We start from the raw sequence: 144179 nt of genomic DNA on the forward strand, positions 1-144179 counted from the left end.
AGGGGGCTATTACTTGGCTGGGAGTGTACTACATGCCTCCAAACAATCAGGCAGGTAGAGGAGCAGATATGTAGGCAAATCTCAGAGAGGTGTAATAATAATAGGGAAATAATAGTAGGGGATTTCAATTTCCCCTATATTAGAGCGGATAGTATTCGTGCAAAAAGCTTAAAGGGGGCGGAATTCTTCAAGTGCATTCAGGAGAGCTTTTTGAGCCAGCACGTAGAGAGTCCTACAAGAGGAGGGGTGTTACTGGACTTAATCCTAGGGAATGAAGCTGGAAAAGTGGTAGAAGTGTCAGTGGGGGATCATTTCGGGGATAGTGACCATAACTCTGTAAGATTTAAGGTTGTTATGGAAAAGGACATAGAGGGTCTGGAAATAAGAGTACTGAATTGGGGGAAGGCAGATTTCAATATGATAAAACAGGATCTGGGCAAAGTGAACTGGGAGCAGCTTCTTGTAGGAAAGTCTACATCAGATCAGTGGGAGTCATTTAGAAAGGAAATTGAGAGGGTTCAGGTGCAGCATGTTCCTATAGGGGTGAAGAGTAGGACCAACAGGTCAAGAAAACCCTGGATGTCCAGGGATATAGAGGATTGGATAAGGAAAAAAAAGGAGGCAGATTCAGAGTGCTGAAAACAGAGGAGGCCCTAGAGGAGTACAGAAAGTGTAGGGGGGGTACTTAAAAAAAAGTAATTCGGAGAGCAAAGAGGGGGCGTGAAAAATCACTGGCAGACTAGATAAAGGAAAATCCCAAGGCGTTTTATAAGTATGTTGGGGGCAAGAGGATAACCAGGGAAAAAGTGGGGCCCATTAGGGATCAAAGAGGCAATCTGTGTGTACAGCCGGAGGACATAGGTGAGGTTTTGAGCGATTACTTTTCATCTGTGTTCACTATGGAGAACGATGATGTAGGTGTAGTGATCAGGGAGGGGGATTGTGATATACTTGATCAAATTAGCATTGAAAAGGAGGAAGTATTAGCAGGCTTAAAAGTGGATCAATCCCCAGGCCTGGATGAGATGTATTCCAGGCTGTTATGTAAGGCAAGGGAGGAGATAGCAGGGGCTCTGACACAAATTTTCAGATCCTCTCTGGCCACAGGAGAGGTACCAGAGGACTGGAGGACAGCAAGTGTGGTACCATTATTCAAGAAGGGTAGCAGGAATAAACCAGGTAATTACAGGCCGGTGAGTCTAACATCAGTGGTAGGGAAACGATTGGAAAAAATTCTGAGAGACAGGATAATCTCCACTTGGAGAGGCAGGAATTAATCAGGGATAGTCAGCATGGCTTTGTCAGGTGAGATCGTGTCTAACTAACTTGATTGAATTTTTCAAGGAGGTGACTAGTTGTGTAGATGAGGGTAAAGCAGTTGATGTTGTCTACATGGACTTCAGTTAGGCTTTTTTTAAATTTTATTTAGAGATACAGCACTGAAACAGGCCCTTCGGCCCACCGAGTCTGTGCTGACCAAGAACCACCCATTTATACTAACCCTACAGTAATCCCATATTCCCTACTCTACGGGCAATTTACAACGGCCAATTTACCTATCACCTGCAAGTCTTTGGCGTGGGAGGAAACCGGAGCACCCGGCGAAAACCCACGCGGTCACAGGGAGAACTTGCAAACTCCGCACCGACAGTAGCCAGAATTGAACCCGGGTCCCTGGAGCTGTGAGGCTGCGGTGCGCACCACTGTGCCGCCCTTTTGATAAGGTACCGCATGGGAGATTCTTTAAGGAAGTAAAGGCCCATGGGATATAGGGTAATTTGGCAAATTGGATCCAAAATTGGCTTAGTGGCAGGAGGCAGCAGGTGATGGTAGAGGGTTGTTTCTGTGAGTGGAAGCCTGTGACCAGTGGTGTACCGCAGGGATTGGTGCTGGGACCCTTACTGTTTGTAGTCTAGATTAATGATTTAGACATGAATATAGGCGGTATGATCAGTAAGTTCGCAGATGACACGAAAATTGTTGGTGTTGTAAATAGTGAGGAGGAAAGCCTTAGATTACAGGACAATATAGATGAGCTGGTAAGATGTGCAGAGCAGTGGCAAATGGAGTCTAATCCTGAGAAGTGTGAGGTGGTGCACTTTGGGAGGTCTAACAAGGCAATAGAATATACAATGGATGGTAGGACCCTAGGGAGTACAGAGGGACCTTAGTGTGCTTGTCCATAGATCACTGAAGGCAGCAGCAGAGGTAGATAAGGTGGTTAGGAAGGCATACGGGATACTTGCCTTTATTAGCCGAGGCATAGAATATAAGAGCAGGGAGGTTATGATGGAGCTGTATAAAATGCTAGTTAGGCCACAGCTGGAGTACTGTGTACAGTTCTGGTTGCCACACTCTAGGAAGGATGTGATTGCACTGGAGAGGGTGCAGAGGAGATTCACCAGGATGTTGTCTGGGCTGGAGCATTTCAGTTATGAAAACAGACTGGATAGGCTGGGGTTGTTTTCCTTAGAGCAGGGAAGGCTGAGGGGGGACCTGATTGAGGTATACAAAATTATGAGGGGCATTGATAGGATCGATAGGTAGAAACTTTTCCCCTTAGCGGAGAGGTCATTAACCAGAGGACATAGATTTAAAGCAAGGCGCAGGAGGTTTAGAGGGGAGTTGAGGAGGAATTCTTTCACCCAGAGGGTGGTTGGAATCTGGAACGCACTGCCTGAAGGGGTGGTAGAGGCAGGAACACTCACGACGTTCAAGAAATATTTAGATGAGCACTTCAAGCGCCATAACATACAAGGCTACGGGCCAAGTGCGGGGAAATGGGATTAGTTAGGACGGGTGCTTGATGGGCGGCGCAGATGCGTTGGGCCGAAGGGCCTGTTTCTGTGCTGTAAAACTCTATGACTTGATTGAAGTATATAAGATCCTGAACGGTCTTGACAAGGTGAATGTGGAAAGGATGTTTCCTCTTGTGGGTGAGTCCAGAACTAGGGGGCACTGTTTTAAAATTAGGGGTCACTCTTTTAGGAGAGAGACGAGGAGAAATTTTTTTCTCTGAGGGTTGTGCAACTGTGGAATTCTCTGCCTCAGGAGGTGGTGGAGGAATGGTGATTGAATATTTTTAAGGTGGAAGTAGATAGATTCCAGTTAGGCAAGGGAATCAAAGATTATTGGGGGTAAATGGGAGTCTGGAATTCGAGACAAAAACAGATCAGCCATGATCTTATTAAATGGTAGAGCAGGCTCGACAGGCTGAATGGCCTACTTCTGCTTATTTGTATGGTATGGGCGAGAAATGCTGCCTTGGCAGTGATGCTCACATCCCAAGAATGAATACATTTTTAAAAAAGTATTAAGGGAAATGGGACAAAGAAAATGGGATTGGGTCACATGTCAGCCATGATCTCATGGAATGGTGGAACAGGCTCAAGGAGCTAAATGGCCTGTTCCTTTTTCCTATGTTCCTCAGAATGTGTTGAGCCATGAGGTTATAGATTTGTCTTCTCGATCAATCCTCAGACTGTCCCACTACCACGCTCCATGATGAGGATGTTGCTATTGTGGAGATGAAGCTTTCTTCACAAGCACAATGCAGTGGGCACTTTTCCATTTTTTAAATTCGTTCGGGGGATGTGGGCATCGCTGGCTAAGCCCATCCCTAATTGACCTTTTTTTTGTTTGTTGTGGAGATGTCTGTGATGCTTACAGGGCTGCTTTTATTCCCGATCTCTAGCAGTCCTGATAGGATGGTAATAGGTTTTCTTGAAAAGCTGAAATCCTTGCACAAGATAACCCGTGAACACTGCTGTTGGGGAATTTCAGTGACAATGGAGAAATTACAATGTATATCCAAGTCAGGATGGTGTGTAACTTGGAGATGGTGTTCTCACCACATTGCTGTTCTTGCTCTGGGTTTTAGAAATTGTCGGGGAAGGAGATGCTGTCAGAGAATCAGAATGGTTACAGCACAGAAGGAGACCATTCAGCCCATCGTGTCCATGCTGACTCCCTCAGTGCAACTCAATTAGTCCCACTCCCCCTGCCCTTTCCCCATAGCCCTGCAATTTTTTTTTTTCTTCAGGTGCTTATTCAATTCCCATTTGAAAGCCATGATTGAATCTGCCTCCACAATACTCTCCGGCAGTGCATTCCAGATCCTAACAGGTGATGCATAAAAACGTTTTCCTATGGCACTGTTGGTTCTTTTGCCAGTCACCTTAAATTGGTCTCCTCTGGTTCTTGACCATACTGCCAATGGGAACAGTTTCTCTAACTTCTCTGTCGAGACCCCTCATGAGTTTGAACACCTCTATCAAATATTCTTTCTACCTTCTCTTCTCAAAGGATCACAATCCCAGCTTCTCCAATGTGCCCACATTACTGAAGCCCCTCATCTGTGCAACCCATTCTCGTAAATCTTTTCTAAATCTAATGCCTTCACATCCTTCCTAAAGTGCAGTGCCCAGAATTGGACACAATACTCCAGCTGAGGCTGAACCAGAATTTTACAAAGGTTCATCATGACTTCCTTGCTTTTGTGCTCTATGCCTCTAAGCATAAAGCCCAGGATCCCATATACCTTTTTTAACCAATTTCTCAACCTGCCCTGCCACCTTCAATGATTTGTGGATATAGACCCTCAGGTCCCTCTGCTCCTGCACCCTTTTCAGAATTGTGCCCTTTATTTAATATTGCCAGTCCTTGTTCTTCCGACCAAACATACCACTTCATATTTCTCTGTATTAAGTTTTATCTCCCTCATGTCCATCTGTTCCACCAGCCTGTGTCTGTCCTCTTGAACAAAACAACAAACAAAGAACAGTACAGCACAGGAACAGGCCATTCAGCCCTCCAAGCCTGCGCCGATCTTGATGCCTGCCTAAACTAAAACCTTCTGCACTTCCGGGGACCGTATCCCTCTATTCCCATCCTATTCATGTATTTGTCAAGATGCCTCTTAAACATCGCTTTCGTACCTGCTTCCACCACCTCCCCTGGCAGCAAGTTCCAGGCACTCACCACCCTCTGTGTAAAGAACTTGCCACGCACATCCCCTCTAAACTTTGCCCCTCTCACCTTAAACCTATGTCCCCTAGTAACTGACTCTTCCACCCTGGGAAAAAGCTTCTGACTATCCACTCTGTCCATGCCGCTCATAACTTTGTAAACCTCTATCATGTCGCCTCTCCACCTCCGTCGTTCCAGTGAAAACAATCCGAGTTTATCCAACCTCTCCTCATAGCAAATGCCCTCCAGACCAGGCAACATCCTGGTAAACCTCTTCTGTACCCTCTCCAAAGCCTCCACGTCCTTCTGGTAGTGTCGCAACCAGAATTGCACGCAATATTCTAAGTGTGGCCTAACTAAAGTTCTGTACAGCTGCAGCATGACTTGCCAATTTTTATACTCTATGCCCCGACCGATGAAGGCAAGCATGCCGTATGCCTTCTTGACTACCTTATTCACCTGCTTTGCCACTTTCAGTGACCTGTGGACCTGTACGCCCAGATCTCTCTGCCTGTCAATACTACTAAGGGTTCTGCCATTTACTGTATACTTCCCACCTGCAATAGATCTTCCAAAATGCATTACCTTACATTTGTCCGGATTAAACTCCATCTGCCATTTCTCCGGCCAAGTCTCCAACCGATCTATATCCTGCTGTATCCTCTGACAATCCTCATCACTGTCCGCAACTCCACCAACCTTTGTGTCGTCCGCAAACTTACTAATCAGACCAGCTACATTTTCCTCCAAATCATTTATATATACTACAAAGAGCAAAGGTCCCAGCACTGATCCCTGCGGAACACCACTAGTCACATCCCTCCATTCAGAAAAGCACCCTTCCACTACTACCCTCTGTCTTCTATGACCGAGCCAGTTCTGTATCCATCTTGCCAGCTCACCTCTGATCCCGTGTGACTTCACCTTTTGTACCAGTCTGCCATGAGGGACCTTGTCAAAGGCTTTACTGAAGTCCATATAGATAACATCCACTGCCCTTCCTTCATCAATCATCTTTGTCACTTCCTCAAAAAACTCAATCAATTTAGTGAGACACGACCTCCCCTTCACAAAACCATGCTGCCTCTCGCTAATAAGTTTGTTTGTTTCCAAATGGGAGTAAATCCTGTCCCGAAGAATCCTCTCCAATAATTTCCCTACCACTGATGTAAGGCTCACCAGCCGATAATTTCCTGGATTAGCCTTGCTCCCGACGGAGAGTTGGGCAGAGAAATGGCAGATGGAGTTCAATCAGGGCAAATGCCAGGTGATGCATTTTGGAAGATCCAATTCAAGAGTGAACTATACAGTAAATGGAAAAGTCCTGGGGAAAATTGATGTACAGAGAGATTTGGGTGTTCAGGTCCATTGTTCCCTGAAGGTGGCAACGCAGGTCATTAGAGTGGTCAAGAAGGCATACGGCATGCTTTCCTTCATCGGACGGGGTATTGAGTACAAGAGTTGGCAGGTCATGTTACAGTTGTATAGGACTTTGGTTCGGCCATATTTGGAATACTGCGTGCAGTTCTGGTCGCCACGTTACCATAAGGATGTGGATGCTTTGGAGAGGGTGCAGAGGAGGTTCACCAGGATGTTGCCTGGTATGGAGGGCGCTAGCTATGAAGAGAGGTTGAGTAGATTAGGATTATTTTCATTAGAAAGACGGAGGTTGAGGGGGGACCTGATTGAGGTGTACAAAATCATGAGAGGTATAGACAGGGTGGATAGCAAGAGGCTTTTTCCCAGAGTGGTGGATTCAATTACAAGGGGTCACGAGTTCAAAGTGAAAGGGGAAAAGTTTAGGGGGGATATGCGTGGAAAGTTCTTTACGCAGAGGGTGGTGGGTGCATGGAACACATTGCCAGCGGAGGTGGTAGACGCGGGCACGATAGCGTCTTTTAAGCTGTATCTAGACAGATACATGAATGGGCAGGAAGTAAAGAGATACAGACCCTAAGAAAATAGGCGACATGTTTAGATAGAGGATCTGGATCGGCACAGGCTTGGAGGGCCGAAGGGCCTGTTCCTGTGCTGTAATTTTCTTTGTTCTTTGTTCAGGCCCTGGGGACTTATCTACCTTAATGCTTTGCAAGACACCCAACACCACCTCCTTTTTGATATTGAGATGACTGAGACTATCTACACTCCCTTTCCTGGGCTCATCATCCACCAAGTCCTTCTCTTTGGTAAATACAGATGCAAAGTGCTCATTTTGTACCTCGCCCATTTCCTCTAGCTCCACACGTAGATTCCCTTCTCTGTCCTTGAGTGGGCCAACCCTTTCCCTAGTTACCCTCTTGTTCTTTATATACGTATAAAAAGCCTTGGGATTTTCCTTAATCCTGTTTGCCAATGACTTTTCATGACCCCTTTTAGCCCTCCTGACTCCTTGCTTAAGTTCCTTCCTACTGTCTTTATATTCCTCAAGGGATTCGTCTGTTCCTAGCCTTCCAGCCTTTACGAATGCTTCCTTTTTCTTTTTGACTAGGCTCACAATATCCCGCGTTATCCAAGGTTCCCGAAACTTGCCAAACTTATCCTTCTTCCTCACAGGAACATGCTGGTCCTGGATTCTAATCAACTGACGTTTGAAAGACTCCCACATGTCAGATGTTGATTTACCCTCAAACAGCCGCCCCCAATCTAAATTCTTCAGTTCCTGCCTACTATTGTTATAATTAGCCTTCCCCCAATTTAGCACCTTCACCCGAGGACTAATCTTATCCTTATCCACAAGTACCTTAAAACTTATGGAATTATGGTCACTGTTCCCGAAATGCTCCCCTACTGAAACTTCGACCACCTGGCCGGGCTCATTCCCCAATACCAGGTCCAGTACAGCCCCAACCCTAGTTGGACTATCTACATATTGTTTCAAGAAGCCCTCCTGGATACTCCTTACAAATTCTGCCCCTTCCAAGCCCCTAGCACTAAGTGAGTCCCAGTCAATATAGGGGAAGTTAAAATCACCCACCACTACAACCCTGTTACCTTTACATCTTTCCAAAACCTGTCTACATATCTGCTCCTCTACCTCCCGCTGGCTGTTGGGAGGCCTGTAGAAAACCCCCAACATAGTGACTGCACCCTTCCTATTCCTGAGCTCCACCCATATTGCCTCACTGCACGACCCCTCCGAGATGTCCTCCCGCAGTACAGCTGTGATATTCTCCTTAACAAGTAATGCAACACCCCACCCCTTTTACGTCCCCCTCTATCCCGCCTGAAGCTTCTAAGTCCTGGAACATTTAGCTGCCAATCCTATCCTTCTCTCAACCAAGTCTCTGTAATAGAACAACATCATAGTTCCAAGTACTAATCCAAATACTAAATGAAGTCTATCACAATCTTCCTCACAGTTCACAATACTTCCAAGTTTTGTCATCTGCAAATTTTGAATTTGTGCCCTTTGCCCCCAAGTCTAGGTCATTAATATAGATCAAGAAAAGCAGCGGTCCTAGTACCTTCGCTGGGGAACCCACTATATACCTTCCTCCAGTCTGAAAAGCAACCTTTCAGCACAACTGGGAAAACTGTTCCAAGTGAAACAGCAATTTGTGTACTACTTTCAATTTAGTCTACTATCTTTGCTGTCCACCATGCAGTTTACTCTGCACTGAGGAGACCACTTTGTGGAAAACCTCCGTTCAGTCCACAGCGTGACCCTGAGCTTCTGGTCGCCTGTCATTTTAACTCTTCCCCTTGCTCCCACTCTGACATCTCTGTCCTCAGCCTCCAGTAGTTTTGAATGAAGCTCAGCACAAGCTCGAGGAATATCAACTCCTCTTTCGATTTCGGCACTTTTCAGTCTTCCAAACTCAGCATTGAGTTCAACAATTTAAGACCATAACATCTTCCCCAATTTTATTTCCTTTCACTTTTCTGATTTTAATTTTACTGTCTTGTTTCTCTCTCTCTCTCTGTCTCTCTCTCTGTGTCTCTTCAGAATCCTGCCATTCACACGTTCTCTAGACATATTGTTTGTTTCTTTACTTGTCGTTTACCATATCCTTTGGCCTTGCACCACTGACTACTTCATCATTTAATCTCTCCTGTCTTCCACACTATGACAAACTTTCCCTTTTTGTTCTTTTTTCCCAACCTCTTTCCCCCCACCCCCCCACACCCGTTTCACTTACTTGAAACCTATTCCATCTCTAATTTTTCCATTTCTGCTGACAGGCCTCTGGCCTGTAACACTGACTCTCTGCCTCCATGCGTAGCTCCCCTTTTCGGACCCTAATCGGCCCCACCTCTCCTCACTACCTTTTTACTATTAAGTTAGCTGCCAGTCTCTTCTCATATTCTTTATTTGCCCCACTGATTTCCTTTTTCACTTCTGTTTTGAACTTTTTATATTCAGCCTGTTCTAACTTGTACTGTCAACCTGACATCTGTTCTACACCCCATCTTTCTGCTTCATCTTCCTCTCTATCGCTTTCCTCATCCAGGGAGCTCTGGCTTTGGTTACCCTATCTTTCCCCGTTGTGGGAATGTATCTCGACTGTAACTGAACAATCTCCTCTTTAAAGGTAACCCATTGTTCAATTACAGTTTTGCCTGCCAATCTTTGATTCCAATTTAATTGGAACAGTTATGATGAAGGGTCACTGACCTGAAACGTTAACTGTTTCTTCCACAGATGCTGACAGACCTGTTGAGTATTTCAGCATTTCTTGTTTTTATTAACTGGAACAGATCTGTTCTCACCCCACTGAAATTGGCCCTCATCCAATTAAGTATCTTTACTCTGGATTGCTCCTTGTCCTTTTCCATGGCTAACCTTAACGTTAGAAAACTATGATCACTGTTTGCTAAATGATCCCCAACTGACATTTGACCTACCTCATTCCCCAGAACCAGGTCTGGCAATGCCTCCTTCCTAGTTGAGCTGGAAAAATACTGATGTCAAAAGTTTTCTTGAACACACTTTAGAAACTCCCCACTCCATCCCCTCCCCTGATATTATCACTACTCTATAGTTTTGTATCTCTGTAATATCCCTTCAAATTTGCTCCTCTATATCTTTCCCACTAATTGGTGGCCTATAGAATGTATCCAGTACTGTAATGGTAGCTCTTTTGTTTCTTAACTTTAACCAAATAGATTCAGTCCTTGATCTCTCCCAGATATCCTCTCTCCAGCACGGTAATATTCTTCTTCTTCATTACTGCCACGGCTTCTGTTTTCTTTCCTTCCCTATCTTTCCTGAACACCTTGTATCGAGGAATATTTAGTACCCAGTTCTGCCCTTTTTTGAGCCCAGTCTCTCTTATCGCCACATGTTACCTGTCAAAGTAACCTTCGTGGGTTGCTACATACTGCAGCTACAGTGGTCAGGGATTGGACTTTGAATTGAGTGGCAGGGACACTAATCCAATGAACTGCTCTGTCTGGGATGGTGTTGAGTGTCATAGCAGCTGTATCCATCCAGACATGTTGGTGGGCATTGCATCCTATTCCTGACTTAAGCCTATTGGTGGAGAGGCTTTGAGGGACCTGGCAATAAGCCAATTTTTGCAGGAGATCAGCCAACTGTTGAAGTACTTGGTGTCTATCCTGCTTTTGTATTGCACCATTAATTGTGGCTGGTCCTATTCAATTCTGAATCCCAGGATGTTGATGGTGGTGGTCTAGGCAATGCTAGTGCCAGTGAAGATTAAGGAGATATGGTTGGGCTTTTTCTTGTTTAAGATGGTTATTACCTGGTACTTGGGTGGTGTCAATGTTACCTGCCACTTGTTAACCCAAGCCTAGATGTTATCCAGATCCTATTGTCAGCGAGCATTTGCTGTTTCATTTGAGAAATTTTGCATAGAGCTAAATGCTGGAATTGTCAGAAAACAGCCCCAACTTCAGATGGAGGTAAGCCAACTGTCACAGTTGGTGTCTATCCTGCTTTTGTAGTTGCAATGTTAATATGTCTGGTCCTATTCAACTCTGACTCCCAGGATGATGATGCTAACATGCAGGTGCAGCAAGCAATTAGGAAGGCAAATGGTATGTTGGCCTTTATTGCAAGAGGATTTGAGTACAGGAGTAAAGAAGTCTTGGTGCAGTTGTATAAATCCTTGGTGAGACCGTACCTGGAGTATTGTGTACAGTTTTGGTCACCTTAATTAAGGAAGGATATACTTGTCATAGGGGGAGTGCAATGAAGGTTCACCATACTGATTCCTGGGATGGCGGGATTGTCCTATGAGGAGAGATTGAGGAGACTGGGCCTGTATTCTCCAGAGTTTAGAGAAGTGATCTCATTGAAGCATACAAAATTCTTACAGGGCTCAACATGGTTGATGCATGAAGGATGTTTCCCCTGGCTGGGGGGGTCGAGAACCAGGAGAGACAGTCTCAGAAGAGGTAAGCCATTTAGGACTGAGAGGAGGAGGAATTTCTGCACTCAAAGGGGGTATATCTGTGGAATTCTCTATCCCAGAGGGCTGTGGAGGCTCAGTCATTATGTTCAAGACAGAGATTGATAGATGTCTAGATATTAAAGATATCAAGGGATCTAGGGATAGTGTAGGAAAATGGCATTGAGGTAGAAGATCAGCAATGATCTGATTGAATGGTGGAGCAGGCTCGAGGGGCTGATTGGCCTAGTCCTGCTCCTATTTCCTATGTTGGCGTCTAGGCAATGCTAGTGCTTTTGAAGGTTAAGAGGAGGCTGGGCTTTTTTCTGTTTGAGATGGTTATTACTTGGTACTTGTGAACAGGTCTGGACCAAGTGGTTCTTGGGGAACCTGAACTGAACATCAATGAACAGGTTATTGCTAAGCATGTGTCTCTTGATGACACTATGTCTAAATTCTTCCATTACTTTAAGAAGATGAAGACTTTCACAATCACAGGTTGTTCCAAAGCACTTTACAGCCAATCAAATACTTTTGAAGTGGCGTCACAGTGTTGATGTTTGGGAGGAGACTGATGGGGCAGTAATTGGTCGTTAGTTTGTCTTTGTTGCTTTTTTTGACATATTTGGACAATCATCCACATTGTCTGTCTGGTCGTACTGTCAGCTGTACTGGAACAGCTTAGCTAAAGGGACAACCAGCTAGTACACTGGTCTTCAGCACGACTGCTGGAATGTTGTTTTTGGAACATAGGAGTAGGCCATTTAACCCATCAAGCCAGCTCTCTCCAGTCAGTGAGAACATAGTTGATCTGCGACCTGACTCCATATATCCACCTTTGTCCCGTAATCCCCTAATACCTTTGGTTCACAAAAATCTAGCATCAATCGTCAATTGTGGAAGAGAGTTCCAAACTTCTATCATCCTTTGTGTGTAGAAGTATCTCCTCATTTCATTCTGAAATGTCTGGCACTAATTTTTGACTGACCCCTAGTCCTAGAATCCTCACCCTGCAGAAATAGTTGCTTTTTATTTACCCTTTCTGTTACCCTTAATATCATTGAACACTTCAACCAAATCACCCCTTAACCTTGTAACTTCCAAAGAATGCAACCCTAGTTTGTGTGATAAAAACACAGTGCTGGAAACACATAGGTCTCGCAGCATCTGTGGAGAGAGAAATAGAGTTAATGTTTAGGTTCTGTGACCTTTCATCAGAATGGGCAAAGGTTAAAAATGTAATAGGCTCTGAGCAAGTGAAAGGGGAGAGGGGGAAGAAGAGCAAAGGGGAAGGTTTATTTATTTTATTTATTTATTTAGAGATACAGCACTGAAACAGGCCCTTCGGCCCACCAAGTCCGTGCCGACCAAGAACCACCATTTATACTAACCCTACAGTAATCCCATATTCCCTACACTAAGGGCAATTTACAATGGCCAATTTACCTATCACCTGCAAGTCTTTGGCGGTGGGAGGAAACCGGAGCACCCGGCGAAAACCCACGCAGACACAGGGAGAACTTGCAAACTCCACACAGGCAGTACCCAGAATTGAACCTGGGTCCCTGGAGCTGTGAGGCTGCGGTGCTAACCACTGCGCCACTGTGCCACCCTTTTTTTTATAACTGTTTTCAGTATTTTATTATTTCCTGCAGCCCAATTTCATCAGTTAAACCCTGTGATAAGGTGGAGGGCAGGAGAGATTAAATGACAAAGATGTCATGGAATAAAAGGCAAAAGTAGTAATAACTGTAGTAAAAGACAAAGCATTTGTCTGGAGAGAGAGTTAATGGCAGAATAATGAACAGCTCGATCCGGGTTCGGTTCTGGGTACTGCCTGTGTGGAGTTTGCAAGTTCTCCCTGTGACTGCTTGGGTTTCCTCCCACATGCCAAAGACTTGCGGGTTGATAGGTAAATTGGCCATTGTAAAAATCGCTCCTCGTGTAGGTAGGTGGTAGGAGAACTGAGGGAAGGTGGGGATGTGAGAGGGAAAATGGGATTAATGTAGGATTAGTATAAATGGGTAGTTCATGGTCGGCGTGGACTCGGTGGGCCGAAGGGCCTGTTTCAGTGCTGTATCGCTCTGACTCTGTCCGAAAGCAAAAACATAAAAAAACAGGTTTAAGACTAGTACATGGTTAAAAAAAAACAATCAAAATGGCAGCCATGGTCTCAAGTTGTTGAACTCGATGTTGGGCTAATCAGAAGATGAGGTGCTGTTCCTTAAGCTTGCGTTGAGCTTCACTGGAACACTGCAGCAGGCTGAGGTCAGAAATGTGGGCGTGAGAGCAGGGTGGTGAACATAAGAACATAAGAAATAGGAGCAGGAGTAGACCATTCAGCCCCTCAAGCCTGCCCCGCCATTCATTAAGATCATGGCTGATCTGTCCCAGGCCTCAACTCCTCTTTCGGTGCTCCGCATACCCCTTGACTCTCTGAGATTTCAAAAATCTATCTACCTCCTCCTCATATATATGTAGTGACCTAGCCTCCACAACACTCTGAGGTGGAGAATTCCAGAGATTCACCACCCTTTGAGGGAAGAAATTCCTTTGCATCTCAGTTTTAAATGTGTGCCCCCTTATTCTGTAACTATGTCCCCTAGTTCGAGATTCCTCCACCAGTGGAACATCTTCTCAACATCTACCCTGTCAAGCCCCTTAAAATCTTATATGTTTCAATCAGATCACCTCTCATTCTTCTAAACTCCAATGAATAAAGGCCTAACCTGTTTAGTCGTTCTTGATGAGACAACCCCTTCATCCCAGGAATCAACCGAGTGAACCTTTTCTGAACTACCTCCAAAGCTAGTATATCCTTCCTTAAATACGGGGATCAAAACTGTACACAGTACTCCAGGTGTGGCCTCACCAACACCCTTTACAGTTGTAACAAGACTACCCTATTTTAGCTAACCCCCTAGCAATAAAGGCCAAAATTCCATTTGCCTTCCTAATTACTTGCTGCACCTGCATGCTAACTTTTTGTGTTTCATGTACAAGAACACCCAGATCCCTCTGTACTGCAGTATTTTGTAGTCTTCCTCCATCTAAATAATAATCTGCCTTTTTATTCTTCCTACCAAAATGGATGACTTCACACTTTCCCACATTGAACTCCATCTGCCAAGTTTTTGCCCACTCACTTAACCTATCTATTATCCCTTTGTAGATTCTTTGTGTCCTCATCACAACATGCCTTCCCACCTATTTTTGTATCATCAGCAAATTTGGATACACTATACTCTGTTCCTTCCTGCAAGTCATTGATATAGATAGTGAATAGTTGAGGCCCTAGGACCAATCCTTGTGGCACCCCACTAGTTACGGCTTTCCAACCTGAAAAAGACTCATTGATCCCGACTCTCTGCCTTCTGTGTGTTAGCCAATCCTCAAGTCGTGCCAACACATTACCCCCTATACCGTGAGCTCTTATTTTTTGCAATAAGCTTTTATGTGGCACCTTATCGAACGCCTTCTGAAAATCCAAATACACTACATCTACCGGTTCCCCTTTGTTATATCCTCAAAGAAGTCCAACAAATTTGTCAAACATGATTTCCCTTTCATAAAACCATGTTGACTCTGTTTGATTGCATTATGTTTTTCTAAATGTCCTGCTATTTTTTTCCTTAATAATGGACTCTAGCATTTTCCCAATGACTGATGTTAAGCTAACTGGTCTATATTTTCCTGCTTACTGTCTCCCACCTTTCTTGAAGAGGGGTGTCACATTCGCGGTTTTCCAATCCACTGGTACCCTCCCGGAATCCAGTGAATTTTGGTATATTATGACCAATGCCTCCACTATCTCTGCAGCCATTTCTTTTAACATCCTTGGATGCAGGCCATCAGGTCCTGACGACTTGTCTGCCTTTAGTCCCATCAGTTTGTCCAGCACCTTGTCCCTCGTGATAGAGATGGTTACAAGTTCCTCCCTCCCATTTACACCTTGCTCATCTATTATTGTTGGGATGTTTATAGTGACCTCTACCGTGAAGACCGATGCAAAATATTGGTTTAAATTATCAGCCATTTCCCTGTTATGAATTCCCCAGTCTCATCCTCTAAGGGTCCCACACTTTAGCTCCTCTCTTTTTATATACCCGTAGAAGCTCTTACTGTTTGTTTTTATATTTTTTGCCAATTTACTCTCATCAGTTTTCGCCCTCTTTTATTAGTTTTTTTAGTCATCCGCTAATGGTTTCTAAAAAATTCCCAATCCTCTGGCCTACCACGAGCTTTCGCAGCTTTGTATGCCTTTGTGTTTGATTTGATATTCTCCTTTAACTTCCTTTGTGAATTAACGTGGCAAGCAACTGGAATCTCGGGATCGTGCTTGTGGACTGAGCGGAGGTGTTCCACAAAGCGGGCACCCCATTGTAGAGGAGACCTCATTGTGAGCAGTGAATACAGTATACTAAATTGAAAGAAGTGCAAGCAAATCACTGCTTCACCTGGAAGGAGTGTTTGGGGCCTTGGATGGTGAGGAGAGAGGAGGTAAAAGGCACGTGTTACTCCTCCTACGATTGCATGGGAAGGGGACGAGGTGTCGGGTGATGGAGGAGTAGACCAGGGTGTCGCGAAGGGACGCTTCGGAATGCTGACAGGGGAGGGGAGGGAAAGTTATGTTTGGTGGTACCAAAACTAGTTTGTGTAATCTCTCCTCATAATTTAACCCTAGGAGTTCAGATATCATTCTGGTAAATCTACACTGCATTCCCTGCAAGGCCAATATGTCCTTCCTAAGGTGTGTTGCCTGGAACTGCTCACAGTATTCCTGGTGTGGTCTAACCAAAGCTTTATATAGCTGAAGCATGACTTCTACCCCCTTGTATTCCAGTCCTCCAGACCAGACTTCACCCGGAGTACTGCAGTGGAAATAATGAATTATTAAGTTAACAAATACAGAAATCTCATCAGACTGATAGAATTTTGTTGACCTGGTGGATCCCCCTTGCACCCCTAAGGTCCTGTAATACTAGTCTGAAAGTCTATGTTCTAACTTAGTCATAAACACAATTTTATCTTGTACTTTAGGCCAATTTTGTTTTTTTTTTTGAGCCTGAGGTAGAAGAGAATCCCATTTTGTTATGAAACACAAAAAAAGCTACCAAGTAGTTGTGTGATAGTGTGGATCTTTTCTGTTCTACAACTTGCAGGCATGTGTTGTCCATGAATAGATAATGACTTGAAAGGAAAAGAAGGCTCCTATGTTATTAGAATTCTCTCCCTTGTCATTTTTATTTTTTGATCTTTGTCCTTTCACTCTCAGGCAGTCTACTGCTAAATGCTGGATTATTTACATGGTAGGATGTGTATTGGGAGGGGGTGGGGAAAGATGTAGGTGTCAAATGACCAGTAGTGGCGTCATATTAGCAGCTAAAAAGCTCAGTCTCGAAGGCTTCCACTAGGATTTTGCATGGCTATTGTGAAACATGACTGACGATTTATTATTTCTTGATGGAGTTAAATTTAAATGAAGTTTTCACCTTGATGGTAAGGATCTGTGAAAAGGCTGGTGTTTAGGTCTGTGTTTGCCTATCTAGTTTGTCACAAAGTTTGTTTGTCTGAGTTCTTGCTGAAGGCTGAGTGATCCAGTTTTTATTTAATAGACCACTCTAACCATGTTTTTGCAATATAGAGTTTCTGAAGTTTAGGCCAGTGACATTATGCCAAAAGTCTTTAGTTTTCACCTGGTTCCAAAATTCTCCGAGAGGAGGTTGTGGGGGGTGGTGGTGGAGGGAGGCTAGGTAAACGGTCAGAGGAACGAACACTCAGACCTTGTGAAAATCTGTTATGTTGAATTTCTTATTTGCCAGCCAGATTTTATGGTGTAATGTGCATTCTTAAAAGCTGAGAAATCAAGCTAACAAATGTTAAATGGGCCCAAATCCTAAATTTGATATCCACCTTAGACTTTTACTATGTTCCTGCAGTATGCAGTGTGGGAGATAGAATTTCACTTGAAATCCAACTTTCATTGAGGAATGGTTATGCAGGAGCCATCTTTTTAATCTCTCTTGCCACGTTTACTCTGGTCAAAAGCGGACAGGTGATGTATTCTCAGGTCCCCATTGGTGATAAACAGCTGTGAGGTACTCTGGAGTAGACAAGCTCAACTCTTATTTGTTTTACTTTTATGTTATTGGTTCTTCCAAAACCCACATGCTCTTAGCAAAACGATTGGCCTTTGCTAGGCTCCTTAAGACGCAGATTTATAATCACAATTCCTCATGCAATAAGCTTATACTCTTGAGCTTATTACGTTCAGGTGGAAATTAATGTGGGTAGCTTCCGTTTTTCACCTCCCCAGCTGAACACAGATAGTGTTTTGATAAAAATAGTGTGTTTTCAGTGTCAAATAAGCAGACAAATAACAGGTTTTTTCAAAGGTAAAAAAAAACTTAAACAATTCCCAAAATGGTTGCAACCTCACGTGCACACATTTATACACACATGCATACATAAGAATAGGGAGAGATGAATGGATAAGATGGAATTAAATTCCAAATTGCTGTACAGGAATCCGTTGCTTAAAGAAACAAGTTTTTTTTCGGGAGGAAACTTTTTAACGCTGTTGCAGGTCTGAATGAATGTTCCTTGTCTTGGAGTTGCTGAAGTGTTTTGGTCTTCTGTGGTTAAAACTCAGCCCAAAGTTGATGGTGTGAATCTGGGTTAGTTTCTCAGATGGATAGTCTTGAAGTCGCCTTGCAATTACTCTGCTGCAGTGGTTCAAGTTGTTATTCAGCAGGGTTCTTCTGCTTAACTGGACAGTATCTCTTAGCCTCTGGCTGGAACTGGCTTTCTGTGGTCTTATGTTGATCTCTCCTCTCCAGAGGGCTACTTTTAAGGTAAAATTCTTAAAGGGCCCGCTCCTCAGTTGTTACTATACAATGGTACAGGATATGGAAACCATTGCTATCTGTTGACATTTCAATAGGGACCATTCTGTTACTATGGTGCTACTTCACACTTGTTCATCCTTGTTTGGGCTGTGGAGTCAGTCTGTCTACAGAACCTTTGTTAGTTCATTCCTGTAGGCGACATGTTTAGATAGAGGATCTGGATCGGCGCAGGCTTGGAGGGCCGAAGGGCCTGTTCCTGTGCTGTAATTTTCTTTGTTCTTTTGTTCTTGTACATAGGAGTCATCAATATGTATTGGGCCCCTTGGAATTTCAATATATTCTCCCCAGAGCTAATTCTGATAAAGTTAATAAGTTTCATCTTCAACAGATGGATTTATTTATTGACAGTATAAGAAGGGAACCTGATCTCTACTGTTTTGCCTGTGGTACAAATATGCCCATTTTGTTGTGGTTCAGTTCAACAGTTGACTTTTATTTTGTAATTCCTCCAGTTCATTGTTCATTTCATCACAACCCCTTCCGAACATGACCAGCTGTAATATTGTGGGTGAATTGCAAGCCTGAGGCCAGGTACTTGCCAGAGGAGAGGGTTTAAAAAATAATGCCCTTGAGTTTCTCTGACTGTTTAAAAGCCATATTAATGCCACGTTGGAAGCGTTGGGGCAAACTGTGGTGTGGAGAGGTCTAGTAGTGATAATGGTGTTACTTCTCTGATTTTTCTTTTTACATCTCAGCAATTTAACAATTGTGGTAGAATGGGGGTCCTTAACTTGTCAAAATGTAGCTTTACAAATTGAAGAACCTCTGTATAATGAGTAAATCTACTATTTGCTGTTGCATTGATCCAAGCAGAAAAGGAAGACAAAGAACCAAATTTCTGAACTGATTTGCTGACACCTGTCGACCAGACTTGAGTAAATTATCAGAGGTTGCTACTCAAACAATTTTAAGTTCTGTTGGAAGGGGAAACAATAAACTAAGGAATCACTTAGTTAATTTGTCTTTCTTTCTTTCTTCTTTCTTTTGGGCCTCCTTATCTCGAGAGACAATGGATACGCGCCTGGAGGTGGTCAGTGGTTTGTGAAGCAGCGCCTGGAGTGGCTATAAAGGCCAATTCTGGAGCGACAGGCTCTTCCACAGGTGCTGCAGAGAAATTTGTTTGTTGGGGCTGTTGCACAGTTGGCTCTCCCCTTGCGCCTCTGTCTTTTTTCCTGCCAACTACTAAGTCTCTTCGACTCGCCACAATTTAGCCCTGTCTTTATGGCTGCCCGCCAGCTCTGGCGAATGCTGGCAACTGACTCCCACGACTTGTGATCAATGTCACACGATTTCATGTCGCGTTTGCAGACGTCTTTATAACGGAGACATGGACGGCCGGTGGGTCTGATACCAGTGGCGAGCTCGCTGTACAATGTGTCTTTGGGGATCCTGCCATCTTCCATGCGGCTCACATGGCCAAGCCATCTCAAGCGCCGCTGACTCAGTAGTGTGTATAAGCTGGGGGTGTTGGCCGCTTCAAGGACTTCTGTGTTGGAGATTAGTCCTGCCACTAATTACATAGAATGCTCCAAATGAACGACTTCCCACCTGACTTCATCTTGGCCTATTAACTATTCCTTTCTCCGTGTGCACTTACCTAGTTTCCCCTTAAATACACCAGTGTTGTTCACTTCAACCTTTCCATCTGATAGTCTGATCACTGAGGAAAGAAGTTAAGTTAAACATGATAAAATATTTAAGGGATTGCAGACTACAGCTATGATTATTCATCTGAGAATATTTGAGAAATCTAGGAGAGTCTGAATGCACAAAGTGTACAAAATACTTTGAGAAATGAACCCTGACACGGATGGCTTGTCTCTCGCCCATATTTAGTAATGTCATGGAACAATTTGACAGTTTAAGTTTTTAATGGAAACCTGTGAAGACCTCAGCTCCTGGAACTCAGAATCATAGAATCATTACAGCACAGATGGAGGCCATTTGTGTCTGCACTGGTTCTCTGAACGAAAAATTCACCTAGTACCACCTCCCCGCCTTCTCCCTGTAGCCCAGCACATTCTTCCATTTCAGATAACAATCCTCTTCTCTCTCTAATGCCTCGACTGAACTTGCCTCCATCACACACTCAGGCGATGCATTCCACATCCTAACCACTCGCTGCGTGAAAAAGTTTTTCTTTGTGTCGCCATTGCTTCTTTCACCAATGACCTAAATCTGTGCCCCTTTGTTCTCGATCCTTCCACCAATGGGAACAGTTTTCCCTATGTACTGTCCAGACCCCTCATGATCTTGAACACCCCTATCAAATCTCCACTCAACCTTCTCTCCTCTAAGAGGTCCCGCCATCTCCAGTCTGTGGGTCCCGTCATCTCCAGTCTGTCCACGTAACTGGAGCCATTTTCATGAATCTTTTCTGCACTCTCTCCAGTGCCTTCATCTTTCCTAAAGTGTGGCGCCCAGAACTGGATTCAATACTCCTGTTGAGGCTGAACCAAGTTGAGGGGGCGACGGTGGCGTAATGTCACTGACCTAGTATTCCAGAGGCAAAAACAAGAAATGCTGGAATCACTCAGCAGGTCTGGCAGCATCTGTGGAAAGAGAAGCAGAGTTAACGTTTCGGGTCAGTGACCCTTCCAGAGGCCCAGTATTCCAGAGGCCCAGGCTACTGCTCTGAGGAAACGGGTTCAAATCTCACCATGGCAGCATGTGGAATTCAAATTCAGTTAATTAATAAAAGACTGGACTTTAGTTAGTTTCATGGCACAATTACTGAGGCTATCATAGGTTTTTACAACAATCGTACTTGTTCACTAATGTCCTTTGGGAAGGAAATCTGCTGTCCTTACCTGGTCAGGCCTACATATGACTCCAGACCTACATCAATGTGGTTGACTCTTAACTGCCCTCTGAAATGGCCGAGCAAGCCACTCAGTTGTCAAAGGCAATTAGCGATAGGCAACAAATGCTGGCCTTGCCAGCGATGCCCACGTCCCATGAAGGATTAAAAAACTGGTGTTCTATACGAGTTTAAAATAACGTCCTTTTGTACTCTGTGCCCCTATTAATGAAGCCTAGGATGCTGTTCTTTGGCCTCCTTATCTCGAGAGACAATGGGTAAGCGCCTGGAGGAGGTCAGTGGTGTGTGGAGCAGCGCCTGGAGTGGCTATAAAGGCCAATTCTAGAGTGACAGGCTCTTCCGCAGGTGCTGCAGAAAAATTTGATTGTCGGGGCTGTTATACAGTTGGCTCTTCCCTTGTGTCTCTGTCTTTTTTCCTGCCAACTGCTAAGTCTCTTTGACGCGCCACACTTTAGCCCCGCCTTTATGGCTGACCGCCAGCTCTGGCGAACGCTGACAACTGACTCCCACGACTTGTGATCAATGTCACAGGGTTTCATGTCGTGTTTGCAGACGTCTTTAAAGCGGAGACATGGACGGCCGGTGGGTCTGATACCAGTGGCGAGCTCGCTGTACAATGTGTCTTTGGGGATCTTGCCATCTTCCATGCGGCTCACATGGCCAAGCCATCTCAAGCGCCGCTGACTCAGTAGTGTGTATAAGCTGGGGATGTTGGCCACCTCGAGGACTTCTGTGTTGGAGATAAGGTCCTGCCACCTGATGCCAAGTATTCTCCGGAGGCAGCGAAGATGGAATGAATTGAGACGTCGCTCTTGGCTGACATACGTTGTCCAGGCCTCGCTGCCATAGAGCAAGGTACTGAGGACACAGGCTTGATACACTCGGACTTTTGTGTTCCGTGTCAGTGCGCATTTTCCCACACTCTCTTGGCCAGTCTGGACATAGCAGTGGAAGCCTTTCCCATGCGCTTGTTGATTTCTGCATCTAGAGACAGGTTACTGGTGATAGTTGAGCCGAGGTAGGTGAACTCTTGAACCACTTCCAGAGCGTGGTCGCCAATATTGATGGATGGAGTATTTCTGAAGTCCTGCCCCATGCTGTAAGCTCTGTTAATACATCTCTCAACCTGTCCTGTCACCTTCACTGATTCATGCCTGTATACACCTGATCCCTCTGTTCCTGCACACCCTTTAGAATTGCACCTGATGAAGGGTCACTGACCTGAAACATTAACTCTGCTTCTCTGTCCAAAGATGCTGCCAGACCTGCTGAGTATTTCCAGCATTTCTTGTTTTTATTTCAGTTTTCCAGCATCTGCAGTATTGTTTGTAATACTGTTGTATTAGATTGGTGTAAAAACCGATGATAGCCTCAGTAATTGTGCCATGAAACTAATTTTAAGTTCCAGTCTTTTATTAATTAATTGAATTTGCTTTTTGCTTTTATTTGCTTCCAATTTATCTGGGCCAGATCCATTCTTAACCCATTGAAGTTGGTTTTCCCCCTGTTAATTATCCTCCTTCTGGGTTGTTCCTTGTCTTTTTCCATTGCCAACCTAAACCTTCTGATACAATGATCATTGTTCCCTAAATGTACCCCTACTGACTTGATCCACTTGGCCCACCTCATTCCCAAGAACCAGGTCTAGCAGTGCCTCCTTTCTCAGTGGACTGGAAATATACCGCTTGTAGAAAATTGTCTACCCCCTCTTCCGCTTACACTACTACTATCCCAGTAGATATTTGGCTAATTAAAATCCCCCATTATAACCACTCTATAATTCCTGCACCTGTGAAGCAAATCAAAGCAGTTAGGCCAAATAATCTATTTCTTTGCTGCAGTATCTTTATGCTACAATTAAAGCTAACAAGATGTTTAGTGGCCTGACTTTGCAGCAAGAAGCAGTGGCACCAATTTTTCGGAATATGCCAGGCACCTGAATGTTTATACTCTGAGGTCTTGGATGGGTGTGTCTCAGCAGTGAATAATTCAACTCTTAGCTACCAACTTAGTCAAGTATTATAAGGCAAATGCATCAATTCTGTTTGTAAATGATTTGTCTCTGTCTCTCGCCCTGTTGTCTTGCCGCATCCCACAGCCCTGTGGTTCAGCAACTGATGTAATTCTCTTTTCATTCATGGAATATGAGCGTCACTGGCAAGGCCAGCATTTATTGTCCAAGCCTAATTGCCCTTGAAGGTGGCAGTGAGCTGCCTTCTTGAATTGCTGCTGTCCAGTGGTGTCTGTATATCCACAGTGCTGTTAGGGAGGGAGTTCCAGGATTTTGACCCAGCAATAGTGAAGGAACGGCAATATAGTTCCAAGACAGGATGATGTATGTATGGCTTGGAGGGGAATTTGCAGGTGGTGGTATTCCCATGCATCTGCTGCCCTTGTCCTTCTAGGTGGTAGAGGTCGCAGGTTTGGAAGGTGCTGTCTAAGGAGCCTTGGTGCATTGCTGCAGTGCATCTTGTAGATGGTACACACTGCTGCCACTGTGTGTCAGTGGTGGAGGGAGTGAATGTTTGTGGATGGGGGTACAATCAAGCGGGCTACTTTGTCCTGGATGTTGTCGAGCTTCTTGAGTGTTGTTGGAGCTGCACCCATCCAGGCAAGTGGCGAGTATTCCATCACACTCCCAACTTGTGCCTTGTAGATAGTGGACAGGATTTGGGGAGTCAGGAGGTGAGTTACTCGCCGCAGGATTCCTAGCCTCTGACCTGCTCTTGTAGCCATGGTATTTATGTGGTTACTCCAGTTGAGTTTCTGGTCAATGGTAGCCCCCGGAGGTTGATAGAGGGGGATTCAGCGATGGTAATGCCATTGAATGTCAAGGGGAGATGGTTCGATTCTCTCTTGTTTGAAATAGTCATTGCCCGGCACTTGTGTGACGCGATTGTATCTTGCCACTTATCAGCCCAAGCCTGGATATTGTCCAGGTCTTTCTGCATTTCTGCATGGACTGCTTCAGTATCTGAGGAGTTGCGAATGGTGCTGAACATTGTGCAGTCATCAGCGAACATCCCCACTTCTGACCTTATGATTGAAGGAAGTTCATTGATGAAGCAGCTGAAGCTGGTTGTGCCTAGGACACTACCCTGCTGAGATGTCCTGGAGCTGAGATGATTGACCTGCAACAACCACAGCCATCTTCCTTTGTGCTAGGTACGTCTCCAACCGTGGAGAGTTTTCCCCCTGATTCCAATTGACTCCAGTTTTGCTAGGGCTCCTTGATGTCATGCTTGGTCAAATGCTGCCTTGGTGTTAAGGGCAGTCACTCTCACCTCACCTCTTCAGTTCAGCTCTTTTGTCCATGTTTGAACCAAGGCTGCAATGAGGTCAGGAGCTGAGTGGCCCTGGCGGAACCCAAACTGAGCGCCAATGAGCAGGCTATTGCTAAGCAAGTGCCACTTGATAGCACTGTTGACGACACCTTCCATTGCTTTACTGATGATTGAGAGTAGACTGATGGGGCAGTAATTGACCGGATTAGACTGTCCTGCTTTTTGTGTACAGGACATACCTGGGCTATTTTCCACATTGCCGGGTAGATGAGAGTGTTGCAACTATACTTGAACAGCGTGTCTCGGGGCGCGGCACGTTCTGGAGCATAGGTCTTCAGTACTATTGCTGGAATGTTGTCAGGGCCCATAGCCTTTGCAGTATCCAGTTCCTTCAGTTATTTCTTGATATCATGTGGAGTGAATCGAATTGGCTGAAGACTGGCGTCTGTGATGCTGGGGAGAACGTGAATGCGTTGGAGGCGGTTTAGAGGAGGTTTACTAGATTGATACAAAGTTATGAGTGGCATGGACAGAGTGGATAGACAGAAGCTTTTTCCCAGGGTGGAAGAGTCAGTTACTAGGGGACATAAGTTTAAGGTGCGAGGAAAAAGTTTAGAGGGGATGTGCGAGGCAAGTTCTTTACACAGAGGGTGGTGAGTACCTGGAACGTGCTGCCGGGGGAGGTGGTGGAAGCAGGTATGATAGCGACATTTAAGAGGCATCTTGACAAATATGTGAATAGGATGGGAATAGGGGGATACGGACCCCGGAAGTACAGAAGGTTTTAGTTTAGACAGGCATTAAGATCGGCGCAGGCTTGGAGGGCCGAATGGCCTGTTCCTGTGCTGTACTGTTCTTTGTTCTTTGTTGTTTTGATACCTGGAATGAGCGGCTTGTCTTATGAGGAAAGGTTGGACAGACTGGGCTTGTTTTCATTGGAGTTTATAAGAGTGAAGGGAGACTTGATTGACGGTGAATGTGAAGGGGATGTTTCCTCTTGTGGGTGAGTCCAGAACTAGGGGGCACTGTTTGAAAATTAGGGGTTGCCCTTTTAGGAAAGAGCCGAGGAGAAATTTTTTCTCTGAGCTTTGGAATTCTCTGCCTCAGAAGGTGGTGGAGGTGGGGGGTCATTGAATATTTTTAAGGTGAAGGTAGATAGATTCTTGTTAGGCAAGGGAATCAATGATTATTGGGGCAAGATGGGAGTATGGAATTCAAGACAGTAACAGATCAGACATGATCTTATTAAATGGCAGAGCAGGCTCAACGGGCTGAATGGCCTACTTCTAATTTGTATGGTCGTATGGACCTCAGGAGGAGGCCGAAATGGATCATCAACTTGGCACTTCTGACTGAAGATTGTTGCGAATGCTTCAGCCTTGGCTTTTGCACTGATGTGCTGGGCTCCTCCATCATTGAGGATGGGGATATTTGTGGAGCCACCTCCTCCAGTTAGTTGCTTAATTGTCCACCACCATTCACTTCTGGATGTGGCAGGACTGCAGAGCTTAGATCTGATCTGTTGGTTATGGGATCGCTTATTTCTGTGCATCGCATGCTGCTTACGCTGTTTGGCACGCAAGTAGTTCTGGGTTGTAGTTTCACCAGGTTGATATCTCATTTTGAGGTATGCCTGGTGATGCTCCTAGCAACCCCTCCTGCACTTTTCATTGAACCAGGGTTGGTCCCCCAGCTTGATGGTAGAGTGGGGGATCTGCAGGGCCATGAGATTACAGATTGTGCTCGAGTACAATTCTGTTGCTGATGATGACCTACAGAACCTCATGGAAGTCCAGTTTTGCATTGCTAGATCTGTTCAAAATTTATCACCTTTAGCACGGTGGTAGTGCCACACAACACAATGGAGGGTATCGTCAGTGTGAAGATGGGACTTTGTCTCCACAAGGACTGTGTGATGATCACTCCTACCAATACAGATGCATCTGCGGCAGGCAGGTTGGTGAGGACGAGGTCAAGTATATTTTTCCCTCTTGGTTCCCTCACCACCTGCAGCAGACCCAATCTAGCAGCTATGTCCTTTAGGACTCGGCCAGCTCGGTCAGTAATGGTGCTACTGAGCCACTCTTGGTGATGGACATTGAAATCCCCCACCTAGAGTACATTCTGTGCCCTTGCCACCCTCAGTGCTTCCTCCAAGTGCTGTTCAACATGGAGGAGTACTGATTCATCAGCTGCGTGGTAGGGGTGGGGGCACGGTAGGTGGTAATCAGCAAGAGGTTTCTTTGCCCATGTTTGACCTGATGCCACAAGACTTGGAGGGTGGTGGTGTTTGTTGGATTATGTGTTTCGAGATTAATACAAACAAAGCTGAAGGGTAGGCCTCGGCTTGTTGCTTCATTTCACATGTGCTAACGGCCGGTGCAAGTGATATTGCATCATTTCCTGTGATGACATACTAATTAGCATAAACATTTAAATGATTATATTTAACATAGTAACCAATAAACTATCACAACATCTCCCTTCCCTTAAATGACAACTCCATAATGTAATATTAATATGTATATAATGCAGTTCTCTGGCAGCAGCTTGTCGATCAGTTCTCCCGGGCCTGCAAGGAGTTTGGACTGACAATCTGCGTCAGGAATACCAAGGTTATGGGCCAGGACGTAAAGACTACACCTTCTATCAATATCGGCAACCTCACTTTGGAAGTTGGTGACAGCTTCACATACCTTGAATCACCAGCAACCTGTCCCTTGAAGCTGAAATCAGCACCAGGATTACCAAGGCTGCTGTCATGTCGAAGTTGAGAAGGAGAGTGTGGACCAACAGCAAACTAACCAAAAATACAAATCTCTGTATGTACCCGGCTTGTGTTCTCAGCAACCTCCTTTATAGAATTGAAGCTTGGACAACCTAGGCAAGCCAAGAAAAACAGCTTAATAGCTTCCATCTCCACTGCCTGAGACGAATATTGGACATCTCCTATCAGAACAGAGTGCCGAATACAGAACTAAACCAGCATGCAAGGATCCCCAGCAATTTATGCTCCCTTGAGTCAGCAGTGACTCTGTTGGCTGGTCATGTGTGCCAAAAGGATGAGGGCAGCATTCCCAAAGACATGCTCTATGGCGAGCTTGCTATCTGCCCGAGACCAATAGGTTGCCCACATCTGCAATACAAGGACATTTGCAAGAACATTGGGAAGTCTTGGCTGCTGATTGGAGTTCCTGGAGGCAAGCCATCAGGAAGGGCATGGAAAAAGCAGAGGACAAAAGAAATGACCAGATTGCGGAAAAGAGAGCCCGGCGGAAGGAAAAGACATCAGTCGACCTCGGGCCAATGATATTCAGTTGTACCAGCTGTGGAAGGGATAACCACTCAAGTCGACCTCGACAGCCATAACAGATGATGCTCAATCCAGAAGTGAGACATCATCTACCGAGATGGACGGATGCCTACTAATATGTATACGAATAAGCAACGCTAATGAGAAGAAATTTGACAACTGTAACACTGTTTACATAAAACATTCAACTGTAACAAGAACACTTGGAATATTGCTCTTCAAGATGTGTACATTTGAAACCTCACTGGTTGTCGGCTGACTCGATCAGACCTTGTGACGATGTGTGTGTGTTTTTGAACTGTCCATCCTCTCTTCCTGAAGATTGTATTTGGGAGGAATGTCCTCCATTGTCGATGTGTTGCTTGTTGTCTCTTTGTCTGCAAAATGTATGCGGGTTGGTCATAGCCAATGCTGTTTGGTTACCTTGTGTATGGCTAGCAGAGGTGAGATTGATTCTTTCACAGCACTGTATCATTTGGTGTTGTCACCTCATATGAATGTGATTCTTTGCACACTTTGGAAATTTTTGCTGGGATCCATGCCTGTTCTTGAGGTTATAGGATCCTCACCTTCTGGCCAACGTATAGTGGCGGTAATTCTGCACCTGCATACACGTCATATGTATTTTTAATCTTAACTTGTTTCTGACATAACCTGTCTGTGATCAAGGACAGCTTAGTAGTGTGGTTCTTATTGGTCAACCAAACAGGATCTCAGCAGGCAATCCAATGTCTAATGATATTGCGTCAAGCTGCAGTAATGCAGCTTGAATATCTTGCCCGGTTTCCGAACACTATTCGATCAGCGGTTTGACTGTCCTGACCATACATTCAGCCATCCCATTCAAATAAGGACATTGAGGTGATGATGTGACATGGTTGATGGACCATCATTCACGCACATTCTGGAATGGTTTTCCTGTGTATTGTGGGACCATTGTTGGATACCACTTCTACCAGGGCATTAAAAAGAATAAAGATGGTGCTAACAGTGTTGGCCACTGCTGTACTCGATGTGTCTCGAAGCTTCTGCACAACAGGAAATTTGAAGTGATAGCCACTTGCTAGCAAATAGTCTTCTCTGCCCACAAAGCACAAATCTTGGTCCATGGTAATGACGGTATGTCGTGCAGTTGGAGAGGCTCTTTCTGTTGACTAGCTTGGTGTTCCTGACACGCATCTCAAGATCTCATCATCTGGTCAGTGTCCTTGCTGATGCCAGGCCAGAACACCGACTTGTGAACAACTCGTCTCTTCCCCTCTCTTCCCATGTGTCCTTGGTGGAGCTGTCCTAGTATGTCAGACTGAAGTGTCGCTGGAATGAGTACTTGGTGTCCTTTGAATGCTACTCTATTGGATATACTGATTTCGTCTTGATATGGCCAATATGTTCTCAGATCCGTAGGGATCTCCTGAATGGTCTCAAGCCAACCTGCCGCAACAATTATTTTTATTTTTAGATAGGATGTGGGCGTCGCTGGCAAGGCCAGCATTTGCTGCCTAATTGCCCTTGACAACTGAGTGGCTTGCGCGTCCATTTCAGAGGGCAGTTAAGAGTCAAACACATTGCTGTGGGGCTGGAGTCACATGTAGGATAGACCAGGTTAGGAAAGCAGATTTAGGACCATATAGGAGCAGGAGTCGGCCATTCAGCCCATCGAGCCTGCTCTGCCATTCATGGCGATCGTGGCTGATCATCCACTTCACAGCCTTTTTCCCACACTATCCCCATATCGCTTTATGTCATTGGTATTTAGAAATCTGTCAATCTCTACTTTACATATTCAATGACTGAGCTTCCACAGCCCTCTGGGGTAGAGACTTTCAAACATTCGCAAACCTCTGAGCAAAGAAATTTCTCTTCATCCCTGTCCTAAGTGGCTTCCCACTTAGTTTGAAATTGCCTCCTGATTCCAGACTCCCCAACCAAGGTGAGCATCTTACCCACATCTACCCTTTAGGTTTCAATGAAATCACCTCTCATTCTTCTAAACTCTGAGAATACAGGCCCAGTTTCCCCAATCTGTCTCCATAGGACAGTCCCGCATCCTGGGAACAAGTCTGGTGTACCTTCATTGCACTCCCTCTATGGCAATAATATCCATCCTAAGTTAAGGGGACCAAAGGTGCACACAGTACTCCAAGTGCAGTCTAACCAATCTTCTATTCAATTGAAGCAAGACTTCACTACTCCTGTACTGAAATCCTCTTGCGATAAAGGCTAACTTACCATTAGCCTTCCTAATTGCTTGCTGCACCTGCATGTTAGCTTTCAGTGACTTATTGACAAGGACAGCCCTTTGTACATCCACACTTTTTAATCTCTTACCATTTAAAAAATACTCTGCACATCTATTCCTCCTACCAGAGTGGATAACCTCACATTTTTCCACATCATATTCCATCTGCCATGTTCTTGCCTATTCGTTGGGCTGGGTCGGCAGTGAGCTCAACGCATGCCAAAGAGCAGCTGCGATCTTAAGCTGCGGCTCATTTAAATAGTTGGGGTGACTCGCCACCCCCCTCCCCTTCTAATTACATGGAGGGGGCGGGTTGTCCCTCCCCAGCAATGGCGTCAGCTGCCTGTGCGTAGGCGCTGGTGCCCTTTTATAAAGAGTAGTCAACCCAACCGGCTTATTTAAATATTTAAAGGAATATACACCAAAGTTAAATACATTTATTTTTCCCCTTTCCCACCCCCCATAACAATTACGATAACTATTTGCCCTTCCCCCCCCCCCCCAAACATTTATCTTTTATATCTGACCTTCCCCCCACCCCACAAACTGCACCAAGTTTAAGGTTGAACCCTTCCCACCATTCCCTGCAACCATTACATGTATTTGACCCTGTTTCTCTCCCCCCCGCCCCAATCCCCCTGCACTGAAAAAACCTACCTCATGGGGATCTGAAGGCGCAGGAGTGCCGGCCGCTGCACCAAAGATCGCAGCGGGCCCTCAAGATCTAAGCTCAGTGTATGGAAATTAATTAATTTTCTTGATTTGAATATTCATATTGTTGTCCCGTCGCCCAGCAGCAGGAGGGCCGCCACAGACCTTCGCTTCCGCCAGGAGGATTGGGCCGGGCCCTGCCGGCATCGAGGTCCATGGTGGGCCTCATCCGAAGCCATCTTTAGGCACGCACCCCACTGCTCCCCACCACGGATCACGACATTGAGGGTTTCTTAAAATCCAGCCCACTATGTATGTCCAAATCCCCTTGAAACTGCTTTGCTTCTTCCTCACAACACACATTCCCACCTAGTTTTGTGTCATCTGCGAACACGGAAATATTATATTTGGTCTCCACATCCAAATCATCAATCTATATATTGTGAACAGCTGGGGCCCAAGTACTGATTACTTGCGGTACCCCTCTAGTCACAGCCTGCCAACATAAGAATGACCCGTTTATTCCTACTCTCTGTTTTCTGCCTGTTAACCAATCCTTAATCCATGCCAGTGTATATTGCCTCCTATCCCATGTGCTTTAATTTTGCTAACCAACCTCCTGTGGGGGACTTTATGAAAAGCCTTCTGAAAATCTGACTGTACCACATCCACCAACTCCCCTTTATCCGTTCTGTCAGTAACATCCTCAAAAAACACCAACATGTTCGTCAAATGTGATTTCCCATTCATAAATCCATGTTGACTATGCCCAATCAGATCATTATTATCCAAGTGTCCATTTATCACATCCTTTAGAATAGATTCTAGCATTTTTCCAATGACTGATATAAGTCTAACAGGTCTGTAATTCCCTGTTTTCTCTCTCCCTCCATTAAATAGTGGGGTGACATTTGCTGCCTTCCAATCTGTACGAACCGCTCCAGAATCTATAGAATTTTGGAAGATGATGACCATTGCATCCACTATCTCCAAAGCTACCTCTTTCAACACTCTGGGATGGAAAATATCAGGTCCCAGGGACTTATCAACCTTCAGCCCCATTAATTTCTCCAATACAACCTTCTTACTGATACTAATTTCCTTCAATTCCTCATTCTCCCTGATCCCTTGGATCTCTAATTCTGGGAGATTTCTTGTATCTTCCTCAGTGAAGACTGAGACAAAGTAATCATTTAGTTTCTCTGCCATTTCTCTATTCCCCATTATAAATTCTCCTGCCTCTGTCTGTAATGGCCCCACATTTGTCTTAGCCAAATGTTTCCTTTTTACGTTATCACGACCAAGGTGGGAGGAGTGCACTGTTTATTCTAGTTCCACTTCTCCATGGGTCACAACATAAATTTACGTTTTTTCCCACTTACGGATATGGTCAATCATCGACTCTATTTTTATCCCAGAATAAAACATACCACCAGGTTTCTTTAATAAACAACAAAATTATCAGTTTATCCTAAAACATGTCTTAACTAGTAATGAAGTAAAGCATAAACACAGGTTGACATATTGAAGTTCCCTTTTCACCCTAGCCCCTCACGCACACACACACACACACACACACACACACACACACACACACACACATCGGTTAACCAGAAAAATAAAAGGGATTGTTGTTTAGAGCTCTGTTACAAAAAAAAAAGACAGAAAAACCACTTAGGCTGAATACTTCATGCTTGAAGAAAAATACAGATGAAATATGCTGTGTTTGAAAACTGACTTACAGTCTAGCCTCTGAGTACAGGTGGACGGGTCACTGGGATCTTTTAGAACAGTTCTTTTCATACGGTATTTTGAATTAATTTAGCAGGCTTTTCTTCAAAGACAGGAGATGAGATGAGTTGACACAGTGGACTTCTCAGTCTTTTAGAGAGCTGCTGGAAAGCTGAGCTGGGTTGTGGTCTTGTCTCCTTCCTTGGTAATTCTCTCCTAGAAGTTCTCTCTGCTCCTTGGAAGTTCTCTTCCTTTTTATACAGTTCAATCCTAACTCAAAACAATTCAAATGTGAAACTGACAACAGGAGGTCAATCTTTTGACCTCCATCAATCTTGATCTGTCACTTCTTTGTAAACAATTTCTCCAACTGTCCAAAGTTCTCTCTTGTTTATTGAACTGGAAGTCAGGTGGTTTCCCAGAAAATCTTGTTTTCCTCACAAAACATCTGTGTCCCTTTTAAAACAACATTTCCAAGGACTGTTTCTCAAAGTCAAGTGGCCTTTACATGATACCCATTGAAAATCGCAGTTTAACATTTCTTCAAACTTTCAAAAATGAATCTTCAAAAAAATATGTTCAACAAAACACAGAAGCACTTCCATAACAATGTACCTACAGAAGTTTTAACAGTCCGTTTTTATGTTTTTTGCTAGTTTACATTCATATTCTATTCTCCCTTTCTCAGTTTCTTGGTTCTCCTTTGCTGCATTTTAAAATCCTCTCAATCCTCAGGTTTACTACGACTTCTGGCAACTTAATAAGCCTTTTCTTTTAATGTTGTGCAATCCTTACCCTCCTTTGTTAGCCACGGTTGACTGAATTTTCTTTTTGGGTTTTTGTGCCTTGAAGGAATGTATTGTTGCTATAAACTATAATAATTCTTTAAAGACTATCCATTGCCTATGTACTGTCATACCTTTTAATGTATTTTCCCAATCCAGCTCAACCAATTTGCCCCTCATACCTCCATAATTTCCTTTGTTCAAATTTAACACCCTGGCTTTGGATCGAACAATCTCACTTTCAAACATAATGTAAAATTCTATCATACTATAGTCGCTCATCTCTAAAGGTTCTTTTACATCAAGATTATTAATTAGCCCTTTCTCATTACATAATACTAGATCTAAAATAGCCTGTTCTCTAGTTATGACGGTCACAAAAAACTGAATACTTTAGAAAGCCTAGAGCAGTATAGAAAGTGCAGGGGTGAAGTAAAAAGGGAAATTAGAAAAGCAAAGAGAGGATATGAGAAATTATTGGCAGGTAAAATCAAAGAAAACCCAAAGATGTTTTATCAGTACATTAAGAGCAAGAGGAAAGCTAAGGAAAGGGTAGGGCCCATCAGAGATGTACAAGGGAACTGATGTGTGAATGCAGAAGATGTGGGCAGGGTTCTTAATGAGTTTTTTGTCTCTGTCTTCACAAAGGAGAGGGATATTGTAGCAAACATTGTAGTAAAAGAGGAGTGTGAAATATTAGATACGTTGAGCATAATGAGAGAGGAAGTACTAGAGGGTGTGAGATCCGTGAAAGTTGATAATTCGCCAGGGCCAAATGGATTGCATCCCAGGTTGTAAAAGGAAGTCAGGGAGGAAATAGCAGATGTGTTGAGGATCATCTTCAAATCCTCACTGGATATGGGCGAGGTGCCAGAGGACTGGAGGTCTGCGAACGTTGTACCATTGTTTAAAAAGGGTGCGAGGGATAGACCAAATAATTATAGGCCAGTCAGTCTGACCTGTGTGGTGGGTAAATTATTAGAATCAATTCTGTGATGCAGGATAAACTGCCACTTAGAAAAGCACAGATTAATCAGGGATGGTCAGCATGGATTTGTTAAGGGAAGGTCGTGTCTTACTGACTTAATTGAGTTTTTTGAGGAAGTAACGAGAGGATTGATGAGGGTAGTGCAGTGGATGTGGTCTACATGGATTTTAGTAAGGCATTTGACAAGATCCCACATGGCAGACATGTCAGAAAAATGAAAGCCCATAGGATTCAGGTGAATGTGGCAGGTTGGATCCAAAATTGGCTCAGTGACCAGAAACAAAGGGTAGTAGTCGATGGATGTTTTTACAAATGGAAAGAGGTTTCTAGTGGCGTTCCACAGGGCTCAGTGTTGAGTCCATGCTGTTTGTGGTATATATTAATGATCTGGACTTAAATGTGGAAGGCTTGTTTGGGAAATTTGCTGATGACACAAAAAATGACTGTGTATGTGATAGTGAAGAGGATAGCTGTAGACTCTCAAATGATATCAATGGCTTGGTTGAGTGGGCAGAAAAGTGGCAAATGGAATTCAATCCAGAGAAGTGTGTGAGGTAATGCATTTGCAGAGGGCAAGGGAATACACAATAAACGGGAGGATATTGAGAGGGGTAGAGGAAGTGAGAGACTTTGGAGTGCATGTCCACAGGTCACTGGAAGTGGCAGGACAGGTAGATAAAGTGGTGAAGAAGGCATATGGAATGTTTTCCTTTAATGGCCGAGGTATAGAATACAAAAGTAGGGATGTAATGCTGGAACTGTATTAAATGCTGGTTAGGCCATAGCTGCAGTATTTCATACAGTTCTGGTCACCACATTACAGGAAGGACATAATTGCTCTGGAGAGAGTACAGAGGAGATTTACAAGAATGTTGCCAGGGTTTGAAAGTTGCAGCTATAAGGTAAGATTGGATTGGCTAGGGTTGTTTTCCTTAGAACAGAGGAGACTGAGGGCTGACTTAATTGAGGTGTACAAAATTATGAGGGGCCTTGATAGAATAGACAGGAAGGACCTGTTTTCCCCTTGTGAAGAGGTCAATTATCAGGGGGCACAGATCTAAGGTGATTAGTAGAAGGATTAGAGGGGACATGAGGAAAAACTTTTTCACCCAGAGGGTAGTAGGTCTAATTCACTGCCAGAAAGGGTGGTGGAGGCAGGAACCCTCAACATTTTTAAAAGGTACCTGGACATGCACTTGAAGTGCTGTAACCTGCAAGGCTACGGGCCAGGTGCTGGAAAGTGGGAAGAGTTTGGGCGGTCAGTTTCTTTGTCTGGTGCAGACACGATGGGCTGAATGGCCTCCTTCTGTGCTGTAATTTTTCTATGGTTCTAACCAACAAGCTAAATGGTAAACGGAAGCGGTACCTGACAAAAGGAATTCTGAATGTTGTTGGCTTTTTCAACTCTCTCCTGACAAGTGTACGGACCAATATCCGTTTTTTGCGTCGAATTTGGAAAAGTGTTTCGCTCCAGCAAACATTGGGTTTAACTCTTCTAGCATTGGTAGCTTATGAGGACATCTCCTTGGGTCTAAACATTGTCGAATTGAACCATCCTTCTTGATTGCAATATTGATGGAACTGCGCCAGTCTGTGTGGTATTGCACTCATCGAATGATGCTTTGTTTTTCCATTCCATCTAGTTCCATCTTCAACTTTTCTCAAAAGTGCACGCTGCATTTTCACGGCAGGTCGATTGACAGCATTGCACCTTCTTTAAGGTGTAGGACTGCGTCCTCGTGGAAATTCCCAACCGTGTTAAACTGTTCCGCATACAACTTCTGGAGATCCTCTACTGATCAAGTGGGTGAGCACCTGTTTTGACTGCTATGGTCTTCTGACTGGGTCAGCTCAGGGATAGTGACCATGTTACGTTCGTTGCATGCTGGCAGCCCTGCTACTGCTGGTGCTGACACATCCACTATGTAGAATATCTGAGGAGACCACGTTGACTCTTTGTATCTGCATTCCAAGTCTAGCGAAACTGGACGCTTTATTGTCAAGCCATTGTATGCCGCAAGCTTTGCGATTGTGGGTTGGACCACAGGCTTCCAAACCTCATGATACATGTCTTTGAGAATGTGGAAAGGTCGAGTGTTGGCATTTGCAGCTGTGTCAATCTTCACTCAGTTGATGCCGTCCAGCCTTATTGGAGCTGACTATCTGGAGTGTTGCAAAGGCTTCTGTTTTGTTCATGGAATGGACCTGTTCCACTAATGTGATCATTTGAAATAGCTGTTCACCTGCAGTGTCTTCACCTCAAACCATCTCATCCATTTTGTGGATGGGTCTATGCTTTTGGCAATGCCTGGAAGTGTCTCATAATCATTTATGACTCAGAAGGAGGCCATTTGGTCTGTTGAGTTCATGCCGGCTCTGCATGGAGCTATGCTGTCAGTCCCACTCCCCCGCTCAATCCCTGTAGCCCTGCACCTTTGCCTCTGGGTGGCGTACCTCTGCGGTTTGAGCGCTGCCCATTCTGGCTTCTCCTGGCATTTCAGCTGCTAGACCTTCTGCAAAGTTTAGCCCAGTGCACTCTAATCCCGCATGCCTTGCACATTTCTGTATATGCTGGGCATCTATGCAGTTGGGAGAGCCCGCAGTTACTGCACCCCTTGTTCTGTTTGAGTGCCTTGGATAATGTATTGGCAGGCGCTTTGGACCCTAAGGCTTGTAAACAATGTCTCCCTGCAATAATTGCCTCATATCTGTGTCATGTAATATGCTCTCTATGCCATGTTCCTTCAGCTTTTCCAGGAGGTCTTTCTGGAATGCCTCAATAGAAGTGAAGGCGATAACCAATCCCATAATTCATTCCAAGAGTTCAGTATCAGAGAAGTCGCATTCTATTGCTTTCTCTCTGCTTTGGTTAACAAGGTCGTCCAAGCTCTCATTGGCTTTCTGTCTATACTGCATTAGTTCTACGCGATATACTCTGAAATTGACTCTAATCTTACGTGGACTTTCTAATATTGTCCATAGCTTTGATAGATCTTTCTGGTCAGCATCAGATAAACCATAGGTATTGATTCTGCACAGAACTTTGTTTCCATGGCAACTCTAATTTTTATAGCCTGCTTCGCCACATCCATGATCACGTAGTCTAAGAAGTATAATTCAATCCTCTGCTGAAACAGTTTGAACTCGCCTGGGACATCGGATGCTTTCCAGTCCATCTTTGGAAATTTGACTACCATTGCCGAAGTCTTCTATTCCATTCTCCCGCTAAGGTGCAAACATTGCTTGAAAAGTTGCAGCAAGCTGCAATATCTGCAGAGCTGAGCGGGAGTGACGCCCTGAGCTGTGTTGCTGCAACATGGGCTTGTGAGCTTGTAGGTGGGAGGGGCACTGGCGTTGTGATTGAAAAATTACGCACAAGTGCGGCGATAGCGGGAAGGAATCCACACCAAAACACAACATTGCACTGATCTCTGAGGCTGAAACTACTGATGATTTTTGCCTTGCATGCTAGGGGCAATATGGGAGTGTGCCCAAATCGCCTTCAGTCACTACTCACACCATTGCTCTCCTGATGTAAGAGCTGTGATCTGGTTGTAGGGCTTTTGACTTGAGTTGTTGTTTTCAGCTGCTCATTCAATGCTGTTGACTTGCTATCGCTGCCACCATATTGTATTATCCCTTTCTAGAATAATACAAACAAAGCTGATGGGCAGGCCTAGAGTTTGATGCATGCTAACTTACTTTGGAAGAGAACTGAATCACATGGTATTGCATCACTTCCTCTGATAGGCATATTAGCATAAACCTATATTTAGATATATAAAAATATTATTATATATTATAGTATTTAGCTATTCACAATACATATTAATATAGATGAGGGAATTAAATGTAATATATCCAAGAGGAGATTTACGAGGATGTTGCCAGGACTGGAAAAATGCAGCTATGAGGAAAGATTGGATAGGCTGAGGTTGTTTTCCTTGGAACAGAGAAGGCTGAGGGGAGATCTGATTGAAATGTACAACATTTTGAGGGGCCTGGATAGATTGGAGGTGAAGGGTCTATTCACCTTAGCAGAGAGGTCAGTGACGAGGGGGCATAGATTTAAAGTGATTGGTAGAAAAATTAGAGGGGAGATGAGGAAAAACTTTTTCACCCAGAGGGTGGTGATGGTCTGGAACTCACTGCCTGAAAGGGTAGTTAAGGCAGAGACCCTCAACTCATCCAAAAGGAGTCCGGATATGCACCTCAAGTGCCGTAAGCTGCAGGGCTATGGACCAAATGCTGGAAGCTGGGATCAGAATAGGTAGATCGTTTTTTAGCCGGCACAGCCACAGTGGGCCAAGTGGCCTCTTTCTGTACCTTAAACTTCCTATGATTCTACAATTTTCCGCACTTCTGCCTTCACCCCTTTCCCTCCCTTCCAGAACCGCAACAGGGTTCCCCTTGTCCTCTTTTTCCACCCCACCAGCCTCCACATCCAAAAGATCATCCTCTGCCATTTCCATCACCAAACACATCTTCCCTTCCCTTGTCAGCATTCCAAAGGGATCATTCCCTCCGCGACACCCTGGTCCACTCCTCCATCACCCCGACACCTCGTCCCCTTCCCACGTCACCTTCCCATGCAATCGCAGGAGGTGTAATACCTGCCCTTTTTATCTCCTCTCTTCTAATCATCCAAGGCCCCAAACACACCTTCCAGGTGAAGCAGCGATTTACTTGCACTTCCTTAAATTTAGTATACTATATTCGCTGCTCACAATGTGGTCGCCTCTTTATTGGGGAGACCAAACACCGATTGGGTGACCGCTTTGCGGAACCCCTCCACTCAGTCTGAAAGCATGACCCCAAGCTTCCGGTTGCATCCCATTTCAACACCCCTTCCTGCTCTCATGCCAACATTTCTGTCTTTCGCCTGCTCCAGAGTTCCAGTGAACATCAACGTAAGCTCGAGGAGCAGCACCTGATCTTTCGATTAGGCACTCGACAGCCTTGCAGACTTGAACATTGAGTTCAATAACTTCAGAGCATGACTGGCCTTTTTTTTTGTATTTATTTTATTTCGTTTTATTTTTTTATGCCCTCACCCCTTTCCCTCCCTCCCAGAACCGCAACAGGGTTCCCCTTGTCCTCACTTTCCACCCCACCAGCCTCCACATCCAAAGGATCATCCTCTGCCATTTCTGCCACCTCCAGCGTGATGCCACCACCAAACATATCTTCCCTTTCCCTCCCCTGTCAGCATTCCATTTTTTATCAAGACAGAGCTGCTCATTATTCCATCATTAATACTCTGTGGACAAATGCTTTGTCTTTCACCACAAGCATTAACACACTCTTTGCCTTTGTCCCAGGACAGCTTTGTTAATTAATCTGTCCTGCCCTCGTCCCTATCACACACCTCCCCTTTTGTTCTCTTCCCATCATTCCCCCCCCCCCCCCCCCCATCCCATTCACTCGCTTAAAACCTAATTCTTTTCTAACCTTTGCCAGTTTTGATGAAAGGTCACAGACCTGAAACATTAACTGTGCTTCTCTCTCCGCAGATGCTGCCTGACCTGCTGAGTATTTCCAGCACTTTATTTTTATTTCAGATTTCCAGCATCTGTAGTATTTTGCTTTTATTTTAATGGTTTTTATCTGTTGCTGGGATGTAGAAACTAGATTTTTGCCAGATCGATGTACATGAAATTTAGTCGTAACTGTGGAGATTCTTATAAGTATCAGAGAGAAGCTAAAGTAAATGACTGTTCACAGCTTCAAATAAGTGCATAATGTTCCTTAGAAGCTCGATAAACCAATTTTTTCCTCTTAAGGAATGCTTGAGCTTTTACTCCGTTCTTGAATTTTTTTTTCATTTTACAACTCCTGATAGTTTTTATTTCAGGCAATTTTTTTAAAAAAGGCTTTTGAGGTAAAAGAAAAGGTTGCTGACCCCTTTTCTAGATAGTAAAGGTTGCAGGTTTGTAAGCTGCTGTCAAAGGAGCCTCGTTGAGTTGCTGCAGTGCATCGTGTAGATGGTACACGCTGCTGCCACTGTGCAGGTTGCTTTCTCCGTGATGACATCAAGCTGCTGAAGTGTTGGGACTGCACTCATCCAGTCAGGTGAAGTGTATTCCATCACACCTCTGACTTGTGTTTTGTAGATGGTGGACAGGCTTTGGGGAATCTGATGGTGAGTTACTCGCCACAGTATTCCCAGCCTCTGACCTCTTGTAGCCACAGTATTTCTATGTCTGGTCCAGCTACGTTTCTGGTCAATGGTGACCCTCAGGATGTTGATGGGGGATTTGGTAATGGGAATGCCATTGAATGTCAAGGAGAGATGCTTAGATTTTCTCTTGTTGGAGATGGTCATTGCTGGGCACTTGTGTGGCAGGAATGTCCAGGTCTTGCTGCATGAGGGCACAACTGCTTCTGTATCTGAGGATTTGCAAATCATCAGCAAACATCCCGACTTCTGACCTTTTGTTGGAGGAAGGTCAGAGTCATAGAGAAATACAGCACTGAAACAGGCCCTTCGGCACATCGAGTCTGTGCCGACCAACAACCACCCAATGCCCCAGTACATTGATGAATCGCTAGAAGATGGTTGACCCTCAGACGCTATTCTGAGGAACTCCTGCAGCAATGTCCTGAGGTGGAGGTGATAGGCCTCCAACAACCACGACCATTTTCCTTTGTGGTAGGTATGACTCCAACCAGGAGAGTTTTCTCCTGAGTCCCATTGACTTCAATTTTGTTAAGGCTCCTTGATGTCAAGGGCAGTCACTCTCACCTCACCCCTGGAATTCAGATCTTTTGTCTATGTTTGGACCAAGGCTGTAATGAGGTCTGGAGTCAAGTGGCTTTGGCAGAACCCAGATTGAGCATCGGTGTACAGGTTATTGGTGAATAGTTGCTACTTGATAGCACTGTCAACCTTCCATCACTTTGATTCAGAGTAGACCGATGGGGAAGTAATTGGCCGGATTGGATTTGTTCTTTTTCTGGACACGACGTACCTGGGCACTTTTCCACATTGTTGTGGGTAGATGCCAGTGTTCTATCTGTGTTGGAACAGCTTGGCTGGGGGCGCAGCTAGTTCCGGAGCACAAGTCTTCAGTACTACAGCCGGAATGTTGTCTGAATCCATTGCCTTTGCTTCATCTAGTGCCTTCAGCCAATTTTTGATGTCGAATGGAATGAAACGAATTGGCTGAAGACTGGTATCTGTGATGCAGGGGACCTCAGGACGAGGCAGAGATGGATCATACACTTGGCACTTCTGGCTGAAGATTGTTGCAATGCTTCAGACTTGTCTTTTGCACTGATGTGCTGGACTTTGCCATCATTGAGAATGGGAATATTTGTGGAGCCACCTTCTCCGGTTAGTTGTTTAATTGTCCATCACCATTCACAACTGGATATGGTAGGATTGCAGAGCTTTGATTTGATCCGTCGGTTGTGGGATCGCTTAGCTCTGTGTGTAGCATGCTGCTTCCACTCTTTATCGTGCACATAGTCCTGTATTGTGGCTTTGTCATTTTAGGTATGCCTCATGCTGCTCCTGGCATACTGTCCTACATTCTTCATTGGGTCAGCTTGATAGTAATGGTAGAGTGAGGGATATGCCATGCCATGAGGTGACAGATTGTTGTTGAATACAATTCTGCTTCTCCTGATGGCCCTTCGTGACTCAGAGATGCCCAGTTTTGAGCTGCTAAATCTATTCTTGCTATAGAGGGAGTGTAGTGAAGGTTTACCAGACTGATTCCTGGGATGGCGGGACTGACGTATGAGGAGAGATTGAGTCGGTTAGGATTATATTCGCTGGAGTTCAGAAGAGTGAGGGGGGATCTCATAGAAACCTATAAAATTCTAACATCACTTGACAGGGTAGATGCAGAAAGGATGTTCCCGATGGTGGGGGAGTCCAGAACCAGGGGTCATAGTCTAAGGATACAGGGGTAAACCTTATAGGACTGAGATGAGGAGAAATTTCTTCACCCAGAGAGTGGTGAGTCTGTGGAATTGGCTACCACAAAAAGCAGTTGAGGCTAAAACATTGTATGTTTTCAAAAAGGAGTTAGATATAGCTCTTGGGGCGAAAGGGATCAAAGGATATGGGGCGAAAGCAGGAACAGGTTACTGAGTTGGATGATCAGCCATGATCATAATGAATGGTGGAGCAGGCTCAAAGGGCCGAATGGCCTACTCCTATTTTCTATGTTTCTATGTACTCTGAATCTATCCCATTTAGCACAGTATTAGTGCCTTACCTGGGAGAGCGGAAACACACCGGAGAGGGAGGGTATAAATCCAGCCTGACGTTTGGGGCTGGAAGTTGGCGCGTGCCAGGTTTGACGCAAGAGTGAAAAAAAAAAATCTAACAGTGACATCACAGGAAAGCGTAAGTTCATTGGTTGGTGACTAACTGCTGTTAGGGTTTATGTGTAAATAGCTGGAAAATTAGAAAAATGTAAAGTTTTCTTTAAAAAAAAACCTCTCGTAACTACCTTTATAAGCGGTAAGATTTGTTAGTATTACATCTTCTTTGGCCTCCTTATCTCGAGAGACAATGGGTAAATGCCTGGAGGTGGTCATTGGTGTGTGGAGCAGCGCCTGGAGTGGCTATAAAGGCCAATTCTAGAGTGGCAGGCTCTTCCACAGGTGCTGCAGAAAAATTTGTTTGTCGGGGCTGTTGCACAGTTGGCTCTCCCCTTGCGCCTCTGTCTTTTTTCCTGCCAACTGCTAAGTCTCTTTGACTCGCCACACTTTAGCCCCGCATTTATGGCTGCCCGCCAGCTCTGGTGAGCACTGGCAACTGACTCCCACGACTTGTGATCAATGTCACAGGACTTCATGTCGCGTTTGCAGACGTCTTTAAAGCGGAGTCATGGACGGCCGGTGGGTCTGATACCAGTGGCGAGCTCGCTGTACAATGTGTCTTTGGGGATCCTGCCATCTTCCATGCGGCTCACATGGCCAAGCCATCTCGAGCGCCGCTGACTCAGTAGTGTGTATAAGCTGGGGATGTTGGCCACCTCGAGGACTTCTGTGTTGGAGATACGGTCCTGCCACCTGATACCAAGTATTCTCCGGAGGCAGCGAAGATGGAATGAATTGAGACATCGCTCTTGGCTGACATACGTTGTCCAGGCCTCGCTGCCATAGAGCAAGGTACTGAGGACACAGGCTTGATACACTCGGACTTTTGTGTTCCGTGTCAGTGTTACTTAGTATTACTAAGGTTTAAATTAGTAATGTGAATGATTGGTGAGCAGAGGCATTCATTTAAAATATTAAATTTTTTAAAAATAATTCATTAAATTAATCAAATAGTTAATCAAAACACAATAAAGATGGCAGGGCAGGTGAAGGGTTGTAGCTGTAGCATGTGATCCATGGCAACCACATCTGCAGTAAGTGTCTGCAGCTTGAAGAGCTTTGGCTCAGGGTCAATGAGGTAGAAGCTGAGCTACAGGGAAGGGGAAAGTTACCTGGACACTTTGTTCCAGAGGGCCATCATACCCCATAGGATAGAGTCTTCTGATTTGCTCAGTGGTCAGAGACAGGAGGGTATGACTACAAGTGAGACAGGTCAGGGGATCCAGGAGGAAGTTGAGGAGCCTTGGCCCTTGAAATTGTCCAGCAGGTTTGAGGTTCTCTCAGCTTGTAGGATGAGAGCAAGGGCTGCAGGATGGCTGAGCAAACTGACCATGGCAGCATGGTACAGGAAGCCATTCAAGCGGGGGAAGTAAATAGGAATGTAGTGATAGTAGGGGACAGTATAGTCAGGGGATAGACACTGTTCTCTGCAGCAAAGAGTGAGAGTCCAGAAGGCTGTGTTGCCTGCCCTTCCAGGGTTCGGGACATCTGCTCAGGGCTGGAGAGGAACTTGCAATCAGAGGGGGAGGATCCAGTTGTCATGTGGCACGTGGGTACCAGTAACATAGATGGGACTAAGAAAGCGGTTCTGCATCGAAAGTATGAGAAGCTAGGGGCTAAATTAAAAAGTAGAACCTCAACCTCTGGATTATTACGCCAATGTGCTCGTGGCTCGGGTAAGGTAAATAAGATTAGAGCATTAAATGTGTTGCCCAAAGATTGGTGTGGGACAAATGGGTTTCAATTCATGGAGCACTGGCACCAGTCCTGGGGAAAGTGGGAGCTGTACCTTTGGGACAGTCTTCACCTGAACCATGCTGGGACCAGTGTTCTGGCGAGTCGTATAGCTCGGGAGGGGAGAGAGCACTCTAAACTAAATAGTGGGGGTGTGAGATCAAGTGAGGGAAGACGTGAAAATTTAGAGAGAAGAAAAGGTAAGAGAGCAAGGTAACAATAAGGGAATTGATAATCTTGCAGAAAGGGAAGATTGGAGGGAAGCAAAACTGGTAACAGGAAGTAGAAAAGTAGAAAGCGAAATTCGAAGACAAACAAAGCGAAAGCACGCATCAGATAGCATCAGAATGCGGAATAATGTTAAAAAGACAAAGTTAGCTGAATGCACTTGCAACAAGGTAGACGATTTGGAGGCACAAATAGAGGTAAATGGGTATGATTTAATTGTCATTACAAAGACATGGTTACAGGGTGACCAAGACTGGGAACTGAATATTCAGGGCTTTTTGTCATTTAGGAAGGATATGCAAAAAGAAAAAGGAGGTGGAATAGCGCTCTTAATAAGGGGCAAGATCAGTACAATAGTGAGAGAGGATCTTGGCTCGAAGGTTCAGTATGTAGAATCAATTTGGGTGGAGCTAAGAAACAGCAAGGGGCAGTAAATATTGGTGGGAGTTGTTTATAGGCTACTAAACAGTCGTAATGTCGGGCACAGTATAGATTTAGATTTAGAACATTACAGCGCAGTACAGGCCCTTCGGCCCTCGATGTTGCGCCGACCTGTGAAACCATCTGACCTACACTATTCCATTTTCATCCATATGTCTATCCAATGACCACTTAAATGCCCTTAAAGTTGGCGAGTCTACTACTGTTGCAGGCAGGGCGTTCCACGCCCCTACTACTCTCTGCGTAAAGAAACTACCTCTGACATCTGTCCTATATCTTTCACCCCTCAACTTAAAGCTATGTCCCCTCGTGTTTGCCATCATCATCCGAGGAAAAAGACTCTCACTATCCACTCTATCTAACCCTCTGATTATCTTGTATGTCTCTATTAAGTCACCTCTCCTCCTCCTCCTCTCTAACGAAAACAACCCCAAGTCCCTCAGCCTTTCCTCGTAAGACCTTCCCTCCATACCAGGCAACATCCTAGTAAATCTCCTCTGCACCCTTTCCAAAGCTTCCACATCCTTCCTAGAATGCGGTGACCAGAACTACACGCAATACTCAAGGTGCGGCCTCACCAGAGTTTTGTACAGCTGCATCATGACCTCGTGGCTCCGAAACTCGATCCCCCTACTAATAAAAGCTAACACACCATATGCCTTCTTAACAGCCCTATTAACCTGGGTAGCAACTTTCAGGGATTTATGTACCTGGACACCAAGATCTCTCTGCTCATCTACACTACCAAGAATCTCCCCATTAGCCCAGTACTCTGCATTCCTGTTACTCCTTCCAAAGTGAATCACCTCACACTTCTCCGCATTAAACTCCATTTGCCATCTCTCAGCCCAGCTCTGCAGCCTATCTATGTCCCTCTGTACCCTACAACACCCTTCGACACTATCCACAACTCCACCGACCTACGTGTCATCCGCAAATTTACTAACCCACCCTTCTACACCCTCATCCAGGTCATTTATAAAAATGACAAACAGCAGTGGCCCCAAAACAGTACCTTGCGGTACACCACTAGTAACTAAACTCCAGGATGAACATTTGCCATCAACCACCACCCTCTGTCTTCTTTCAGCTAGCCAATTTCCGATCCAAAGCTCTAAATCACCTTCAACCCCATACTTCCGTATTTTCTGCAATAGCTTACTGTGGGGAACCTTATCAAACGCCTTACTGAAATCCATATACACCACATCCACGGCTTTACCCTCATCCACCCGTTTGGTCACCTTCTCGAAAAACTCAATAAGGTTTGTGAGGCACGACCTACCTTTCACAAAACCGTGCTGACTATCGCAAATGAACTTATTCTTTTCAAGATGATTATAAATCCTATCTCTTATAACCTTTTCCAACATTTTACCCACAACCGATGTAAGGCTCACAGGTCTATAATTACCAGGGCTGTCTCTACTCCCCTTCTTGAACAAGGGGACAACATTTGCTATCCTCCAGTCTTGCGGCACTACTCCTGTCGACAATGACGACATAAAGATCAACAACAACGGCTCTTCAGTCTCCTCCCTGGCTTCCCAGAGAATCCTAGGATAAATCCCATCTGGCTCAGGGGACTTATCTATTTTCACACTTTCCAAAATTGCTAACACCTCCTCCTTGTGAATCTCAATCCCATCTAGCCTAGTAGGCTGTATCTCAGTAATCTCCTCGACAACATTTTCTTTCTCTACTGTAAATACTGACGAAAAATATTCATTTAACGCTTCCCCTATCTCCTCTGATTCCACACACAACTTCCCACTACTATCCTTGATTGGCCCTATTCTAACTCCAGTCATTCTTTTATTCCTGATATACCTATAGAAAGCCTTAGGGTTTTCTTTGATCCTATCCGCCAATGACTCCTCGTGTCCTCTCCTTGCTCTTCTTAGCCCTCCCTTTAGATCCTTCCTGGCTAGCTTGTAACTCTCAATCGCCCTAACTGAGCCTTCACGTCTCATCCTAACATAAGCCGCCGCCTTCTTCTTGACGAGCGCTTCAGCTTCTTTAGTAAACCACGGCTCCCTCGCTCGACAACTTCCTCCCTGCCTGACAGGTACATACTTATCAAGGACACGCATTAGCTGCTCCTTGAATAAGCTCCACATTTCGTTTGTGCCCATCCCCTGCAGTTTCCTTCCCCATCCTACACATCCTAAATCTTGCCTAATCGCGTCATAATTTCCTTTCCCCCAGCTATAATTCTTGCCCTGCGGTATATACCTGTCCCTGCCCATCGCTAAGGTAAACCTAACCGAATTGTGATCACTATCGCCAAAGTGCTCACCTACATCTAAATCGAACACCTGGCCGGGTTCATTACCCAGTACCAAATCCAATGTGGCATCGCCCCTGGTTGGCCTGTCAACATACTGTGTCAGAAAACCCTCCTGCACACACTGGACAAAAACAGACCCATCTAAAGTACTCGAACTATAGTATTTCCAGTCAATATTTGGAAAGTTAAAGTCCCCCATAACAACTACCCTGTTACTCTCGCTCCTGTCGATAATCATCTTCGCTATCCTTTCCTCTACATCTCTGGAACTATTCGGAGGTCTATAGAAAACTCCCAACAGGGTGACCTCTCCTCTCCTGTTTCTAACCTCGGCCCATACTACCTCAGTAGACGAGTCCTCAAAGGTCCTTTCTGCCGCTGTCATACTTTCCTTGATTAACAATGCCACACCCCCCCCTCTTTTACCCTCTTCTCTGTTCTTACTGAAACATCTAAATCCCGGAACCTGCAACATCCATTCCTGCCCCTGCTCTACCCATGTCTCCGAAATGGCCACAACATCAGGATCCCAGGTACCAACCCATGCTGCAAGCTCACCCACCTTATTCCGGATGCTCCTGGCGTTGAAGTAGACACACTTTAAACCAAGTTCTTGCTTGTCAGTGCCCTCTTGCGTCCCTGTAACCTTATCCCCTACCTCACTACTCTCAACAGCCTGTACACTGGAACTACAATTTAGGTTCCCATTCCCCTGCTGATTTAGTTTAAACCCCCCCGAAGAGCACTAACAAATCTCCCCCCCCCCCCCCCAGGAGATTAGAGGAAATCAGGAAATTAGAGGTGCCTGTAACATGGGTAATATAGCAAAATGGGTGTCTTCGATTTACATAGAGATTGGGTAAACCTAATCAGTACTAATGCTATGGAGGATAAATTCCTGGAGTGTATACGAGATGGGTTTCTGGAGCAGTATGTTGAAGAACCCACTAGGGATCGGGCTATTTTAGATTTAGTATTATGTAATGATACTGTAAACAAGAACAGTGACCATAATATGATAGAATTTTACATTAAGTTTGGAAGTGATATAGTTCATTCTGAAACTCGGGTCTTGAATCTGAACACAGGAAACTATGAAGGTGTGAGAGGCAAGCTGGCTATGGTGGATTGGGAAAATACACAAAGATTTGACAGTAGACAGGCAATGGCTAGTATTTAAAGAAATATTACATAGTCCACAACAAATACAAATTCGTCTAAGACACAGAAACCCGACAGGAAAGATGAATCAATCATGGCTAACAAAAGAAGTTAAAGATTGCATGATCTCAAAGGAAGTGGCTTATAAGGTTGCCAGAAAAAGTGCAAAGCCCGAGGATTGGGAGCAATTTAGAATCCAGCAAAGGATGGCCAAGAAACTGAAGGGAAAAGAAAATATGAATGCAAGCTAGCGAGAAACATAAAGGCGGACTGTAAAAGCTTCTTTAGGTACATGAAAAAGAAATGATTAGCAAGGACAAATGTAGGTCCATTACAGGCGAAGACAAGAGAATTTATAATGGGGAATAGGAAAATGGTAGAGAAACTAAATGATTACTTAGTGTCCTTATTCACGGAGGAAAGTATAGAAAATCTCAAAAATACTATGGAACTGAGGGACTTGTGAAAATGAGGAACTGAAAGAAATTAGTATTAATAGAGGTATGCTCGAAAAATTAACTGGATTGAAGGTTGATAAATCCCCTGGACCAGAAGAGCTCCATCTCAGAGTGTGGAAGGAGGTGGCTATAGAGTTAGTGGATGCATTGGTGGTTATCTTTCAAAATTCTATAAATTCTGGAATTGTTCCTCCAGACTGGAAAGTAGCAAATGTAACCCCACTATTTAAGAAAGGAGCGAGAGAGAGAAAATGGGGAACTACAGATCTGTTAGTTTGATGTCAGTAGTAGGGAAAGCGTTAGAATATATTATACAGAACTATACAGTAAATGGAAAAGTCCTGGGGAAAATTGATGTCCAGAGAGATTTGGGTGTTCAGGTCCACTGTTCCCTGAAGGTGGCAACGCAGGTAAATAGAGTGGTCAAGAAGGCATACGGCATGCTTTCCTTCATCGGACGGGGCATTGAGTACAAGAGTTGGCAGGTCATGTTACAGTTGTATAGGACTTTGGTTCGGCCACATTTGGAATACTGCGTACAGTTCTGGTCGCCACATTATCAAAAGGATGTGGATGCTTTGGAGAGGGTGCAGAGGAGGTTCACCAGGATGTTGCCTGGTATGGAGGGCGCTAGCTATGAAGAGAGGTTGAGCAGATTAGGATTATTTTCATTAGAAAGACGGAGGTTGAGGGGGGACCTGATTGAGGTGTACAAAATCATGAGAGGTATAGACAGGGTGGATAGCAAGAGGCTTTTTCCCAGAGTGGGGGTTTCAATTACTAGAGGACACGAGTTCAAAGTGAAAGGGGAAAAGTTTAGGGGGGATATGCGTGGAAAGTTCTTTACGCAGAGGGTGGTGGGCACCTGGAACGCATTGCCAGCGGAGGTGGTAGATGCGGGCACGATGGAGTCTTTTAAGATGTATCTAGACAGATACATGAATGGGCAGGAAGAAAAGAGATACTGAACCTTAGAAAATAGGCGACATGTTTAGAGAGAGGATCTGGATCGGCGCAGGCTTGGAGGGCCGAAGGGCCTGTTCCTGTAATTATCTTTGTTCTTTTGTTCTTTGTTCTATTATAAAAGATATGATAACTAGACACTTAGAAAATAATATGATTGGGCAGAGTACTGAAGACCTGTGCTGCAGAACTTGCCGTGCCCCTAGCCAAGCTGTTCCAGTACAGCTACAACACTAGCATCTACCCTGCATTGTGGAAAATTGCCCAGGTATATCCTGTACACAAAAAGCAGGACAAGTCCAACCCGGCCAATTACCACCCCATCAGCCTGCTCTCTATCATCAGTAAAGTGATGGAAGGTGTCATCAACAGTGCCATCAAGCGGCACTTGCTTAGCAATAACCTGCTCGGTGACGCTCAGTTTGGGTTCTGCCAGGGCCACTCAGCTCCTGACCTCATTACAGCCTTGGTTCAAACATGAACAAAAGAACTGAGGTGAGAGTGACTGCCCTTGACATCAAGGCAGCATTTGACTGAGTATGGCATCAAGGAGCCCAAGTAAAACTGAAGTCAATGTGAATCGGGGAAAACTCTCCGCTGGTTGGTGTCATACCTAGCCAAAGGAAGATGGTTTATTTATTTATTTAGAGATACAGCACTGAAACAGGCCCTTCGGCCCACCGAGTCTGTGCCGACCATCAGCCACCCATTTATACTAATCCTACATTAATCCCATATTGAGTTCCTCAGGGTAGTGTCCTAGGCCCAACCATCTTCAGCTGCTTCATCAGTGACCTTCCTTCAATCATAAGGTCGGAAATGGGGATGTTCGTTGATTGCACAATGTTCAGCACCATTCGCAACTTCTCAAATACTGAAGCAGCCCGTCTAGAAATGCAGCAAGACTGGAGCGGGTGCAGAGGAGATTCACCAGGATGTTGCCTGGGCTGGAGCATTTCAGCTATGAAGAGAGACTGAAAAGGCTCGGATTGTTTCTCTTAGAACAGAGAAGGATGAGGGGGGGCATATTGAGGTATACAAAATTATGAGGGGCATTGATAGGTTAGATAGGAAGAGACTTTTTCCCTTAGCAGAGGGGTCAATAAACAGGAGGCATAGATTTAATTTTTTTATTTATTTATTTAGAGATACAGCACTCAAACAGGCCCTTCAGCCCACCGAGTCTGTGCCGACCAACAACCACCCATTTATACTAACCCTACAGTAATCCCATATTCCCTAGCACCTACCTACACTAGGGGCAATTTACAACGGCCAATTTACCTACCACCTGCAAGTCTTTTGGCTGTGGGAGGAAACCGGAACACCCGGGGAAAACCCACGCAGACACAGGGAGAACTTGCAAACTCCACACAGGCAGTACCCAGAATCGAACCCTGGTCCCTGGAGCTGTGAGGCTGCGGTGTTAACCACTGCGCCACTGGGCAGGAGGTTTAGAGGGGATTTGAGGAAAATATTTTTCACCCAAAGGCTGGTTGGAATCTGGAACACACTGCCTGGAGGGGGCGGTAGAGGCAGGAACCCTCACAACATTTAAGAAGTATTTAGATAAGCACTTGAAACGCCATAGCATACAAGGCTACGGGCCAAGTGCTGGAAAATGGGACTAGAATAGTTAGGTGCTTGATGGCCGGCACAGACACGATGGGCCGAAGGGCCTGTTTCTGTGCTGTATAACTCTATGACTTGAACAATATCCAGTCTTGGGCTGATAAGTGGCAAATAACATTCACGCCACACAAGTGCCAGGCAATGACCATCTCCAACAAGAGAGAATTTAACCATCTCCCCATGACCTTCAATGGCATTGCGATCGCTGAATCCCCCACTGTCAACATCCCAGGGGCTACCATTGACCAGAAACTGAACTGGAGTAGCCATATAAATACCGTGGCTACAAGAGCAGGTCAGAGGCTAGGAATCCCGCAGCGAGTAACTCACCTCCTGACTCCCCAAAGCTTGTCCACCATCTACAAGGCACAAGTCAGGAGTGTGATGGAATACTCTCCACTTGCCTGGATGGGTGCAGCTCCAACAATACTCAAGAAGCTCAACACCATCTAGGACAAAGCAGCCCACTTGATCGGCACTCCATCCACAAATATTCACTCCCTCCACTACCAACGCGCAGTGGTAGCAGTAAGTACCATCTACAAGATGCACTGCAGCAATGCACCAAGGCTCCTTCAACAGCACCTTCCAAACCCGCGACCTCTACCAACTAGAAGGACGAGGGCAGCAAATGCATGGGAACACCACCACCTGCAAGTTCCCCTCCAAGTCACACACCATCCTGACTTGGAACTATATCATCGTTCATTCACTGTCTTTGGGTCACAATCCTGGAATACCCTTCCTAACAGCACAGTGGGTGTACCTACCCCACATGGACTGCAGCGCTTCAAGAAGGCAGCTCACCACCACCTTCTCAAGGGTAATTAGGGATGGGCAATAAATGCTGGCCTGGCCAGCGACGCCCACATCCCATGTATGAATAAAAAAAAGTCAACATGGATTTGTGAATGGGAAATCATGTTTGACAAACCTGCTGGAGTTTTTTGAGGATGTTACTTGTAGCATAGGTAAAAGAGAACCAGTGGATGTGGTGTATTTGGATGTTCAGAAGGCTTTTGATGAGGTCACACACAAGTTAGTCAACAAAATTAGAGCACATGAGATTGGGGGTAATATGCTATGGATTGAAAATTGGTTGACAGACAGAAAACAGAGAGTTGGAATAAACGGCTTATTAGGATGGCAGGCTGTTACTAGTGGGGTACCGCAAGGATCAGTGCTGGGGCCACAGCTTTTCACAATCTATATTAATGATTTGAATGTGGGGACCAAATGTAGCATTACCAAATTTGCTGATGACACAAAACTATGTGGGAATATAAGTTGTGAGGAGGATGCAAGGAGGCTTCAAGGGGAGTTGAACATGCTAATTGAATGGACAAGATCACAGCAGATGTAATATGTAAATAATTATGAAGTTATCCACTTTGGAAGTAAAGACAAAGACAGAGTATTTCTTAAATGGTGAGCCATTGGGAAGTGTTGATGTCCAAAGGGACCTGGGTGTCCTTGTTCATGAGTCACTAAAAGTTAGCATGCATATGCAGCAAGCAATTATGAAGGCAAATTGTATGTTAGCCTTCATTGCCAGGGGATTTGAGTACAGGACTGAAGATGTGTTGCTGCAATTGTATAGAACCTTGGCGAGACCGCACATGGAGTATTGTGTACAGTTTGGTCATCTCGTTTAAGGAAGGATATACTTGCCATAGAAGGAGTGCAACTGAGATTAACCAGACTAATCCCTGGAATGGTGGGATAGTTTTATGAGGAGAGATTGAGGAAACTCAAAGTATTTGAGAGTTTCAAAGAATGAGAGGTGATCTCAATAAAACTTACAAAAATCTTAGACGGCGTGACAGGGTAGATGTAGATGGGATGTTTCCCCTGGCTCGTAAGTCTAGAACTAGGCGACATAGTCTCAGAATAAGGGGTAAGCCATTTAAGACTGAGATGAGGAGGTATTTCTTCATTCAGCGAGTGGTGAAACTTGAATTCTCTACCATAGAGGATTGTGGAAACTCAATCATTGAGCATGTTCAAGACAGAAATTGATAGCTATCTGAATACTAATGATATCAAGGTATATGGGGATAGTGCATGAAAGTGGCGTTGAGGTAGATGATCAGCCATGATCCAATTGAATGGCGGAGCAGGCTCAACGGGCTGAATGTCATACTCCTGTTCCTATGCCCCACAACACAATGGAGGGTCTGCTCAGTGTGAAGACGAGACTTTGTCTCCACAAAGACTGTGTGGTGGTCACGCCTACCGATGCTGTCATGAATCGGTGCATCTGCGACAGGTAGATTGGTAAGGATGAGGTCAGGTAGGCTTTTCCCTTTTGTTGGTTCTCTCACTACCTGCCAGAGGCTCAGATTAACAGATTTTTCCGTCAGGACTCGGCCAGCTCAGTCAGTAGTGGTGCTCCCGAGCCCCTCTTAGTGATGGACATTGAAGTCCCCCACCCAGAGTATGTTTTGTGCTCGTGCTACCCTCAATGCTTCTTCCAAGTGGTGCTCAACATAGAGGAGCACTGATTCATTAACTGAGGGAGGAGGGTAGGTGATAATCAAGAGGAGGTTTCTTTGCCCAAGTTTGACCTGATGCCATGAGACTTCATGGGGTCTGGAGTCTGTATACCACTGTGCCGCCAACTCTGGTGGAACAGGACATAGCCAGGGATGGTGATGGAGGAGTTTGGGACATTGGCTGTTAAGGTATGATTTGGTGAGTATGACTGTCAGGCTTAGTCGTACTACATTTTGATGGACAGAATTGTTTCAGTGCAGTTAATATAGAGGAATAAGTGAACTTTTCACAAACATTTGAAAGTTTTTTTTTTTGTCCTTGCAATGTTGGTGGCATTTTTATTGCCCAATCTAGTTTTCCTGGGGATATGGTGATGGACTTTTTTAAATTGCTGTTTTTACTGTTTCTGTGATTGTTTTGGGTAGAGAATTACAAGGTTTTGATTCAGAGGCTATGTAGTTCAGGCAATGTATTTCCAAATCAGGATGTTATATTGAATGGAGGAGTTGTTGTTTTCACGATCCTGATGATCTTGTCCTTTCCTTTGTTAGAGGTCTTGAAGGTGCTGTCAAAACAAGGTTGGCAAATGGTTCCTTTTGCATTGTATAGTGTGCACTGCTGCCACACTGTACCAGTGATGGAGGGAGTTGATATTGAGCCCTGTAACAAGAGTGCAATGAAATGAACTGCATTGACCTGGATGGTGTTCTGCACCCATCCATGTGAGTGGTCAGTATTCAGTTACACTCTGTAGAATAAATATAATTGTGCTATATTATAGTATAATTTAGTATGCAAATGCACAACTTGTTTTCTCCAAGAAGACTTCCTCTTTTCAGACATTTTTCTTAGTACCCCTGCAGGGTGAGCAACTTACTCTCTGGCATCTACCAATATTGAAACCAAATATTAGGAGGTATGTGACTCCACTTGGTGGCACAGCTAAGATCTGGAACTCAGTGTTTGAAGAATTACAGACACAAACTATCATCTCACCATTCAAGTTTTTTTTATACACTGATCCTTTATCCTTAGCATAGAGAAAGCAAATAATTGCCCTTCTGTATATTTCAGTACATGCTGGGATGGGACAGTAATAAAGAGCTGTATTTGGAATAGGTATATAAAAGAAAGCTATGAGAAATTCCAAAATAACTACAGTCTGTCGAGAATTCTTCCTTTTTACCTAGTACTTAATAAATCTGGTTAGAATAGATGAGTAATTTATATTTTTTTAAAAGCCATAATACCTTGCTGTGCTGCTTGGTCTGATACCCTGATTTTTTTTTTCTCATGGTAGTGTTTGTATCTTTTCTTCTCTTCAATCGCCCAGCCCTTACGTTTGTTTCTTTACCTCTAGTGACTACCCTGGAACAACTTTCTCTTCTGATCATTTCAACAACTGAGGAAAATGGTGAGTTTATCAGAAGAGTTGTGAGCCTTATCACATCTGTCCCTGCACCATATGTTGCTGGGAAGTATGGGGTCAGGTCTCCAGGTGTGCAGTGTTACAATACACCCATCTCGAAAATTTCTCTGCAAAAGGATAGCATTTGCACATCTCGACTTTTAACAAGAAACTTTTAAATTTATGTTTTAGTGTCTGATTAGGTATGGTGTCCCAATTGATAATTAGCTTTCTTGCTTGCCATTATCATACTACACTTGGGGACTTACCCACTCAGCCTGCACTATGTGCTGAATGATTTGGTTTTTGATGACTCTATCTTGTGGTGTAAACCCACTATTTTCATAATACGCAGTAATGGCTTTAGGGTATTTCTGAACCATGTGTTCCGCGTCCTTAATCAGTCCATATCTCCTGTGTTCTGCATTTCAGACTGATTCCTTAGACATGAAGGCGCCTAATATGACAAACACGTCAGCTTCTGGGGCACAGGAGATTATAGTATCCAATGGACACACTGAAAGTGAGCCTAATCCTTTTGCTGAGTACATGTGGATGGAACATGAAGAAGAATACAACAGACAGGTAAGAATGCACTTTCAAGTGAATAACAGAAATGGCATCTCTTATGTCAGGTTGATCCCTTTTAAAAACTAGAAACTATTCCACTAATATTTTCCTCCTTTGAATGCTCTTCCACCACCTTAATCTTTTGGGAAGTTATGTGGAAGACTGAGGCTCATAAGTTTAGCAGACCAAGGTTGAATGGAATTGGGGGGAAAAGAAGGTAATTGAGAAGTAATGCTTAGGTGATGGCAAGTTTCAAAATTTGTAGCTTGTCAGATGAGAGGAACAGTAAGAAAGTAAGTTTTTGACAGAGACTGATCAAGTGAAAACCTAATACTGAATTTCCACACATGATGATTAAGTATTGGAATGCCCCTCGACAGCAAAATGACCTTTTGTTTTAAAGATCCATAGGTGATTGCTTCCAAGTCTCTGCAAATACTGCCAAGAGTGACTCCTATTCCGATTGTTTCACTGTGCAAGTTTTTTGATCACCACCAAACTTGATTAATATGGGGGAATTGCAAAGCACCATATTTGTAAAAAAAAAAATTCTTTGTGCTCAAAAAAGCACTCCCAACTACAAGAGTGTTTCTTCTCCCTGCTTAATACACAGTTATCTTTTATTGTTTTAGATTCCTGTCAATAAAGACGACTTTCACAATCAACAACTTATAGCATGCTTAATGTAATAAATGTCATAATGTGCTTCGTCGCAGAGAGAATGGTATTGGTAGTAGAAGAAAAGGCTTGGATATAAAAAGGGTTTTGACGAAGCTTTTGAAAATCAGGAGGAAGGTAGCTAGATTCAGACCACCAAGACCTAGAGGTTAAAGAACAGTGTGCTACAGACCCTACAATCTCCAGGTTTGAAGCATTGTGTAGTCATCAGACAGAGAAAACTTATTGGAGTGACTGTATAGAATCATACAGCACAGGAGGAGGCTGTTCAGTCCATTGTGCCTGTGCCAGCTCTTTGAAAGAACTATATGATTTATTTCACTCCCCTGTTCTCTCCCCCTAGTCCTGCAGATTTTTCCTTTTCAAGTATTTATCCAGTTCCTTTTGAAAGTTACTATTAAATCTGCTTCCACCACCCTTCATGCAGAACATTGCAGACAATATAACAACTTGTATTTTTTTTTAAAAATTCTCTTCATCTTCCCTCTGGATTTTTTACCAGTTACTTAAATCAGTGTCCTCTGGTTACTGACACGCTTGGCAGTGAAAACAGGTTCTCTCCCCATCTACTCTATCAAAACCCCTCATAATTTTGAGCACCTCTGTTAAATCTCCAATTCGCTTTCACTATTCTGAAGAGGACAATCACGGCTTCCCTAATCTGTCCACATAACCAAACCCCATACCCCTGGTGCCATTCTGATAAATCTCCTCTGCACCCTGTCCAAAGCCTTGACCGCCTTCCTGAAGTGTGGGATCCAGTATTGGACACAATTACTCTAACTGAGGCCTAACCTGTGAGTTTTTTTTCTATCTTTCCTTCTCTTTCCCCCTCCTTACACCCCCACAGAGCCACCAAATGTGCTACAGAAATGGTTCATAGAATTAGTTGTTGACTTAAGTGGGCAATATTGAATAACAGTGAAGTACTGTCACGACCGAGGCGAGAGGAGTCCACTGTTTATTCTAGTTTATTTCTCCACAGGTCACAACATATATTTAACGTTTTTCCCACTTACCGACACAGTCAATCATAGACTCTATTTTTATACCAACCAAGTTTCTTTAAGAAACAAATTATCAGTTTATTGTAAAACAAGTCTTAACCAGTAATGAAGCAAAGCATAAACACACAAATGAAATATTAAAGTTCTCTTTTTACCTTAGCCCCTCACACTCGCACGCACGCACATACGCTGGTTAACAAGAAAAATAAAGGGATTTGCGTTTTAGAGTTCTATTACAAAAAAAGGTCCCAAAAAAATACTTGCTAATCCTTGAAGAAGAAAGAGAAGATATGGAAAGGTGTCCTTTGTTTTGGTTTGGCGTCCCAAATGCGTATAGACAGGATCTTCCTAGAACAGTTCTTTTCAGGCGATGTTGAAGATCAGTTTGGGTAGGCTTCCAGGAAATGCAGCAACAGAGGTTTCAGATACAGGCATCACAAGAGGAATGCAGCCACAATGTCAGGCTGCTTCTTACAAGTTTTAGCTCTTCAAAAGATGGGAAACTGGAAAACTTTTTCCAAACTGCTGGAACAGACTGAGTTGGGGTAGTTTTTTCTTCTTGGCAAGTTTACTCTTTAACTCCTTTTCAAACCACTGTTCACCCCCAACGGCCTTTTGTAGTAATTCGAAGTGAAACCAAAAACATGCCAGGAGTCAAACCTCCTGACCTCTATAAATCTTGACCTGTCACTTTCCTGAAAACATCTTTCCCAAGTGAAAAACAACCCCTGCTGGGTAATTATCTGTAGAAAGGTGCCTTCCAGTAATTGCTTGTTTTCCAGCTCAGTCGAAAAGCCTTCTGGTGACCTCTTTAAAAAAGCACACACTAAGTTCCAGCATCAATGGAATCTTTTCAGTTTTGAAAAACAAATTTTAAAAATTTACGGAAAAAATTGAAGTTCTCTTAGCAATACATGTATTTGGGATTAGACTGCAATATGAACTTTGCTTCCCTCCAAAAACTGTGGAAAAATATTCACCTTAGAATTGTTCAATAAAATTGATGATGTGTTATCTGTTACACAGTTTCTTGTGCTCCAATACACCAACACCTACCAAGAATCAAGATAAAATACATTCTGGATCTCATGTGCATAAAGGTTCAGAATATATTTTACCTGAAATGTTGGCTTGTATTGAAGCTTATTACTGGTTGTACTTGTCTCTAGGCTAACAGACCAGTTTTAATGCAAAGCCGTTTAACTCACACTTTGTCTCAATGAGCTGACCTGTCTTGTTTTCAGCTCATATCCTGTGATCGCAAACAGTTATAGGAATAAAGCAACTCAAACATTAAAAATTGGGATTGAGTATTTAACAGGTTTATGTTAAGTGTATCCTTCTTTGGCCTCCTTGTCTCAAGAGACAATGGTAAGCACCTAGAGGTGGTCAGTGGTTTGTGGAGCAGCGCCTGGAGTGGCGATAAAGGCCAATTCTAGAGTGACGGGCTCTTCCACAAGCGCTGCAGATAAAATTGCTTGTCGGGGCTGTTACACAGTTGGCTCTCTCCTTGCACTTCTGTCTTTTTTCCTGCCAACAGCTAAGTCTCTTCGACTCGCCACTCTTTAGCACCGCGATTATGGCTGTCCGCCAGCTCTGGCGATCACTGGCAACTGACTCCCACAACTTGTGATCATTGTCACAGGACGTCATGTCGCGTTTGCAGACGTCTTTAAAGCGGAGACGTGGACGGCCAGTGGGTCTGATGCCAGTGACGACCTCGCTGTACAATGCGTCCTTGGGGATCCTGCCATCTTTCATGCGGCTCACATGGCCAAGCCATCGCAAGCGCCGCTGACTCAGTAGGGTGTATGTGCTGGGGATGTTGGCCACCTGAAGGACTTCTGCGTTGGAGATACGGTCCTGCCACCTGATGCCAAGGATTCTCCGGAGGCAGCGAAGATGGAATGAGTTGAGACATCGCTCTTGGATGACATACGTTGTCCAGGCTTCGCTGCTGTAGAGCAAGGTACTGAGGACACAGGCTTGAAACATTCGGACTTTTGTGTTCCGTGTCAGTGCACCATTTTCCCACACCCTCTTAGTCAGTCTGGACATAGCAGACGCCTTTCCCATGCACTTGTTGATTTCTGCATCGAGAGACAGGTTACTGGTGATAGTTGAGCCTAGGTAGGTGAACTGTTGAACCACTTCCAGAGCGTGGTTGCCAATATTGATGGATGGAGCATTTCTGACGTCCTGTCCCATGATGTTCATTTTCTTGAGGCTGATGGTTAGGCAGCCGCAATCCTGTCGATGAGTCTCTGCAGACACTCTTCTGTGTGGGATGTTAATGCAGCATCATAAGCAAAGATGAGTTCCCTGATGAGGACTTCCCGTACTTTGGTCTTCGCTCTAAGACGGGCAAAGTTGAACAACCTGCCATCTGATCTTGTGTGGAGGAAAATTCCTTCTTCTGAAGACTTGAACGCATGTGAGAGCAGCAGTGAGAAGAAGATCCCAAACAGTGTAGGTGCGAGAACACAGTCCTGTTTCATGCCACTCAGGGTAGGAAACGGGTCTGATGAGGCACCACTATGCTGAATTGTGCCTTTCATAGTGTCATGGAATGAAGTGATGATACTTAGTAGCTTTGATGGACATCCGATCTTCGCTAGTAGTCTGAAGAGACCACATCTGCTGACTAGGTCAAAGGCTTTGATGAGATCTATGAAAGCAACGTAGAGGGGCATCTGTTGTTCGCGGAATTTCTCCTGTAGCTGACGAAGGGAGGACAGCATGTCAATGGTGGATCTCTCTGCTCGAAAGCCGCACTGTGTGTCAGGGTAGGCATGCTCAGCCAGCTTCTGGAGTCTGTTTAAAATGACCCGAGCGAAGACTTTCCCCATAATGCTGAGGAGGGAGATTCCACGGTAGTTGTTGCAGTCACCGCGGTAACCCTTGTTCTTATAGAGGGTGATGATATTGGCATCGCGCATGTCCTGTGGTACTGTTCCTTCATCCCAGCACAGGCAAAGCAGTTCATGCATTGCTGAGAGTATAGCAGGCTTGGCATTCTTGATTATTTCAGGGGTAATGCCGTCCTTTCCAGGGGCTTTTCCATTGGCTAGAGAATCAGTAGCATCACCGAGTTCCGATTTTGTTGGCTATTCGTCCAGCTCATCCATGACTGGCAAAGACTGGGCTGCATTGAGAGCGGTATCAGTGACCACCTTTTTCCTGGAGTACAGTTCTAGGTAGTGCTCCACCCAGCGGTCCATTTGCTTGCGTTGGTCAGTGATTGTTTCCCCTGACTTAGACTTGAGGGGGGGGCGATCTTCTTGATGGTTGGCCCAAAAGCGCTCTCAATGCCATCATACATTCCTCTGATGTTTCTGGTGTCGGAGGCCAGCTGAATACGACTGCATAGGTGTTGCCAGTAGTCATTTGCACAGCACCTGGCTGTTGTTTGTGCAGTGCTTCTGGCTGCTTTAAGTGCTACAAATGTTAACTCGCTGGGGGCTTTCTTGTAGTTCAACAGTGCAGTGCGCTTAGCGGCTATGACAGGTTCCAGCTCTTCAAAGTGAGATTGAAACCAGTCTGCATTCTGCTTCTCACGTTTGCCAAAGCTGGTCATTGCTGAGTCGTAGATGGCGTCTCTGATGTGGGCCCACTTAAGTGTATCCACTTAAGTTCCGAAGAAGGGTCGCTGACCCGAAACGTTAACTCTGCTTCTCTTTCCACAGATGCTGCCAGACCTGCTGAGTGATTCCAGCATTTCTTGTTTTTGTGTAAGTGTATCCATGCTTGCCTTACTACTACTTTTTTCTCCCCTTCCCTCAATGTATTCCCTGTGCTTGACCTGCCCATTTACTTTAACTTTACTCGCTTGCTACTTAGTTAAGCTTTTAACTTTTCTCCAAACCCATTTTAGAAAGGGATTTGTATTAGCTGAAAGCAAAAAGCTAAGGAGGAAATCAAAATAAGATCTCATAATCTTAGTAAACTCAGCACTTGAGACACTCAACCAATGCAAAAATAAGAATCAGGAAAGCTAATTGATTGTTGAAACACCTGGCTAATATAGCATAATTTGTCTTGAGGTCTTGATTAAACTATTCATTGCCCTGATCAGACTTCACTTGAGTACTGTGTTCACTTCTGAGAAACAAAGGAAGCATTCAATCACTGGAGGTAATGTATAAAAGAGCCATGAGGTGATGCCAAGTGTAAAAGGTCTGAGTTCTAGGAAAGTCTGGAGAAACTTGGGCCTTGAGCTTGGAAAGGAAATGCCTGGGAGGTGATCATACAGAGGGAATGAAAAGGGCAAATCTGGAATATTACTTTAAATTAAAATGCAAGGTTAGGACTCGGGGAATCAAGTTCATTGGGAAGTTCTTCACACAGAGTGATCCACACATGAAATGGACTCCCAAATGGGGTAGAGCAGGAAAATCCTGAAATAATTCAATAAGTAATTGGGTGCAAGTCTGGGAGGCAACGCAGAATCTTTTTAGATGGATCAATTCATAGGGGCCAAATGGTAATCATGTAATCATCTTGTATTGACTTAGGTCAGGAGGCTACGGAAGGCCCCAATATAAGCCAAGTTTCTTTCATATCCCACTGATTTAATTGTAAAGTTGTTACCTTTGATGTTTGACAAGAACATTTCCTGCTATCTTCATGTAGTCCATTTACCCAAGCAGGTTGACTGTTTCTTGATACTGTTTCAGTGTTTGGCAAAAAGTGTATTCACCTTTTAATGCCACCAGAATGGTGAGGATTACTGGAAATGAAACCATTTTAAGATCAAAGACAGGTATAGGCAATCAGTGTTAAAGAACTGTTCACTGATTTATTTCAGTTTAATCGGGCTTTTGAACATAATGAAATTGCAGCTCTGTAGAAGTATACCCACTTAAATTCCACACAGATTATATGCTGTTAGTTCATTAGGAAATTAGATGATCATCCCTCTCTGAAAAGCAGTTGTTCCATCCCAAGTTTTGAGAGGAAGTTTCAAAACAACCTCATCTGGGTGTTTTGTTTAACCTTTAATGAATTGGCTTAAGACTACTGCTTATTTCTAGAATTATTTCAATTCCTTGCTTTTTCCTGCTTGCTTCTTAAACAACAACAGTTTATATTTATAGAGCACCTTTAATGTAATAAAATGTATGACAGCAAGCCGCAAAAGCAGATATTTGGTTGGATGACCAAAAGCTTGGTCAAATAGGTAGGTTTTAAGGAACATCTTAAAGGAAGAAAGCGAGGTGTGGAGGCGGAGAGCTGTAGGAAGGGTATTCTAGATCTTGGGGGGCCTAAGGCGCGGTCACCGATGGTACAGCGATTAAAATCAAGGATGCACAAGAGGCCAAAATTAGAGGAGAGCAGATACCTGAGGGTTGTGGGGCTGGAGGAGATTACAGAGGAAGAGGAAAGGCCATGGAAGGATTTGAAAACAAGGATAAGAATTTTAAAATCAAGAAGTTGCTTGACCAGGAGCCAGTATAGGTCAGTGAGCACAGGTGTGATGGGGTAACGGGACTTGGTGTGAGTTAAGACATGGGCAGCAGAGTTTTAGATGACCTCAAGTTTATTGAGAGCATAATGTGAGAGACCAACCAGGAGTACGTTGGAATAATGATCCGAAGTGTCAGCTTGACTAGGTCGATAGCACTCGTCTCTGTCAGAAGGTTGAAGTTCGAGTTCCACTTCAGGACTACTTCATATAATCTAGACTGCCACTTCAGTGCACTTTTAAGGAATGCTGCATTGTTATAGGTAGCATCTTTTCAGTGAATTTTTAAACAGAGACCCCCCCCCCCCCCATTTACCTGTTCAAGTGAATGTAAAAGATTCTGTGTGGTTTTTCAAAAACGAGCAGTTAGTTTTCTTGCAGTCCCGTCCAACGCTCATTCCTCATAACACCTCAGAAAACTGATTAATTTGCCATTCATCTCTCCTTGTTTGTGGGGCCTTGCTTTGTGCAGATGGACAGCTGAGTTTGCATATCAAGTAAAATTGATTGCCTTTGAAAAGTTGTAAAAGATTAGATGAAGGTGGGAGGCTTTATATTTGAATTTGAAGAAAATGTAAGGAAGGTAATAATTTGTGATGGACAATTCAATCTGTTTAGCATGAATTGAGGAGATTATAGTGAAACTACTTCATGACATTGCACATGAAAAATTGAAAACTGTGCAATCTTGATCTTATGATGTTGCTAAACGATGTGACAGTACATCCTAAAGCAGTGGACAACTGAAGCTGTCACTATAACACAAAGATTAAAAATTATTGGGTAATCTAAAGATCTTTAAATTACAATAAAATGTGTTGCTGCTTTTTGTTTGTCCCATAGTAGTAAAACTCAAACTATACAACCATTCATAACCACTCTGTCACAGAAACAAAGAACTACTGATGAATGATACAACACAGCTAAGGAGGCACCAGTGAATTAATAAATTAGCAGAGCATCTGCCACTATTAAATCCTAAGAATGCAGACACTGACAAATTTTTAAAAGCTGCAGACACCAGCAAGTTTAAATTTTAAAGAGCAGGGGATGCTATTGAATTTTTAAATTTATTTTCTGGGTGTGTGCAAAGGGCAAAGCTACATTTATTGCTCATTCATAGTCACTCTAAGATGGTGATGGTGGGACTGACCCTGCTACATTCCATGTGCCAGTGTTCCCACTGTGGTGCTGGGTAAGGAATCCCAGGATATTGGCTCAGCAACAGTGATGGAAATTGGAGGAAAACTTGAAGGCGATGGTGTTCCAATGATATTGCTGCTTTTGTCCTCAGTGTTAAGAGTTTGAAGCGAAGCAATGTTAAATCAAAGTACCCTTAATGAGTTGCTTCAGTGCATCCTGTCAATTATACATATTGCAGCCACAGTCTAGTGGTACTGATAAGTAAACTACTCTATCCTGGTTGCTGCGGGACTCCTTGTGTTGTTGCATTGGCACCCATTCAGGTGAGTGGCAAGAATGTCATTATATTCTTGAATTCCATTATATTTTTGACTTGAACCCTGTTGTGGTGGAGAGCTTGCCGGGGTCAGGAGATGAGACATTCAGACATTCATTGCAGACTTACCCAACCTCTACCCTAATCTTGTTGCTGCAGTGTTGATATAGCCGATTGATACATTGAAAATAATTTTCTGGTTATTAGTGAACGCCCCCCCTCCCCAAGATGTTGATGGTTGGAGACTTTGTGATGGTGGTACTGTTGCAGGTCAAGAGGAAGTGGCTGGATGAATAGTACGTAACACATATGTGGTGCACATGTTAATTGTCAGCACAGTCCTAGTGCACAGAGTAATTGTTGTTACCAGATTCTTCTGCTGCAGTAGGACCTGGACTGTGTATGAGCGACACATAAGAGCGCTAAAGAAATTCCATTAGCAATGCCTCTGCCGCATCCTCTGGATTCAATGGGAGGACTGTCGAACAAGCACTCATGTCCTTGAAGCCAGCTCCACAAGCATTCAGGCAAAACTCCTGCAAAACAACTTTGATAGACTGGACACTGTATCCGGATGGCCAAAAGCCGTCTTCCCCTGCCAGGTTCTGTTTTCTCAACTCTCAAATGGTCAGCATTCCAGGGGAGGACAAAGAAACCGCTTCAAAGACACTCTGGCGCTCTCTTTGAAACGCGGTAGCATTGACATTGATGACTGGAAGGAACTTGCAACCAATCGTTCAAAATGGCGACAGCTTATCCATCAAGCTGCATCATGCTTTGCGTCTCAATGCCTCAACATTGAGGCAGAGTGCCGGCAGAGAAGAAAAGAAAAGGAAGCAAATTCTGCACTCCAGATCCCACTGTTTCAGGGTACAGCCTGCCCCATGTGCCCAAAGATCTGCGGATCGAGAATTGGCCTGTTCAGTCACCTGAAGACCTACAGCAGAAACACACGACCTTGTGTTGGCATCATCCTTGAAATGAGGGACAGACGACAATGACTTGTCAGCACAAGCCTAGATGTTATCCAGGCCCTCCTGTAGGCTAGCATTAGCTGCTTATTTATCGGAGGAGTTATGAATGGAACTAAACCTGCTGGAATCACCTTGACAACATCTGACCTTGTGACACAGGGAAGATGAAACAGCCGAAGGTGCTTACACCAAAGGCGTCTCCTTGAGTACCTTCTTGGCATACAAATTCACCAGAAAAAACAACAGACCTGAGGATTGGGAGCAGTTTAGAATTCAGCAAAGGAGGACCAAGTGATTGATTAAGAAGGGGAAAATAGAGTATGAGAGTAAGCTTGCGGGAAACATAAAAACTATAGGTATAGGTATGTGAAGAGAAAAAGATTGGTGAAGACAATTATAGGTCTGTTACAGTCAGAAACGGGAATTTATTATGGGGAACAAAGAAATGGCCGACCAACTAACTGCATACTTTGGTTCTGCCTTCACAAAGGAGGACAAAAATAAGATACCAGAAATGTTGGGGAACACAGGGTTTAGTGAGAGGGAGGAACTGAAGGAAATCAGTATTAGTAGAGAATGGTGTTGGGGAAATTGATGGGATTGAAGGCCGATAAATCCCCAGGGCCTGATAATCTACATCCCAGAGTGCTTAAGGAAGTGACCCGAGAAAGAGTGGATGCATTGGTGGTCACCTTCCAAGATTCTATAGACTCTGGAACAGTTCCTACAGGTTGGAGGGTAGCTAATATAACCCCAAAACTTAAAAGGGGAGGTAGAGAGAAAACAGGGAATTATAGACCAGTCAGCCTGGTGTCAGGAGTGGGGAAAATTCTAGAGTCCATTATCAAAGATTTTATAGCCGAGCACCTGGAGAGCATGGTAGAATCGGACAGAGTCAGCATGGATTTACGAAAGGGTAATCATGCTTGACAAATCTACTAGAATTCTTCGAGAATGTAACTAGTAAAGTTGAAGAGGGGAAGTCAGTGGATGTGATTTATTTGGACTTTCTGAAAGCTTTCGACAAAATCCCACATAAGAGATTAGCGTGCAAAATTAAAGCGCATGGGATTGGGTGTAGTGTATTGCGATGGATAGAAAATTGGTTGGCAGGCAGGAAAAAAAAGAGTAGGAATAAACGGGTCTTTTTCCGAATGCAGGCAGTGACTAGTGGGGTACCGCAGGGATCAGTGCTCGGACCCCAACTATTCACAATATATATTAATGATTTAAATGAGGGAACTAAATGTAATATCTCCAAATTTGCAGATGACACAAAACTGGGTGGGAGGGTGAGTTGCGAGGAGGATGCAGAGAGGCTTCAGGGTGATTTGGAGAAGTTAAGTGAGTGGGCAAATGCATGGCAGATGCAGTATAATGTGGATAAATGTGAGATTATCCACTTTGGTAGCAAAAACAGGAAGGCAGATTATTATGTGAACAGCTATAAACTGAGAGAGGGGAATATGCAGCGACACCTGGGTGTTCTCGTACACCAGTCGCTGAAAGTAAGCATGCTGGTGCAACAGGCGGTAAAAAAAGCAAATGGTATGTTGGCCTTCATAGCGAGAGGATTAGAGGACAGGAGCAGGGATGTCTTGCTGCAATTATACAGGGCCTTGGTGAGGCCACACCTAGAATATTGTGTGCAGTTTTGGTCTCCTTATTTAGGAAGTATGTTCTTGCTATAGAGGGAGTGCAGCGAAGGTTTTCCAGACTGATTCCTGGGATGGCGAGACTGAAGTATGAAGAGAGATTGAGTCGGTTCGGATTATTTATATTCGCTGGAGTTCAGAAGAGTGAGGGGGGAATCTCATAGAAACCTATAAAATTTTAACGGGACTTGACAGGGAGAGATGCAGGAAGGATGTTCCAGAAGGTGGGGGGAGTCCAGAACCAGGGGTCATAGTCTAAGGAAACGGGGTAAACCTTTCAGGACTGAGATGAGGAGAAATCTCTTCACCCAGAGTTCGCTACCACAGAAAGCAGTTGAGGCCAAAACATTGTATGTTTTCAAGAATGAGTTAGATATAGCTCTTGGGGTTAAAGGGATCAGAGGATATGGGGAGAAAGCGGGAACAGGTTACTGAGTTGGATGATCAGCCATGATCATAATGAATGGTGGAGCAGGCTCGAAGGGCTGAATGGACTACTCCTGATCCGATTTTCTGTGTTTCTACAGTGATGCCCGTAGGGTGTGATGATTAGCCTCTGACAAAAACCATCTTTTTTCCTGTCTGGTATAGCTCAGACCATTTGAGGATTCCCCTTTGTTGAAGGCAGCTTGGAAGTCGAGGGCAGCCACTCTACTTATCTCGGCTGTTCAGCTCTTGTATCCATGTGTGGATTAGGCGGTGATGAGGTCTGGAGCTGAGCAAATCTGAACTGAGCATTACTGAACAAGTCATTGATGAATAGGTGTCACTTGACTGGATTTCTTCCATCTCTTTATCGATGATTGGGAAGATTCTAGTAGGGCAGTAATTGGCTAGGTGAGATTCATCCTGTGATATGTGGATGGGACATCATGGAGAATCTTCCACATTGTTTGCCATATTTCAGCAGCTACCAGTAACTTAATAAATTATCAGAGCAGCAGGCACAAGGAACTTAGTAGCCGGAACAAATATTTCATGAATCCATTTGTGCTACAGTCTCCGAGCATGTATTGATCCTAGCTTGGAAGCAGAGCTAAGAGGGTAGCAGTTGGGAGAACTAAATGATGTGAGCTAAGCAAGGCCAGGTAGGAGGGAAGCCCCTTTTTTTTTTGAAGACCGAAGTGTGTGTAATGAAGCTGAGCTGGGAATACAGTGGGGACAGGGAGGGTGGAATTAGGTCAGAGGCCCAAGATGTTAGAGCAAGGGGAGCCAGCAGGCAGGTGGGGGGTGGGGCGGGGAGGTGGGGTTGAGCAACTCGTATGGAGAGATTGGAGAAGCTGGGATTGTTTTCTCCTTAAGCAGAGAAGCTCAAGAAATATTCAAAATTGAGTGGTTTTCATCGAGCAAGTAGGGAGAAATTGTTTCTTCTAGTAAGTGGGTTGGTAACCAGAGATTATAGATTTAAAATAAAAAGAACTAGAGGAGAAATGAGAATTTTTTTGAGTTGTTACGATCTGGTTTGCGTTGCATGAAAGGGTGGTGGAATCAGATTCCATAGGAACTTTCAAAAGGCAATATGTCATGTACTTGGAGAACTGATTTGTAGGTTAATCGAGTATAATCTGGGCAGCTCTTTCCAAAGAATCCAAAAAATTCTGTGGCGAGTAACCCACCTCCTGAGTCCCCAAAGGCTGTCCACCATTTGCAAAGCACAAGTCAGGAGTGTGATGGAATGCTCTCCACTTGCCTGAATGAATGTGGCTCCAATAAGAGTCAGGAAGCTTGACACCATCCACAATAAAGCAGCCCACTCGATCAGCACCCATCACCACCTTAAACATTCACTCCCTCCACCACCAGCCCACAGTGACAACAGTATGTACCGTCTACAAGATGCACTGCAGCAACTCACCATGCTTCCTTCGACAGCACCTTCCAAGCCCACGACCTCTTCCAACTAGAAGAACAAGGGCAGAAGACATGTTGGAGCACTGCCACCTGCAAGTTCCCCTCCAAGTCACACACCATCCTGACTTGAAAATATATCGCTGTTCCTTCACTGTCACTGGGTCAAAATCCTGGAACTTTCACCCTAACAGCACTGTGGGTGTACCCACACATGGACTGCAGCGGTTCAAGAAGGTAGCTCACCACCACCTTCTCGGGGGCCAATTAGGGATTGGATTGCATTTCTGTGATTCAAAGAGAGCTTCATTGTGTCTTTGAAGCATTTTGTTTGTCCTCCTCTGGAATTGTGGCCATTTGAGAGTTGAGAATACAGGACCTGGCAGGGCAGATCATTTTCAGCCATCTGGACACAGTGTGCATTCCATTGAAGTTGGTTTTGCAGGAGTTTTGCCTGAATGCTTGTGGAGCTGGCTTCAAGAGGACACTAGCGTTTGTTCGGCGGTCCTCCCATTGAATCCGGTGGTTGCGGTAGAGACAGTGCTGATGGAATTTCTTTAGCGCCTTGCTAGCGATGCTCACATCCTATGAAACAAATAAAAATAGATAAATAATCAGGGGTGAGGGGGGTAGAGAAGCAATAAAAGAGTAGATCTTATGTAATGACTAGAGAATATTGGATACAGGTAAAGCCCAAAAACAGCTACCATGATGTGGTCGAGTTTAAAATAATACTTTGGAAAGATAGAGGAGTACAGTTAAGGAGGCATACTTTGATAGAATGAAGCATAAGCTAAGAATGATGTATTGCCATACTTTGTCATATTGGATCAGTACAAAGTAAATGTGTATTCAGATAGCATGGAACGTCAAGACAAAATTAATTTCTCTGTGTTTGTGATGAATTTATTGTCGTGGGGATCTGGAGATTGAGGCTGCACCTGATGGCATAAATCTGCTGCTACAGGCTTGGCTATGTCACAGGAAGGTAATCCCCAAGTATAGAATGTGTGACCTAAGTAGTAAATATATCACGAGTTGATCTCCCATGACTTTGTACACAGAGTCGAGACGAAGTACAGTTTTGATATGAAGGGGCATTATTAAGAGGAGGGTAATTGGACCAGGTGTACAGAAGTAATACATTTCCCATTTTGAAATCCTTATTTTTATCTAACATAGCTGAAATAATGTGAAAACCTTACATCTTTCAACATTGTCAGCTTTTTTCCATTCGAAATTCCTTGCCCACATTTGTAATGGAAACTGTCAAGTTGTTCTGCAATTAAAACCTTTTGGCAGTGGTGCTGTTGCAATGCCTCTGCTGGAAGGAGGATGTAATGACAACAACTTGTATCCAAGCCAAGTTTTGCAACATGACAAGTTGACATAAGCAGTGTCCATGAGAAATTTGGACATAGAAATTTTTTTATTAGATTAAAAAGTGCAGGGGAGGAGAAAACCAGTGTGGCAAAAAACAACAAAATTAAATCTTGGGTTAGGTGTAAAACTATAGGTATAAGTGTTTTTTTGTTTAAAAAATAAAGGGGGTCTGTGTGCCTTTAAGACAGAGTTGTTAGTATCTCTGGGAACAGTGTGCGAGCTGCAAGCCTGTTTCCTAGGCAGCCACAAGAGAGAGAGGTCACATGTTGTATTGTATCAGTTTGACTGTGTGTAAAGACTGGCTAGAACCAGTTTGATCTGGTAGACCAGCGAAGTGTGCTCTCCTTCAAAGCAGGATTTGTCTGTCTCAGCAGAAAATCTACATTGGTCTACAGGCTATGTTTCACCTAAAAAGGAAAAGACCCTTGGAAAGGGGTAACAAAATGAACATTAGGAGATGGGAGGAGTGGGGAATATCATGATTAATGACCACAAAATGGCAGATACTATTTTTTGTGCTAGTATTTACAAATGAATCCAAGGGTTACATTCCAACTACAGGATTTAAATTTAAAGGGCAGGACAGGGAAAATCTGAGATATCACCTGGAAAGAAGTAATAAACTATGGAAAAGGGAGCAAGGCACCCAGCCTCAAGGACTTGAACACAAAATATAAAAGGAGTTGGAAAACAAAAATCAGTTAAGTCTCACAGGTATCTTGAAGGAATAGCTAGAAATGGGAGTTGCACCAAGGCACATGTTTGTATTTGTTATTATATAATTTGTGTATGTATATAATATACAATTTTGAAGTGATGTCAAGTCTCCAATAGTTCCTGAATTTCTACATTTGTTACCCATCCTTAATTGCCTTTGAGAACATAGGAGCAGGAGTAGGCCATTCAGCCCATTCAGTGCCTTTTCCCCCACACACTCCTCGTATCCCCTATTTTATTTGTATTTAGAAATCTGTCAATCTCGGTCCTAAGTGGCTTCCCCATTATTTTGAAATTGTGTCCCCTGGTTCTAGATTCCTCAACCAGGGGAAACATCTTAGCTGCATCTACCCTGTCTATCCCTTTAAGTATTTTGTAGGTTTCAATGAGATGACCTCTTATTCTTTGAAACTCTAGAGAATACAGGCCCAGTTTCCCCAATTTCTCTTCAGAGGACAGTCCCGCCAACCCGGGAACAAGTCTGGTGAACCTTCGTTCCACTGCCTCTATGGCAATTATACCCATCCTAAGGTAAGGGGATCAAAACTCCAGGTGCAGTCTAACCAAGGTTCTATACAATTGAAGCAAGACTTCACTACTGCTGTACTCAAATTCTCTTGCAATGAAGGCTAACACCCAGGTCTCTTTGTACATCTACACTTTCTAATCTCTTACCATTTCCGAAATACTCTGCTCATTTGTTCCTCCTCCCAAAGTGGATAATCTCACATTTTTCCACATTATATTCCATCTGCCACATTCTTGCCCACTCACTAAGTCTGTCCAAATCCCCCTGAAGCCGCTTTGCATCTTCCTCACAGCACACCTAGTTTTGTGTCATCCCCTAACTTGGAAATATGACATTTGGTCCAAATCAATGATGTATATTGTGAACAGCTGGGGTCCAAGCACTAATCCCTGCGGTATCCCACCAGTCACAGCCTGTCAACGCTGAGAATGGCCCGTTTATTCCTACTCTCTGCTTTCTGCCTGTTAACCAATCCTTAATCCATGCTAGTATATTACATCCTATCCCAGGTGCTTTAATTTTGCGAACCAACCTCCTGTGGGGGAACTTTATCAAAAGCCTTCTGAAAATCCTAGTATACCACCTTCACCGACTCCCCTTTATCAATTCTGTTAGTAACATCCTCAAAAAACTCCAACATGTTCGTCAAACATGATTTCCCATTCATAAATCCAAATTGACTATGCCCAATCAGGTCATTATTATCCAAATGTCCATTTATCACATCCTTTAGAATAAATTCTAGCATTTTCACAATGACCGATGTAAGGCTAACAGGTCTGTGATTCCCTGTTTTCTCTCTCCCTCCCTTCTTAAATAGTGGGGTGACATTTGCCACCTTCCAATCTGCAGGAACTGCTCCAGAATCTATAGAATTTTGAAAGATGATCACCAATGCATCCACTATCTCCCTGGCTGCCTCTTTCAACACTCTAGGATGTAGAATATCAGGTCCCAGGGACTTATCCACCTTCAGCCCCATTAATTGCCCCAATACAACCTTCTCACTAATACCAATTTCCTTCAATTCCTGATTCTCGCTAATCCCTTGGATCTCTAATTATGGGAGTTTTCTTGTATCTTCCTCAGTGTAGACAAAGTAATCATTTAGCTGCTCCATCATGTCTCTATTCCCCATTATAAATTCTCCTGACTCGGCATGCAATGGACTCACATTTGTCTAAGCCAAACGTTTCCTTTTTACGTACCTGTAGAAGCTTTTACAGTCCGTTTTTATATTTTTTGCTCGCTTACATTCATATTCTATTCTCCCTTTCTTTATCAGTTTCTTTGTCCTCCTTTGTATTCTAAAATCCTCCCAATCCTCAGGTTTATGACTATTTCTGGCAACTTTATGGGCCTTTTCTTTTAATCTTATACAATCCTTAACTTCCTTTGTTATCTACAGTTGACTGCCTTTACTTTTGGGATTTTTGTTACTTGAAGGAATGTATAGTTGCTGTAAACTATGTAATATTTCTTTAAAGACTATCCATTGCCTATGTACTGTCGTACCTTGTAATGTATTTTCCCAATCCACCTCAGCCAATTTGCCCCTCACACCTTCATAATTTCCTTTGTTCAAATTTAACACCCTGGCTTCAGCTTGAACTACCTCACTTTCAAACATAATGTAAAATTTTATCATATTATGATCACTCATTCCTAAAGGTTCTTTTACAAAAAGATTATGAATTAGCCCTTTCTCATTACATAAAACTAGATCTAAAATAGCTTGTTCTCTAGTCGGTTGCTCAACATACTGTTCTAGAAAACCATCCCCAACACACTCCAGAAACTCATCCTCCACAGCATTGGTGCTCATTAGGTTTACCAGTCTATATGCAGATTGAAGTCACCAACGATTACTGTATTACCCAGGCCACATGTTGCCTAATGTCCTGATTAATATTATGCCCCACACTACCACTGCAGTCTGGTGGCCTATAAAAATCTCCCAATGTTTGCTGCCCCTTGCTGTTTCTTAGCTCCACCCAAACAGATTCCACATTTTGTTCTTCGTATTTGAGATCCTCCCTTACTAATGTACTGATCCCATCCCTTATTATCAGTGTAGCACCACCTCCTTTTCCTTTTTGCCTGTCCTTCCTAAATGTCGAATGTCCTTGAATATTCAGTTCCCAGTCTTGGTCACCCTGTAGCCATGTTTCCGTTATGGCAATTAGATCATACCCATTTATTTCTGTTTGGGCCGTTAAAGCACCTACCTTGTTGCGAATGCTGCTTGCATTCAGGTAGAATGCCCTTAATCATGTTGTCTTGACATTATTCTGCGTTCTAAGCCTAGTTGATGCTTGCCTTTGATTCAAACGCCTTCTAAAGTCACTTGCTACTTCTCTACCTCCTGTTACCAGCTTTACTTCCTTCCAATTTGAGCTACCCTTCAGGTTCCCATCCCCCCAAAAGCTAGTTTACACACCCCAACAGCACTAGCAAATCTCCCTACAAGGATACTAGTTCCAGTCCGGATAAGGCTTAGCCCATCCATCTTATGCAGGTCCCACCTGCCCCAGGACTGGTCCCAATGCCTCAGAAATCTGATGCCCTCCCTCCTACACCAATTCTCCATACACATGTTCAATCGATCAATCCTCCTATTCACTAGAACATGGCACTGGGAGTAATCCTGAGATTACTGCTTTGGAGGTCCTGCTTTTTAATTTCCTTCCTAACTCCCGAAAATCTGCTTTCAGGACCTCATCCCATTCCTGCCTATGTCATTGGTACCAATGTGGGCCACGACCTCTGGATGTTCACCTCCCCCAGAAGGATGTCCTGCAGCCGCTCCGTGACATCCTTGACCCTGCACCAGGGAGGCAACACACCATTCAGGAGTCACGTTTACTACCGCAGAAATGCCTGTCTGATCCCCTGAATGTCGAATCCCCTGTCACTCTTCTTCCTCCCCACCTGTGCAGCTGAGCAACCTGTGGTGCCACAGACTTTGCTCTGGCTGCACTCTCCCGAGGAACCATCGCTCTCACCAGTATCCAAAATGGAAAACCGATTAGCAAGCAAGATAGACAATTTACAATTTAAATAAATGACTTGGATGCAGGGATCGAAGGTATGGTTGCTAAATTTGCTGATGACACAAAGATAGGTAGGAACTTGTGAAGAGGACATAAGGCCAAAGGCATATAGGTAGGTTAAGTGAGTGGGCAAAGACCTGGCAAATGGAGTATAATGTGGGAAATGTGAAATTGTCCACTTCGGCAGGAAGAATAAAAAAATAAGAGGCATATTATCTAAATGGCGAGAGATTGCAGAGCTCTGAGATGCAGAGGGATCTGGGTGTCCTAGTGCATGAATCGCAAAAGGTTAGTATGCAGGTACAACACATAATTAGGAAAGCTAATAGGATGTTATCGTTTATCACCAGGGGAATTGAATACAAAAGTAGGGAGGTTATGCTTCAGCTATACAGCTATATACCACCACATCTGGAGTACTGTATATAGTACTGGTCTCCTTATTTATGGAAGGATGTAAATGCGTTGGAGGCAGTACCAAGAAGGTTTACTAGACTAATACCTGGAACGGGCAGGCTGTCTTACGAGGAAAGGTTGGACAGGTTTAAAAATAAGGGGTCACCCATTTAAGACCAAGATGAGGAGAATTTTTTTCTCTGTGGGTCGTGAGTCTTTGGAATTCTCTTCCTCAAAAGGCAGTGGAAGCAGAGTGTTTGAATATTTTTAAGGCAGAGGTGGATAGATTCTTGATAAGTGAAAGGGTGGTAGGTTATCGCGGGTAGGTGGAAATGTGGAGTAATCAGTTCAGCCATGAACTTATTGAATGCGGAGCGGGCTCAAGGGTCTGAGTGGCCGACTCCTGCGCCTAATTCGTATGTTTGTATGTAGACTCAGGACCCCCGCACTGCCTGCCTGGTTCTCTTAGACTGCCTGGTGGTCACTCATTCCCACTCTGCCTGCATGCTCCCACCTCCCTAAACGCACGATCCACGTACAAAGAACAATACAGCACAGGAACAGGCCATTCGACCCTCCAAGCCTGCGCCGATCTTGATGCCTGCCTAAGCTAAAACCTTCTGCTTTTCCGGGGACCGTATCCCTCTATTCCCATCCTATTCATGTATTTGTCAAGATGCCTCTTAAACGTCATTATCATACCTGCTTCCACCACCTCCCCCAGCAGCAAGTTCCCTCTGTGTAATGAACTTGCCACGCACATCCCTTCTAAACTTCGCCCCTCGCACCTTAAACCTATGTCCCCTTGTAACTGACTCTTCCACCCTGGGAAAAAGCTTCTGACTATCCACTCTGTCCATGCCGCTCATAACTTTGTAAATCTCTATCATGTCACCCCTCCACCTCCGTCGTTCCAGTGAAAACAATCCGAGTTTATCCAGCCTCTCCTCATAGCTAATGTGCTCCAGACCAGGCAACATCCTGGTAAACCTCTTCTGTACCCTCTCCAAAGCCTCCACGCCCTTCTGGTAGTGTGGCGACCAGAATTGCACGCAATATTCTAAGTGTGGCCTAACTAAAGTTCTGTACAACTGCAGCATGACTTGCCAATTTTTATACTCTATGCCCCTACCGATGAAGGCAAGCATGCCGTATGCCTTCTTGACTACCTTATCCACCTGCGTTGCCACTTTCAGTGACCTGTGGACCTGTACGCCCAGATCTCTCTGCCTGTCAATACTCCTAAGGGTTCTGCCATTTACTGTATACCTCCCACCTGCATTAGACCTCCCAAAATGCATTACCTCACATTTGTCCGGATTAAACTCCATCTGCCATTTCTCCGCCCAAGTCTCCAACCGATCTATATCCTGCTGTATCCTCTGACAATCCTCATCACTATCCGCAACTCCACCAACCTTTGTGTCGTCCGCAAACTTACTAATCAGACCAGCTACATTTTCCTCCAAATCATTTATATATACTACAAAGAGCAAAGGTCCCAGCACTGATCCCTGCGGAACACCACTAGTCACAGCCCTCCATTCAGAAAAGCACCCTTCCACTGCTACCCTCTGTCTTCTAAGACAGAGCCAGTTCTGTATTCATCTTGCCAGCTCACCTCTGATCCCGTGTGACTTCACCTTTTGTACCAGTAGTCCACTGCCTCGCGGATGCACAACAGTGACTCCAGCTGCCGCTCAAGTTCCGAAACCCGGAGCTCAAGCTTCTGCAGCTGGTCACACTTCCTGCAGATGGGTCCGTCTCGGACACGTGGTGCGTCCATGACTTCCCACATAACACATTCCACTTGGCCAAGCTGACCTGCCATTACATAACTTTTAAAACTTTTTATTACAATCAGAAGTAAAATAACTTTCCAGTTACTCACCAATCAACTTCTTCCCCTGTACCGAAGAGAGAGGCAGCTACTGGACGCTGAAGAAAGGTAGAAGAAAGAAATAAAGGAGCCCCTCCCTCATGCACCAAACTCCCACTTAACACTATGTGCATTCAAATTTATCATCACCTTGATTTATGTTCCCCTCCTTTCCGAACTCAATTACCAAATTCCTCCTTTACACTCTGTGCCCTCCAGCAGCACTCAGTGCAGACAAGCAGCACTGAGTCCCCTGAATTTATACACTGAAAACAATGCAGTGTCAGCCCTGCTAGAGCTCTGCTACAGCTCAGAAACCAGTTTAAGCTCACTACCTAATTAACTATCTACAGATACTGAGTGTTAGTATGCCCCTGTTTAAAACAGCAAGAAATCTAACTTACCTCTTCACTGAAACAGGAAGCACAGTGGCGCAGTGGTTAGCACCGCAGTCTCACAGCTCCAGCGACCCAGGTTCAGTTCTGGGTACTGCCTGTGCGGAGTTTGCAAGCTCTCCCTGTGTCTGCCTGGGTTTCCACCGGGTGCTCCTGTTTCCTCCCACAGCCAAAGACTTGCAGGTTGATAGGTAAATTGGTCATTGTAAATTGCCCCTAGTGTAGGTAGGTGGTAGGAGAATGGTGGGGATGTGGTAGAGAATATGGGGTTAATGTAGGATTAGTATAAATGGGTGGTTGTTGGTCGGCACAGACTCGGTGGGCCAAAGGGCCTGTTTCAGTGCTGTATCTCTAAATAATAAAGTAATGCACATTGCTCAATACATTTACTCTGTGAATGTAAACAAAACAAAAATTAGTTTTGAGAGATTAACCCTTAAAATTCATTCACTTACCAAACTCCCTTCTTCACACTCAGTGCAGACCACCACCAGAGAAGATGGTGGTGAGCCGCCGCCTTGAACAGCTGCAGTCCATCTGGTGTAGGTACACCCACGGTTCTGTTAGGAAGGGAGTTCTAGGTTTTTTTTGACCCGGCGACAGTGAAGGAACGGCAATATAGGTCCAAGTTGGAATGATGTGTTTCATGAGAGGAACTTGCAGATGGTAGTGTTCCATGCGTCTGCTGCCCTTGTCCTTCTAGGTGATAGAGGTTGCAGGTTTAGAAGGTGCTGTCTAAGGAGGCTTGGCGAGTTGCTGCAGTGCATTTTGTATCTGGTGTACACTGCTGCCACTGTGGGCCGGTGGTGGAGGGAATGAATGTTGAAGGTGGTGAGTAGGTTGTCAATCAAGCAGGATGGTGTCCAGTTTCTTCAGTGTTGTTGGAGCTGCACTCATCCAGGCAAGTGGAGAGTATTCCATCACACTCCTGACTTGTGCCTTGTGGATTGTGGAAAGGCATTGGGGAGTCAGGAGGTGAGTTACCTGCTACAGAACTTTCAGCCTCTGTCCTGCTCTTGTAGCCACAGTGTATATATATGGCTGGTCCAGTTCAGTTTCTGGTCAATGGTAAGCCCCCAGGATGTTGATGGTGGGGGAACTCAGCGATGTTAATGCTGTTGAATGTCAATAGGATATGGTTAGATTGTCTCTTGTTGGCGATGGTCATTGCCTGGCACTTGTGTGGCACGACTGTTACTTGCCGCTTATCAGCCCAACCCTGAATGTTGTCCATCCCTCCCATCCCTTGGAAACATTTTCCCCTCTTGAATGTGCTGATCCAAGGCGCCAGCCATCCTTCAGTATCTTGACCTAATGAACATGCTTTATCACGCTCACGCGTGGAGAAATTGTGAACTATATAATTAATTACAAAACAAAACCAAACAGCCACTTTTCCTGAAAATAAAATGAAGTGGTGAGGTCACGAGACTTTATCCTGTGCTGCTAATACACAAGAACCCTGAGTCAATCTTCATGTTTGGACCAGTCTTGGAGAAGGAATTAGAATGTAAATGGTGCATTTTGTGTTCATGGCTACCTCTCCTCAACAAATAGGGTTAACAATGGCAGACATGGTGTCTCCAAATTCAAACTCAAATGAATGGGTGTGAAAAAACTCCACTTGATCAAAATGGAATGAAGATGGGTGACACCCAGCCCATTGTCAAACAATGACCGCAGCATCAGGCACCATTTATGAGGTCAGTGGTAAAGAGAAACCATGGTGGCGTTTTATAAGTATATTAAGGGCAAAAGGATAACCAGGGAAAGAGTAGGGCCCATTAGGGGCCAAAGTGGCAATCTCTGAGGGGCTGGAGGACATAGGTGAGGTTTTAAATGATTGATTACTTTTCATCTGTGTTCACTATAGAGAAGGACGATGTAGGTGTAGAGATCAGGGAGGGGGTTTGTGGTATACTTCAACAAATTAGCATTGAAAGGGAGGAAGTATTAGCAGTTTTAGCAGGCTTAAAAGTGGATAAATCCCCAGGTCCAGATGAGATGTATCCCAGGCTGTTATGTGGGGCAAGGGAGGAGATGGCAGAGATTCTGACACAAATTTTCAAATCCTTTCTGGCACAGGAGAGGTACCAGAGGACTGGAAGACAGCGAACATGGTACCATTATTCAAGAAGGGTAGCAGGGATAAACCAGGTAATTATAGGCCAATGAGTCTAACATCAATGGTTGGGAAAATATTGGAAAAAATTCTGAGGGGCAGGATTAATCAGGGATAGTCAGCATGGCTTTGTCAGGGGGAGATTGTGTCTAACAAACTTGATTGAATTTTTTGAGGAGGTAACTAGATGTGTAGATGAGGGTAAGGCACTTGATGTAGTCTCCATGGACTTCAGTAAGGCTTCTGTTAAGGTCCCGCATGGGAGATTGGTTAAGAAGGTAAGAGCCCATGGGATCGAGGGCAATTTGGCAAATTGGATCCAAAATTGGCTTAGTGACAGGAGGCAGAGGGTGATGGTCGAGGGTTGTTTTTGCGAGTGGAAGCCTATGACCAGTGGTGCACTGCAGGGATTGGTGCTGGGACCCTTGCTGTTATTAATGTATATTACAGATTTAGACATGAATATAGGAAGTATGATCAGATGGCACGAAAATTGGTGGTGTCGTAAATAGTGAGGAGGAAAGCATTAGATTACAGAAAGATATAGATGGGCTGGAAAGATGGGCGGAGCAGTAGCAAATGGAATTTAATCCTGAGAAGTGTGAGGTGATGCATTTTGGGAGGACTAACAAGGCAAGGGAATACACAATGGATGGTAGGACCCTGGGAAGTAGAGAGGGTCAGAGGGACCTTGGTGTACTTGTCCATAGATCACTGAAGGCAGCAGCACAGGTAGATAAGGTGGTTAGGAAGGCATATGGGATACTTGCCTTTATTAGCCAAGGCACAGAATATGAGAGCAGGGAGGTTATGACAGTGCTGTATAAAACGCTAGTTAGGCCACAGCTGGCGGACTGTGTACAGTTCTGGTCGCCACACTATTGGAAGGATGTGATTGCACTGGAGAGGGTGCAGAGGAGATTTAGCAGGATGTTGCCTGGGCTGGAGCATTTCAGCTATGCAGAGAGACTGGATAGGGTTGTTTTCCTTAGAGCAGAGAAGGCTGAGGGGGGGCCTGATTGAGGTATACAAAATTATGAGGGGCATTGATAGGATAGATAGGAAGAAACTTTTTTCCTTAGCGGAGGGATCAATAACCAGGTGGCATAGATATAAAGTAAGGGGCAGGAGGTTTAGAGGGGATTTGAGGAAAATAAAATTCACCCAGAGGGTGGTTGGAATCTGGGATGCACTACCTGAAGGGGTGGTAGAGGCAGGAACCCTCACAACATTTAAGAAGTATTTGGTTGAGCACTTGAAACACCATAGCATGCAAGGCTACGGGCCAAGTGCTGGAAAATGGGATTAGAATAGATAGGTGCTTGATGGCAGGCACGGACACGATGGGCTGAAGGGCCTGTTTCTGTGCTGTATAACTCTATGGTCACATGACAGAAACCAGGGGTCTGATGAGATTAATAAAAGTTTATTTTGGGCAGACAAAGGCAGAGCCAGCGAGAGAGAGATTCCATCTGTTCTAGCGGAAGACAGACCCTGCCTAGAACACCATCTTTAAATTATCTGCAGGCAGGGACCAGAAGTCGCTTTGAGACTCCCTACTTGAGAAATTGTACCAGAGTTTTCAGCATTGAACTGTGAGATACAGCAAAACGAAGTCTGCAATCACACATTTGCCCTCCTGAAACTTTCCAATTTTTGTCTACAGTGAACTAGGAAAAAGGAAAAGAGCAGGCCTGCACTTTTTTTTTTTTAATTCCCCCTTTTCTCCCCCCCCCCCCCCCCCCCCCCCCCCCCCGGGGAAGAAGTGTCTGTGTGTGTGTGAGTGTAGGTGAAGTTGCAAATATTTTCAGGTGTTTAATAAACATTTATCTTTCTTTAAACCTACAAGAAAACCTATCATTTGTCTGTTTGTTGACCATTAAAATGCTCAGGGGTTAGAATACATTTCTAAAACACACTCTTCAGTCAGTTGAGAGGTGAAATAGGGAAACCATTCCCCTCATTTCCCGTCTGTCTGTAACAACGACCAATGATTATCGTAAGGTTATTTGATCCTTCAGTAGATTTACCAATTCTCCCGGATTGCCCGGAAATATTCCGAAATGCAAAATCAATCTCCCGGGCACTGCTGCTTGCAACCTGGCAAAATTGAAATTCACACTTACCATTCATGGTTCACAGCCATGTACTTTCTTTGCCTTTTCATGGGTGGCCTCCATTTCTAGAAACCTTTTAAACCACCAGCAAATAAACTTAATTACAGGGGGCCCAACTACTGGCACATCACAATCAAACCTCCAGAAATTTATCCAGCCAGAGATGGCAACCCTACTGCTGTGTTTCATGCCACATTCTTGAACAGTGGTGTTGTGTAGTAAATGGGGCTCCCACTCATGAATGTAAAAAAGACTATTTCCCTAGTTATAGTTTTCCAAAAGTCTTAAATACTGTGTGCACTTTTGGGCAATGCATTATAGTGGTGGGCGGGATATCCTGATTTGGTGGCGGGGGTATAAAAGTAGGGTAAGTAAGAATAAGCACCTGAACTATGAGGGAAAGAGGTTAAGGATGCTTAATTGGAAAAATGGTAGCATTGAGATAACATTATTGAGGTCTTATATAAAATTAATTTTTGGGATGTGGGTATTTTTTTTTCATTCATGGAATGTGGGCGTCGCTGGTTAGGCCAGCATTTATTGCCCATCCCTAATTTCTCTTGAGAAGATGGTGGTGAGCTTCCTTCTTGAACTGCTGCAGTCCATGGGAGGTAGGTATACCCACAATGCTGTTGGGAAGGAAGTTCCAGGATTTTGACCCAACGACAGTGAAGGAACAGCAATATAGTTCCAAGTCAGGATGGTGTGTGACTTGGAGAGGAACTTGCAGGTGGGGGTGTTACCATGCATCTACTGCCCTTGTCCTTCTAGTTGGTAGAGGTGCTGTCTAAGGAGCCTTTGTGCTTTGCTGCAGTGCATCTTATAGATGGTACACACTGCTGCCACTGTGTGTCGGTGGTGGAGGGATTGAATGTTTGTGGATGGGGTGCCAATCAAACGGACTGCTTTGTCCTGGATGGTGTCGAGCTTCTTGAGTGTTGTTGGAGCTGCACCCATCCAGGCAAGTGGAGAGTATTCCATCACATTCCTGACTTGTGCTTTGTAGATGGTGGACAGGCTTTGGGTTGTCAGGAGATGAGTTACTCGCCGCAGGATTTCTAGTCTCTGACCTTCTCTTGTAGCAAGGCCAGCAATTATTTACCTATTCCTAGTTGCTGTGAAGAAGTGATGGTGAGCCACCTTCTTGAACCACTGCAGTCCATATGTTGAGGGTCCTCACACTGTACCATTGGGTTAGGAGTTCAGGATTTTGACCCATTGACAATAAAAGAATGGTAATATATGTCTGTCGGAATGCTGTGTGACTTGAAGAGCACTTGGATTAGATGTTGTTTCTATGTACCTACTGCCCTTGACTTTCTAGGTTTTGGAGCTCACTTGTTTGGGAGATGTTGAAGTCTTGGCAAGTTGCTGGTTGTAGACAGGGAATGAAGCAAGAGAATAAACTTTCGTTTATGCATTTATGCAGCCCCTTTCACAAGCCCAGAACGTCTAAAATGCTTCACAGCCATTTTGTGTACATTAGAAGTGTAGTCGCTGTTGTAGGGAACTAATTTGCGCACAGCAAGAGGCTACAAATAGCAATGCCATAATGACCAGTTTTATGAACTGTTATGACCGAGGTGGGAGGAGTGCATTATTTATTCTAGTCCCACTTCTCCACAGGTCACATCATATATTTACATTTTCCCACTTACCAATACGGTTAATCATATAATTTATTTTTCCCAGAATAAAACACATGAACCAGGTTTCTTTAATAGACAACAAAATTATCGGTTTATTATAAAACAAGTCTTAACCAGTAATGAAGTAAAACATAAAAACAGATTGAAATATTACAGTTCCCTTTTTCCCTTACCCCCTCACACACTTATACACATACACCTGTTAACCAGAAAAATAAAAGGGATTTTAGTTTAGAGCTCTGTTACAGACAGGGCTGAATACTTGCTCATTCTTGAAGGAACAGCAGATGAGATGTTGTGTTCCAAAACTGATGTACAGTCTGGCCTCACAGTACAACAGGGGACATAGGTTTAAGGTGCTAGGGGCAAAGTTTAGAGGGGATGTGTGAGGCAAGTTCTTTACACAGAGGGTGGTGAGTGCCTGGAACTTGCTGCCGGGGGAGGTGGTGGAAGCAGGTACGATAGCGACGTTTAAGAGGCATCTTGACAAATACATGAATAGGATGGGAATAGAGGGATACGGTCCCCAGAAGTGCAGAAGGTTTTAGTTTAGGCAGGCATCAAGATCGGCGCAGGCTTGGAGGGCCGAATGGCCTGTTCCTGTGCTGTACTGTTCTTTGTTCTTTGTACATGTAGACGGGTCACTGGGATCTTTTAGAACAGTTCTTTTCAAGTGGTGTTGAGAATTAATTTAGCAGGCTTTTCATCAAAGACAGGAAACAAGATGAATTGACACTGAACTTCTCAGGGTCTTTTAGAGAGGTGCTTTAAAGCTGAGCTGGGTTGTGGTCTCTCCTTCCTTGGGAATTCTCTCCTTGGAAGTTCTCTCCTTTTTTATACAGTCCAACCCTAATTCAAAACAATAGGAGGTCAATCTTTTGACCTTCATCAGTCTAGACCTGTCACTTCTTCCTGAACAACTTCTCCAGGTGTCCAAAGTTCTCTGTTTATTGAGCTGCAAGTCAGGTGGTTTCCTGGAAAGGCTTGTTGCTGGAAGTCAAGTGGTTTCCTGGAAAGGGTTGTTTTCCTCACAAGACTTCTAGGTGCCCCTTTTTTAAAAAAAGATTCCAGAAACACTTTTTTTCAAAATCAAGTGGCCTTTATATGACCCTCTGTGAAAACCCCAAAGTTTAACATTTCTTCAACCTTTCAAAAATTAATCCTCAAATATTTAACAAAACACAGAGGCACTTTCGTAACTGAACACTGGACTTTGTAGTATGATTATGTTTTTAAAACTGTGATCTTTAATGCAGGGTAAAATGGACATTCGAGAAAATGTGACCTCATACACAAAATGCCCAGAGACCAGGGGTCTTAGTTACCATGAGGACAAGGAACCCAGATCAAAGACCCATTTGAAAGCAGGGTGCAAGGTTGGAACAACTAAAGGACAATAGGTTTCGCGCTCTCAGACTCTAATTGTAAACAGGGAGCCAAGGGCTCGGAGATGCAGATTGGAGTTGCATTTCTCAACACCTGGAAACAAAGGCCCAGGTGTTTTTTCTGTGGTCAGACTTAATTATTCAAATCAAAAGTCAATTGTTTTTTGGTTTTGACAAGTTCAACGGGCTTTCCTAGGTCTGGGGACTGAAAGGAAGATGCGGGGGCCAGAGATCAGCTGCACAAGCTAAATAGAGAGACCCAGTGGGCTGTTTCTGAGAAAACAGCTGCTGTCAGATTACCGATGTAGCAAAAGGCTACTAAGATTTGAACCCAGTTTGAAGGCTCGAGGTTTGCGGATGAGAAAAGTCCAATGGGGTTACCAGAGATTACCTTATTAATGGAAATCTAGTGGAATGTGCTCGGAAGAAGTGAGCAAAGAAGATGTTGACTTTGCAAAGGACACTGGGAGATCAAATCCACTGCAGCCGGGAGGAGTTTGGAACTTTTAACTGCAAGAATACCTTTTTTGATTGAGAATACTAACATATAAATGTGGTGTAGTGTTTTATAGTGTGTTCAGAAGACAATGGGCAATACTTTTCTCTGTAATTTGATGTATTAGCTACCTACTAAGTAATATTTAGTTAATGTTGATTTTTTTTGAGTAGTTATAGTAAAAGTCTTAAAACATGAAATCTTGTTATGTGATTTTTCTTCAGTTGTCGCTGGGAAGTTCATATCCCTTGTTTTAAATTTAACAGTCTCTATGTCTCTATTGTGGTCATAACACCAGGTAATCCTTTTTAAAGTTGTGGAGTAAATATTGACCAGAACACTAAGGAAACAGTCCCTTGCTCTTCTACAAAATAATGTCCTGGGATCTTTTACTTTCACCCAAGAGGGCAGATGGGACCTCGATTTAACATCCCATCCAAAGGACAGGACCCCCAACACTCACTCAATGCTGTAATGAAGTGTAAGCATAGCTGTTGTCACGTTTGAAGTGGAATTCAAACCTGCAACCCAGGTGTCAGGAACTGAGCCATGCACTGCAGAATATCCAGTCTATGACCTGGCATTTGTGTGGCTGATCCATTTAAGTTTCTTGTCAATGACAACTCCCAGTTTGTTGCAGGATTTAGCGATGGTAGTGTCATTGAATGTCATAAGGAGGTGGTTGGACACACGTTTGTTGATGGCCATTGCCCAACACTTTTGTGGCATGACATTACTTGCCACTTATCAGGACAAGTCTGGGTGTTGTTCAGGTCTTGCTGCATATAGGCAGGGACTGCTTCAGGGTCTGAAGAATTGTAAATTGAGCTGTCTTTTCATCTGTAACTTTTCTTGCATTCCTATGTTCTCAATTCAATCACCTTAACTAAAACTTCAATTTTGGATTGAGAAAAGCCATTTGGCTCATCGTTCCACTGACATACAGTGGCAGCAGTGTGTACATCTACAAGATGCACTACAGCATCGCACCAAGGCTCCTTCGATAGCACCTTCCAAACCCAAGCCCTCTACCACCTAGAAGGACAAGGCCAGCAGGTACATTGGAACACCACCAGCTGCAAGTTCCCTTCCAAGCCACACACCGTCCTGACTTGGAACTATATTGCTGTTCCTTCCCTGTCGCTGGGTCAAAATCCTGGAGCTCCCTTCCCGACAGACAAGGACTGCAGCAGTTCAAGAAGGCAACTCACCACCACCTTCTCAAGGGAAATTAGGGATGGGCAATAAATGTTGTCCTAGCCAGTGCCGCCCAGATCCTGTTAACGAATAAAAGAAATTCCATAGGTCATCCATGTATGATTTTATTATGAATGCATTTTTTTAGTTTAGTTTAGAGATACAGCACTGAAACAGGCCCTTCGGCCCACCGAGTCTGTGCCGACCATCAACCACCCATTTATACTAATCCTACACTAATCCCATATTCCTATCACATCCCCACCTGTCCCTATATATTTCCCTACCACCTACCTATACTAGGGGCAATTTATAATAGCCAATTAACCTATCAACCTGCAAGTCTTTGGCATGTGGGAGGAAACCGGAGCACCCGGAGGAAACCCACGCAGACGCAGGGAGAACTTGCAAACTCCGCACAGGCAGTACCCAGAATCGAACCCGGGTCCCTGGAGCTGTGAGGCTGCGGTGCTAACCACTGCGCCACTGTGCCGCCCTAACAGATTCCCTACTTCAGGGGTCGCTAACCTTTCCTTTCGTAAGAGCTAGTTCTGATAAAGGAAAAATAGCGCGACCCAAGGACACGACCCCCCCTCTCGCCCACTCTCCTCCCCCAGTAGCCTGCGAACGAAGTATTAGCAGTCCCTGCCTACTTCGAGGAATAGAATTCCTTTTTTTTTTAATTCATTCATGGGATGTGGGCGTCACTGGCTATGCCAGCATTTATTGCCCATCCCTTATTGCCCTTGAGAAGGTGGTGGTGAGCTGCCTTCTTGAACTGCTGCACTCCATGTTAGGTAGGTACACCCACAGTGCTGTTAGGAAGGGAGTTCCAGGATTTTGACCCAGCAACAGTGAAGGAACGGCAATATAGTTCCAAGACAGGATGATGTGTGACTTGGACGGGAACTTGCAGGTGGTGATGTTCCCATGCAACTGCTGCTCTTGTCCTTCGAGATGATAGAGGTCGCGGGTTTAGAAGGTGCTGTCTAAGGAGCCTTGGTGCATTGCTGCAGTGCATCTTGTAGATGGTTCACACTGCTGCCACTGTGTGTGGGTGGTGGAGGGAGTGAATGTTTGTGGATGGTGTGCCATCAAGCGGGCTGCTTTGTCCTGGATGGTGTCGAGCTTCTTGACTGTTGTTGAAGCTGCACCCATCCAGGCAAGTGGAGAGTATTCCATCACACTCCTGACTTGTGTCTTGTAGTTGGTGGACAGGTTTTGGGATGTCAGGAGATGAGTTACTTGCTGCAGGATTCCTAGCCTCTGACCTCTTGTAGCCACGGTATTTATATGGCTACTCCAGTTCAGTTTCTTGGCAATGGTAGCCCCTAGGATGTTGATAGTGGGGGATTCAGCAATGGTCATGCTATTGAATGTCAAGGGGAGATGGTTAAGTTCTCTCTTGTTGGAGATGGTCATTGCCTGGCACTTGTGTGGCGCAAATGTTACTTGCCACTTATAAGCCCAAGTCTGGATATTGTCCAGGTCTTGCTGCATTTCTACACAAACTGCTTCAGTATTTGAGGAGTCGCGAATGGTGCTGAATATTGTGCAGTCATCAGCGAACATCCCCACTTCTGACCTTATGATTGAAGGAAGGTCATTGATGAAGCAGCTGAAGATGTTTGGGCCTAGGACACTACTCTGAGGAACTCCTGCAGTGATGTCCTGGAGCTCAGATGATTGACCTCCAACAACCACAGCCATCTTCCTTTGCGCTAGGTATGACTCTCACCAGCAGAGAGTTTTCCCCCTTGCTTTTAAAAAAGATTTAGCTATATTATTAATATTTGTATAACCTCCAATTTCCTTGACATGTTAATACTTCAAATAATCCCAGATCTCTCTGCTTACTACGTTTAATCATTGTAGGAGGTTTCAAAGGACGTTTGGATGTTCTTGTAACATTCTGTAACTATGTCGCTTTATGAAGCTAGGTTTTTGCGTCTGTCAGCTTTTATTTTATGTGTTGGCAGGATGTGGATGACACTGGTGATGCTGTATTTATTGTCCAGGTGGTAGTAGACCTCCTCTGGCGATTATTTATATTTGAGTGGCTTGCTAACAGGGCCTTTAGGGTTTCAATTTCCACACGGTCTCTCCTGATTGCGTACGTAACTTTCTCTGGGGATTCTACAGACCTTGTGCCAAATAATAGGAGAGCCCCTCAAATTTACAGTAGCCGTGTAGTGTTGGGACTGGAGTTTTATGTTGTCCAGGTTGGGTGCGATGCCATGTTCCCTTCTCTGAAGGACATTAGTGAACTAGTTGGGTTTTAACAGTAACAGATTTCCTGATCATCCCACAAATTATGAGTTCAGTTTCTGTTTGCCAAGGTGGGATTTGAATTCATAGACTGTGGGTTGCTTCTCCAGTTCCACAACTTCAGCTGATTCGGTCAGGTGGAGTTGAGACCACAAGCAGATCAGCCATGATCTCATCTAATGGCAGAGCAGGCTTGATGGGCTGAATGGCCTACTCCTCCTAAGTCCTATGTTCCACTAAATTATCCCTCCAACAGTTATTGTCTCATTTGGGAAAGGGAATGCTATATTGTGTGAGTGCGAGAGATAAATTAGATGTACCACCCCACCTTTTTTGTTTATTACTGAAGTTACCGATGGAATCTTTAAGGTAAGGTACAGGCTGTAGAAAATACTTTATGCACAAATTGCTTTTTTTTTCTTCAAAATGTAGGTCTTTTTTAACTCTTAACCTTGTAGGAAATAATTTGATGCAACTTTCTTCAGTGGAATGGATCATATTGTATCAACACATTAAGGAGTCACTTGACTAGTGTCAATTGAGTGGCCACCTGTGAACTTTGACTTTGTCATCCAAGCTGGGAAACCTCAATGTCTTTGTGGCAGCAGTTGGTTTGATTTTCTCCCAATTTGGCATTCATTCTGGCCCCTGCATGCTATCGATGCCACTCTTGTGGAGCTACGCACTAACAGGATTCTATTAATCAGAGTTGTTGCTTGGCTATTTTAACATACTGGTACCAATACATTATTGGAAAATTCTCAAGTTAGTGAACTTTATATTTTGTATCAATATGCTTGTGTGTTTCACGTAAACTAACCTGTACCAAGTTCCCATCATCCATCTTCCCTGTGACCTACATTGGCTCCCAGTCCAGCATCACATTGACTTACAATTTCTCATCCTTATATTCAAATCCCTCCATAGCCATGTGCTTCCCTATCTCTGTAATCTGCTCCAGCCCTACAACCCTCCGAGATCTCTGCCCCCATTTCTGACCTCACCAATCTATCATCCCTCACCATTGGTAGCCGTGCCTTCAGCTGCCAAGGCCCTAAGCTCTGTAGTTTCCCCCTAAACTTCTCACCTCGGTACCTTTTCTCCTTTTAAGTCGTTGCTTAAAACCTACCTCTTTGACCAAGCTTTTGGTCACTGGTCCTCATATCTCCTTGCGTGTCAAATGTTGTCTGATAACACCTTGTTAAAGGCAGGTTGTTGTGTGTGATGTTTTTAATTCATCACCACCAATGCCAAGACTTGAAAGAATTAAATGTTTCTATTGCACAAAATTCTCTCCTATGGGGGAGAGCAGAATCAGTGCTGGGGATTTTTCATGGGATTTTCCGCATGTGCCTTTGCACTTTACTGAAATTTCAATGACGCTGTTGTCAGCTGAGCAGCTTCTGCTGGACTTAGCTGAAATGGTGATTCTACAGAAATAAACAAACTGACAAATATCCACCCTAAGTTAATTTTTTTTCCTCACTAGCTAATATTAGTCTTATGAACAAAGAACAGTACAGCACAGGAACAGGCCATTTGGCCCTCCAAGCCTACGCCGATCTTGATGCCTGCCTAAACTAAAACCTTCTGCACTTCCGGGGACCGTATCCCTCTATTCCCATCCTATTCATGTATTTGTCAAGATGCCTCTTAAACGTCGCTATTGTACCTGCTTCCACCACCTCCCCCGGCAGCAAGTTCCAGGCACTCACCACTCTCTGTGTAAAGAACTTGCCTCGCACATCCCCGCTAAACTTTGGCCCTCGCACCTTAAACCTATGTCCCCTAGTAACTGACTCTTCCACCCTGGGAAAAAGCTTCTGACTATCCACTCTGTTCATGCTGCTCATAACTTTGTAAACCTCTGTCATGTCACCCCTCCACCTCCGTCGTTCCAGTAAAAACAATCCGAGTTTATCCAACCCCTCCTCATAGCTAATGCCCTCCAGACCAGGCAACATCCTGGTAAACCTCTTCTGTACCCTCTCCAAAGCCTCCACGTCCTTCTGGTAGTGTGGCGACCAGAATTGCACACAATATTTTAAGTGTGGCCTAACTAAAGTTCTGTACAGCTGCAGCATGACTTGCCAATTTTTATACTCTATGCCCCGACCGATGAAGGCAAGCATGCCGTATGCCTTCTTGACTACCTTATCCACCTGCGTTGCCACTTTCAGTGACCTGTGGACCTGTACGCCTCGATCTCTCTGCCTGTCAATACTCCTAAGGGTTCTGCCATTTACTGTATATCTCCCACCTGCATTAGACCTCCCAAAATGCATTACCTCACATTTGTCAGGATTAAACTCCATCTGCCATTTCTCCGCCCAAGTCTCTAACCGATCTATATTCTGCTGTATCCTCTGACAATCCTCATCACTATCCACAACTCCACCAACCTTTGTGTCTTCCGCAAACTTACTAATCAGACCAGCTACGTTTTCCTCCAAATCATTTATATATACTACAAAGAGCAAAGGTCCCAGCACTGATCCCTGCGGAACACCACTAGTCACATCCCTCCATTCAGAAAAGCACCCTTCCACTGCTACCCTCTGTCTTCTATGACCGAGCCAGTTCTGTATCCATCTTGCCAGCTCACCTCTGATCCCGTGTGACTTCACCTTTTGTACCAGTCTGCTATGAGGGACCTTGTCAAAGGCTTTACTGAAGTCCATATAGATAACATCCACTGCCCTTCCTTCATCAATCATCTTCGTCACTTCCTTAAAAAACTCAATCAAATTCGTGAGACCACTTAAGTGACCACTTAAACTTGCTTTCTAATTTAAATTGATTCCATTCTGGAATGAGGGATATAAATTGCAATGTTGTCGTGAACTTGCAGTGCTAAACAAAAGATTTTGTAACTAATCATCCACTTACAGAGGAATACCTTCCTCAGCATGTTTGAGTAAACAATTGACTTGCGCACAGGGCTAATGGCAGAAGTTATGAATGGGGAAGGGGGTGATGCAGAATATCCTGGCATTAGTTGAACACTGTGCTTTTTTTTTTACTTCATGTCTAAAGTTCTGAAAGGAGGTGTGGAGGAAAGGGATGGAGCAGCAGAAACAGGGCTAGCTAAATTGCTCTTGTAGTGCGCTGGCACAGGCTCAACAGGCCGAATGGTCTCATTCTGTACTGTAATTATTCCATGATATAAATGGCCCTCCTTGTACCCAGATCTCTCTTAACTGTTGTCACATGTTGGACTTAATCTCATCATTACATTGCACTTTTATGTGTTTATCCCATGTGGAATTACTGTTCTGTCAACTTCAATTAACTGAACTTGCAAGGTGGGGGGAGGGGGGGTGTCATTAACATATTTTTGGAAAGCGAAGAGTCCAGTTTGCCTAATACTTTTAAGGAGGTCTGCTGGCCTTCTCAAATGATTTGAAGGAAAGAATATATTTGGAAGAGTTTTGTATTAGGGCAGCTGAGTTAATAGCTGCTACTATTAAATCACTTACCCCCAGTACTTTAATCATCTTTTAATTTTAATTTTGTGCTAATTAGTTGCATGAAGCTATTGGACATGATAATTACTCTGAGCCAGTTTATCTGAGGATGTAAAAACAACCAAAGGGAATTTCTTTGGACCTGGGGGTTAAAATTCTATTTAAGGTGTAAAATATTAATGTGAACTACTGGGAAGGAATTGATGATCCAAACTGTTGGCGCAGAAGGGCCATTGATGTCGCATTGAAATAATTAAAATTTGAGCACACTATCTCAGTCTCCTCTGACCTCCCTTAGTTGATAAAATAACCTCCCTCTCATGTCTGGAGCTGTATGCAATTCCCAAGCTGTGTCCTAATCAATGTTGGAATCTTTATGTATCAATGGTTTAGAATTCAGGGTGGACAAGTTTATCAAAGACACCAAGTTTGGGTGTGGGAGATGGGGTGGAGAGGGCGATAATGTGCAGTAGAATCTAGATAGATTGGGAAGGTTCACTGAGAAATGGCAATTGAAATTGTGACAAGTGCCAAATGATGAAACTAGGGAAGGGCTTGGTTTAAGAGTGTCTGAGGCGGTGGCAGACAATATTGTGGTAGAAGAAGTAAATCACTTTGGTAATGGATAGATTATGGGGTTTAAAGCTCAGTTGATGGTTGAACAGAGCACCAAATTTGCAAATGGTCTGGTTCAGCTTGAGATAGCCAGGAAGGGGATGAGGTTAGTGACAAGGGAGTACAGTTTCTAGCAGGTGCCAAAGTGAAGGCTTAGTAGCCTTGGTGTAGGCCTAGAAGCATTAGATTCAACCAAACTTGAGAGGGTTGATAGAGAAGCAATCATGAGAATGGCCATGTGCTCACAGATTGTGCCGAAGACTGCATGTAGGTAAAGAAGAGGAAAGGGCAATGGGTAGACCCTTGGGAGCTTCTGGAGGTGAATGTGCATGGGATGAAAAACAAACTTGTCTCCATCTGGAGTACTAAGTGCAATTCTGGTCACCATATTGCAGGAAGCACTTCATGGCATTGGAAAAGCTGCAGCAAATGTCTAATTATTAACTGCTGTCAGGCACTTGAGCTACAAGGAGAGTTTCAAGAGGCTGAGAGAGAGAGGATTTTACTGGTTGATCAAAATCCTCAACCGGTTAAATCTGCAAAATTCTTCACGAGAGCCCCTAATCTAATGTGTGTATCCAGCATTTTCTTTTTATTTCATGCAAGAGAAAGATGTGAAATATCTCATTCGTACAGAAAATTGGAACTCGAACAATGTTTGACAATTAGGGTAAAGTTTTACCCACCATCTAACCCTGTGAAATATCTGATCAGGTCGTGCTACATACTGAAACTGGCTGCAGAGGATAAATTATACCCTTCCCATATTTGTGGCCAGCAGTTTTCTGCAAAAAAAAAACCCCAGAATAATCTTTCATCATATGTCATTCCCCTGCCTGAGCTGTGATCTGTTAGGAATTCTCCAACATCTTGGTTAAGATCAGCGAATCTTGTCCAAGGTGTTGGTGAGATGGTACTGGGTCCTGAATTGTTTCTTTTATTTCTGTTCTGCCTGCAGGAGTTGAGATTGGCACATGAGTGTTTTATCTCACGAGCTGCCAATGAAATGAAGACTAGGTATATGATCTAAGGTTAGGGAATAACTCTAAATAGCTGGGTTAGTACACGACTGTTAGGGTGCGTGTGTAGGGCGGCGCAGTGGTTAGCACTGCAGCCTCACAGCTCCAGCGACCCGGGTTCAATTCTGGGTACTGCCTGTGTGGAGTTTGCAAGTTCTCCCTGTGTCTGCGTGGGTTTTCGCCGGGTGCTCCGGTTTCCTCCCACAGCCAAAGACTTGCAGGTTTATAGGTAAATTGGCCATTATAAATTGCCCCTAGTATAGGTAGGTGGTAGGGAAATATAGGGACAGGTGGGGATGTGGTAGGAATTTGGGATTAGTGTAGGATTAGTATAAATGGGTGGTTGATGGTCGGCACAGACTCGGTGGGCCGAAGGGCCTGTTTCAGTGCTTTATCTCTAAATAAATAAAAATAAATAACTTAATAAGGAACAAGTGAGTAGCAGGTATTGTTGAGTAAGGTTTATTTTAACTAGTGAACTGCATTGATTTTTAGTAGGATTTATCAGTGACTAGTAAGGTTTTATTAATAATTCTAAGCGGTTGTAGTATTGGTAAGGTTTTTTTTAGCAGCAGCAAAACTAATAAATAAAGAAAAGGCAGGGTTTCTTCAACCTCAAGAGTGCACCTCATGTGCTATGTGGGAGCTCCAGGATGCTTCCCGTATCCGGAGAACCATTTGTGGAGGAAGTGTCATCAATTGAAGCAGCTTGAGCTCCGAGTTTTGGAACTTGAGCAGCAGCTGGCGATACTGCAGGATGAGAGCTACATGGATAGCACATTTATAGATGTGGTCACCCCACAGCTTAAGAGTATGCAGGGAGAGAGGGAATGGGTGACTACCAGGCAGTCAAAAAGAGTCAGGCAGGTAGTGCAGAAGACCCCAGAGTGCATCTCACACTCCAACAGGTATTCAGTTCTGAATGCTGAGCAAAGTGATGCTTCACCTGGGGAATGCAGCCAGAGCCAAGTCCATGGCACCACGGGTGGCTTAGCTGTACAGTGGGGAACAGGGAAGACTGGAATAGTGCTGGGTGATTCAATAGTCAGGGCAACAGACAGGCGTTTCTATGGCCGCAGGCGTGAATCCAGGATGGTGTATTGCCTCCCTGGTGTCAGGGTCAAGGATGTCACTGAGCGGCTGCAGAGCATCCTGAAGGGGGAGGGTGAATAGCCGGTGGTCGTGGTCCCACATCGGAACCAGCGACATAGGTAGAAAGAGGAATGTGGTCTTGCGGTAAGAAATTAGCAAGCAGGACCTCAAAAGTAGTAATCTCCAGATTACTCTCAGTGCCACATGCGAGTGAGTATAGAAATGGAAGGATAAGACAGATGAATGCATGACTGGAAAGATGGTGCAGGAGGGAGGGCTTCAGATTCCTGCGTCATTGGGACTGCCTCTGGGGAGATGGGACCTGTACAGGCCGGATGGGTTGCACCTAAACAGAGCCGGGATTGAGTTCCTTGCAGGACGTTCTGCTAGTACTGTTGGGGAGGGTTTAAACTAGTTTGGCAAGAGGATGGGGGCCTGAGGGTAGACTCAGCTGGGACAAAATCAGAAATGAAAATGGAAGACAGAAAATTAATGGATGAGTCTGGAAGACAGAGGAAACGAGGGTTAGAAAATAAAAGGAGTTTGGCAGTGCTCAAGGGTATCTATTTCAATGCAAGGAGTATAGCAAATAAAGCAGATAAGCTGAGGGCACAGATAGACATGTGGCAGTATGATATCATAGCTATTATTGGCCTAAGGAGGGACAGGAATGGCAGCTCAACATTCCTGATTACATAAAATCCCATGGGATCCAGGGAAATGCAGCAAGGTGGATACAAAATTAGCTCAGTGCCAGGAAACAAACGGTAATTGTAGACGGGTGTTTTTGCAACTGGAGGGCTGTTTCCAGTGGCATTCGCAGGGCTCACTACTGGGTCCCCTGCTTTTCATGGTGTATATTAACGATTTGGACATAAATGTAGGGGGCATGATCAAGAAGTTTGCAGACGACACAAGATTGGCCATGTGGTAGATAGCGAGGAGGAAAGCAGTAGGCTGCAAGAAGATATTTATGGTATGGTCAGATGGGCAGAAAAGTGGCAATTGGAATTCAACTTGGATAAGTGTGAGGTGATGCATTTGGGGAGGTCAAACAAGGCAAAGGAATACACGATTAATGGGAAAATATTGAGAAGTTTAGAGGAAGTAAGGGACCTTGGAGTGAATGTTCACAGATCCCTGAAGGTAGCAGGACAGGTCGATAAGGTGGTTAAGAAGGCATATGGAATCCTTTCCTTTATTAGCCGAGGTACAGAATACAAAAGAGCAGGGAGGTTATGCTGGAACTGTATAACTCATTGGTTGGGCCACAGCTTGAGTATTATGTGCAGTTCTGGTCACCTTATTACAGAAAGGATGTAATTGCACTAGAGAGGGTACAGAGGACATTTACAAGGATGTTTCCAGGACTTACAAATGCAGCTATGAGGGAAGATTGGATAGGCTGAGGTTGTTCTCCTTGGAACAGAGAAGGCTGGGGGAGATCTGATTGAAATGTGCAAAATTTTGAGGAGCCTGGATAGAGTGGAAGTGAAGCGTCTATTCATCTTAGCAGAGAGGTCAGTGACAAGGGGGCATAGATTTAAAGTGATTGGTAGAAAAATTAGAGGGGAGATGAGGAAAAACTTTTTCACCCAGAGGGTGTTGATGGTCTGGAACTCACTGCCTGAAAGAGTAGTTGAGGCAGAAACTCACACCTTATTCAAAAGGAGTCTGGATAATGCACCTTAAGTGCCATAAGCTGCAGGGCTACAGACCAAATGCTGGAAGGTGGGATCAGAATAGGTGGATCGTTTTTCAGCCAGCACAGACATGATGGGCCAAGTGGCCTCTCTGTGCCTTAAACGTTCTATGATTCTATGATGTCACCATGCCAAGCTGCTGAAAGAACTGTTAAATCTCTATAAATAAACAATACATTATGAAACGCCACTGGATATAATCTTGCTTGCGCTTTTAATGTTTGCCATAGCTCAAGTTATCCACTCACCTACTTCTGCGATGCAATGTTCCACTCAACCCCAACTACTTTTGTTTCATAGATAATAGCCCCATGATCATTACAGGCCTGCATTTCTAATATTGTAGAGTATTAGAATATAGAATGATGCAGCACAGATGGAGGCCCTTTGGCCCATCATGGCTGGGTTGGGTCATTTAAAGAGCTATTCAGTTATTCACATTCTCCTGCTTTTTCCCCGTCGCCTTATAGATTCTTTTTTCCCCTTGTGAAGTATTTATCCAATTCCCATCTTAAAGTGTATTACTCCGTGTGCTTTCACCATACTTTCAGGTTGCTTCTTGCTCTTTTGATAATTACCTTAAATCTGTGTCCTCTGGTTACTGACCCTTCTGCCACCATGGAACAATTGAAAAGGTACGGCACAGAAAGAAGCTATTCAGCCCATCGCGTTTGCACCGGCTGAAAAAACTAGCCGCCCAATCTCATCCCACCATTCCGGGTCTGCAGCCTTGCAGGTTACAGCACTTCAGCTGCAGGTCCAGGTACCTCTTTAAATGAGTTGAGGGTTCCTGCCTCCATCACCGATCATGTCCAATCATGTCCTCTCCAATCCTTCTACCAATCATCTTAAATCTGTGCCCCCTGGTAATTGACCTCTCCGCTAGGGAAGCAGGTCCGTCCTGTCTACTCTATCGAGGCCCCTCGTAATTTTGTACACCTCAATTAAGTCACCCCTCAGCCTCCTCTTCGAAGGAAAAGAAACTAGCCTGTCCAATCTTTCCTCATAGCTGTAATTTTCAAACCCTGGCAACATTCTTGTAAATCTCCTCTGTACTCTCTCCAGAACAATTATGGCCTTCCTGTAATGTGGTGACCAGAACTGTGTGAAATACTCCAGCTGTGGCCAAACGAGCGTTTTATACAGTTCCAGCATTACATCCCTGCTTTTGTATTCTGTACCTTAGCCAATAAAGGAAAGCATTTGGTATGCCTTCTTCACCGCTTTATCTACCTGTCCTGCCACCTTCAGGGACCTGTGGACATGCACTCCAAGGTCTCTCACTTCCTCTACCCCTCTCAATATCCTCCCGTTTATTGTGTATTCCCTTGCTTTGTTTGTTTTCCTGTTTTCCGCCCACTGAACCAAACCATTGATATCATTCTAGAGTCTACAGCTATCCTCTTCACTATCAACTATATGGCCAATGTCATTTGCAAATTTCCCAATTATGACTCCCACATTTGTGTCCAAATCATTAATATATACCACCAACAGCAACGGATCCAACACTGAGCCCTGTGGAAGGCCACTGGAAACTGCCTTCCATTCGCAAAGACATCTGTCGGCCATTACTTTTTGTTTCCTGTCACTGAGCCCATTTTGGATCCAACTTTCCACATTTCCCTCCGTCTCTTGGGCTTTTACTTTTCTGACCAGTCTGCCATGTTGGGACCTTGTCAAATGCCTTATGAAAATCCATGTAGACAAATACAATTGCACTACCATCATCAATGCTCCTTGTTACTTATTTAAAAAATAAAAAATTCAATTAAGTTAGTTAGACAAAACCTTCCCTTAACAAAGCCGTGCTGACTATGCCTGATTAATCTGTGCCTTTCCAAGTGGCAGTTTATCCCATCTCTCAGAATTGATACTAATAATTTGCCCACCACCGAGGTCAGACTGACCAGCCTATAATTACTTGGTCTGTCCCTCGCACTCTTTTTAAACAATGGTACAACGTTTGCAGACCTCTTGCTCTTAAAGAACGAAGAAAATTACAGCACAGGAACAGGCCCTTCGGCCCTCCAAGCCTGCGCCGATCCAGATCCTCTATCTAAACATGTAACCTATTTTCTGAGGGTCTGTATCTCCTTGCTTCCTGCCCATTCATGTATCTGTCTAGATACATCTTAAAAGACGCTATCGTGCCCGCGTCTACCACCTCCGCTGGCAACGCGTTCCAGGCACCACCACCCTCTGCGTAAAGAAATTTCCACGCATATCCCCCCTAAACTTTTCCCCTCTCACTTTGAACTCGTGACCCCTAGTAATTGAATCCCCCACTCTGGGGAAAAAGCTTCTTGCTATCCACCCTGTCTATACCTCTCATGATTTTGTACACTTCAATCAGATCCCCCCTCAACCTCCGTCTTTCTAATGAAAATAATCCTAATCTACTAAACCTCTCTTCATAGCTAGCGCCCTCCATACCAGGCAACATCCTGGTGAACCTCCTCTGCACCCTCTCCAAAGTATCTACATCCTTTTTGTAATGTGGCGACCAGAACTGCACGCAGTATTCCAAATGTGACCGAACCAAAGTCCTATACAACTGTAACATGACCTGCCAACTCTTGTACTCAATACCCCGTCCGATGAAGGAAAGCATGCCGTATGCCTTCTTGACCACTCTATTGACCTGCGTTGCCACCTTCAGGGAACAGTGGACCTGAACACCCAAATCTCTCTGTACATCAATTTTCCCTAGGACTTTTCCATTTATTGTATAGTTCACTCTTGAATTGGATCTTCCAAAATGCATCACCTCGCATTTGCCCTGATTGAACTCCATCTGCCATTTCTCTGCCCTACTCTCCAATCTATCTATATTCTGCTGTATTCTCTGACAGTCCCCTTCACTATCTGCTACTCCACCAATCTAGTGTCGTCTGCAAACTTGCTAATCAGACCACCTATACTTTCCTCCAAATCATTTATGTATATCACAAACAACAGTGGTCCCAGCACGGATCCCTGTGGAACACCACTGGTCACACGTCTCCATTTTGAGAAACTCCCTTCCACTGCTACTCTCTTTCTGCTGTTGCCCAGCCAGTTCTTTATCCATCTAGCTAGTACACCCTGGACCCCATGCGACTTCACTTTCTCTATCAACCTACCATGGGGAACCTTATCAAACGCCTTACTGAAGTCCATGTATATGACATCTACAGCCCTTCCCTCATCAATCAACTTTGTCACTTCCTCAAAGAATTCTATTAAGTTGGTAAGACATGACCTTCCCTGCACAAAACCATGTTGCCTATCACTGATAAGCCCATTTTCTTCCAAATGGGAATAGATCCTATCCCTCAGTATCTTCTCCAGCAGCTTCCCTACCACTGACGTCAGGCTCACCGGTCTATAATTACCTGGATTATCCCTGCTACCCTTCTTAAACAAGGGGACAACATTAGCAATTCTCCAGTCCTCCAGGACCTCACCCGTGTTTAAGGATGCTGCAAAGATATCTGTTAAAGCCCCAGCTATTTCCTCTCTCGCTTCCCTCAGTAACCTGGGATAGATTCCATCCGGACCTGGGGACTTGTCCACCTTAATGCCTTTTCGAATACCCAACACTTCCTCCCTCCTTATGCCGACTTGACCTAGAGTAATCAAACATCTATCCCTAACCTCAACATCCATCATGTCCCTCTCCTCGGTGAATACCGATGCAAAGTACTCGTTTAGAATCTCACCCATTTTCTCTGACTCCACGCATAATTTTCCTCCTTTGTCCTTGAGTTTGTCCAATCCTTTCTCTAGTTACCCTCTTGCTCCTTATATATGAATAAAAGGCTTTGGGATTTTCCTTAACCAGTAGTAAAGGTGGCAAAACCATCAATGCGCTTTTAATGTACTGATACCTTTGGGTTTTCCTTGATTTTCCCTGCTAATATTTTTTCATGTCCTCTCTTTCTTAATTTCCTTTTTTACTTCACCCCAGCACTTGCTATACTCCCCTAGGCTTTCTAAATTATTAAGTTTTTTGTGACTGTCATCAGCTTTCTTTTTCTGCTTTATCTTAACCCTGGATGGTACTGGATAACCAGGGGGCTCTAGATTTGGCAGTACCACCCTTTTATCTTTGTGGGGACATATCTACACTGTGCCCGTAGAATCTCACTTTTGAATGCTTGCCACTGATTTTCCTTCAAGTAGCTGTATCCAGTCCACTTTTGCAAGATCACCTCTCAGCTTTGTAAAATTTCCCTTCCCCCAATTTAGAACTTTTACTCCTGTTCTATCCTTGTCCTTTTCCATAATAATGCCAAGTCTAACTGTATTTTGGTCACTATCTCCAAAATGGTCACTCACTGCTACTTCATCCACATGCCCAGCTTCATTTCCTAAGACTAAATCTAGAATTGCACCCCCTCTCATTGGGTTTGTTAAGTGCTGGCTAAAAACATTTTCTTGAATGCAGTTCAAGAATTTTGTGCCCTCTGTGCCCTTCAGTGTTTGTATCCCAGTTGCTATTAGGATAGTTGAAATCCCAAACTATTATTGCCTTACTGTTTTTGCACTCAGAAATTTGCCTACATATTTGTTAATCCCTATCTCCCTCTCATTACTTGGGGGTCTATAGTACACTCTTAGTAGTGAGGCAGCCCCTTTTTTATGTCTGAGCTCAACCCATATGGCCTCATTTGATGATTCATTTCGCATATCATCCCTCCTCACAGCTGTAATTGATTCTTTAACCAATAATGCTACACCCCCTCCTTTTCTATCCTCCTCTCTATCCTGCCTGAAAACTCTATATATCCATGGATGCTGCGCTGCCATTTTTGCCTCTCTATAAGCCACGTTTCCGTTATAGCAATTATATCACACTGCCATGTGTCTATCGGTGCCCACAGATAATCGGCTTTATTTGCTTTACTCCTTGCATTTAAATAAATACCTTTTAACACTGCCAAATTCCTGTGCTGCACACTTTTCAACCTTTGCTTTGTCTGTCTTTCAGTTACTCGCTAATTTTCTGCCTCCCATTCCCTGCTCTGAATTTGTCCCATCTGAAACTCCCCTCAGGTTCCCATACCCCAGCCGATCTAGTTTAAACCATCCGCAACAGCACTAGCAAATCTTCCTGCAAAAATATTCGTCCCGGTCCTGTTCAGGTGTAGAACTTGTAGGCTTGTACAGGTCCCATCTTTCCCCAGAAATCTGAAGCCCTCCCTCCTGCATCATCTCTCCAGCCACACATTCATCTGGTGTATTCTCCTATTTCTGTACTCACTAGCACGTGGCCTTGGGAGTAATCCACTAAGTAACCCCACTATTTACAAAAGGAGGTAGAGAGAAAACGGAATTATAGACCAGTTAACCTGACATCAGTAGTGTGGAAAATGCTGGAGTCCATTATAAAAGATATAATAACAGAGCAATGACAGGATTGGACAAAGTCAACATCGATATACGAAAGGGAAATCATGCTTGACAAATTGACTGGAATTTTTTGAGGATGTAACTAGTAGAATAGATAAGGGAGAACCAGTGGATGTGGTGTATTTGGACCAGTTAACCTGACATCAGTAGTGTGGAAAATGCTGGAGTCCATTATAAAAGATATAATAACAGAGCAATGACAGGATTGGACAAAGTCAACATCGATATACGAAAGGGAAATCATGCTTGACAAATTGACTGGAATTTTTTGAGGATGTAACTAGTAGAATAGATAAGGGAGAACCAGTGGATGTGGTGTATTTGGACTTTCAAAAGGCTTTTGATAAGGTCCCACATAAGAGATTAGCGTGCAAAATTAAAGCACATGGGATTTGGGGTAAGGTACTGACATGGATAGAGAACTGGTTGGCAGACAGGAAACAAAGAGTAGGAATAAACTGGTCCTTTTCCAAGTGGCAGGCAGTTACTAGTGGGGTACCGCAGGGATCAGTGCTAGGACCCTAGCTATTCACAATATATATTAATGATATAGATGAGGGAATTAAATGTAATATCTCCAAGTTTTCAGATGACACAAAGTTGGGTGGGAGTGTGAGCTGTGAGGAGGATGCAGAGAAGCTCCAGTGTGATTTGGGCAGGTTGATTGAATGGGCAAATACATGGCAGATGCAGTATAATGTGGATAAATGTGAGGCTATCCACTTTGATGGCAAAAACAGAAAGGCAGATTATTATCTGAAAGATAGATTAGGAAAGGGGGAGGTGCAGTGAGACTTGGGTGTCCTTGTACACCAGTCGCTGAAAGTAAGCATGCAGGTGCAGCAGGCAGTTAAGAAGGCAAATGGTATGTTGGCCTTCATAGCGAGAGCATTCAAGTACAGGAGCAAGGATGTCTTGCTGCAATTATGCAAGGCCTTGGTGAGACCTCATCTGGAGTATTGTATGCAGTTTTGATCTCCTTTATCTGAGGAAGAATGTTCTTGCTATGGAAGGAGTGCAGCGAAGGTTCACCAGACTGATTCCTGGGATGGCAGGATTGACGTATGAAGAGAGATTGGGTCGATTAGGCTTGCATTCGCTAGAGTTTTGCAGAATGAGACGGGATCTCATAGAAAGCTACAAAATTCTAACAGGACTGGACAGACTAGATGCAGGAAGGATGTTCCCGATGGCGGGGGAGTCCAGGACCAGGGGTCACAGTCTAAGGATAAAGGGGTAAGCCATTTAGGACTGAGATGAGGAGAGATTTCTTCACCCAGGGAGTGGTGAACCTGTGGAATTCTCTATCACGGAAAGCAGTCGATGTCAAATCATTAAATATATTCAAGAAAGAGTTAGATGTAGTTCTTAGTGCTAATGGGATCAAGGGATACGGGGAGAAAGTGGGAACAGGTTACTGAGTTTGGATGATCAGCCATGCTCATATTGAATGGCGGAGCAGACTCGAAGGGCCAAATGGCCTACTCCTGCTATTTTTATTTGTTTCCAATCCAGAGATTATTACCTTTGACAGCCTGCTTGCTAATCTCTTTCCTAACTCCCTAAATTCAGCCTGTGGGACCTCATCCCTTTTTCTACCTATATCGTTGGTACCAATGTGGACCACGACCTCTGGCTGTACACCCTTGCCCTCCAGAATGCTCTGTAGCCGCTCGGCGATATTGATGACCCTTGCACCAGGGTGGCAACATACCATCCTGGAATACGAACATATGGATTACTGATTACTCCACATTTCCACCTACCCCTGATAACCTACCACCCCCTTGCTTATCAGGAATCTATCTACATCTGCCTTAAAAATATTCAAAAGCTCTGCTTCCACCGCCTTTTGAGGAAGAGAATTCCAAAGACCCGCGACCCTCCGAGAAAGAATTTCTCCTCATCTCGATCTTAAATGGACAACCCCTTATTTTTAAACAGTGACTCCTAGTTCGAGATTCTCCTACAAGGGGAAACATCCTTTCCACATCCACCCTGACAAGACCCCTCAGGATCTATATGTTTCAATCAGGTCACCTCTTACTCTTCTAAAATTCCAGCGGATACAAGCCTAACCTGTCCAGACTTTCCTCATAAGACAGCCCGTCCATTCCAGGTATTAGTCTAGTGAACTTCTCTGCCTCCAATGCAGTTACATCCTTCCTTAAATAAGGAGACCAGTACTGTACACAGTACGCCATATGTGGTCTCAACAATGCCCTGTATCGGTGAAGCATAACCTCCCTACTTTTGTATTCAATAAATGATAACATTCTATTAGCTTTCCTAAATATGTGCTGTACCTGCATACTAACCTTTTGCAATCCATGCACTAGGACACTCAGATCCCTCTGCATCTCCGAGCTCTGCAATCTCTCACCATTTAGATAATATGCTTTTTTTATTCTTCCTGCCAAAGTGGACAATTTCCCACTTTCCCACATTATACTCCATTTGCCAGGTCTTTACCCACTTAACCTATCTATATCCCTTTGTAGCCTCCTTTTGTTCTCTTCACAAGTTACTTTCCTACGTATCTTTGTGTCATCAGTAAATTTAGCAACCATACCTTAGATCCCTTCATCTAAGTCATTTATATGCATTGTAAAAAGTTGAGGCCCCAGCACAGATTCCTGTGACACACCACTTGTTACGTCTTGCCAACCAGAAAATGACCCATTTATGCCTACTCTGTTTCCTGTTTGCTACCCAATCTTCTATCCATGCCAATATGTTACCCCCTACACCATGAGCTTTTATTTTCTGCAATAACCTTTGATGTGGCACCTTATCAAATGCCTTCTGGAAATCTAAGCACAATACATCCACCAGTTCCCCTTTATCTACAGCACATGTAAGTCCCTCGAAGAGCTCCAATAAATTAGTTAAACATGATTTCTATTTCACAAAACTATGTTGACTCAGCCTAATTACCTTGAATTTTTCGAAATGTCCTGCTACAACATTTTTAATAATAGCTTCTAACATTTTCCCTAAGACAGATGTTAAGCTAACTGGCCTGGAAGTTTCCTGCTTTCTGTCTCCCTCCCTTTTTGGATAAAGGAGTTACATTCGCTATTTTCCAATCTAATGGAACCTTCCCCGAATCTAGGAAATTTTGGAAAATTAGAACTGTCACACCAACTATCTCACTAGCCACTTCTTTTAACACCCTAGGATGAAGTCCACCAGGACCCGGGGATTTGTCAGCCCGCAGCTCCAACAATTTGTTCAATACCACTTCCCTAGTGATTGTAATTTTTTTCAGTTCCTCCCTCTCTTCCATTTCCTGACTTACAGCTAATACTAGGATGTTACTTGTATGCTCAATAGCAAAATATCTGTTCACTTCATCTGCCATCTCCTTATTATCCATTATTAATTCCCCAGACTTACTTTTTATAGGACCAACGCTCACTTTGTTAACTTTTTTTTTTAATAGCTGTAGAAGCTCTTACTATCTGTCTTTATATTTCTAGCTAGCTTTCTCTCGTACTCTAATTTTACCTTCCTTATCAATCTTTTAGCCATTCTTTGCTGTTTTTTATATTCTGTCCTATCTTCTGACCTGCCTCTCGTCTTTGCGCAATTATGGCTTTTTCTTTAAGTTTGATACTGTCTTTAACTATTTTAGTTAAAAATCTGTGACCATAGAAGTGCCTGTCTGTTCCCCTAACTATAGAATCCCCTACCCCTGTTGCTCTCCTCTCTCTTCTCCTCCTTCCCTGCACAGCTGAGCCACCCATGGTGCTCTGGTTATGATTGCTGCTGCACTCTCCAGAGGAGCCCTCTTACCCCATCGGTACTCAGAAATGAATACCGGTTCGAAAATGGGATGCCCTCCGGGGTCTCTTGCACTACCTGCTTCTTGTCTGTCTGGCAGCCACCCAGTCCCTCTCTGCCTGCGCTCTCAAGCTGCAGGGTGGCCATCTCCTGAAAGATGCTGTCCACATATCTCTTATCCTCGCGAATGCACCTCAGTGATTCCAGCTGATCCTCGAGTTCCAAAATTCTGCGCTTGAGTTTTTGCATTTGGTGGCACTTTCTGCACATGTAGTTGTCCAGGACATGGGCAGGGTCTTTGAGTCTCCACATGGCACAGGTGTGAGCAGCCCAGTCATGCCTCGAATTATTTATTTACTGCATTAAAATTGGGAGTGAAATAAACACAAAATAGTTACAAATAAAATGAACAACGGGTAACCAGCTACCGACTACTGGTCTTTCAGCTTCTACTTAGTAGATAGACTTAAATGTTTGAGAAAAAAAAATCTGCCGAAAAATGAAAAGAAAGTAAAATACCCACCAGATACTCACCGACTAGCTCTCTGTGCCTCGTCGCTCTCTCTCCCCTCTCGCACTGTTTGGCTGGGTGAGACTTCAGAGTTACAACCTACCTGCTTCCCTATGATGTCCACTTACCAAAACTAATCTGCCTTACCACTATTAATATACCCAACCAATACTAAAATGTTACCAATAGTAGTAATAACCTCCGTAATAAGCCCTACTGCTTTAAAATACAACAGAACAGTAGACTGACCAGCTTTTTCCTTTTGCTTATGTGCCTTAATTGTAAGGTAGTTATATAAATTTTAATTTTAAGTTTTTTCTAATTTGTAGATACTTACACACACACACACCCCAACAGGGTACTAACCCAGCTATTTACAGATACTCCTTAACAGCAGTTATTCACCAACCAGTCTCCTTGCAACTTTCCTGTGATGTCACTGTTCACTTTTTTCCCAAACTCAGGCGCACTTGGACTCCTGTACGATGCTCTCCTGGAAGGTAAGTGCTGCAGGCCGCGATCCTCAGCCTTTATTTAACTGCTGCCCACTCCATGTTTGGTTCGCTCCTGTCCACTGCTCTCCCAGAAGGTAAGTGCTGTAGGCTGCGATCCTCGGCCTTTATTTAACTGCTCCCCTCTCCATGTTCCTCCCACAAGTCCGCTCCTGTCCGATGCTATCCTGGAAGGTAAGTGCTGTAGGCTGCGATCCTCAGCCTTTATTTAACTGCCCCCTGCTTCGTTTTCCTCCCGCCAGTCCGCTGCTGTCGCTGTTCTCCTGGAAGGTAAGTGCTGTAGGCCGCGATCCTCGGCCTTTATTTAACTGCCCCTGCTTCGTGTTCCTCCCGCAGGTTCGCTCCTGTCCGCTGCTCTGTTGGAAGCCACTGGAAAAAATTGTTCCTTATTTACTCTATCAAAGCCCCTCATGATTTTGAACATTTTAAACAGGTCTCTCATTAATTTTCTCTGCTCTAAGAACAACTTCAGCTTCTCTAGTCTCTGCGCAGAACTGATCTGCCTACAATTGCTCTATGGACAGTTCATGAACGTGATCATATAGTGTTTTTTGAAAGGTATTTTGCTAACACTATGGCAATAAGTGACAACTGGTTTTATTTTTATCTTATCTTGTCCTCCTTATCACTGAGTGACTGATCTCCAACGTAGCAGGTAACAGTGTAGGGAAGGGAGGAGGAGTTTTCTGAGCAATTGTACATCTGCAGTTAACCAGCTCTTAGTGCTGGTGGGCTTAGTGTCTGCCATATTTCTCATCAGGCGATGTTTTGGCTGGGGATGATACACCCTTGAGACCTACTGTTTTCACAGATACAAATTACTTTTTCTTTGTAGATAACTTTCATTTCAGATTAGCCACTTTATCCTTTTTGTTTAAGAAAGTCACTTTAAGCTGGTCTGCTCAGTGAATTGACCTCTAATGATTTAAAATATTCACTAACAGCCTCAAGAATACTTTTCGATATTGAAAGAGGTTTTGATAGAAAACATGAGCGGGAAAGTTTTTCACAGAAACTATGACACTGTATGCTTTATGTGATAGTTCTTGCAATATGATTCCATTCCAGACATGCTTCTCCCTTCCACCTCATCCTTTTCATACTACTTTTACTGAGTCTACTTTCCATGATTTTTGAACATCTGCCTGGAGAAATTGCAGCTGGCCAACACTACCAGGCCCTTTCCAGTAATACCATGCCACAATATTCAGACTCGATCCTTACCCAGCATGTGTGTTTAATAGTTAACAATTTTATGTGGTCCACAGGTAGAAGAGGAATTATGGGAGGAAGAATTCTTGGAGCGTTGTTTTCAGGAGATGCTGGATGAGGAGGACCAAGAATGGTTCATTCCAGAGAGGGATTTGCCAGGCATCAACCAGATGCAACAACAAATGAATGGACTGTCCATAAATGATAGCAGCAAGACAGAGGAACTTGTGGTAAGGAGCAAAGAATGGTGATGTAACCCACTCTCACAAAGGGCCAGTGCATTAGTGTAAAAATATTTGCTTGCTGATCAGTGCCCTAAATGTCCTGGCAACTTCCTTTCTTTGACATGATTGATAAACTGGTTTGTGGGTCCAAATTTTCACAGAAGGTAATTTGGTGGGTTTAAATTGTTATGTCTGGCTCGTGCTAGATTATTCTGAGGACAAATATTTTCTTGGATTTTTATTTTTGAGATAACTAGATAGCCATGATGTTGCACAACTAAGTCTGCATCAAAAATAAAAATTACAGTATATACATCAGAAGTTTAAACTAAACTTTAAAAATTCCGTACACGCTTGATTTTTTTGGTTTGAAGATTTGGTTTTGGACTGGGGAGTAGCAATTAACCATGTAGTTCTGGACCTGTAATACCCTGAATTGTAATCTCACTCCAAGCTTCCAATATCATCAATATGCAAGAGAAATGCAAATGCTTACCTACTTTGAGTTAGCCCAGTTCACTCCTTTATACTTGGCTGCAAATTGCCAGTGGTGTAATGTAAGCCTGGGGGATAGATGAATAAAGGAGAAAATATAAATATTAAAAGGGTGGTGAATATATCAACAGCCATGTGTTTTTTTAAAATTATAAAAATGTACAACTTTCACAGCAGAGTAGAATATCTGGAGCATTGATGCTGCAGTGATTACCACTTGTGTCTTCCAAAAAATCAATACTTTTTCAGTTATGCTGTTGTAAGAAGGTTGGTTGCTTTCTTGCACTGAAAAGAGGAGAGAGGAATTGGTGAACCCAGAGTCACTATCTCCTACCGCCAAGCAATTTGTTAGACAGCAACCAGCATTCCATACCTTCTGGTCTATATAATCAGCTGATATAAGTGCAAGACAGTAGCCAAACTTAGCTTGGAAGACTGAAGTGCCTGAACATTTTCAGCCTAAATATGGGGAGGATGATTAACGTGAAGATTGTGCTGTCCTGGGAGGCACTGCAGGGATCAACTTGAGCACAAATTGGATAGATGTTTGAGGAATTGAGCAGTTGAGAGATATTAGTTTTTGAGACCACCTAAATTGACTGCATAATCTTTTCTGGTCCAGTACTTTTCTGTGTTCCTAAGTAATCTGTTTCCTCCTCTCCTCTCTACCCCGGTATGTTTAATCGAGGTGTTTAACGTGATTAAGTCGTTCAGTTGCATAGATACAGAGAAGCTGTTTGATCTGGTGAGGGAAGTCCAGAACACGGGGCATAATTTTAAAAATAGAGCTCGGCCATTAAGGAGCGAAATCAGGAAGCACCTTTTCCCACAACAGTGAAAATCTGGAATAAGAGCAAAATACTGTGGATGCTGTAACTCTGAAACGAGAACAGAAAGTGCTGGAAATACTCAGCAGGTCTGGCAGCATCTGTGTAGAGAGAAACAGAGTTAACAGAGAAGTAAGTGGGTTCTGATGAAGGGTCACAGACCTGAAACATTAACTCTGTATCTCTGTACACAGATGCTGCCAGACCTGCTGAGTATTTCCAGCACTTTCTGTTCTCGTTTCAGAGTTACAGCATCCACAGTATTTTGCTCTTATTCCAGATTTTCACTGTTGTGGGAAAAGGTGCTTCCTGATTTCGCTCCTTAATGGCCGAGCTCTATTTTTAAAATTATGCCCCGTGTTCTGGACTTCCCTCACCAGATCAAACAGCTTCTCTGTATCTATGCAACTTCCCCAAAAGACTGTTAGCTGGAATAATTAGAATTTTCAGATTGATAGATTTTTGTTAGACAAGGTTATTAGGGATATGCAGCAAAGACTTTGAGTTGAGGTACAGATCAGGCATAATCTGGTGTTGGAACAGGCTCAAGGGGCTGAATGGCACGTTCCGGTTATTGTGTTTCAATCGGTGCCATGGATCCTGCCTCACTGCCCCCCACCCCCTGCTCAAGTCTCAACAAGCTGTTCAATCCTCAGATAGCACAGCTATGCTAGATTCTGTCCTCACCTAATGTGAACAGGCTAGCTTCCAAGCAGGGCATCACTGAATAGAAATCAGCTACTTCGGGACCCCATGTTCATGTTTTTCTTCTTAATTTAGGGTGTTGCCAGCTGTTTGTGCAGTTGATTTTAAAAATATTTTTTGTGACTGTATAACTGAACCACATCTTCTATTTTTCCTTTTTCTTCCCTCTAGAGTAAAAGTACCCTGAATCCTGACGCCAAGGAATTTGTTCCTGGAGTAAAGTACTGAAATTCTGAGAGTTTTGCAGGCTGCCCTCTGCTGGAGGAAGCAACAAAAAAAATACAATTTCTGAACACTGTGAAGCAAGTCACTTTTTAGAAAGGGCCTATTTGTTATAGATGCTATTGGATTACCCACCCTCTCTCCCTCCCCAACCAAAGACTTGTTTAGATTTACTTTTTTTTTGGCTTGGTTCAGCTTCATTGCAAAAATGACTTGGCCCTTTCACACTTTCTGATACGTGCGAAGCCAAGTTGGCATGCTCTTGCTGGTGTACGGCATTCCGTTTGCCACATATCACAATGTTACTTAAAACGACTGGTTTCATAGCTTGGCCGGTGGAGAAGGAGGTGAATTGAACACAATGCCAGCAGAATTTGCTCAGTTTAGGATACTCCGTATCTCATGAAAGATGAATTTAAAGTGACAGTCCCATTAAAAAAAAAATTAAAATTGGCTTAAGCAAAATAACAAAGCACTTTGCCAAAAGAAATTTATTCTAAAAAAAATTTAAAAACACACACGCGCACGCACACACCCTCGCCTCCCCCCAACCCTTGGTTATTTTGCTGCCTGATTATAAACTTCTGCCTCTTCCCTGCTGTACACAATATAGTATTACCACTGCCATTACAGGTAGTCAATGTTATGGTCTACAAGAATTTCCTTCTAAAGTAACATTGAAACTAGCAGTGAAGGGAACTTGCTGTAGAGGCTAAATATGTTACAATGCCTATTGTAAGATTTTATATGCATAGTATATGTATCTTTTTGGGTTTTTTTGAAGTGCAGCCCAAATGGGCTAACAAAACAAAAGGGATGCTGTTTGTCTAGAATGAGTTTGTGGGGACATCCTTTACTGACGTACAATTGGGTTGCACTTTTCACAGTTGGGGGTGGTGTGATGTGGGCTATGATGGAAGGTTGCCCAAGGTACAGAGTCCACAAGTGCTCGGCAAAGAGCTTTGTATCCAGAAAATACCTGATATGGTGATCCAGCTCTCTTAAGTTTTAGCTAAAACATCACTGCTTGTGTCGGTCTCGCTGGTGAAAATGGCACTGCTGTTGCAGCATCTCTCAGTCTGTCTCCCCCTGGGAAGATGATGCTTTCTTTCAAGGCTCGGATTTGCTTTTCTTTTTTTTGGTCTCGGGGACGTGAGTGCAAAAAAAAAAAAGTACTGGAAAGTAGATTTTTATTTTAAGAAAACAATAAGGTACATGGCTACTCTTCTAAAGCTTTGGTCAATGAAAAGTTAGGAAGTTCAAAGGTTAAATGTGGTTTTTAAAAAGATCATGAGTAAATTCTTTGGGCAATGGGGATGTGCAGGTTCAGGACCTGATGGTGTAAAAGTGTTTTGGCAGATGCCCTGATTTAAGTAGGATTAACACTTCATTTTTTGCACATTGTGCATCAGTGGGAGGGATCTTAAGTACTGAAGCTCACTTTTTTCATTTAAGTTCATTAAAGTCGAATAATCCATCACAAGGCACAGAAATAAGTGTTTGGGTTGGTGCAGGAGGATTAATTTCCAAATTGGAAAAATAAAAGTCTGATGCCCAGTTTCCTTTGTGAAAGTTTTTTAATTAATCCAATCCGACATCTGTTGTGGGCATGGGGCTTGGGACAACCTTAGTCTCCACTAAAGTGCTTTGGTCATTAATTTTTGGGTTTTGTTGCTGAAAAATGCTCTCTAGTGGGTCTAAGTGGATACTGAAGTAATGTGATTTTCTATGAATTTGACAATTTTGTGCTGGTCAGACTTCCACTTTTTCTAAACCCGTTCCCTTAAAACCATGCAGGTCCTGAACCAGTGGAGTTTTCAGCCCCAATAGTACTCATAGGTTTTCAAATATTGAAGTTGCTGTATTACTTCCTGAGCCTTGTGTCAGCTTATATTAACAAAAATGTGTTTTATTGCTAATAATTTAATGCTAGTTTTCCCCATTGAAAAACTTTTTAAATGTTTTTATTGCACCAATTTCCTGTTGCACCAACTGATCCCACAAACTTTGTTTAGTTTTTTTTGTGGCTGCATTGTGATTAGAGCAGCTCAAACCTCAAGGATGAAATCACTACTGAGATGCTTTGGCAATTTCCATGATAATTGATGGCATACTAACAGTTCTTTACTCTTCTCTCTCCCACCCACTGCTGTGGTTCTGAATTTGCAAAGATAGTGGAAATTCCATTATCGTTGCTTTAATAAATGAGCAAAATTTTTTACATGCTGTTATGCATTATATCAGGTTGTGACCTAATGCATCTGTTTATGGCTCCCTCACTGCCCTATTAAACAACAACACTTCAAACTGTCATTAATGAATCTTATGTATAATCTTCTGCATAATATATCTCTCCCTGTAACACTTTATTGGAAACTAACTCTCTTTTATAAACTGGATGGATATTGTATTATTCTGACAGCCAGCTCTTGACCCTTTAAGATGGATGAATTTGAAGATATTTGACTCTGTTTCAAGGTGATACTTTTGACTTTTTGTTTGTTCCCCTGGTGTCCTATCACACGTGGAATGATGGCTGGCTTCTATTTTTTTGCTCAAGGTGGATTACTGCTTAAAAAATGAAACACTTCCATTTTCACCATTCTGTGTTAGCATTAAGCACTTCTGAGTCAGTTGTAATGTGAGCCAAATGTTCTCCCCCCCCCCCCCCCCCCTCCCCGCACTTCAGTTGCAGCATGCCTTCAGGAGAATAACAGCAACACCTGCTTTGCACCAAAGTGACATTCCCCTTCTCCAAACTTATCATTGTAGCCCCTCAGTGAAGTACGAGTTGCTGCAGAATTGTGGTCACTTTTGTGCTGTATAGATGTCCACCAGGAACTCAAACTTATTTTGTTTAGGACCTTTAGTCTGGAGCAGGAACTTCAGTCCCATCAATCTGGAGGATTGGAAGCTACGTGCTGGAGGTAGAGAATGAGTTTTGGTCCCCTGGTGGCCCAGTGATCAAAGGCACTGCCCAGGGTACAAAATGATGCAGAAAAGGAGGCCCTAAATTCAATTCTCGGTGTGATCACAGTGGAGGGCATATCAATGGATCTTTTACTATAGGCTCTGCACCCCTGGACTAAAGGAAAGAAAGTAATATGGGATCCATGACCTAATATATGTCCACTCTTGATGGAAGAGTGCACGTATGTGAACTGTTGGCCGGAGCATGTTCAAGTTCAGCTGTGCTGACCTCCACAATTGAATAGTGTGCTTTTCATTGATGTTGGGCTTGTTGAAGATTGGTCACCTTTTTGAAGTACTTTTGGGCTGCCAGCACTGACAGACTATATTTCAGCATGAGTCAGTGCCTGCAAGAGAGGTGATTAAAATTTGAATGGGACTGTGGGGGTGTTTAGTAGGGAAAGTTCTGATATGACAATTCATCCCTTAGTTGAAAAATTATCCTTTTTAATATCTTTGTCTTTTAAAACCTAACCTCAGATTTTTTTTTTCTGAAGCTGTTAATCTCAGTCAATACTGCGTATTTAACTCTGCCTACCAGCTTGCCCAAAGGAGAAAAATGGAGTGTTGTTGCTGACGTTTCTCCTGTTTTGGATTATTCCAAAATATTGTCACAATCTTAAACATTCAGGGGGAAAAAATCACAGCGCATTGTCTGAATTTTAGTTTTGAGGAAGGTTAGAAAAGAGTTTTTGCTGCTTTAATCACACTGTCTGGAGGGAAAGGCAGTGCTGCACTTGAAACTAGATTAGCATATGTTTCATTTAAAAGAATGTGCAGCAACCATCTTTTCCCTCCCCCACCCCAACTCCCCCATCTTGAATCTTTAACTGGGAGACTATAAATTGTGGCCATTTGAGAATTGTCCCAAGTTTAGGTTTGTCTGGGATTTGGAGCATCGAGATGAATGAAGCAAACCTATATAGCAACATGGGTACCTTCTCTGAATAGCAGGTTCAATTTGCCCATATGTTACATCTGAAGAGATCTCTTGGCCACTAAAGATGTTCTTTTTAAAACAAAGTTTTCAGTAGTCATCCAAAATATTGCTAATGCAACTGCAGAATTTAACTTTAGCCAGGCTTATTTGAATCCATTAGGTTCTTGTGGCTATTTGGATGCTTATTTGGCAAATTGACAGGCGTTTCTCCTCTTTATCTCCTGTTTCCCCCGCCCGACCTTTGTTTCACCCCTGCATTGCTGCCAACTTAATATCTGTGAACGAGGTTCTGCCGAAGAAATCCAGTTTATACCTCACATGGCCTACACTGCCCATCACCTGGTTTCATACCTGGTTGTTCCAAGATGTAGCCAGATTCTTCTGAGAATTGTGGAACTCTTATACATGTGGATTCATTAGCTTTTGTATGCTTCCTATTTGTGTCCATGGTTTGAAACCAGAAACAAATAAGCGCTCCAAAGAGGGTACACCCTGTCCTATCCCACACTTAGCCTTTTATTTTCTCTAAAATTTCAGGGATAAAGAGAGGAGGTATTATTGTTCTTTCAACCCACATATTTCAAAATTTGTGTTTTTGAATTGCAAATAGATTACAAGTAACCCCCTAGGCTTTAATCAGTCTTGTATTAACTAAGTGGTAAGCCACATGATGGATGAAAGTTTTTTCACTCCTCCTCAGTTCTATGGTTCATGTACATCACTGCTGACTAGTTTACTGCTTGTATGTACACGGATAGCTGCTGCATTAGAACAGGACAGCATGTGAGGGGGAGCTGATGTTTAATGGTACAAGCATACCAGCTTTACTTTCTGATTTTTACAGAAAAAAACTTGGCGACTAAAGACAGCCATTATCCTGACTGCTCCATGCATTCAAGATAGATTTGTTTGCAATAATTAACCATTTTCCATCCAGGTTTGCCTGTATGTGTGGAAGAAAAAACAGAGTAAACTAAAACACTGGATTGTTTGACCTGTCAAGACAGTGTTGAAGTTCTGGGCTCTTGACCCTAGCTTCACATTTAAAAACTCTGCTGTGTAAATGGAATAGTTGGCACTGGTGCTAGAATTTTGGTCTCTTTCCCATTTGTGTTAGCTTACTATCTAAATTTTATTCTAAAATTGCATTTCTCTTGGGACAGTAGGTACTTAAGACATTTAAAGGAAGGGGAAAGTCTTTTTTTCATTGCTGGAGGACCACCTTCAGAAATCTTCGACCTTGCATCTGGAGATTAATTTCAACTTTTCTGACATTACAGCAGTGACTAAACTTCAGAAATACTTTACTAACGCTTTGGGATGTCTTGTCATGAAAAGCACTATAAAAATGCAATTCTTTTTGTCTCTGTCCTTTTCTTTCTGTCAAATTGTAAATCAATCATGGCCAAAAAAGGGAGAAAATGAAATAATCATACTGTTAAACAGTGTATAAGCTTGTAAAACCAAAATATTTAATTCTAATATGGAAAACATCAGTTGAACATAGGAATATATTATGTGATTTATTTTGTTAATTCTTTTGGATAGATCTAGCACCACAACTATGCATGTGGGGCAGGGTAACGTCCCATTATTTAACTGATTTTTTGTTTCTCTATAAGCTCCATTTTGCTTGCGCTGAGGCTGGCTATCTTCAAATCCAGTCCTATTGACGGACCAACTTGGCTGGTGAGGATTTAACTAAGATGGTATTTGGTAGATTAAGCCGAGGGAACCCATTAGCTGAGGTGCACGGGCATTAAAGTGCAGTACAAGCTTAGCTCCCCAAATGGATCCTAGACATCTACCAATGGCACTCTGTAACTAATTTCTGAGAGGTCAACTGGAAAAACCTTGTATCTCAGTTACCAACACTGCCCCTCCATCCACCCACCCACCTCTGGAAATTAGCCAGCATCTTTTCTAGCATGAATTTCCTTTGGCCCTGCCCTTCACTCCCTAAATAGCACTGTTCAGGATCTTAAATTGCTGCTGTGTATCACTGGCAATGGGTTCCTGTCCCATAAAATTCAGTTACACAGTATCATTGTTGCCATTTTGCTACCTGGTAGTTAATGGGTTGGATCACTCCCTGGGTAAAATTTGTTTAAACTACAGTTGCCAGCATATTTCTGTATTAATACCATTTCTGTATTAAAAATTTAGTTCTCAGCATTTTATCGAGACAAGGGCATTATCCGATTGTGTTTGCGGATGTATCGCCTTTGTTTATTGTTAATTATCTGACACAAGAGTGGAATAAACTTTGTAATTTACATATTTGTTTAGTCTGTTTTTCTTGAAATGTGCAGATACAAAACTTTAACAGGAATCTATTATAAAGGAAGTTATAACAGGACAATTAGAAAATAATGGTAGGATTGGGCAGAGTTGACATGAATTTATGAAAGGGAAATCATGTTTGACAAATCTTAGAGTTTTTTGAGGATGCAACGAGCAGAGTGGATGTGGTGTATTTGAATTTTCAGAAGGCTTTGGAGAAGGTCCCACATAGGAGGTAAGGAAGCAAAATTAGAGCACATGGGATTCGGGGTAATACTGGCATAGATTGAGAATTGGTTAACAGACAGAAAACAGAGAGTCAGAATAAACAGGTCATTCTCAGGTTGGCAGGCTGTGACTAGTGGGATACCACAAGGATCAGTGCTGGGGCCCAGCTATTCACTGTCCATATCAATGATTTGGATGTGGGGACCAAATGTAATATTTCCAAGTTTGCTGATGACACAAAACTAACTATAGGTGTGAATGTGAGTTGTGAGGAGGATACAAAGAGGCTTCACGGGGATTTAAACAGGCTACGTGAGTGGGCAAGACCATGGCAGATGGAATATAATGGGAAAATGTGAAATTATCCACTTTGGTAGGAAAAACAAAAATGAAGAATACTTCTTAAATGTTGAGAAATTGGGAAGTGTTGATGTCCAAAGGAACTTGGGTGTCCTTGTTCATGAGTCACTGAAAGCCAACATGCAGGCGCAGCAAGCAATTAGGAAGGCAAATGGTATTGTTACGGCCAAGTGAGGAGGGGGTCTGGGATTCCCCTCTTGCCCCTTCCTCTTATTTGACCACAACAGCGTTTATTCCTTTTAAACAATGGTTGTGCTTACCACCTCTGAGTGTTTTACCTTTTTCCTTTACTGTGATTGTGAAAGAACCAGTCGGATGTGTTTTCTTGAGTTTAAACAAGAAAGAGGTAAGTTTATTACACTTAACACTCTAACCTGATTTTTAAAATACTAGAGCAAATATGTTACACATTCATGCACACATTCACACGAGAGTCACACACACACACATACATACACACACAAAGATTACAGATGGAAAAATAGATTTGGTGGTTGGGTTAAAGTCCAGAACAAATGGAACTTAAATACACAGTCTGTGAACTGGTTGATCCGGTGGTCCTTGGCTGAAGCTGTATTCTTGAAATACTCACTGCACTTTGTGGTTGGCCTACTTTGCTTAGGGTTTCCTTGAAGGCAGAATTGTAGTTGGCTCTCTTTCCCCCTGGTCGCTGGCTGTAGCAGTTTGTAGGCTTAGACGGTCTACAGTCGCAGACAGTTTTCAAACATGATGTTTTCTGGGGACAGAGAAAGGGAGGCCTACAGCCTTCTCTGCTGCTGCCCACTCAGTTAGTGCTTGTCTCTTTGTGTAACTGTCTCTCATCTCTTCTGAGATGGACAGACGGTCACATGGTTCTCTCAATTCCCTTTGTTTTTAATGAGGTGCCAAGTCTGAAACCCAAAACCTTTCTCGGGTGGGGGTTGTCAGGGTTTACCCCTTAAAGGAACATCTCTATTTAGGAATGCCTTGAGATGTCCCACTAACGAGGGTGATCTACTGAGTTAGTCAAAGCATTGTTCTGGCTGGGCTTTTTAGGCATATTGTCTCCAGTTCAATCTCCTGGTATTTCGGATGCAAATTGCAGTGGCCATCTTAGCTGCTAGTTTTTTAAAAGTTAACTTGTAGGATTTTCCCATTAAAAGTCTAAGTTTCCAACTGATAAAATTAATATTTCTCATTTGGCATATAGGGTTTTCTTACAGTATGTTGGCCTTATTGCAAGAGGATTTGAGTACAGAAGTAAAAATGTCTTGCTGCAATTGTATAGAGCCTTGGTGAGACTACACCTGGAGTATTGTGATAATAAAAGCAAAATACTGCAGATGCTGGAAATCTGAAACAAAAACAAGAAATGCTGGAAATACTCAGCAGGTCTGGCAGCATCCGTTGAGAGAGAAGCAGAGTTAACATTTCAGGTCAGTGACCTTTCATCAAAACTGACAAATATTAGAAATGTAAAAGGTTTTAAGCATGTAAAGTGGGGGTGGGCAAGAGATAACAAAGGAGAAGGTGTTGATAGGACAGGGTCACAGAGAATAACTGACCAGAAGGTCATGGAACAAAGGCAAACAGTATGGTAATGATGTGCTGAAAGACAAAGCCTTTGTCCAGAGAGGGTGTGAATTGACTGTAAAGCAAAAGCACTCCAAGCACAAACATTAAAAAAACCAAAACAGTGGGTTGGCATAGTAGAAACAAACTAAAAAAACTAAAACAAAATAACCAAATAAAAAAGGAAAAAGAAAAAATAACTAAACATAAAAAAGAGGGCCTGTCATGCTCTGAAATTATTGAACTCAATGTTCAGTCCGGCAGGCTGCAGCGTATCTAATCGGTAAATGAGATGCTGTTCCTCGAGCTTGTGTTGATGATCACTGGAACGCTGCAGCAATCCCAGGACAGAGATGTGAGCGTGAGAGCAGTGGAGGGGGGTGGGGGGGCCTTGAAATGGCCAGCAACCGGAAGCTCAGGATCATGCTTACGGACTGAGCAGAGGTGTTCTGCAAGGCGGTCACCCAATCTGCATTTGGTCTTCCCAATGTAGAGGAGACCACATTGGGAGCAGCGAATACAGTATACTAAATTGAAAGAAGTACAAGTAAATCGGTGCTTCACCTGAAAGGGGCGTCTGGGGCCTTGGATAGTGAGGTGAGAGGAGGTAAATGGGCAGGTATTACACCTGCTGCGATTGCATGGGAAGGTGCCGTGGGAAGGGGACGATGTGGTGGGGGTAATGGAGGAGTGGACGAGGGTGTTGGGAAGGAAATGATCCCTTCAGAATGCTGACGGGAAGGGAGGGGAAGTATTGTGTACAGTTTTGGCCTACTTACCTAAAGAAGGATATATTTGCTGTAGAGGGTGTGCAACGAAGAATCACCAGACTGATTCCTGGGATGGTGTGATTGATAATGAGAGGTTGAGGAGACTGGGCCTATATGCTGCAGAGTTTAAAAGAGTGAGCGGTGATCTCATTGAAGTATACAAAATTCTTACAGGGCTCGACAAGGTTGATGCAGGAAGGATTTTCCCCTGGCTGAATATACAATAGGTGGTAGGACCCTAGGAAGTTCAGAGGGCCTTGGTGTACTTGTCCATAGATCACTGAAGGCAGCAGCACAGGTAGATAAGGTGGTTTGGAAGGCATATGGGATACTTGCCTTTATTAGCCGAGGCATAGAATAAAAGAGCAGGGAGGTTATGATGGAACTGTAAAATGCTAGTTAGGCCACAGCTGGAGTACTGTGTACAGTTCTGGTCACCACACTATAGGAAGGATGTGATTGCACTGGAGATGGTACAGAGGAGATTCACCAGGATGTTGCCTGGGCTGGAGCATTTCAGCTATGAAGAGAGACTGAATAGGCTAGGGTTGTTTTCCTTAGAGCAGAGAAGGCTGAGGGGGTTGCTGATTGAGGGATATAAAATTATGAGGGGCATAGATAGAGTAGATAAGAAGAAACTTTTTCCCTTAGCGGAGGTGTAAATAGCCAGGGGGCATAGATTTATGGTAAGGGGCAGGAGGTTTAGAGGAGATTTGAGGAAAAATCTTTTCACCCAGAGTGTGGTTGGAATCTGGAACACACTGCCTGAAGGGGTGGTAGAGGCAGGAACCCTCACAACATTTAAGTATTTAGATGAGCACTTCAAACGCCATGGCATACAAGGCTACGGGCTAAGTGCTGGAAAATGGGATTAGAATAGTTAGGTGCTTGATGGCTGGCGTGGACACAGTGGGCCGAAGGGCCTGTTTCTGTGCTGTATAACTCTATGACTATAGCTGGTGAGTCTCGAACCAGGGGACACAGTCTCAGAATAAGGAGCAGGCCATTTAGGACCGAGGTGAGGAGGAATTTCTTCACTCAGAGGGTGGTGAATCTTTGGAATTCTCCAGCCCAGAGGGCTGTGGAGGCTCAATCGTTGAGTATGTTCAAGACAGGGATCCATAGATTTCTAGATATTAAAGATATCAAGGGATATGGGGATATTGTGGGAAAATGGCATTGAGGTAGATCAGCCATGATCTTGTTGCATGGCTTGAGGGGCCGAATGACCTATTCCTCCTATTTCCTATGCTAGAATTTATAGCACAGAAACAATCCATTTGGCTCAAATGCTCCATGCCATTGTTTATTCTACACATGATCCTCCTCCCACCCCTCTCCATTTAACCGTATCAGCCTATCCTATTCCTCTCCCGCGTGGTTTTTCTAGCGGCCACTAAAATGCAACTATATTAGTCACCTCAGCCACTCCCTGTGATACAAGTTCCACACTTTAACCACTCTCTGGGTAACAAATATCCCTGAGTTAAAAACAGAAAGTGCTGGAAATACTCAGCAGGTCAGGCAGCATTTGTGGAGCGAGAGAAGCAGAGTTAACGTTTCAGGTCTGTGACCTGTTATCAGAACTGTCAGAATAAGTTCTGATGAAAGGTCACAGACCTGAAATGTTAACTCTGCTTCTCTTTCCGCAGCTGCTGCCTGACCTGCTGAGTATTTCCAGCGCTTTCTGTTTTTAGTTCAGATTTCCAGCATCTGCAGTATTTTGGTTTTGTAACCTTGTGTGTTGTTTTTGGGGAGACGGTGGCATAGTGATAATGTCAGTGGGACTAGAAGTCCAGAGGCCCAGGCTAATGCCCTGGGGATACAGGTTCAAATCTCACCATGGCAGCTGGTGGAATTTAAATTCAATTAACTAATAAAAATCTGGAATTGAGAGCCAGTCTCAGGAATGGTGCCATGAAACTATCTTCGATTGTTGTAAAAACCCATCTGGTTCACTCTTTTTCGGGAATGAAATCTGCCATCCTTACCTGGTCTAGCCTACGTGTGACTCCAGACCCACAGCAATGTGGTTGACTTCTAACTGCCCTCTGAAATGGCCTAGCAAGCCACTCAGTTCAAAGGCAATTAGGGATGGGCAACAAATGCTGGCCTTTCCAATGACACCCACATCCCATGAAAGAATTTTAAAAATCCCTCACTTTAAAGTGACATTTTGCTGCAATTCCATGTTATTTTCTTTGGTCAAGGGGCTGGCGGGGAAGGTGAATATTTGGGCTTGACACACCGGAGAATGCTTCAGGTTAGTATGATGCAGTACTAGATCAGATAACACAATAACCAAAAGGAAAAGTGAAGCTCCAACTATTCTACACCAACAGAAGCTCAAACTCAAGCACCCCACCCACATTACACCTTGAGACATTTGTATTTCCAATACTAGTATTATGGCCAGTCTGAATGATGATGGTGCTGAGTCAGGGATTTGGATTCTTGCTCATTTCGTACTGGGACCTTGCCATCGACAGTAAAGGCCATCATTGTGGTTTGGATTCAAACCCAGGTCCTGATTTGATGGGACAGTGTCCAGGCCAGGCCACTGCATCAGACTGTCCAGAATTGCCATCCTGCAAGAATTCACACTTAATGAGTTGTGTATGTCGCTGCTGTTGGGGAGGGGGAAAAAATCTATTTTGGACCCAGTATTTTCGGAATTGGATTCACTTTTCTACACTGTGGCAAAACTTACTCATTTGTCCTTTTCACAGAGGAACCAGTGACTGCCAACTTATGCTGTTAGGAACTGTTTTGTGATAATATGGAACTAGATAATGTCTTAAATTTGTTGCATTTGAATTGGCAAAGACAAATGTTCATCTCAAAACTCAGAATTTAATCAAACTGAGGCAAAAGTTGAACGTTTCAGCGGATGTAGCTAAAGTAATATGATAAATTGCATAAACATAATGGAGTGGAAGGAGCACCCTGAAATGTGGAGTCAAGGAGTTATATAATTTAAGAATAACATCTTGCTGGTCATGATTCAGTTTTAAAATTCTCATTCTTGTTTTCAAATCAGTCCATGCCCTCGCCTCTCCCTATCTCTGTAACCTCCTCAAGGCCGACAATTCTCCAAGATCTCTGCACTTCGCCAATGATGGCCTCTTACACATCCCCAATTTTAATTAAATAAAAGCAAAATACTGCAGATGTTGGAAATCTGAAATAAAAACAAAGTGCTTGAAATACTCAGCAGGTCAGGCAGTATCTGTGGAGAGAGAAGCAGATTTAACGTTTCAGGTCTGTGACCTTTCATCAGAACCGGCCGCAATTTTAATATTTATTTATTTATTTAGAGATACAGCACTGAAACAGGCCCTTCGGCCCACCGAGTCTGTGCCGACCATCAACCACCCATTTATACTAATCTTACATTAATCCCATTACCCTCTCTCATCCCCACCTTCCCTCAATTCCCCTACCACCTACCTATACTAGGGGCAATTTATAATGGCCAATTTACCTATCAACCTGCAAGTCTTTGGCTGTGGGAGGAAATCGGAGCACCCGGCGAAAACCCACGCGGTCACAGGGAGAACTTGCAAACTCCACACAGGCAGTACCCAGAATCGGACCCGGGTCGCTGGAGCTGTGAGGCTGCGGTGCTAACCACTGCCCCATCTTTATTGGCCATGCCTTCAGCTACCTAAGTTCTGAATTCTGTACCCTCTCCTCCTTTAAGTTGCTCCTTAAAGCCTACTTTGACAGGGCTTTTGGTCGCCTGTCTTAATATCCCCTTATGTGACTCTGTCAAACTTCGTTCAATTACGCTCCTGCGAAGTGCCTTGGGCCATTTTGCTATATTGAAAATGCTGTATAGATTCAAACTGTTGTGAGCTCAGTCTGCTTGTTCTGGGATAAAAACAAAGTGCTGAAATACTCAGCACGTCTGGCAGCATCTATGGAGAGAGAAGCAGAGTTAATGTTTCAAGTCTGTGACCTTTCATCAGAACCCTTGTTCTGGAATTAGGATCAGCAGTTGGACCTGAGAGCTTCGTTTGAGGGGAATGTTACTGGCTGTTGAATGGGTACCTTTTACTATGTTAAGCTTCATGTGAAACTTTCAAGATGAAGACCTGTTGGATAACCTGGTAATATCACCAGTTCAGTGTGGTACTACAGTTCCTTTTAGAAAAAAAAATCAAAGAAAAAAGGACAAAATTTCATTTACAATATGTTGGCCTGCCCTATATACAGCAGGACGGATTTGCTACTTAGGCCAACATAGGAGCAGAGTTTTAATAAACTCCTTCCTGTGAAAGTGTCCCTTGTTAATGTACGAGAGTACCCTGCCTAACTGAGTTGCGAAGTGTTTTTTGACGGTGCTGTGATGCACATGAATAAGGTGGAAGGAAAGGGATCTCCAACTCATGCTGTAATCAAAAATGTTGGTGATAGCCGATTGCTTGTTAAGCCTGGTGCTTGATATTCATTCCATTTTAACATCATTAGCTTGACCATCAGTTAAACCTGTCTATGAATATGGAAGGCCTGACTAGTTTGGTGACTTTGTCAGGAGATAACAAATTCACAGTGGTTTTGTATTAATGAAGTGCTGTAGATTGTAGAGGAATCCTGTCATGACCCTCTGTCATGCGATATTTGGTATGGAGGGTAAATACTGACTGGCTCAGGGGTCTGCAATCTGGTTCCGCATGCAGCTCTTGAGCATCTCATTTGCAGCTCCAAACCTTTTCCAGTTGGATCGCATTAACATGAAAAGGCCTAAAAAAAAATTAAGTTAAGAAAAGTAAGAGCCATATTTTTATTCTGGGAATGAAAAGCTAATTCTGTACTTTACAGTTTCAAATGATTTTAATGTAAAACATCATTATGCTCTAAATAAACCTGTTTCAGTGGTATAGCTACATCATGATTATAGATAATGCCTTTGATTCAAGGAACAGGATTTATGGTTGCGACCATTATTGTTTTTAATAAAGCTGAGGCAATGAATTATTCTGAATGTGCTATTGCAAGCTTCCTTATTACGAGAATCAATAGCTCAAAATTTTGTCTTAATTCTACACATCTTACATTACAGTTTGTTTAAAGATGACTGACAAAATTATAGTCAGAGAAGTCAAAACCATGATAATTCAGAGTTAGGTCTATTTTAATTTTTTTTTTCTATTAATACATGAACTCAGTACAGATCTTTTATTTATTATAGGGTCATAGACTCATTTACCGCAAACAAGGTGGCCATTCGGCCCATTGAGTCCATGCCAACATTCCACAGAGCTATCCAGTCAGCCCACACTCCCGTCCGATCCCAGTAGCCCTGCAAGTTTACCACCTCCAAGTCGCCATCCAATTTCCTTTTGGAGTCATTGATTGTCTGTACTTCCACCACCCTTGTGGGCAGTGAATTCCAGGTCGTTACCACTCACTGTGTAAAAAAAAAGTTTGTCCTCTGCATCTCTTGCTCAATCTGTGTCCCTTAGTTCTTGCACAATTAGTTAATGGGAACAGTTTTCCCTCGTCTAACTTAACTAAGCCTGTCATAATCTTGTACACTTCTATTATATCTCCTCTCAATCTCCTTTGTTCTGAGGAGAACAACCTCAGTTTTTCCAACCTAACCTTGTAACTAAAATCTCTCATCCCTGGAACCATTCTGGTAAATATCCTCTGCACCCTGTCAAAGACCATCACATCCTTCCAAAAGTGCGGTGACCAGAACTGGATGCAGTACTCCTGTTGGGGCCTACACAGAGCTCTATAAAGGTTCAGCATAACTTCCCTGCTTTTGTACTCTATCCTTCTATTTATGAAGCCCAAGATCCCATATGCTTTGCTGACCTCTCGTGCCACCTTTAAAGATTGCACATGCACCCCCAGGTCCCTCTATTCCTTCACACTCTTCAGAACTGTGCCATTAACTATATATTGCCTCTCCCTATTCCTTCTGCCAGAATGCATTGCCTCACATTCGTCAGTATTAAATCCATCCTCCACATGTCTGCCCATTCTGTGAGCCTAACAATGTCTTGCTGCAGGCAGTTCATATCATTCTCACTGTTTGACACACATTCAAGTTTGACTTCATCGGCAAATTCTGAGATTCTACTCTGTATTCCAAGATCCAAGTCATTTACATATAGCAAAACAAAACAGTGGTCCTAGTACTCGCTCTTTTGGAACATCACTGTCTACCATCCTCCAGTCTGGAAAACAACCATTTACTACGCTCACTGTTTTCTGTACTTAAGCCAATTTTTTATCCAACTTGTCATGACCCTCCTATGAGTCTCAATTTTGTTAACCAGCCTATTATGTGATACCTTATCAAACACTTTCTTAAAATCCATAGAAACAACATCCACTGCATTCCTTTCATCAACCTTCTCTGTTACTTCATCAAAGAAATTCGGTTAGATTAGTCAAGCATGATCAGTCTGCCTTTTACAAATCCATGCTGGCTGTCTTTAATTAACTTGAACCTCTCCAAGTGTCTGATTTTTTCCCCCCTGATTATTGTTTCTAAAACCTTACCCACCACTGATGTTAAACTAACTGGCCTGTAATTGCTAGGTCTGTCCTTACATCCTTTCTTGAATAACGGTGTCACATTTGCCACTCTCCAATCCTCTGACACCCACCCCCCCCCCCCCACCCCATATCCAGGGAAGATTGGAAGATTATGGCAAGCTCTTTCACTATCTCCATCCCCCCCTTGCTTTAGCAACCTGGGATGCAAAGCATAGCCAGCCTTTTTAATGTCTTCACCCCGCCCCTCAATTTTTAGCCTAGCCATTGCCTCTGCTCTCTCCGTTTCTATCGATATGTTGTCAGTGTTCACTAAGGAAAGGGAATCTGATACAAAGTACTCATTAAGTATATTAGCCTTGCCCTGTGCCTTTAAGCATATATTACCCTCTTTGTCCCTCATCAGCCCCACTCCACCTCTTACTACCCGCTTGGTATTTTGATGCTGGTGGAAGATTTTTGAGTTCCCTTTTATGTTGACTGCCATTCTATTCTCATTCTGTCTTTGCCAGTCTTATTTTTCTCTTCGCCTCCCCACTCAACTTAAAGAATTCACCTGACATGCATCATACACCTTTTTTTGTTTCATCATCGTCTCTATCTCGCTTGTCATCCAAGGAGTCCTGTTTTTATTTCCCTTACCTTTTGCCCTTGTTGGGATGTACCTAGTCTTTACCTGAAGCATCTCTTCCCTAAAGATAACCCATTGTTCCATTCCAGTTTTCCCTGTCAGTCATTGGTTCCATTCTACCCTGGCTAGATCCCTTCTCATCACGTGGAAATCAGCTGTCTTCCAGTCAAGACGTTCTGCCTTATTTTCTTCCTTGTTTTTCTGCATTACTAGTCTAAATCTTATGATATGATGAATACTCTTACCCAAGTGCTCTCCAACAGACACTTGATCCACTTGGCCCACCTCATTTCCCAGTATCAGATCCAGCAATGCCTCCGATGAAGGGTCACTGACCCGAAACGTTAACTCTGCTTCTCTTTCCACAGATGCTGCCAGACCTGCTGAGTGATTCCAGCATTTCTTGTTTTTATTTCAGATTTCCAGCATCCGCAGTATTTTGCTTTTATTTTAATGCCTCCTTTCTAGTTGGTCTAAGAACATACTGATCAAGGATGTTCTCCTGAACACATTTCAGAAATCCTTCCCCCTCCTTATCCTTTACTCTAAAATTATTCCAATTGATATTCAGATAATTAAAGTCCCCCAATATCACCACTCAATAGTTCTTGCACATCTGTGATTTCCCTGCAGATTTGCTCCTCTATCTCTCTCACTATTTGGAGGTCTATAGAATACATCTAGTAATGTGATCATACCATTTTTGCTTCTCAACTCTAACCAAAAGGATTCTGTCCTTGCACCCCTCCAGGACATCCTCCTTTTCCAGCACTGCTATATCTTAATATCATTTCTGAACATTTTATATCCTTGTATATTAAGCACCCAGTTTTTGCCGTTTTTAAGCCACGTTACCATTCTTGCCACTGCATCATATTCCTAAACATAGAAAATAGGAGCAGCAGCAGGCCATTCGGCCCTTCGAGCCTACTCCGCCGTTCATTATGATCATGGCTGATCATCTAACTCAGTAGCCAGTTCTGACTTTCACCCCATACCCTTTGATCCCTTTAGACCCAAGGGCTATATCTAACTCTTTTTTGAAAACATACAATGTTTTGGCCTCTATTGCTTTCTGTGGTAGCGAATTCCACAGACTCACCACTCTGAGTGAAGAAATTTCTCCTCATCTCAGTCCTGAAAGGTTTACCCTATACCCTATATGGTTCTGGACACCCTCACCATCGGGAGCATTCTTCCTGCATCTACCCTGTCAAGTCCTGTTAGAATTTTATAGGTTTCTATAAGATCCCCCCCTCACTCTTCTGAACTCCAGCGAATATAATCCTAACCGACTCAATCTCTCCTCATACGTCAGTCCCACCATCCCAGGGATCAGTCTGGTAAACCTTCGCTGCACTGCCTCTATAGCAAGAACATCCTTCCTCAGATAAGGAGACCAAAACTGCACACAATATTCCAGGTGTGGCCTCGCCAAAGCCCTGTATAATTGCAGCAAGACATTCCTGCTTCTGTCTTCGAATCCTCTCGCTATGAAGGCCAACATATCATTTGCCTTTTTTACCGCCTGTTGAACCTGCATGCTTACCTTCAGCGACTGGTGTACGAGAACACCCAGGTCTCACTGCATATTCCCCTCTCTCAGTTTATAGCCGTTCCGAAGAAGGGTCACTGACCCGAAACGTTAACTCTGCTTCTCTTTTCACAGATGCTGCCAGACCTGCTGAGTGGTTCCAGCATTTCTTGTTTTTATTTCAGATTTCCAGCATCCGCAGTATTTTGCTTTTAATAATCTGCCTTCCTGTTTTTGCTGCCAAAGTGGATAACCTCACGTTTATCCACATTATACTGCGTCTACCATGAATTAGCCCACTCACTCAACTTGTCCAAATCAGCCTGAAGCCTCTCTGCATCCTCCTCACAACTCATCGTTCCACCCAGTTTTGCGTCATCTGCAAATTTGGAGATATTACATTTAGTTCCCTCATTTAAATCATTAATACATATTGTGAATAGCTGGGGTCTTAGCACCGATCCCTGCAGTACCCCACTAGTCACTGCCTGCCATTCAGAAAAACACCCATTTATCCCTACTCTTTGTTTCCTGTCCGCCAACCAATTTTCTATCCATCGCAATACACTACCCCCTATCCCATGTGCTTTAATTTTACATGCTTATCTCTTATGTGGGATTTTGTCGAAGGCCTTCTGAAAGTCCAAATAAACCACATCCACTGGCTCCCCCTCATCAACTCTACTAGTTACATTCTCGAAGAATTCCGATAGATTTGTCAAGCATGATTTTCCTTTTGTAAATCCATGCTGACTCTGCCTGATTCTACCACTGTTCCCTAAGTGCTCTGCTCTCAAATCTTTGATAATGGACTCTCGAATTTTCCCCAGTACCGACATCAGGCTGACTGGTCTATAATTCCCTGCTTTCTCTCTACCTCCCTTTTTAAATAGCGGGGTTACATTAGCTACCCTCCAATCTGTAGGAACTGTTACAGAGTCTATAGAATCTTGGAAGATGACCACCAATGCATCCACTATTTCTAGTGCCACTTCCTTAAGTACTCTGGGATACATACTATCAGGCCCTGGGGATTTATCGGCCTTCAATCCCATCAATTTCCCCAACACCATTTCTCTACCAGTACTGATTTCTTTCAGTTCCTCCCTCTCGCTAAGCCCTGTGTTCTCCAACATTTCTGGTATGATATTTGTGTCCTACTTTGTGAAGACAGAACCAAAGTTTGCATTTAGTTGGTCAGCCATTTCTTTATTCCCCATAATAAATTCCCCTGTTTCTGGCTGTAAGGGACTACATTTGTCTTCACCAATCTTTTTCTCTTCACGTACCTATAGAAACTTTTACAGTCAGTTTTTATGTTCCGCGCAAGCTTGCTCTCGTACTCTATTTTCCCCTTCTTAATCAATCCCTTGGTCCTCCTTTGATGAATTCTAAACTGCTCCCATCCTTGGGTCCGTTTTTCCTGGAAAATTTGTATGCCTCTTCCTTGGATCTAATGCGATCTCTAATTTCCCTTGTAAGCCATGGTTCGGCTACCTTTCCCGTTTTACTTTTGTGCCAGACAGGGATAAACAATTGTTGCAGTTCATCCATGCGCTCTTTAAATGTTTGCCATTGCCTATCTACCGTCATCCCTTTAAGTAACGTTTCCCAATCCATCATAGCCAACTTGCGCCTCATACCTTCGAAGTTTCCTTTATTAAGATTCAGGACCCTTGTCTCAGAATCAACTACGTCACTCTCCACCTTGATGAAGAATTCTATCATATTATGGTCGTTCGTCCCCAGGGGGTCTCGCGCCACTAGATTGTCAATTATTCCTGTCTCATTTCACAACACCCAGTCTAGGATGGCCTGTTCTCTAGTTGGTTCCTCAACGTATTGGTCCAGAATACCATCCCCTATACACTCCATGAATTCCTCCTCTGCGGTATTGTGACTAATTTGATTTGCCCAATCTATATGCAGATTAAGGTCACCCATAATTACAGATGTTCCTTTATCGCATGCATCTCTAATTTCCCGTTTAATGCCATTCTCAACATCACCACTACAGTTTGGGGGGTCTATATACAACCCCCACTCACGTTTTTTTTTGTCCCTTAGTGTTTCTCAGCTCTACCCATACAGATTCCACATCGTCAGAGCTAATATCCTTCCACACTTGCGTTGATTTCCTCTTTAACCAGCAATGCAACTCTACCGCCTTTTGCTTTTTGTCTCTCCTTCCTAAATACTGAATATCCCAGGATATTCATTTCCTATCCCTGGTCACCCTGCAGCCATGTCTCCTTAATTCCGACTACATCTTACCCGTTTACATGTATTTACGTGATTAATTCATCCACTTTATTGCGAATGCTCCATGCGTTAAGGCACAAAGCCTTAAGGCTTGTCTTTTTAACATTACTTGTCCTCTTCCCACTGTGGCCCTGTTTGATTCCGGCCCTTGATTTCTCTGCCTATCACTTTTCTTATTCCCCTTACTGTCTTTTGTTCTTGTTTTTGATCCCCCCTCCTCTGACTCCTTGCAAAGGTTACCATCCCCCTGCCATTTCAGTTTAAACCCTCCCCAACCACTCGAGCAAATACTCCCCCGAGGACATCAGTCCTGGTCCTGCCCAGGTGTAACCCATCCACTTTGTACTGGTCCCACCTCCCCCAGAAATGTCCCCAGGAATCTAACGTCCTCCCCCTCACGCCATCTCTTCAGCCATGTATTCATCCGATATATCCTGCTATTTCTACTCTGACTAGCATGTGGCACTGGTAGTAATCCTGAGATCACTACTTTGAGGTCCTAATTTTCAACTTACTTCCGAGCTCCCTATATTCTGCTTTTAGGACCTCATCCTTTATTTTATCCTATGTCGTTTGTACCAATGTGTACCACGACCACTGGCTGTTCACCGTCCCCCTTCAGAATGTCCTGTAACCGCTCTGAGACATCCTTGACCCTAGCACCAGGGAGGCAACATACCATCCTGGAATCTCTTTTGTGGCCACAGAAACACCTATCTATTCCCCTTACAATTGAATCCCTTACAACTATTGCATTCCCACACTTGTTACTCCTCCCCTGTGCAGCAGAACCAACCGTGGTGCAACAGATTGGGCTGTTGCTGCTTTCCCCTGAGAGGCCATTCCCCCCAACAGTATCCAAAGCAGTATATCTTTGCAGGGGAATAGCCACAGGACATTCCTGGACTGCCTGCCTAGTCCTCTTGCTCTGCCTGGTGGTCACCCATTCCCCTCCTGCCTGTGGGGCCTGAGCCTGCGGTGTGACCACCTCTCTATACGTGCTATCCACGATACTGTCTGCCTTGTGGATGCTCCACAGTGTCCCCAACTGCTGCTGCAGCTCCGAAACCCTGGCTTCCAGGAGCTGCAGCTGGACACACTTCCTGTCCACATGCTGGTCCCAGGCATTGGAAATGTTCCCAGCTTCCAACATGGAGCACGAGGAGCACACCACAGCTTTGAGTGCTCCTGCCATGACTTAACCCTTTAAATTAAATTAAACCTTCTGGAAGATCTTAATCTCCAATAATATCATTGACTCTAGGGCCCTTCTTCCCTGGTCCTCGTTACTACAGAACTCCCTAACAAGAAAAACACTACTTACTATATTTGAAATAAACTTTAAACTTTTCTTACCTGAGATACTTACCCAGCTATTTAGAGCTATTCCCTATGCAGTGACTCACAAACCAATCACCTTGCAGCTCTCCTGTGATGTCACTGTTGGCTTTTTTTTTCAAAATTCTGGCGTGTTGGAAGAGGTCTGACTGCTCTCCGCACTGCTCCCAGAAGGTAAGAGACTGGGCCTCGATCCTCGGGTTCGATTTATAGGCTCTGCTGTCTGCGTTCTCCCCACAGGTCTGCTCCGCTCCTGGAAGGTAAGAGCTATAGTGCTACTTGTGCTTGTAGCTCACCAACTTTATTCACCGCACTTTGTGAGTTGGAATCCTGTCTTTGCATTCCTCATAGTCCTTCACAGTCCACTCCCATCTAATACAGAACTACTCCCTTCTCTAGTACTGTCCAACTCTCACATTATGCACCTTATTCCTCTTTTCTACTTCTATATGCTGGTGCCCATCCCTCTGCCAATTTCGTTTAAACCCTCCCCAACCACACTAGTGAATCTCTGCGAGGATACTGGTTGGATCCAGTCCTGCTGAGGTACAACCAGCCACTTTTGAATAGGTGCCTCCTGCCCCAGAACTGGTCCCAATGCCCAAGAATCTGAAGCCCTCCCTCCTGCTTCAAGCCATGCACTGATCCCCCCCATCTTCTTATTTCTACTCTCATTAGTGAGTGGCACTGAGAGTAATCCAGAAATTACTACTTTTGAGGTCTTACTCTTCAACTTCTTCCCTAGCTCCTGAAAATCTGACTGTCAGACCTCAATATCTGCCTTTGCTATGTCTTTGATGCCAATGTCTACCACAACTTCTGCTCACTCCCTTCCCCCTGCAAAATATCCTGCACCCTCTCCGTGATGTCCTTTACCCTGGCTGCAAGGAGGCCACACACCATATGGGACTCACGATAATCATTACAAAAATGCCTATCTGTACCCCTGAATATGGAATCACCTGCAACTGCATTTCTGCACTTTGCTGCACAGTCCCATTCCCTTGGTGCAATGGTCTAGACGGCACTCCTTCACGGAGTGCAAATATGTTAAGGTCAAGTGAGGAGGTATTGAAGGGCTTCCCTCTTCTCCCTCTCTTTGTTTGACCACAACATGTTTAATTCTTTCTTAAAGTACTGGCCAATTCAATCGATGTTTGATTGGTTCTTGTTATGATCATAGCAAGAAGTAATCGGACAGTTTTTCTTGAGTTAACAAAGAAAGAGATTAACTTTATTGTACCTAAACCGAACTGATAAAAATAATAAACAACGTGCCAACTTTCACTCTCGCACAGACTCTGTAGCTTTACACACACACACAGTGGGGAAAGGTAGATTGGTTGAGTTGGAGTCCATAGAAAAAAAAGGTATGCAGTCTGTGCAGTTTGGTGATGCGGCTGGCTTCTAGCTGCATTCGGTGGTCCTAAAGCTTTTAGTTTGAAAAGGTACGGTGAGTCTCTTGGAGATTGTGATGCAGATGATTTTCTCCAACATGTTTCTGATTGTACCTGGAGTATGCAAAGGTGATCAGTCAACAAGGAGGATTTGAAAGTTTCAAACTAGAATAGAAAGACAGGGACCCCCACTTAGGGTCTGCTCGTGTCAGAGTCCAGTTGCTTCTCCTCTGCTGCAGAGAAAACCACATTTGGGGAGGGGTCGCATGACAGTCACGCAGTCATTCAAACATAGCAGCAGTATTTCTCTGCTTGCTGAGAGAACAGGTAGTTATTTTAAACTTTCCTGTGTCTTGGTTCTTGCTGGGAAATGCAGATATTTCATCTCTCTCCTCACAAGCATTGCAGTGCAGGATACAGTGTTGCAAATTTGGTGATCATCTTAAGCTGAAAGGATGACTTTACTGGTAGTTTGTCTTTAAAATTGTTACGACCAAGGCAGATGCAGTGCCTTTTCTAGTTCCACTTCTCCATAGGTCACAACATATATTTAAATGTTTACCCAGGTACTGATGCGGTCAATTATATACTCTACTCTTTATCTCAGAATAAAATACACCAACCATTTTTCATTAATAAACAACAAAATTATCAGTTTATTATAAAACAAGACTTATCCAGGAACAAAGCAAAGCATGAACATGCATACAAATATGAAAGTTCCCTTTTAAAATTCCCCACACACAAACACACACTGAAAAATAAAGAAATTCTGTCTGCAGAGCTCTGTTACAAAAACGATTGCTTTGGCCAAATACTTGCTACTTGAAGAAAAAGAGAGAAGATAAAAGGGTGTCATTTGCCCCCTTTGGTCTGGCGTCCAGGTATATGGTGATAGGTCACTGAGATCTTTTCTGGGACAGTTCTTTTCAGGCGGCATCGAGAATTAATCTGACAGGTAGGTGGTGGCGTAGTGTTATTATCACTGGACTAGTAACCCAGAGACCCAGGGTATTTCTCTGGGGACATGGGTTCAAATCCCACCACAGCAGAAGGTGGAATTTGAATTTAATTAATAAATCTGGAATTAAAAGCTAGTCTAATGATGGCCATGAAACCATTGTCAATTGTTGTAAAAACCCATCTGGTTCACTAATGTCCTTTAGGGAAGGAAATCTGCTGTCCTTACCTGGTCTGGCCTACATGTGACTCCAGACCCACAGCAATGTGGTTAACTCTTTCGTGCCCTCTGAAATGGCCTAACAAGCCACTCAGTTGTACCTAACCACTACGAAGTTAATAAAAAGGAATGAAACCGGACGGACCACCCGGCATCGACCTAGGCACCGGAAACAACAACGGCAAACCCAGCCCTGTCAACCCTGCAAAGTCCTCCTTACTAACATCTGGGGGCTTGTGCCAAAGTTGGGAGAGCTGTCCCACAGACTAGTCAAGCAACAGCCTGACATAGTCATACTCACGGAATCATACCTTACAGACAATGTCCCAGACACTGCAATCACTATCCCTCGGTATGTCCTGTCCCACCGGCAGGACAGACCCAGCAGAGGTGGTGGCACAGTAGTATACAGTAGGGAGGGAGTTACCCTGGGAGTCCTCAACATCGACTCTGGACCCCATGAAGTCTCATGGCATCAGGTCAAATATGGGCAAGGTAACCTCCTACTGATTACCACCTACCGCCCTCCCTCAGCTGTTGACTCAGTACTCCACCACGTTGAACACCACTTGGAGGAATCACTGAGGGTGGCAAGGGCACAAAATGTACTCTGGGTGGGGGACTTCAATGTCCATCACCAAGAGTGGCTCGGTAGCACCACTACTGACCGAGCTGGCCGAGTCCTAAAGGACATAGCTGCTAGACTGGGTCTGCGGCAGGTGGTGGGGGAACCAACACGAGGGAAAAACATACTTGACCTCGTCTTCACCAATCTGCCTGCTGCAGATGCTTCTGTCCATGACTGTATTGATAGAAGTGACCACCGCACAGTCCTTGTGGAGACGAAGTCCCACCTTCACATTGAGGATACCGTCCATCGTGTTGTGTGGCACTATCACCGTGCTAAATGGGATAGATTTGAAACAGATCTAGCAATACAAAACTGGGCATCCATGAGGCGCTGTGGGCCATCAGCAGCAGCAGAATTGTACTCAACCACAATCTGTAACCTCATGGCCCGGCATATCCCCCACTCTACCGTTACCATCAAGCCAGGAGACCAACCCTGGTTCAATGAAGAGTGCAGGAGGGCATGCCAGGAACAGCACCAGGCATACCTCAAAATGAGGTGTCAACCTGGTTAAGCTGTAACACAGGACTATCTGCGTGCCAAACTGCGTAAGCAGCATGCGATAGATAGAGCTAAGTGATCCCATAACCAACGGATCAGATCTAAGCTCTGCAGTCCTGCCACATCCAGCCGTGAATGGTGGTGGACAATTAAACAACTAATTGGAGGAGGTGGCTCCACAAATATCCCCATCCTCAATGATGGGGGAGCCCAGCACATCAGTGCGAAAGATAAGGCTGAAGCATTTGCAAAAAATTTCTGCAAGAAGTGCCGAGTTGATGATCCATCTCGGCCTCCTCCTGAAGTCCCCAACATCATAGATGCCAGACTTCAGCCAATTCGATTCACTCCGCGTGATATCAAGAAACGACTGAAGGCACTGGACATTGCAAAAGCTATGGGCCCTGACAATATTCCGGCAATAGTACTGAAGACCTGTGCTCCAGAACTTGCCGCGCCCCTAGCCAAGCTGTTCCAGTACAGCTACAACACTGGCATCTACCTGCAATGTGGAAAATTGCCCAGATATGTCCTGCACACAAAAAGCAGGACAAATCCAACCCGGCCAATTACCGCCCCATCAGCCTACTCTCTATCATCAGTAAAGTGATGGAAGGTGTCATCAACAGTGCCATCAAGCAGCACTTACTTAGCAATAACCTGCTCAGTGACGCTCAGTTTTGGTTCCGCCAGGGCCACTCAGCTCCTGACCTCATTACAGCCTTGGTACAAACATGGACAAAAGGGCTGAACTCAAGAGGTGAGGTGAGAGTGACTGCCCTTGACATCAAGGCAGCATTTGACAGAGTATGGCATCAAGGAGCCCTGGCAAAACTGAGATCAATGGGAATCAGGGAGAAAACCCTCCGCTGGTTGGAGTCATACCTAGCGCAAAGGAAGATGGTTGTGGTTGTTGGAGGTCAATCATCTGAGCTCCAGGACATAACTGCAGGAGTTCCTCAGGGTAGTGTCCTCGGCCCAACCATCTTCAGCTGCTTCATCACTGACCTTCCTTCAATCATAAGGTCAGAAGTGGGGATGTTCGCTGATGATTGCACAATGTTCAACACCATTCGTGACTCCTCAGATACTGAAGCAGTCCGTGTAGAAATGCAGCAAGACCTGGAGAATTTCCAGGCTTGGGCTGATAAGTGGCAAGTAACATTCACGCCACACAAGTGCCAGGCAATGACCATCTCAAACAAGAGAGATTCCAACCATCTCCCCTTGACATTCAACAGCATTACCATCGCTGAATCCCCCACTATCAACATCCTAGGGGTTGCCATTGACCAGAAACTGAACTGGAGTAGCCATATAAATACCATGGCTACAAGAGCAGGTCAGAGACTAGGAATCCTGAGGCAAGTAACTCACCTCCTTGCTCCCCAAAGCCTGTCCACCATCTACAAGGCATAAGTCAGGAGTGTGATGGAATACTCTCCACTTGCCTGGATGGGTGCAGCTCCAACAACACTCAAGAAGCTCGACACCATCCAGGACAAAGCAACCCACTTGATTGGCACCCCATCTACAAACATTCACTCCCTCCACCACCGACGCACAGTGGCAACAGTGTGTACCATCTGCAAGATGCACTGCAGCAATGCACCTAGAGTCCTTAGACTGCACCTTCCAAACCCACGACCTCTACCAACTAGAAGGATAAGGGCAGCAAATACATGGGAACACCACCACCTGCAAGTTCCCCTCCAAGTCACACACCATCCTGACTTGGAACTATATCGCCGTTCCTTCACTGTCACTGGGTCAAAATCCTGGAACACCCTTCCTAACAGCACTGTGGGAGTACCTACCCCAAATGGACTGCAGTGGTTCAAGAAGGCAGCTCACCACCACCTTCTCAAGGGCAATTAGGGATGGGCAATAAATGCTAGCCTGGCCAGCGTTGCCCACATCCCATGGATGAATTTTTAGAAAAGGATTTTTTCCAGCTTCTCAGAAGAAATGTGCCATCAGGGGTTTCGGTTATCACACTGAATACTTGGGGTTTTCTCCAAAGACAGGAGGAAAGAGGAGCTGACACACTGGACTTCTCAGGGTCTCTTAGAGAGGTGCAGGAAAGATGAGTTGGGGTTTGAGATGGCTTGGCCATGTGAGCCGCATGGAAGATGGCAGGTTCACAAAGGACACATTGTACAGCAAGCTTGTCACTGGTATCAGACCCACTGGCCGTTCCTGTCTCCGCTTTAAAGATGTCTGCAAACGCAACATGACGTCCTGTGGCACTGATCACAAGTCGTGGGAGTCAGTTGTCAGTGATCGACAGAGCTGGCGGACAGCATAAAGGCAGGGCTGAAGAGTGGCGAGTTGAAGAGACTTAGCTGTTGGCAGGAAAAAAGACAGAAGCGCAAGGGGAGAGCCAACTATGTAACAGCCCCGACAACCAATTTTATCTGCAGCACCTGTGGAAGTCTGTCTCTCTAGAATTGGCCTTTATAGCCACTCCAGGCGCTGCTTCACAAACCACTGACCACTTCTAGGTGCTTACCATTGTCTCTTTGAGGCCAAAGAAGAAGATAATCCCATTAATACTTCCTCTCTCCCGATGTTTATCACATCCAATACTTGACACTCTTCCTCCTTAACTACAATATCTGCATCATTCCCCTCTTTAGTGAAGACAGATGCAAAGTATTCATTAAGAACCATACCAATATTGTCCGCTCTTTCATATACGTTACCTTTTTTGGTCTTTTACGGGTCATACTCGCTCTTTAGTTATCCTTTTACTCTTAATGTATTGATAAAGTATCTTTGGGTTCACCTTGATTTTGCTTGCCAATATTCTTTCATGCCCTCTCTTTGTTCTTGGAGCGATAGCCTTTGGAAATCGAGTGGTCACCTCCATAATGGTGAGAAGATACTGTTAATTCCCTTTTGTTTCAAGCAGGGGTCTCTCACAATCTATCAGCACTCTGCTGAACGGTTCCCAAAAGCCGTTATGGGAATTAGGGGTGCAGGTTTTATTGCAGGTTGAGGCTTCCCCACGAACTGACACGTGTGGCAAGTCTTACAGAGCTGCCCTACATCCTTGTGGAGTTGTGGCCAGTGAAAATGCTGTCTGATGTGGGCATGGATTTTTCTGATAACGACAGGTCCGGCCATTGGAATCTCATGGGCTGTTCTCTATTTCCTTACGGTACCTCGGCAACACCACTACCTGGTGAGCCACTGTCCACTCTTTGTTTGCAGAACTGTGAGGAGGTCTCCGCTTCCTCATCAGCACCTCATCCTCTAAATAGTAGCACTCTGGAACTCCCTCTGCTTCAACTTCAGTTTGGGCAGTCTTTGCTAACTTTTTTAACCCTGTGTCGGCTTGCTGAACCTCGACCAAGGAAGACCTGTTTAACCCATCCTTTGGGTCATCTAACTTCCCAAAGGTTTCAGATAACCAGACAGTAAGGTCATCTGTCTGCAGTGCCAGTTCAGCCTCCTCTGACAGAGCTTACTTGGCCATGGACCAGGCCACCACACAGTCAGGAAAAATGGCAGGGACCTTTTCCTATAACTGCTCTGTCTCCCTGACTTCTTTCAGTCACTCTAACACCACTGGGGAAGCTACCTCCTTCATCCTGCCAGATCATTACCCAGGAGCAGGTCGACTCCATCCACAGTAAACTAGGGACAACCCCATGGTTACCGGTCCTGAAACAAGGTGGCACTCCAGGTGCACCCGTTATAAAGGTATGGGCATATACTTTCCTCCAATACCATTTCGTCTTGCGGCTGCCAATAGTTTTACAGCTGGCAAATGTTTTTGAAAAGGCTGTTCAGGTAAAAAAGGTTGCTGACCTCTGGGCTGGCTTAATGGCCTGTTTCCATGCTGTAACTTAATATATTTCTAGGTTTTAAGAGGTCAAGTCTTATGTATGGGTCCTATACATTACCTCACCATTGAGCTCAGCTAGTCTGTCAGCATTTATACTTCATGCAAGCAGATCATCCACCATTTGCCTGCCTTGTTCCTATAACCCTTCAATCATCTGTCCAATGTAATTTTTAATGTTGACATGGTTTATTCTTCAATCACTAAAAGTGACTTCCACTTCTTAAAAATTTACTTTCAAGATGTGGACATCAGTGGAATTTATTGCGCTGTTTGGTACAGCTGAGTGGCTAACTAGGACAGTTAAGAGTCAACCATATTGTTGTGGGACTGGAGTCACATATCGGCCAGGATTGTCTGCTTTCCTTCCCTAAAGAACGTTCACGAACCAGTTGGGTTTTTAACTTGAATTCGACAGCTTCTTGGCCGCTTTTACCAATGCCAGCTTATTATCAGATTTTTTTAAACAAATCAAATTCTGAAACTGCCATGAAGGGCTTGAACTCATGTTCTCTGGATTATTAATCTTGGCCTCTGGATTACTATTCTAGCAATGCAAACACGATATTACCTTCTTCTTAGGCAGTCCCTCGGGAACGAGGATGACTTTCTTCCACTCCAGGGTTGTGGGACCTTAGATGATTGAATATTCCAATTCTGGATCCGCACATTCTGCCACAGGTGGGGCAGGTGGTGTTTGATGCGAGTGGATGGGATGCTCGAATTTCTGAACACTCCTTCTGCTCTTTGCACTTGATCACTGCCTGGGCATGTCGACGTTGTTCAAACTGGCTGGCGCCTTCACGGATGCTTCTTCTCAATTATAGGCAGACTTGGGCAAAAGATCCCACGAATCAGTGGAGATGTCACATTTTGTCAGGGAGATTTTAAGGACATCCTTGTAGCATTTCCTCTGCCCTCCTGGTAGCCTCTTGCCATGACAGAGCTTGGAGTAGAAAGCTTGTTTTGGGAGTCTTGTGTCGGACATGTGGACGATGTGGCCCGCCCAACGTAACTGACTAGCCATGACCAGTGTGTCTCAATACTGGGGATGTTGGCCTGAGAGAGGACACCTGTCCTGCCACTGAATTTACAGGATCTTGCAGAGGCACCCCTGATGATATCTCTCCAGGGCTTTGAAATGTCTGCTGTATACTGTCCATGTTTCCGATGCCTACAGGAGGGCAGGTAACACTGTGGCCCCGTAGATCATGAGCTTATTATGAGCTAGATTATTAGTCATGACTTCTGGATTACTATTCCAGTAACACAAACACAATACTACCATACCCTAACAACACTCTCTCCAAAAAAGTTTCTCTTTCTCTCTGTTCTAAACTTCTTGCATTTAATCTTGTAGCTATGGCCCTTCAATTATAAGAAATGGTAAAAGCAGCATCTTTCTATCCCATCTTTTTATAATTTAAACACTTCTATTACATGGCCCCATAATTGTATTCAAACAGATAAGACCCATTGGCAGTTGGGTTGAGAGGACAGATTTAAGGTGAATGGCAAAAGAACCAAATACGACATGACAAAGCTTTTTTTACAGAGCATGTGATTAGGATCAGGAATGTACTGCCTGAGTGTGTGGTGGAGGCAGATTCAATCGTGGCTTTCAAAAGGGAATTGGATTATTACCTGAAGAGAAAATTTGCAGGGCTATGGGAAAAGTCAAAGGAGTGAGACTAGCTGAGTTGCTCTTGAAGAGAGCCGGCACGATAATGACAGGCTGAATGGTTGTCTTCTGTGCTGTAATCATTCTGTGATTCTATATTTGTATTTCCTTGTACCAGGCAGTATCCTAATGCATCTACATTGGGCCTTCTAAAGTCTCACTATCCTTCCTAAAGGGTGGAGCCCAATACTGCATAGAGTTCTCCAACAGGTTTTATTGAGTTTTATATGAGTTTATCATTGCCTCTTGGCTTTATGTTTATCTTGTGATAGGACCTAAAATTTCATGATTTTTTTTTAAAACAGCCTTATCAACCTGAGGTGTTGGCTCCAAGAGACATCAAGGCATCAGAACTGCGTTTTTGTGTCTTAAATCTCCATTTTTGGAACTGAATCCCATCCTTTTGCCACTGGAATTGTTGCTCTTCAACCTTGATTAGGAATGGTAGTATTTCCAGCTGTGCACAGAACCCAACTATCATTACCCTGAGCCACTTCATACACATTTATATGTGTAAGCAGCTTCTTTACTCAGCTCAAGGAATTGTTGAGGCGAATAGGATAGATTAATTTAAGGGGAATTTAGATAAACACATGAGGGACAAAGGAGTTGAAGGATATTGGTTCAGTGGCAGAATGCAAAGAGTAATGGTCTATGAATGTCTTATGTGACTGGAAGGCAGTTTCCAGTGGAGTTCTGCAGGGCTCCATACTATGTCCCTTGCTTTTCATTGTAAACATCAATGATTTAGACATAATGGTGCCCCCTACTTTTAGGAGGTTTGCAGGTGATAACAAAAAATGGTTGTGTGGTTGATGGTGAGGAAGAAAGCTGTAGACAGCAGGAAGATATCACTGGACTAGTCAGGTAGGCAGAAAATTGGCAAATGGAATTCAATCCAGGCAAGTGTGAGGCAATGCATTTGGGAGGGCAAAGCAGGCAAGGGAATACCAAATAAATGATAGGATATTGAGAAGTGTAGAGGAGCATGTCTGCAGTTTCCTGAAGTAGTAGTAAGTAGTAAGAAGGTGTACCAGACACTTTTAATTGAGGAATAGAATATAAGAGCAGGGAGGTTGTGCTAGAACTGTATAAACACTAGTTAGGCCACAGAGTCATAGAGTTATACAGCACAGAAACAGGCCCTTTGGCCCATTGTGTCTGTGCCGGCCATCCAGCACCCAACTATTCTAATCCCATATTCCTAAACTTGGCCCGTAGCCTTGTATGCTATGGTGTTTCAAGTGCTCATCTAAATACTTCTTAAATGTTGTGAGGGTTCCTGCCTCCGCCACCTCTTCAGGCAGTGCGTCCCAGATTCCAACCACCCGTTGGGTGAAACATTTTTTCCTCAAATCCCCCCTTAACCTCCTGCCCCTTACCGTAAATCTATGCCCCCTGGTTCGTGACCCCTCCGCTAAGGGAAAAAGTTTCTTCCTGTCTAACCTATCAATGCTCCTCATAATCTTGTACACCTCAATCATGTTCCCCTTCAGCCTTCTCTGCTCCAAGGAAAACAACCCTAGCCTTTTCAGTCTCTCTTCATAGCTGAAATGCTCCAGCCCAGGCAACATCCTGGTGAATCTCCTCTGCACCCTCTCCAGTGAAATCACATCCTTCCTATAGTGTGGTGACCAGAACTGTACACAGTACTCCAGCTGTGGCTTAACTAGCGTTTTATACAGTTCCATCATAACCTCCCTGCTCTTATATTCTATGCCTCGGCTAATAAAGGCAAGTATCCCATATGCCTTACTAACCACCTTATCTACCTGTGCTACTGCCTTCAGTGATCTATGGACAAGTACACCAAGGTCCCTCTGACCTTCTGTAATTCCTAGGGTCCTATCATCCATTGTCACAGAGTCATAGAGTCTTACAGCATAGAAACAGGCCCTTCGGCCCACCGCGTCCATGCCGACCATAATGCCTATCTATACTAATCTCACCTGCCTGCATTAATTCCATATCCTTCTATGCCTTGCTCATTCAAGTACCTGTCCAGATGCCTTTTAAATGTTGCAACTGTTCCTGCCTCCACCACCTCCTCTGGCAGCTCGTTCCAGATACCCACTATTCTTTGTGTGAAAAATTTACTCCTTTGATCTCCTTTAAACCTCCTCCCTCTCACCTTAAATCTATGCCCTCTAGTTTTAGTCACCTCTACCATGGGAAACAGACTCTGGCTATCTATCCTATCTATGCATCTCATAATTTTACATACTTCTATCATGTCCCCTCTCAGCCTCCTTCGCTCCAGGGAAAACAGACCCAGGCTATCCAATCACTCTTTACAACTCAAGCCCTCCAAACCAGGCAACATCCTTGTGAATCTTTTCTGCACCCTTTTAGTTTAGCGATACAGCACTGAAACAGGCCTTTCGGCCCACCGAGTCTGCGCCGACCATCAACCACCCATATATACCAATCCTACACTAATCCCATATTCCTACCACATCCCCACCTATCTCTATATTTCCCTACCACCCACCTATACTAGGGGCAATTTATAATGGCCAATTTACCTACCAACCTGCAAGTCTTTTGGTTTGTGGGAGGAAACCGGAGCACCCGGAGAAAACCCACGCAAACACAGGGAGAACGTGCAAACTCCACATGGGCAGTACCCAGAATTGAACACGGGTCGCTAGAGCTGTGAGGCTGCGGTGCTAACCACTGCGCCGCCCTCTCTAGCTTAATCACATCTTTCGTGTAGCGGCGACCAGAACTGCACACAGTACTCCAAATGCGGCCTAACCAACGTTATGTACAACTGCAACATGACGTCCCAACTCTTGTACTCGATGCCTCGTCCGATGAAGGCAAACATGCCATATGCCTTCTTCACCACCCTGTCTACCTGTGTTGCCACTTTCAGGGAACTATGTACTTGCACCCCAAGGTCTCTCTGCTCAACAACACTCCCCAAGGCTCTGCCATTCACTGTACATGTCCTGCCCTGGTTTAACTTCCCAAAATGCATCACTTCACACTTGTCTGCGTTAAATTCCATTTGCCAATCCCTTGCCTACTTTCCCAGTTGATCTATATCTTGTTGTAACCTGAGACAACCTGTCCACTGTCCACTATACCATCAATTTTGGTGTCACCTGTAAACTTACTAATCATGCCCTACATTTACATCCAAGTCATTAATATATATGACAAACATTAGAGGGCCCAGCACCGATCCCTGCGGCATACCACTGGTCACCGGCCTCCAATCAGAAAATAGCCCTCCACTACCACCCTCTGCCTCCTGTCACCAAGCCAATTTTGTATCCAATTGGCTAGCTCACCCTGGATCCCATGTATTCGAATCTTCCGGACCAGCCTACCATG

General features: G+C 43.9%; 1 protein-coding gene across 3 annotated transcripts; it reads left to right on the top strand.

The window, feature by feature from the left end:
* Nucleotides 1-16719: 16719 nt before the first annotated feature.
* paip2b (poly(A) binding protein interacting protein 2B) lies at nt 16720-116403 on the top strand. Of its 3 annotated transcripts, none has more exons than XM_068028685.1 (5): nt 16732-16820; nt 55142-55195; nt 55622-55774; nt 107801-107974; nt 110167-116403. In XM_068028685.1, exons 2-5 carry the CDS (start codon nt 55193-55195, stop codon nt 110221-110223), a joined length of 387 nt encoding a protein of 128 aa, XP_067884786.1. In that variant the 5' UTR covers nt 16732-16820; nt 55142-55192; the 3' UTR covers nt 110224-116403. The 3 variants fall into 3 exon arrangements, with proteins under 3 accessions (XP_067884785.1, XP_067884786.1, XP_067884787.1); XM_068028686.1 differs by lacking the exon at nt 16732-16820 and adding an exon at nt 35689-35848; XM_068028684.1 differs by lacking the exon at nt 55142-55195 and having other exon boundaries at nt 16720-16820.
* The last annotated feature ends 27776 nt before the right edge of the window (nt 116404-144179 follow it).

This window comes from Heterodontus francisci, chromosome 1 (assembly GCF_036365525.1).
Source record: "Heterodontus francisci isolate sHetFra1 chromosome 1, sHetFra1.hap1, whole genome shotgun sequence".
Lineage (NCBI taxonomy): Eukaryota > Metazoa > Chordata > Chondrichthyes > Heterodontiformes > Heterodontidae > Heterodontus > Heterodontus francisci.

Coding starts and splice junctions, on each gene's coding strand:
- paip2b (XM_068028684.1), top strand. CDS start 16,785: ATGGAGTTAAATTTAAATGAAGTTTTCACCTTGATG. Junction 55,775..107,800: donor AAGAAGAATACAACAGACAG/GTAAGAATGCAC, acceptor TGTGGTCCACAG/GTAGAAGAGGAATTATGGGA. Junction 107,975..110,166: donor GCAAGACAGAGGAACTTGTG/GTAAGGAGCAAA, acceptor TCTTCCCTCTAG/AGTAAAAGTACCCTGAATCC.